We start from the raw sequence: 144,179 nt of genomic DNA, 5'->3' as shown, positions 1-144,179 counted from the left end.
GTCTCTGATGTGGGGCTGACTTGCTGTCTGACTCTCCCTCAGCTCCTGAACGCCCGCTTGCCTGCCCGCCGAGATGTCCTGCCAGCAGAGCCAGCAGTGTGTCCCCAAGTGCCCTCCCAAGTGCTGCACCCCAAAATGCCCTCCCAAGTGCTGCACCCCAAAATGCCCTCCTAAGTGTCCCCCCAAGTGTCCTCCAGTCTCTTCCTGCTGCAGTGTCAGCTCTGGGGGCTGCTGTAGCTCTGGGGGTGGTGGCTGCTGTAGCTCTGGGGGTGGTGGCTGCTGCCTGAGCCACCACAGGCCCCGCAGGTCTCACCTCTTCAGACACAGAAGCTCTGGCTGCTGCAGCTCAGGGGGCTCCAGCTGCTGCGGAGGGAGCTCTGGAGGGGGCTCCAGCTGCTGCGGAGGGGGCTCTGGAGGGGGCTCCAGCTGCTGCGGAGAGGGCAGTGGTCAGTCCTCTGGAGGCTGCTGCTGAAGTGGACTCTGAGCCAAGAAGAGCTGACTGGGGTGTAGCCAATGGCCACTCACCTCCTTCTCCTGCTCCTCCTGCTGGGCCTGCCCTGCTGCTGAGAGGTCTGGGTGAGGCCTCTGAATTCTGCTGCAGAGGATCCCTGTGCCTGGGTGTCCTGGAGCCCAAACCTCTCCCCCAAACCCACCTCCCAACTTCTGTCCATGTATGCTCATGTGTGTGCCTGCTCTGGGAACTCCAGAGCACAGACCTGTGCCCCTGTGCAGCTATGTGTGTGCACACAGCCTGACGTGAATCAATAAAAGGATGATTCTGCATTTGCTCTTGCCTTGCCTGAGTTTTATTCCTACATTATTTTTCTCCTACTCTGTCCTCAATTCCTGCTTCCCTAAGGCCTCAGTATCTACAGACCTTGTTCAAAGTTGCCACTTGTGCCACTGACGTCCTTTCTAGCAAAGCACATTGTCTTTGGTTCAGAATCTAATTCAGGATCCAATATTTCATGTAGTTGCTATGATTCATTGGTCTCCTCGTGTCTGTAAAAGTCCTCCTGGCTTTTTTTGTCTTTCCTTAACATTTTTAAAGAGTGGTTTGTTTCTGGGGGACAGTTCACTGTCCCTCAGACCGTTGGAGGGCCGGACTATAGTTTAAAAAAAAAACTATGAACAAATTCCTGTGCACACTGCACATATCTTATTTTGAAGTAAAAAAACAAAACGGGAACAAATACAATATTTGAATTGGCATGTGGCCCGCGGGCCATAGTTTGAGGACCCCTGCTGTAGAATGTCCGATTTGGGTTTGTCTGATGTTTCTTCTTGCCCAGATCCGGTTCTGCATGTGTGCAGGGACCCCGCAGAAGTGGTGCTGTGTCCATAGAGCCCAACATGAAACTTCATATGGTGTCTAGTTGTCCCCTTCCTGGGATGCTGAAAATTAGAATCAAAATGTTTGAGAAGATTTTGACAAAGGTGGAATTAATAAATTCTGCCAAATCTTTTTTTTGCCAATATAAGCAGCCATTCCAACCCCATTTGAGGAGATTAACTCTAGGACACTATAAAGACCTTCCTGAAATATTTGTGTTGCACGACACAGCAGTTTCTCCTCAGGACCCACTCCATCGTCTTTCTTTGCTTCTGCACTTATAAATGTAGTCAAATCTCAGTATGTTCCTAAGGATGAGATACACAGTGTAATCCATGAATAGTTTGCATTACACTCCAAAAGAACTGCATGTCTTTTTCTAATTTATACAGACATAAAACCAGGGAACACACGTGGAATGGATATTAAGTGTGTGGTATAATTTTGGAGAAGACATAATGTTGGATCAGGCCAAATTCATTGAGATAGATCCAGTATGCATGTCTTCTAAACTGAATGTTATAACTTGCAGCTTAGACAAGGCTCTAACAGTTTGCTTGGTTGGCTGAACCATGGATCAGAGATGACTTACACCAAATGAAGATGAAATGCCAGAACTGCCTTGGTATACTATAGGACAAGACGCAAAGGATTAGGGTTATTGAAATGTTTGAGTGGAGTTGTCATTTCAGATCTGCTCATCTGACCTTGAGAGGGTTCAGAGGACTCATCTTTTACCATGACCGTGAGGACTCTATTTTTGAGGGTACCCCAGAATCCTCAAAGAGCTCTGTGATTGTTTTCCCCTGCAGTCAGAAATTACATTGAGATCTGCTGTCACAGAATTGGGAAACCTAATGCAATAAGGATAATTAGATCCCAGGATGGCTGGGGCAAGTGGTAGTACTTAATCACCAAAAGCTAAGTGGGCATGGCTACTACAATGAACAGCAGAGTCAAAGCACTAATCACAATATTCTGACATACAGAGAGCTATGGTTCTGGCTAGTTCAGCGGTTCTCAACCTGTGGGTCGCGACCCCTCTGGCGGTCGAACAACCCTTTCACAGGGGTCGCCTAAGACCATCCTGCATATCAGATATTTACATTACGATTCATAACAGTAGCAACATTACAGTTATGAAGTAGCAACAAAAATAATTTTATGTTTGGGTCACAACATGAGGAACTGTATTTAAAGGGCCAGAAGGTTGAGAACCACTGGGCTAGTTGATCATGGTTCTCTTAGAAGTGAAATAGATGGTAAGTCTACTAAGTTCTTACTTGATACGTATAAATAGAAGAGTTCTCAGTCAAGTGAACAAAACTCTGAATCATAAAAACAGATAATTATGGTCCCTCAGTCTAGTGTCAGATTTGAGTCTGTTTGCACTTAGAACTGCTTGAGTGAAGGAGAGTCCAGGTCCCCGTGAGGAAGGACACAAGTACACTGCCAAAAAAAGTTATACTGTTAATTCCCCGCCCCCAACCTTCTCCAAAGGGACCTACAGGTGTGTTCTTTTGTTTTTGTTTGTTTGTTTGTTTGTTTTTCCCAGGATAACAATCCACTGGGGAAAAGGAAATAATCAGACTTGGGGGAATAACTGGGTCTGAATTGATACTGATTCCAGAACACGTAGAACATAGTTTTGGTCCACATTTGTCCCAATTTGGTCAGATAGGGGTTATGGAGGTCAGGTAATAAATGGACTTTTGGCTCAGGTCCATCTCAGAGTGGGCCCCAGAGCTGCTGACTGCACGCTGTGGCTATTTCCCCAGATCTGGAATGCAAAAACTAGAATCTACTCCATTGGCTCCTCTGGTTCTCAGGCCTTCAGATTTGAACTGAATCATACCACCAGATTTCCTGGTTCTCGAACTTGACATTTCCCAGGCTTCTTAATTTTATGAACCAATTCCTTCCAGATAGATTATAGATAGATAGGTAGATAGATAGATAGATGATAGCTTTGTGTTTCTCTGAAAAATAAAGTGTGGCAAGGGGCCATGCTCATGGCATGCACTGTTCTTTCCATGTTCCCCATCATCTTCAAGCAGCTATCTTGATGAAACAGTGGAATGATGTTTTAAAGGTCTAGTTACAATCTCTGCTAGGTCATAATATCTTCCCGGGTTTGGGTAAGGCTCTTCAGAAGGCTGTATATACCCCATATCAGCAGCCAATATATGGTTTTGTTTCTTCTATAGCTAGAACGTATAGGTCTAGGAATCAGAAGCTGGAAATGGGAATAACACCACTCACCATTACTCCTAGTGATCTACTAGAAAAATGTTTGCTTTGTATCCCTGGGAACTTACACTCTGCTGGTCTAAAGGTCTTAGTTCCAAAGGGAGGAATGCTTCCACCAGGAGACATGATTCCATTGAACTGGAAGTTAAGACTGCCACCAGGCCACTTTGGCATCCTCCACAAGCCACTTTGCCTGAATCAACAGGCAAAGAAGGAAGTTACTGTGCATGATGGAGTAATTGATCTTGGTTACTAAGGGGAAATTGGACTTCTATTTCACAATGTGGGTGAGGAAGAATATGTCTGGAATACAGAAGATCCCTTAAGATGTCTCTTAGTAGTACCATGTTCTGTGATTAAAATCAATGGAAAACTATAACTCAAATCCAATACTAATAGTCAAGAACTTTCAGGAATGAATGTTGGGTCAACCTGCCAGGTAAAAAGAACCACAACCAGGACTGTAATTAATATGAGAATCTCTTTCTTGTTTTGTTATGAATATGTATGTATTTGTGTCTCAAGTATTTTTGTCACCCCCCCTCCCCCCGTTCCTATTCCCTTATCATCCTACATAATAAAAGAGTAATACGCAAATCGACTGAATGGCAGAATGACTGGTCACTATGACATGCACTTACCACCAGGGGGAAGATGCTCAATGCAGGAGCTACCCCCTGGTAGTCAGTGTGCTCCCACAGGAGGCCACCGCTCAGCCAGAAGCCAGGCTCACTGCTGACGAGTGCAGTAGCGGTGGTGGGAGCCTTTCCTGCCTCCTTGGCAGTTCTAAGGATGTTTGATTGTGAGAGGGTGCAAGCTGGGCTGAGGGACCCCCCCCCCCCAAGTGCACAAATTTCATGCACCAGGCCTCTAGTATAACATAAGCTGCATTGTCTAATGAACTTAAGTATTATTCAGCTTTACATCAAAGTATATAAGGTACAGGATATCTATATCTATATCTATCTATCTATCTATCTATATAGATAGATAGATAGATAGATAGATAGATAGATAGATAAATAGATAGATATGGCTAATATGCTAAGTGTCTATCCCGGTAATGACATCACATAGTAACGCCTGGCTTCCTCTCCCTAGCAACTAGCTTCCTTGCAGTTTCTTCAGCCAAGGAACACGACTTGCTTTATAGCCAGGTGCAAAAATTTCACACTTTAACCAAATGTCTGTGAAGTGTTTTCCCGTGCTTTATCTCATTTGATCCTCACAGAAGTCCTGGAGTAGATAGATAGGAGACTCAGTGGAATCCTATTTTCTTTTCATTAGCCAGGAAATGGAGATTTAGAAAGCTTAGAAACTTGACCCAACTGAAAAGAAGGAAGAAATAGTGGACCTTGGAAATGACTTCAGGTTTTCTCACTACGCAGAATACAGTCAAACACGCTGCAGCTAAATATTTTACCCTTTGTTCTCCCTGCGTGATCTACAATAATAATCTGCTTTGTGTTGATATTTACTTCTGTGCTGCTGACAATTACCTGAAAGAGAGATTGGGGTGCTTCACTGGGCTGGAAAAAGTTTAGCTAATTCAAAAAGCAGGTCTAATTAAGCAAGTTTATTCTATATCTATAAAAAGGCTAAGTTGACTAATACATGTATGATACCAATCACATGTGTGTGTTTCAATCTGTAATTGTCAATCATGAATTTGGTTGACACTTCTATTAGAGAGAAAGGGTGAATAGAAATATTAAAATATTTCTTCTAATTAATTTCCTTACAATGTGCACAAATTTGTGCACCAGGTCACTAGGTTTAAGGACTTCACAACCTCTTCTGAAGTATAAAATTATACTCAGGATAATTTTATCATGATAACTGGAAGTGTGACCTTGTTAGTTTTTATTTGGAGATTAAATGTGATTTAAAGGCCTATGGGTATCAAATTGACAAAAGGTGAACTGTGATGGTTAATTTTATGTGTTAACTTGGCTAGGCCATGTTACCCAGATTTTAAGTTAAACACCAGCCTTAAGAATCAAGCTGTAACATCAACTCTCCCCTGAGTCTTCAGCCTGCCAGCTACTCTGCAGATTTGAACTTGCTCCCTCCCACAATTGTGTGAGCCAAATCCTTAAAATAACCTCTGCCTATATGGGCATATGTTTTATTGGCTTTGTTTCTCTGAAGAACTCTAACACAATGTGTGAATGTGTGTGTATGTGAGGGGGAGAGTGAGAGAGAAAAAGAGAGAAGGAGAGACCCATGTCCTTTATCCGTTAGGTTTTTGTATGATTATTTATTTTTGGATTTTTAAGATAGCTTTATGTATTAGATATGGCAATTCCTTAATAAGCATGTGTTTGTCTTTCTCTAGTTGATTTGTCTTTTTGCTTTATATGTGATACTTTATACTACATAAAATTTAATTCCTGTGTAGTTTAATTTATCAATTCATTTCTCTATATACCATGGGATTTGTACCATTCTTAAAATACTTTCCTCTACTTAATTATCAATCAACAATCATTTATATTTTCTATTTATTTTAGGGTAATTTTTCATATTTTATAATTAAAAGATTTGCTGAAAGGAAAAAACCCTAAAATTTGTAAGAGTGTTAATTTGTAGCTGAGAAAGGAGAGTGGAAACACACAGAAGAAAATTAATTTGGCCTGAATTACTTCTTATAAGATCTCAGCTGTGCCTCCCCGACCCCAGTCTCCTGAGATGAGAAAGTAACAATGTAGAGATGGACCCCTAGGATGAATAGTTGACCTTAGGAAGCCTTTGCTAGTCAAAAATGTTTCCTAAATGGTTTCAAAGTCATTGATAACTAATACCCAAGGCCAAAGGTCAGTCCAACACCCATTTTAAATGCAAATGTATGAGATTTCAGTCCAAATACTATGGGTATAGCCACACTGCTGATTCATCACTTCAGTCCAAGCAGATTGATAATTCAGGAGCTGCCTTGCCTGAAGGCAGAGACATGGACCAGATGACCTCTTCACCCCATCATTCTAGGAATCAGAAGCTGGGCTCCTGTGTGAGCCTAGGCATGGATATCCTGGCCACACCCACATAACTGAACCCATTGTTACAACCTGAGCTAATGCAATGCCTGCTGAGAGAGTGATAGATCTGCTTCTTCAGGGTGATGTGTCCATCATACCTCTCTGTGCCTGTCTCAGAATGTGGTCCTTGAGGAGGATGACATAGCTCATAAGGAATAACTATTTGTAAACTGTAAAGTCAATGCTAACGTAGTGAAAGGATTTTTAAAACATCTACTAACTACCCATATGTGCACAGCCTTGCAGTAGTTGGTGATGGGGTATAAGAATAGGGCACAAGATGTGTTGTTAAAGTGTTTATTAATATCTCATTTGCAAGATATTTCACATACAGTATAATGGAGCAAGTGGGACTTGAATTGTCTCAGAAAGGAAATATCAGGCAATAAGGCATGGGAGTAGGGTAGGGAGAGACATGTTTGCAGTACAGCTAATACATCAGTTCCTCTTGGGAAGCAAAACAGAAATTGTTCAGGGACATACTGCACAGAGCTCTGAATGTTGCCCAAAAATGTTGGCCTTGACCCTGAATGATCTGTGAAGTCCTGGGTGGGGATTCCTTAAAGGTCAGGACTAATGATCTGGAGGAGGCAATGGTGGAGAGAGAACACGTTTGGATCCCAATGAAGATGAGAATCAAAGGGAAAATACACAGATGGAAGGCAGTGGAACTTAAGGGAAGGCCATGCACCTTGAGAGATCTGATGCAGCCAATAGTAAAAAGCTGGATTCTATATCTGTGTACGTGTCTGGATTTGTATATCTATACATCTGTCTATGTTTATATGCATTTATACAGACTCATAATCTTTCAAATGTAAGCAGTCTAAAAAAACACACATGGCACAGAAATATACATTCACAAGGTATTGGCCCTCCTTGCCCATTATGACTTAGATAGAGATATTATTGAATCAATCCATATCTTATTCCAGACTCTATAAAATTATTCTGGACACTTCCAGAGGGAGACTTTCTTCCCATAATTACACTTAGGTGTGGTTAGCCTCCTTCTAAGTAGTTGTGTTCTTTTTTTTTTTCCATGTTGCCCTCCAAACATGAAAGAAGTACCTGATCCATATCAAATTAACATTAGTCTTTATTTTGATCCCCAAAAAATGTTCTAATAAAAAAAGCCTTCACGATCCCCGTGTCCATGTAGGAACAAAGCAGTAACCCTAGGGATTCCTGCGGATTCCCACCCGCCCCATATTCTGAAAGGTCTTCCTGGCTCCTCCACTCAGGGTGGGGGGATCATTTCCACTGGGTCCTCCCCACATGTGGTCCAGGCTTGACCCTCTAACTGTCTCTCCTCCTTTCTGGTTCTCATCCACAGGCTCACGCTCTTCCCCTGTGTAAGAGCCTTGGGAAACCAATTCTTCTACTGTACAAGGCAATGCCGGTTTTCTCTCTAGCTTCTCTACAGCGATGCTGGTATATGAAAATACGTAAACGATCTCAGTTGAAAAAAATGGCTGCTTATAGATCAGATGCACCTATCCTGAAAAATCACTGTGAATTAAAAAGACGTGTCCCCGTTTAGGATAGATGGATAATCCACTTATGAAGGTCTACTTTGTGAGAGGACCTTCTCTAGACATTTTCCTTCCATGATTCTGCTGACCCTCAGGGCACCTTTGAGAGTGATTTTTAAAGTTGAAGAAACTGAGAATGAGAAAAGTGAGGTGATTTTCACAAGCTGGGCATTTAGAAGCTTCTGTGAGTCTTAGTTCAAAGCCATCCAGGCAATAGGACAGGAGGGCTTGGGAGGCCAGAGTCCAAGAAGGAGGTGTGACAGCCAGGCAGCTGTAAGGAGAAGGAAGCATTGATGGTGAGGATGTCCTGAGTTTCATGGAGGGAGGTGATGGAGGAGCTGCCAAGGATCACCTGTCACAGGACCATGTGGGCGGCAGGAGGCAGTCCTATCATGCTCAGGCCCTGTCTCACTTGCTAGGGCAGAGGCCAAGGCCAAGATAAAAGGGCCTCTGGACCAGGGAACCTTCATTCACTTCCTCCTGAGGTGGTGATAGACCCTGTGCTGCTTGTGTACTCGGTGAGTGTCCACTGGGGATGGACCAGGGCCTTCCACGCAGGGTCACTCAGTCCAGAGCAGGAGGGCAAGGCAGGGCCTGGGGTTGGGGTTTATATTAGTAGAGAGAGACCAGGCACAGACGGATGGAGCCAGGAGCAGACAGGAAGACTGCAAGAGCAACAGGTTCTAGGAAAGACTCCAGAAGCTCTGAGGGGCCAATGGGCCTGCAGCTGTGTGGGAATCCCAGGAGGAGGGATGGAGACCTCTGGCTGCTCTGAGGTCCCTGAGAGGTTTCAGAATAAAAGTTTACCTTTAAGATACCATGGTATCCTCTGCAAGGCATGATTTGAGGACGGCGATTCTCAAAACAAGGAGCACATCGGAGGCATTTGGGGGGATTGTTACACGTGTGGGTATAGGACAGGGCTTGGAAATGCATGTTAAAACTCCAGAGTTGAAAGAAACACAGAAGTTGAATAATCTTCAGGCTAAGCTTTTAGGTAAGAGGTGGTTTTTTTGAAGAGAGCAGAGCTCCAGGCTGTGAGTCCAGGGACCAATCAGCTTCCTGTTGAATAAAGTGAGCCAGCCAGGAAATCGCCAGGATCGGTTTCTATTCTGATCTGTCCAGTGTCTCCAATATGAAATGATGTTGACGGTTATTTTTACAGGGCATTTTTCTTCATGAAGGAAATATTTCAGTTCTAACTTAGTCTCTGTACACAATTTCAGTATTTGGATGGCATAAGTGAAAAAAATTGCTTTTCACTTTTTAACATCATTTGGTCTCAATTTTCCAACTGATAAAAGAGATGATGATCCCTTCCTACTCTAAAAGGGTGAGCTGAGGTACAAAATACTAAAAGAGGAAGGGATTTGTTTTCCCAGATTGATGGGAAGCAAGGTATTTAAATGTAATTGGTAGAAATGATGTTGAAAGGACAGGAAGAGGCAGGGGTGGTCTCTGATGTGGGGCTGACTTGCTGTCTGACTCTCCCTCAGCTCCTGAACTCCCACCCGCCTGCCCACCAAGATGTCCTGCCAGCAGAGCCAGCAGTGTGTCCCCAAGTGCCCTCCTAAGTGCTGCACCCCAAAATGCCCTCCTAAGTGTCCCCCCAAGTGCCCTCCAGTCTCTTCCTGCTGCAGTGTCAGCTCTGGGGGTGGGGGCTGCTGTAGCTCTGGGGGTGGTGGCTGCTGCAGCTCTGGGGGTGGTGGCTGCTGCCTGAGCCACCACAGGCCCCGCAGGTCTCACCACTTCAGACACAGAAGCTCTGGCTGCTGCAGCTCAGGGGGCTCCAGCTGCTGCGGAGGGGGCTCTGGAGGAGGCTCCAGCTGCTGCGGAGGGGGCTCTGGAGGGGGCTCCAGCTGCTGCGGAGGGGGCAGTGGTCAGTCCTCTGGAGGCTGCTGCTGAAGTGGACTCTGATCCAAGAAGAGCTGACTGGGGTGTAGCCAATGGCCACTCACCTCCTTCTCCTGCTCCTCCTGCTGGGCCTGCCCTGCTGCTGAGAGGTCTGGGTGAGGCCTCTGAATTCTGCTGCAGAGGATCCCTGTGCCTGGGTGTCCTGGAGCCCAAACCTCTCCCCCAAACCCACCTCCCAACTTCTGTCCATGTATGCTCATGTGTGTGCCTGCTCTGGGAACTCCAGAGCACAGACCTGTGCCCCTGTGCAGCTATGTGTGTGCACACAGCCTGACGTGAATCAATAAAAGGATGATTCTGCATTTGCTCTTGCCTTGCCTGAGTTTTATTCCTACATTATTTTTCTCCTACTCTGTCTTCAATTCCTGCTTCCCTAAGGCCTCAGTATCTACAGACCTTGTTCAAAGTTGCCACTTGTGCCACTGACGTCCTTTCTAGCAAAGCACATTGTCTTTGGTTCAGAATCTAATTCAGGATCCAATATTTCATTTAGTTGCTATGATTCATTGGTCTCCTCATATATGTAAAAGTCCTCCAGGCTTTCTTTCTCTTTCCAGCCCTTAAGATTTTTAAAGAGTGGTTTGTTTCTGTAGAATATCCAATTTGGGTTTGTCTGTTGTTTCTTCTGGCCCGGATTCAGTTCTGCTGTGTCCTTAGAGTCCAACATGAAACTTCATATGGTGTCTAGTTGTCCCAATCTTGGGATCCTGAAAATTAGAATCAAGATGTTTGAAAATATTTTGACAAAGGTGGGATGCTGAATTAATGAATTCTGCCTAATCTTTTTTTTTTTTTTTTGCCAGTATAAGCAGCCATTCCACCCCCATTTGAGGAGATTAACCCTAGGACACTATAATGACCTTCCTGAAATATTTGTGTTGCATGACACAGCAGTTTCTCCTCAGGACCCACTCCATCGTCTCTCTTTGCTTCTGGACTTATAAATGTAGTCAAATCTCAGTATGTTCCTAAGGATGAGGTACACAGTGTAATCCATGAATAGTCTGCATTACACTCCAAAAGAACTGCATGTCTTTTTCTAATTTATACAGACATAAAACCAGGAAATACACGTGGAATGGATATTAAGTGTGTGGTATAATTTTGGAGAAGACATAATGTTGGATCAGGCCAAATTCATTGAGATAGATCCAGTATGCATGTATTCTAAACTTACTGTTATGACTTGCAGCTTAGACAAGGCTCTAACAGTTTGCTTGGTTGGCTGAACCATGGATCAGAGATGACTTACACCAAATGAAGATGAAATGCCAGAACTGCCTTGGTATACTATAGGACAAGACGCAAAGGATTAGGGTTATTGAAATGTTTGAGTGGAGTTGTCATTTCAGATCTGCTCATCTGACCTTGAGAGGGTTCAGAGGACTCATCTTTTACCATGACCGTGAGGACTCTATTTTTGAGGGTACCCCAGAATCCTCAAAGAGCTCTGTGATTGTTTTCCCCTGCAGTCAGAAATTACATTGAGATTTGCTGTCACAGAATTGGGAAACCTAATGCAATAAGGATAATTAGATCCCAGGATGGCTGGGGCAAGTGGTATTACTTAATCACCAAAAGCTAAGTGGGCATGGCTACTACAATGAACAGCAGAGTCAAAGCACTAATCACAATATTCTGACATACAGAGAGCTATGGTTCTGGCTAGTTAATCATGGTTCTCTTAGAAGTGAAATAGATGGTAAGTCTACTAAGTTCTTACTTGATACGTATAAATAGAAGAGTTCTAAGTCAAGTGAATAAAACTCTGAATCATAAAAACAGACAATTATGGTCCCTCAATCAAGTGTCAGTCTTGTATCAGTTTACAGACTCAGAACTCCTCAAGTGAAGGGGAGTCCAGGTCCACATGAGGAGGGACACATGTACACTGCCATAAATGTTATACTGTTAATTCCCCTCCCCCCAACCTTCAACAAAGGGACCTACAGGTGTTTTGTTTGTTTGTTTTTCCCAGGATAACAATCCACTGGGGAAAAGGAAATAATCAGACTTGGGGGAATAACTGGGTCTGAATTGATACTGATTCCAGAAGACATAGAACATAATTTTGGTCCACTTTTGTCACAGTTTGGTCAGATAGGGGTTATGGAGGTCAGGTAATCAATGGACTTTTGGCTCAGATCCATCTCAGAATGGGCCCCAGAGCTGCTGACTGCACGCTGTGGTTATTTCCCCAGATCTGGAATGCAAAAACTAGAATCTACTCCATTGGCTCCTCTGGTTCTCAGGTCTTCAGATTTGAACTGAATCATACCACCAGATTTCCTGGTTCTCCAACTTGACATTTCTCAGGCTTCTTAATTTTATGAACCAATTCCTTCCAGATAGATTATAGATAGATAGATAGATAGATAGATAGATAGATAGATAATAGCTTTGTGTTTGTCTGGAAAACCTCTATTCAAAAGCAAATAAAGCGTGGCAAGGGGCCATGCTCATGGCATGCACTGTTCTTTCCATGTTCCCCATCATCTTCAAGCAGCTGGCTTGATGAAACAGTGGAATGATATTTTAAAGATCTAGTTACAATCTCTGCTAGGTCATAATATCTTGCCGGGTTTGGGCAAGGCTCTTCAGACGGCTGTATATACCCTATATCAGCATCCAGTACAGTGGGGCCTTGACTTAGGAGTGTCCCAACTAACGAGTTTTTTGAGATACCAGCTGTCTCTGGGCCGATTTTTTGCTTTGAGTTGACAGAGTAATTTGAGTTAAGGAGCTCCTTAACGAGCTCGGTCTCTGAACAAATTAAACTCGTAAGTCAAGGCCCACTGTATATGGTTTTGTTTCTTCTATAGCTATAATATATTGGTCTAAGAATCAGAAGCCTGAAATGGGAACAACACCACTCACTATTACTCCTAGTGATCTACTAGAAAAATGTTCGCTTTGTATCCCTGGGAACTTACACTCTGCTAGTCTAAAGGTCTTAGTTCCAAAGGGAGGAATGCTTCCACCAGGAGACATGATTCCATTGAACTGGAAGTTAATACTGCCACCAGGCCACTTTGGCATCCTCCACAAGCCACTTTGCCTGAATCAACAGGCAAAGAAGGAAGTTCCTGTGCATGATGGAGTAATTGATCTTGGTTACTAAGGGGAAATTGGACTTCTATTTCACAATGTGGGTGAGGAAGAATATGTCTGGAATACAGAAGATCCCTTAAGATGTCTCTTAGTAGTACCATGTTCTGTGATTAAAATCAATGGAAAACTATAACTCAAATCTAATACTAATTGTCAAGAATCTTCAGGAATGAATGTTGGGTCAACCTGCCAGGTGAAAAGAACCACAACCAAGACTGTAATTAATATGAGAATCTCTTTTTTGTTTTGTTATGAATATGTATATATTTTTATCTCAAGTATCTTTGTTTTGCCCTCCATTCCTATTCCCTTATCATATAACATAAGCTGCATTGTCTGATGAATTTAAGTATTATTCAACTTTACATCAAAGTGTACAAGTTACAGGGTATCTCTATATATATAAAAGGCTAATATGCTAAGTGTCTATCCAGGTAATGACATCACATAGCAATGCTCAGCTTCCTCTCCCTAGCTACTAGGCTCCTTGCAGTTTCTTTAACCAAGGAACACGACTTGCTTTATAGCCAGGTGCAAACATTTCACACTTTATTCAAATGTCTGTGAAGCATTTTCCCATGCCTTATCTCATTTGATCCTCACAGAAGTCCTGGAGTACGTAGATAGGAGACTTGGTAGAATCCTATTTTCTCTTTATTAGCCAGAAAACGGAGATTTTGAAACCTAAGAAACTTGACCCAACTGAAAAGAAGAAAGAAATGGTGGACCTTGAAAATGACATCAGGTCAGGTTTTCTCACTGCTCAGAAAATAGTCAAACACTGCTGCAGTTAAATATTTTACCCGTTGTTCTCCCTGCGTGATCTACAATAATAATCTGCTTTGTGTTTACATTTATGGCTGTGTTGCTGACAATTACCTGAAAGAGAAGTTGGGTGCTTCACTGGGCAGGAAAAAGTTTAGCTAAATCAGAAAGCAGGTCTAATTAAGCAAGTTTATTCTATATCTATAAAAAGGCTAGGTTGACTCATGCATTTGTGATACATATAAAGCTCTCACTGGTGCCAATCACACGTATGTGTTTCCATCTGTCATTGTCAATCGTGAATTTGGTTGACATTTCTATTATAGAGAAAGGGCAAATAGAAATATTAAAATATTTCTTCTAATTAATTTCCTTTCAATGTGCACAAATTCGTGCACCAGGCCACTAGGTTTAAGGACTTCACAACCTCTTCTGAGTATAAAATTATACTCAGGATAATTTTATCATGTTAACTGGAAGTGTGACCTTGCCAGTTTTTATTTGGAGATTAAATGTGATTTAAAGGCCTATGAGTATCAAATTGACAAAAGGTGAACTGTGATGGTTAATTTTATGTGTTAACTTGGCTAGGCCATGTTACCCAGATTTTAAGTTTAACACCAGCCTACTTGTAGCTGTGAAAATATATTTTCAGATATGGTTAACATTTAAGTCAGTAGACTTTGAGGAAAGCAAAACATACTCCAAATGTGGGTGGACATCATTCAATCAGTTGAAACTTTAAGTGAAGACTGAGACGCCTGAAGAAGAAGGAATTCTGCCTCCAGACTGCCTTGGGAATGAAGCTGTAACATCAACTCTCCCCTGAGTCTCCAGCCTCCCAGCTTGCTCTGCAGGATTTGAACGTGCCCCCTCCCACAACTGTGTGAGCCAAATCCTTAAAATAAACCTTTGCCTATATGAGCATATGTCTTATTGGCTCTGTTTCTCTGAAGAACTCTAACACATTGTGTGAATGTGGGTGTATGTGAGGGGAAGAGAGAGAGAAGAAAAGAGAGAGAGAGAGAGAGAGAGAGAGAGAGAGAGAGAGACTCATGTCCTTTGTCCATTATGTTTTTTATGATTATTTATTTTTGGATTTTTAAGCTAGCTTTATGTATTAGATATGGCATTTCCTTAATAAGAATGTGTTTGTTTTTCTCTAGTTGATTTGTCTTTTTGCTTTATATGTGATACTTTATACTATATAAAATTTAATTCATATGTAGTTTAATTTATTGGTTCATTTCTCTATATACCATGGGATTTGTACCATTCTTAAAATACTTTCCTCTACTTAATTATTAATCAACAATCAATTATATTTTCTATTTATTTTAGGGTAATTTTTCAAATTTTATAATTAAAAGAAAGATTTGCTGGGAGGAAAAAACCCTAAAATTTGTAAGAGTGTTAATTTGTAGCTCAGAAAGGAGAGTGAAAACACACAGAAGAAAATTAATTTGGCCTGAATTACTTCTTATAAGATCTCAGCTGTGCCTCCCCGACCCCAGTCTCCTGAGATGAGAAAATGACAATGTAGAGATGGACCCCTAGGATGAATAGTTGACCTTAGGAAGCCTTTGCTAGTCAAAAATGTTTCCTAAATGGTTTCAAAGTCATTGATAACTAATACCCAAGGCCAAAGGTCAGTCCAACACCCATTTTAAATGCAAATGTATGAGATTTCAGTCCAAATACTATGGGTATAGCCACACTGCTGATTCATCACTTCAGTCCAAGCAGATTGATAATTCAGGAGCTGCCTTGCCTGAAGGCAGAGACGTGGACCAGGTGACCTCTTCACCCCATCATTCTAGGAATCAGAAGCTGGGCTCCTGTGTGAGCCTAGGCATGGATATCCTGGCCACACCCACATAACTGAACCCATTGTTACAACCTGAGCTAATGCAATGCCTGCTGAGAGAGTGATAGATCTGCTTCTTCAGGGTGATGTGTCCATCATACCTCTCTGTGCCTGTCTCAGAATGTGGTCCTTGAGGAGGATGACATAGCTCATAAGGAATAACTATTTGTAAACTCTAAAGTCAATGCTAATGTAGTGAAAGGATTTTAAAAAATCTATTAACTACCCATATGTGCACAGCCTTGCAGTAGTTGGTGATGGGGTATAAGAATAGGGCACAAGATGTGTTGTTAAAGTGTTTATTAATATCTCATTTGCAAAATATTTCACATACAGTATAATGGAGCAAGTGGGACTTGAATTGTCTCAGAAAGGAAATATCAGGCAATAAGGCATGGGAGTAGGGTAGGGAGAGACATGTTTGCAGTACAGCTAATACATCAGTTCCTCTTGGGAAGCAAAACAGAAATTGTTCAGGGTCATACCGCACAGACCTCTGAATGTCGCCCAAAAATGCTGGCCTTGACCCTGAATGCACTGTGAAGTCTTGGGTAGGGATTCCTTAAAGGTCAGGACTAATGATTTCTGGAGTGGGGGGATGGTGGAGAGAGAATACTTTTGGATCTCAATGAAGTTGAGAATCAGAGGGAAAATACACAGATGAAAGGCAGTGGAACTTAAGGGAAGGCCATGCACCTTGAGAGATCTGATGTAGCCACTAGTAAAAAGGTGAATTCTATATCTGTGTATGTATCTGTATTTGTTTATCTATATATCTGTCTATGTTTATATGCATTTATACAGACTCATAATCTTTCAAATGTAATCAGTCTATAAAAACACACATGCGCATGCAAATATACATTCACAAGGTATTGGCCCTCTTTGCCCATTATGACTTAGATAGAGATATTATTGAGTCAATCCATATCTTATTCCAGACTCTGTAAAATTATTCTGGACACTTCTGGAGGGAGACTTTCTTCTCATAATTACCCTTAGGTATGATTAGCCTCCTTCTAAGTAATTGGGTTAGTTTTTTTTTTTCATGTTGCCCTCCAAACATGGAAGAAGTACCTGCTCCATATCAAATTAACATTAGTCTTTATCTTGATCTCCTAAAAATGTTCAAATTAAAAAAAGCCTTCAGGATCCCCGTGTCCATGTAGGAACAAAGCAGTAACCCTAGAGATTCCTGCGGATTCCGCCCGCCCAGTATTCTGAAAGGTGTTCCTGGCTCCTCCACTCAGGGTGGGGGGATCATTTCCACAGGGTCCTCCCCACATGTGCTCCAGGCTTGACCCTCTAACTGTCTCTTCTCGTTTCTGCTTCTCATCCACAGGCTCACACTCTTCCCCTGTGTAAGAGCCTTGGGAAAGAAATTCTACTGTACAAGGCAATGCCAGTTTTCTCTCTAGCTTCTCTACAGCGATGCTGGTATATGAAAATACATAAAAGATCTCAGTTGAAAAAAATGGCTGTTTATAGATCAGATGTACCTATCCTGGAAAATAGCTGTGTATTAAAAAGACATGTCCTCATTTAGGATAGATGGATAATCCACTTATGAAGATCTACTTTGTTACAGGACCTTTTCTAGACATTTTCCTTCCATGATTCTGCTGACCCTCAGGGCATCTTTGAGAGTGATTTTTAAAGTTGAAGAAACTGAGAATGAGAAAAGTGAGGTGATTTTCACAAGCTGGGCATTTAGAAGCTTCTGTGAGTCTTAGTTCAAAGCCATCCAGGCAATAGGACAGGAGGGCTTGGGAGGCCAGAGTCCAAGAAGGAGGTGTGACAGCCAGGCAGCTGTAAGGAGAAGGAAGCATTGATGGTGAGGATGTCCTGAGTTTCATGGAGGGAGGTGATGGAGGAGCTGCCAAGGATCACCTGTCACAGGACCATGTGGGCGGCAGGAGGCAGTCCTATCATGCCCAGGCCCTGTCTCACTTGCTAGGGCAGAGGCCAAGGCCAAGATAAAAGGGCCTCTGGACCAGGGAACCTTCATTCACTTCCTCCTGAGGTGGTGATAGACCTTGTGCTGCTTGTGTACTCGGTGAGTGTCCACTGGGGATGGACCAGGGCCTTCCACGGAGGGTCACTCAGTCCAGAGCAGGAGGGCAAGGCAGGGCCTGGGGGTTGGGGTTTATATTAGTAGAGAGAGACCAGGCACAGACGGATGGAGCCAGGAGCAGACAGGAAGACTGCAAGAGCAACAGGTTCTAGCAAAGACTCCAGAAGCTCTGAGGGGCCAATGGGCCTGCAGCTGTGTGGGAATCCCAGGAGGAGGGATGGAGACCTCTGGCTGCTCTGAGGTCCCTGAGAGGTTTCAGAATAAAAGTTTACCTTTAAGATACCATGGTATCCTCTGCAAGGCATGATTTGGGGACAGCGATTCTCAAAACAAGGAGCACATCAGAGGCATTTGGGGGGATTGTTACACGTGTGGGTATAGGACAGGGCTTGGAAATGCATGTTAAAACTCCAGAGTTGAAAGAAACACAGAAGTTGAATAATCTTCAGGCTAAGCTATTAGGTAAGAGGTGATTTTTCTGAAGAGAGCAGAGCTCCAGGCTGTGAGTCCAGGGACCAATCAGCTTCCTGTTGAATAAAGTGAGCCAGCCAGGAAATCGCCAGGATCGGTTTCTATTCTGATCTGTCCAGTGTCTCCAATATGAAATGATGTTGACGGTTATTTTTACAGGGCATTTTTCTTCATGAAGGAAATATTTCAGTTCTAACTTAGTCTCTGTACACAATTTCAATATTTGGATGGCATAAGTGAAAAAAAATTGCTTTTCACTTTGTAACATCATTTGGTCTCAATTTTCCAACTGATAAAAGAGATGATGATCCCTTCCTACTCTAAAAGGGTGAGCTGAGGTACAAACTGCTAAAAGAGGAAGGGATTTGTTTTCCCAGATTGATGGGAAGCAGGGTATTTAAATGTAATTGGTAGAAATGATGTTGAAAGGACAGGAAGAGGCAGGGGTGGTCTCTGATGTGGGGCTGACTTGCTGTCTGACTCTCCCTCAGCTCCTGAACTCCCATCCGCCTGCCCACCAAGATGTCCTGCCAGCAGAGCCAGCAGTGTGTCCCCAAGTGCCCTCCCAAGTGCTGCACCCCAAAATGCCCTCCTAAGTGTCCCCCCAAGTGCCCTCCAGTCTCTTCCTGCTGCAGTGTCAGCTCTGGGGGCTGCTGTGGCTCTGGGGGTGGGGGCTGCTGTAGCTCTGGGGGTGGTGGCTGCTGTAGCTCTGGGGGTGGGGGCTGCTGTAGCTCTGGGGGTGGTGGCTGCTGTAGCTCTGGGGGTGGGGGCTGCTGTAGCTCTGGGGGTGGTGGCTGCTGTAGCTCTGGGGGTGGTGGCTGCTGTAGCTCTGGGGGTGGTGGTTGCTGTAGCTCTGGGGGTGGTGGCTGCTGCCTGAGCCACCACAAGCCCCGCAGGTCTCGCCTCTTCAGACACAGAAGGTCTGACTGCTGCAGCAAACCCTCAGGGAGCTCCAGCTGCTGCGGAGGGGGCTCTGGTGGTGGCTCCAGCTGCTGCGGAGGGGGCTCTGGTGGTGGCTCCAGCTGCTGCGGAGGAGGCAGTAGTCAGTCCTCTGGAGGCTGCTGCGGAGGAGGCTCCAGCTATGGAGGGGGCTCCAGCTATGGCGGGGGCTGTGGTCAGTCCTCTGGAGGCTGCTGCTGAAGTGGACCCTGAGCCAAGAAGAGCTAACCTCAGAGTCTGAGAGATCCCAAAGGAGACTGGGAACTTTTGAAAACAATATTCTCCTTGAGCTCTGGAAACTCCAGTCCTCTCCTGAAGCCCCATCCATGGCCGCGGACCCCATGTCTGTGGCTGCCCTCACATGCCCACGCCAAAGCCCTTCGGCCACGTCATGTCCTGTCTTCTTACGGGTGCTGTCTGGCTGATGTAAAACAATAAAACAAGGAATCTGCTCAGCAATTTGTTCCCGAGGGTGTTTTTCTTCTGGGGAGGCCACTGTTCTCTTCTATCCGTCCTCTGCAGGTGGAGGCCTTGGAACCTCAGAGGCAGAGGGTCATTCTGTCCTCAGTTAGGGTGAGCCTATGAGAGACAAAAATTCCTAACTCCGTTTCGTCCTGTGTCATCTGGGCCTAGCATTGTGGTACAAGCCTCAACATTTTTTTAATAAATATGAATTCTTGGGTTTCTGACCACCTTCAGGGCCCTAACCCTGCCCTCCATGTTCCTCTCCCTCTGTGTACTCATCCTCTAACTGCTGACATACTCCCGCTGAAACATCCTCCTACACACACACACACACACACACGTACAAGAGGGGAAAAAATGAGTAAATCGATAAAAAAAGGAAAATATTTGAAAATACATATTTCTTATCCGCCACCTCAATTGGTTAAGTTCCAAGCATCCCGGCACCATGGGGTGTAAAAATTACTCTTGTACTAAGTTTCCTGAAAATCTTGCCTATTTCTTCCTTTTCCAGCTCCAATACTTCTCTATGCTTTTCCCCCAGACACACTCCCAACATCACTTTTATGCTCTCTACCGAGTAATGTGTGTACTTCTTAAATACTACATTTAAGACCTGACCGAAGGTGTTCCTAACTTAATTTCTGAGGTGCACCATTTGTTCTGCCTCATGGAACCCCACGTCCCCGCTACACTGAACAACTCACCCTTAGCTAGGTATAACTGAGACTTGTCTGTGGGGAAGCACGGGACTTGGTTGGAAAAGTCTAAGCAGGGGCTGCTGCCTTTGGCAAGGTCCCCCTAGATGCCCCCAACCTTTTGGAGAATCCTCCTTACAGACTTTCCAACCAAGTCTCGTGCTTCTCCACACTCGTCCATTCTGATTCCTTTGTACGTGGGACAGAGTAGAAGTGACTATCGTAGTTCAGTATCTAAAATACTTTAAGTCTCAATAAAGGATATCTCTCACTATCCTCTATAATAAAAGGGTAATATGCAAACTGACCCTAACAGCAGAAAGACTGGGAATGACTGGTCACTATGACACACACTGACCACCAGGGGGCAGACACTCAATGCAGGAGCTGCCCCTTGGTGGTAAGTGTGCTCCCACAGTGGGCGCTCTGCTCAGCCACAAGCCAGGTTGATGGCTGCCAGCACAGTGGTGGTGGCGGGAGCCTCTCCCACCACCTCAGGCAGTACTGAGGATGTCCAACTGCAGCTTAGGTATGCTCCCTGCTAGTATGTGGACATCCCCTGAGGGCTGCCGGGCTGCCAGAGGGATGTCTGCCTGCCAGCTTGGGCCCAACACCCCAGGGAGTGTGCCTAAGCTAGCAGGTGGACATCCTCCAAGGGGTCCCAAACTGCAAGAGGGCATAGGCCGGGCTGAGAGACCCCCCCGAGTGCACAAATTTTTGTGCACCGGACCTCTAGTCCTATATAATAAAAGGCTAATGAAAATTAACCAAACAGTGAAATGACCAATCACTATGATGCACACTGACCCCCAAGGGGCAGATGCACAATGCAGGAGCTGCCCCCTGGGGGTCAGTGTGCTCCCACAGAGGGGGTGCTGCTCAGCCAGAAGCTGGGCTCATGGCTGGGGAGCGCAGCAGTGGTGGTGGCAGAAGTAAAGATGTCCAACTGATGGCTTAGGCCCGCTCCCATCCCCTGAGGGCTCCGGGACTTGGAGAGGGTGCAGGATGTGCTGAGGGACCCCCTCCCTTCCCACATCCAGTGCACAAATCTCGTGCACCAGGCCTCTAGTTATTTTTTAAGTGCTGTTACTGCTATGACTGCTATTATTAGCCCCATTACTTGCTCTTTGCTTTATCTGGAGTTCACTTCAATTTCTTCTCCGCCTTCTGGACAGTTTGCAATTCTCTCCCTCCTTGAAGGCCCACCTCCAATCTTATCTTTTGTGAAGCCTTATCTAGCCATCCAAGTGTTTCCTCAGGGAGGTGGGTGTTAAATAATCTGTCTGTAACCCTCACATTGAGCAAGCTTGGCATGTAGGATACAATAAAAATGTGACATTTTTGTTATATGCTACTGTTCTTAAAAATTTTTTACTCAATAGGATGGTCTTCTGATTACTAAATGAACACTTGGGGAGACCTAGTGGTTTTATGGTCCTTTTCAAGTAATAGAAAGAAACTTTGTCATTTTAAATCATTAACCTGACCTCAGTTTGAAAATTAGAATATTCAGTCTGATAAACAGTCACAATGCCACACTTGTTTAATGGCATATTTGTCAGTCCTGTGGGTTTCCTGCCATATATTTCTCTCTCTCCCAGTTTTCTAAATGTATTCTCTGAACCCAGCATGAGGATTAGGGGGAAGGGGCACAGTCTCACAGGTGGGTGCAATTTTCTACTGATAATGGATGAAAGTATATGGCAGAATCAAGTTTCTGACGACTCCTCTCATGGGCATTTCAGTGTCTTCCCTTTATCTACGACATGGGTGCTGCCCCGCCCATGGCAGGTCACTCCAGGGTCAGAGCTGGTTCTGTAATCTTCTCTTAGACAAGGGACCAAATGGCTCCAGATCAGTTAGCCTCTCTAATGTGATTCATGCCTGGTCACAGGAAGCATTCATACCTCATTTGACCCACATTTACAGTGAACTGGAAACCTTTGCTTGATGACAGAGCTGGTCTAATTTCCATCCCATTCCCTGAGGCAAGAGTTGGGTCCTACTTCTCCACATTTCGCAAATCAGAGAGACAGAGTCAACATAAATTGGAAAAGAAATGATCACTGTTATTTCTTTAACTTTCCTGTGTGAGGCATATTGCCTTACTTTAGATTTGCCTTGTATTTCTACTCTAGATCTGTCATGTTCACTCCCTATCCATCCCTGTCAACAGAAGACCTAGAAAGCCAATTATTTGCCAAATAAAAATGTTCTTATTGACTTGAACTCTGGCTATCGACTTCACACAGACAAAGCAAGAAAAAGAATCCTTTGAATTTTCAAATGTGCTACCAACTTATCACCCAGATCTAAATCAGGTTGATTGATGATTTGGGTAGCAGATCCATGGCGTCATGGACCATATGATCCCTCAGGCCAGTTATCCTAAGAATCAGTGCTCTGTTGCTGAGTAAGACTTATTTATGTATGTGAGCCAAGGAATTGATATCCTGACCACTCCCTTATAACTAAACCTTTTGTGACAGCCTGAGCAGAAAGACAGGAGGCATGCTCAGGCCACATGGGGCCAGACCTCTGCAGGGTTATGTATCCTAGTCATGTATGTCTGCATAACCCAGGTCTTATGTTGATGGCCTAAGTCATACGGAAAACTATTTGTAAACTCTAAGGTTCTATTTAATGCTGGCTTCACGCATGACAAAAAGTAATCTGTTGGTTGCCACAGCATGCATCCTGAAGGTGATTAACAAAAATAATCGTGATTCCTATGATGATGATAGCTTTTGGCGTGCACAAAATGTGAGAGGCAACGTCCTGCGAGCTTCATGTGTGTTATTGTAGTTAATACACCTAACAAATTCATGACGTAGAGGTTATTGAAATCACTATCTCACAAATGAGGAAACTGAGGCAAAGAGGTTAAACAATGTTCCCCAAATTATATAAATAATAAGTTTCAGAATTAGAATGTATGCCAGGCGTGTCTGGCTCCAGAGCCACAAACCTAACTTCTAAGAACTTTTTCCAAGCTTGAGTTGATTTTAAGAGGTAAATGTACTTTGGAATCTGAGCGCCACACAACACACACCAAATGTATACACCGCACTTAGCAACAAACACACACATCCCAGACAATATAAAGTGAATGAAATCCATCACCACCGGACCAGTATTACAAGAAATATTAAAGGGACTTCTTCAGGAAAAGAAAAGGAAAAAAAAAAGAACATAAATATGAATAATTAAATGGCAATGACTATGTACCTATCACATGTATTAAGTACTCCAATCAAGAGACATAAAAATGAAATCATACTATTTGTGGCAACATGGATGGACCTAGAGGGTATTATGAAATAAATCACACAAAGGCAAAAACCATATGATTTCACTAATATGTGGAATCTAAAGAACAATATGAACAAACAAAGAAAACAAAAACAGTCTCATAGAAACAGGGAACAAGCTCATGGTTGACAGAGGGGAGGGTGTGTGGGGGACTGGGTGAGAAAAGTGAAGGGAGTCAGAAGTATAATTGGTAGTTTCAAAATAGGCACAGGGATATAAAGTACAGCATAGGGAATATAGTCAATCATATTTTAATAACTATTTGTGGTGCTGGGTGGGTACCAGATTTATCCCTTCCTAAATTAGTCTAACCACTATGCTGCACACCTGAGACCAATATACCAGTAATGTAACTAAAGGCCCAATGCACAAAATTCGTGCAAGAGTAGGCGTTCCTTCACCTGGCTGCTGGTATTGGCTTCCCTCTGGCTACCAGCAGGCACCTGGGCCTGGGCTTCTCTCACAGCCCTGGTTTCATCTGGAAGGATGTTTGGTCTAATTAGCATATTATACTTTTATTATTATAGATATTGAATATCAACTATACTTGAAAAAAACACTGAATGACATATACAAGTTTAGATTAAGGAAACTGAAATAAGCATGTTTTGTTTTGTTTTTTAAAGAAGTAAATACACACCTAATTACTCAGAACACAGATACACTGAATCATAACAGTAAACTGACTAGACCATGTGAAAAAGTTTGGAAGCATCTATATGTCTTTGATTAACACGGAGGGCTGGGGCTAATGAATGAACATTGCAGGAGGAAGGGGAAGGTTTGGGGAACCAAGCTCCCAGAAAGAGAACTGAGAGGCAGGAACTGCTAAGAATAATAAGGCGGCAGATGGTGGTAGGAATTCTCCTTCACCCCATTTCTAAACAGCCCTATTCTGAGTCCAGCAGCAGCTGTCCTGAGCCCCATGGAGGGAGACAGGGGAGTAGTTGACAGTCATCACCTGTCACAGTGCCATGTGGGTGGCAGGAGGCGGTCCTCTCATGCCCAGGCCCTGTCTCACTCACTGAGGCAGAGCTCAAGCCCAGCATAAAAGGGCCGTAGAGATGGAGCATCTCCATCCACTCCCTCCTGAGGTAGTGACAGACCCTGTGCTGCTTGTGCACCTGGTAAGTGTCCACTGGGAATGGAGCAGGGCCTATCATAGAGGGTCGCTCACCAGAGCATGTGGACAGGTGGACAGGATCTTGCGAGTGGAGGGGGATGTGGAGAGCAGGGAAGGGAATAAAAGTATAGAAATTCTGATGAAAAAAGGTGAGCTCTGAGGCCAGAGAGATTGGAATCGCCCTAATGATTGTGTTTGTCTGTGCTATAGTTAAATTAGCTTTGCATGTTTTTTAATTTCTCAGTTTTAAGCAAGTTAAAACAATCTTCCTTCAAAGGAAGAGTTTACCTGGGAGAAATGAACTCTGTCCCTTCCCAGAGCCATACGGGGGTCACAGCGATTCTCAAAGAGTGGGAGCAGAGGAAGCAACTTTGGGGCTTCATAAACACAGAGATCCAGTGTCCTTAGATTGGTGAGGAGTGCTGTCTAGGCATCTGAGCCAGAAGCCCCAAAGTTGAATAGTGACTAGCAAGTTGAAGTTCATGGTGCTACCGTGAAAGATAGAGGAGTCTGTGTATTGTAGACAGTGTATAGCTCGGCCTCGGTTCACTGGGCCAGCAAACCTAGGTTCACATCCCAGCTCATATCACTTCTCCATTTAAAATAATAGCTTAGACTTGCAAAGAGTAATCTTATGAGCTGTTTAACTGAAATGTATGTATACATATATACACATGTATAATTATATGGGATAATCATATTTTTAATATAATATGACATAATAATATGTGTTGTGAAAAGCTACTAATATATGGGAAGTTCCTGCAAAAGAAAGTTATTTTTAAAGTATGTTTTTATTGATTGTTTTTTAGAGAGAGAGGAAGGGAGAGGGAGAGATAGAAGAAACATCAATGATGAAAGATAATCATTGATTGGCTGCCTCCTGCACGCCCCCTACTGGGGGTGAAACCCATAACCTGGGCATGTGCCCTGACTAGGAATCAACCATGACCTCCTGGTTCATGGGTGGGCGCTCAACCACTGAGCCACACCAGCCAGGTGGAAATTCTTATTTCTTCCTTAACAAAGAGCTCTGCAGCTCTAAACTGAGTCCTAGATTGGACATTTCCAAACTTCTGAGTGGTGCAGGGTGGACTTGAGTCAGACTGTAAATGCCAATTTTGCCTTCACTAGCTTTAGCACTAGCTTTGGGCAAGCTTGTTAAATATTCGTTCTCTACGTCTTGCTTTGTTAAAAGAAGTTCATCTATATCTACTTCAGTAAAAACTCTTGAGGCTCAAATGACAAACTACATCAGAGATCATTTTTTTATGACTTATCTTGAACAGGCTTCAGAAATGTAGAGGAAAAAAAATGATGGTAAAAGATAGTAGGGAAGGTCTCTATGTGGGGGACTAACTTGTGTTCTGACTCTCTCTCAGCTCCTGAACGTCTGCCCGCCTGCCCACCGAGATGTCCTGCCAGCAGAGCCAGCAGTGCGTCCCCAAGTGCCCTCCCAAGTGCTGCACCCCAAAATGCCCCCCGAAGTGTCCCCCCAAGTGCCCTCCAGTCTCTTCCTGCTGCAGTGTCAGCTCTGGGGGCTGCTGTGGCTCTGGGGGTGGTGGCTGCTGTAGCTCTGGGGGTGGTGGCTGCTGTAACTCTGGGGGTGGTGGCTGCTGCCTGAGCCACCACAAGCCCCGCAGGTCTCGCCTCTTCAGACACAGAAGCTCTGGCTGCTGCAGCAAACCCTCAGGGGGCTCCAGCTGCTGTGGAGGGGGCTCTGGAGGGGGCTCCAGCTGCTGCGGAGGAGGCAGTAGTCAGTCCTCTGGAGGCTGCTGCGGAGGAGGCAGTAGTCAGTCCTCTGGAGGCTGCTGCGGAGGAGGCAGTAGTCAGTCCTCTGGAGGCTGCTGTGGAGGAAGCTCCAGCTATGGAGGAGGCTCCAGCTATGGAGGGGACTCCAGCTATGGAGGGGGCTATGGTCAGTCCTCTGGGGGCTGCTGCGGAGGAGGCTCCAGCTATGGAGGGGGTTATGGTCAGTCCTCTGGAGGCTGCTGCGGAGGAGCCTCCAGCTATGGAGGGGGCTCCAGCTATGGAGGGGGCTGTGGCCAGTCCTCTGGAGGCTGCTGCTAAAGTGGACCCGGAGCCAAGAAGAGCAGCATCAGAGGCACTAAAGGGGCAAGACCATCTTCCTTGGGCCTGCCTGTGCTGCTGAGACATTTTAGTGAAGATTTCAAGTTCTGTTCTGGAAGATTCTTCTGACTGGGAATCCAGAAATCTGTGTCCTCTTCGAACATCTCATCTCCAGACCTCTGATCCCACCTTTGCAGCTTGCCCTGGGAACCCCAGATGATTTCTTTGGCTGACCCCTTCTTGAAGGGAAACAATAAACAGTCTGCTCCCCAACTTGTTCTCCTCTGTTGTCTCTTATTATACACTTTCTGGGAAAGGTGAACATGTCTGGTCTCGGTTGTGTCTCTCTTGGCCACCTGGGCCCTGAACCAGCATTGCTTGCTTTCAAGTCTCGGAGAGTCCCCACAAACACAATTCCTTCCACTTCTGCCGGTCATTGGAGCTGAAACCAGTCCCTCTGTCCTGGGATTCAGAAGCCAGAATCCTCTCCCAAAACTCTATTCCTCTTACACCAAATGTATTGTCTGTCTTGGGATCCCCAAACTACAGACTGTAACTCATTCCCTAGCTGACCTCCTTGCATTCTGCTTGCTCAAACAAAACAATCAAACAAAGAATCTGCTCACCACCCCATTGTAGACTCTTTCTTGCCTGCTTGTGTCCTAATATTCTTTTCACTACTGTCCATTCTGATGCTGCCTGGAGACCCTGGACGTCAAATATGTGCTAGTTAGATGGTGGGCATGGAAGGAGGGGAGAGAGAAATGGCTCTGGCTCCTCCTCTGACACTATTTCTGAGAAGAGTCCTATGTACCTGCCTGAGCGCCACCTCCTGGTGTCTCTCAGTGTCCAACACTGGTGTCTAGCACAGTGCCTTAGACTCTGGGCTTTCCAGTGCCTGGGGCATGACAGGAAGACAGATATGTATCCTATGCTCTATTGGTCTCCTTTTTCTCTTCGTGATATTCTTCCTACTCATCCCCAGATTGCTTTCTCCTTCAGTAAAAAAAAAATGTTTAGAAATTATGAACTTTCTAAAAACAGACCATGAGTATTAGTTAATTCTAACTAGAAATATGCATATTGAATATGGCAAATATCATAAAAATTTCAAATCCATAAGAAAAAAAACCCAGGAACTTAAAAAATATCACTAACTTCTCCCTTTTCTTGAGGCCCAAGTCCAAATTTTCAAGTCAATTATTTCATCTCTATATTTTGTAAAGAAGTCTTACTTTATCATCAAAGATTTTTAAAATAGCAAGTTTCATAAGATTTAATCATTGTTAATGTCCTTTGAGTTATTATACCTTGGTAATCTTAATAAGAACTGGATAAGTGACTGATAAGTCATATATACATTTTAATCTATGAAAAAACGCAACTGTCTGGCGGACCAGAGAGTTGGAACCCATCAAGAGAATAGGGTAGTTCACACTTCACCACTGCTGTGATCAGTATGACCTCTAGATGTCACTATGTCTCTAATTAATCACTCAAGATTCAAAGTCCTGTGAGGGATCCTCCAAAGAGCTATTCCAGGAAGTTAGAAGAGGAATATATCCTCTTCGGTTTCAGGAATAAGAGGAAGCTCAAACACTACACACACTGGGTGATACCCTCCAAGTTACCTAATATACTAACAAGTATGGAGTTGATTGTTGGCCAAAGTAACAGATAACTACCATTCTATCTACATATAAGTTCTCAGACAAAAGCATCTTATATCTCCAAGAAATGTAATGTTTCAATTGAGACCAGGTATACTCAAAGGTCAGAGGTTCTTTCTCTCCCCTTAGACTGGTTTCCTCCTAAAGATGGGTGCTATGTGTCTATCTCAGACCAGAGTTCCATGGAAGTCAAGATTGTGTTTCCCTACAAGGTCATGGAGACTTTCTGTATATTTTCTTCTAAGAGTTTTATAGTTTTGACTTGTCAGTTAGGTTCTTGATGCATTTGAATTTTTTAATGTCATATTTTTTAAATATTGTAGATCATTCTTTTACTTGTGGATCTTCAGTTGCCCTAATACTGTTCCTTGAAACAACTATTGTTTTCTCCGTGAAATGTCTTGACACCTTGCCAAAGTCAAATGACCATACATCGATGGGCTTACTTCTAGACTCTCAATTGTCTTCCATTGAACTTTATGTGCATCTTTGACCCAGGTCTTTTTTTTTTCTTTTTCTTTTCAGCATTTGGAAAATGCCATTCTATGCCTCATGACCTCCGTTGGTGTTTTTTTTTTGTTTTGTTGTTGTTTTGTGGTTTTTTTTTTAATTTTAATTTTTTTATGAGAAGTCCTATGTCATTATTAGGGTCTTTGTAAGTGATGAGTCATTTATCTCTTGCTGTTTTCAAGAATTTCTCTTCATCTTTTCCTTTTGTGCTAGGGGGAGGAAATGAAACATGAGAAACTTACTGAATGTGTTGGGGGGAGAGACTGCGGCCTGGAAAAAGTTACTGATTGTGTCAAGGGCAGGGACCATGGGAGAGAAAAATTGCTAATTATCTCGCTAAAAAAGCAATGTGTTATGATTGAACCCAGCCAGGTATGACCCTGCTCGTAAATTTTATGTAAACTTTTTACCCTGACAGTACCAGGAACGGCTAATGAACCACTTTGTAGTTGGTTTTTTCTTTTTTTTCTAACACTGTGTAGTTGGCAATAAAAGATCTTGCTGCACACTTGGTCGGGGCCACATGCTCCGAATCTCCCAGAGGGGGAGATAGGTTCTGTGGTCAGCTGGCCAGCTTAATAAAAGGTGTTTAAATTTAAATTCTGAGTCGGTGGTCTATCTCGTTGAGCCAACCCATAACACTTTAAACATGTTCACTAAGATGTGTCTGAATGTGGATCTCTTTGTGCTTATCTACTTTAAGTTTGTTGCTCTTTTTGACTGTTTAGTTGTGTTTCATCAAATTTGGGGAATTTTCAGCATTATTTTAAATATGTTTTATGTTTCTCTCCTTTCCTTCTGGTTCTCACATTAAGCATATGTTGGCGAGCTTAATGGTGTCCCGCATTTTTGTGGCTCTGTTCACTTTTTTTTTAATTCATTTTTTAAATTTTTGTTCTTCAGATTGCATAATGTCTATTTATTTATCTCAAGTTTGATGATTCTCTCTTCTGCCAGTTTAAATATATGACTGATTCCCTCTAGTAAATATTTTATTTCATTTAGTGTATTTTTAAAAAAATATATTTTATTGATTCTTCACAGAGAGGAAGAGAGAGGGATAGAGAGCCAGAAACATCGATGAGAGAGAAACACCGATCAGCTGCCTCCTGCACACCCCCCACTGGGGACGTGCCCGCAACCAAGGTACACGCCCCTGGCCGGAATCGAACCCGGGACCCCTCAGTCCGCAGGCCGACGCTCCATCCACTGAGCCAAACCGGTCAGGGCTAGTGTATTTTTAACTCTAAAGTTTCCATATTGTTATTTTAAAAAATAACTTCTATTATTGACATCCTGTATTTGGTAAGACATTATCACACCTTCCTTTAATTCTTTAAGCATGTTCTCCTTTAAATATAGCTATAATAGCAGCTTTAAAGTTTACTTAAGTTCAATCTCTGGCTCTCTCATAGGATGTTTCTGTTTCTTGCTTAATTTATTGTGTATGAATAACAATTTTCTGCTCATTCCCATGTCTCATGTTTTTTGCTGAAAATCTGTCATTTTAGATCATATATTATAGCAACTCTGAATAGTGATCCTTTCCCCTCCCCTCTCCCGGGGTTTGTTGCTGCTGTTGTTTATTTGTTTAGTGGTTTGGAGGGACTGTTTTAGTGTGGCCTATTTTCCCTGAAGCCTGAGCCTGAGATGTTACTCCTCAGTGGGCTCAGCCTTGGGCATGTATTTGGTTACCCTGGATGACAGTAGTTTCAGCAGAGCTCTCTCTGGTTGTCCCTTTCTCTGTTGAGTTGTCTTCCTCTACTGGTATCACACCTGACAGACATCAGCTGGTTGATGCTCTACTGTTTTTGATAATGTTCTGGGACATAAATTGTTTCATAATCTGATCCAATTAGATCCGGATACTTTTGCAAGCGTGGTTTTTATTTTTTAATTTTTTTTTTTTGTTAAGCCTCACCCGAGGCTATTTTTCCATTGATTTTTAGAGAGAGTGGAAAGGAAGGTGAGGGACACACAGAGAGAAACATCGATGTGAGAGAGACACATCAATTGGTTGCCTCCCTCATTAACCCTAACCAGGGCCTGGGGTTGCGCCTGCACCCAAGGCAAATGCCCTTGACCAGAATCGAACCCGGTGCCCTTCAGTCCACAGGCCAATGCTCTATTCACTGAGCCAAACTGGCTAGGGCTGTACGGATAGTGTTTGAGGCTAGTCTTTGAGGTTTGTTCTGAACCAGTAAGGCTCTACTTAGATTCACTTTTCTTGGTTTTCTGGGATAAATTAGCTGTCCTGCACATTGTTCTCATGGATCAACAGGCTCTTCTTAATTGCTTGCCAACAAAAACTCCCTTATTTTCTAGAGTGTTTAGAGGCTAGGAAGTCAACTCTGCTCTGAATAAAATTGGTTACTCTGGTGAGAATTTCAGTTTTCCATTCTCATGGCCTGCTTCTTTGCCTGGCCAAAATCTCTGAGCCACTGCTCCGGAGCTGGGGATGGGAATGGTTGTCTGCTTTCCTTGGAGTGACACACCTGCTTTATGAACACGATGCTATACTGGACAACCTCTCATCTTCTTGAATTGCCTCTTTCACCCTGGAACCTCTACTATACAGGTGGATTGGGGCAAAGGTGATCAGGGTCCCAGTATTCTGGGCCTGGTGCACCTGAGGTAGAGTCACTCTTGACTCACAAGTCCGATTTTGGTGGAAGAAGGAAGTCCCCAAATCTTGGCTACCATCCCCTGGAATTTAGTCTTTGCAACTCAGAGTGGGAGGTGATAGAAAACAATGTTTCAAAGACATCACAGCCCATGTCAAGGATCTAGGGAAGGAGGAGCCCCATCATTTCCTGGAGTGGAGCTACCATTATGCTGAGTTGAAAAGGGTCAGGGAGGAAACAAGTTATGATTTAAGCCATAGACTCTTGCTGTTATTTCTGAGACTTAGTAGATTTTCTTGGATACACATTTTTTTTTTTTCATTTGCTGTGTGCCCTTACCAACAGTTATAGTGGTTTTGCTGGAAGAGAGTCCAAGGTGTTCATGCTGTCATTCTGAAGGTTCTCCTTCAATGTTTTTGGTTTAGTTTTTTAAGCTTAAAAAGACTCAGCATCTCAAGACTTTATAAAGATTTCTTTTATAATCTGTAATAATAAAAGTGTAATATGCTAATTAGACCAGATGTCCTTCTGGACGTCCTTCCAGGATGAAGCCAGGCTGCAGCCACGGGATCCAGGCATCTGCCTCAGCTTCGAGGGAGGGAATGAGGCAGCTGCTGTGGCTGTGAAGGCCTACTCTTGCACGAATTTCATACATCGGGCCTCTAGTTTTTCTTATAAAGTTATTTTATGAGGAGTGTGGGCAACCTAAACTCTAGGCACAATTTTAACTCTTTTCTTCTAAATTTCAGAAGCTTCTCCTCTTCTTCCTTTGCATCGTGAGAGATGGGGAACCAAAGAGGCTGCCCCCTTTGATGAATAAAAGACTAAGCCCATTCTTTGCTAGTGACAATTTCTTCTATTGAAATGAAAGCCATGCATTTAGACCCAATGGTCTGGGTTATCAAGCTAGTCCTTATGATGTTATAGCCTTATGGAGAAGTCTATAAGTGGTTTAGCTATTATCCTACCTGAAGAAAAAAATAAGATCAGAAGATCTCTTAGCCTTTCTTACTAGAATATATGACTATTGCTGATTTTTGGAGGCAAAAGAATATACCTGTGGGAGTCATGGCATTGATTTCCTGGACACCCCTACCAGACTGAACTTTTTGCACAATTTAAATAAAAATATCATAATATTCAGGAAATGTAGTTGAAGTGTCCACAGTGCCCCACTTGCACTTAAGAGATAGCAGGGTTAGCAAATGTCTTACTCTTCACACTATTCTTGGTCTGTAGTATAAGGTGAGATACACCCACAGATTTCTCCATACTGTTTATGGGAGCGTGTTCACAAAAGTCTTAGGTGAGGATGGTGAGCACAAGAAGTCAAGATCTAGAAAACAAAAATGGGTGGGATTTTGTTTTCCTAGGATTTTTTGTTCTCCCCAAACACAAAGTCTATTCTAATGGCACCTAGATTGTTTCATTCAACAAATATTAATGAGCATCTTCTTTATTATCAGGCCCTAGGAATGCAGAAATGACAAAGTCCCTATCATTAAGGAACTGTTTAATAAGGGAGATAGGACAAGTATTTAGGTTACCTTGACCCTGAGCAGCTATAAAGTCTGTAAGAGGTGTCTATGAAGTTCAGAGATTGGAGAACTCAGATGTGGCTGGGAGACCAGGCAAGTCTCCATGGACGCGACGACATTGAGCAGGGTGATGAAAGTCATGGATGATGGGTCGGGGTGGACAAGTAGGGTCTTCCTCAGACTTCGGTGGTATTGAACTTGATTCTCCCTCTCTGATCCTAGGCAGGCCTCAACAGCAGTAGTTCGCACATCCATCTCCCCAGGAATGTAATTTAGACTTAGTCATACCCACCTCCACTCAGGGTCAATCTGAAGGCCCCAGACTTCTGGTCACTCACTCACATGTGAATCCCTTTGATCCAATCACAGGTGTGTGTAGCTGAGGAATTCATCCTTGGGGATTGTGAAACATCCGGATAGATAACCTGCTCCGTGGCTGTCCTCCAATAACATGTAGCCTGGAGGCTTCAACTGGAGGATGTATAAATGGCCTCTCCCTTCCTGGCCCCAAAAGGCCTCCAGACTCCTCCTGGGGTGACTTTTCCACACATCTTCTAGGGTGAGGCTACTTCTGAGTGGGGAGACACTTTGATGTTCCTCACTGAGATGCTGCGAAGGCAGCCCTAATCTTTCCTCTTGTCTCTTCCCAGAGGGTAGGTAAGCCAGGTAGGAGAGGTTTGGGTAGAGAGAAGGGGAGGCAAGTGGGTCCCTGCAAAAGACCTGGAATGATCTCACATGGGAGAATTCCATGGAAGCTAGAGGGCCAGAGAAGGACAGAAAGTACAGACTTGAGTCTCAGGACAAAATAAAATTGAGTGAAGAGAAAGCCAAGAGCCAGTTCTCCTTTACATTTGACCATGGTAGACATTGGCCTGGGAAAGGTGGACTAGGTTGCATATTGTTTTTCTCATTTAAGAAGAAGAGTAAGATACTAGTCTGGTTGTTGGTGAATGGGTCCCCTGGGATTCCCATCATGATATACTCCCCAAATATTTAGCCCTTTCATATCCATTTTTTATCTTCCTGGGATGGATTTTAGCAGACTGCAAATGCTAGGCTCCCTTTGACAGCTCCAACTCATGGAGAAGAGAAACAGGCACCCAAGTTCCTGGTCTAACTGAATGCTCTTTTTCCTTCCAGTTTCGACTTGCTAGCCCAGCGATGTCACAGCAGAAGCAACAACCTTGGGAGTCTTTTCGGGCTCCCAAATGCTCCCTTCCCCAGGAACCACACCCCTCCCTGGCTCCCAGCTCTGACCCTTGTTGCTCTCCCTGTTCAGGAGGCTGTGGTTCTGGTTCCCAAAGCTCCCGGACTCAGAACCCGGCCGGTGCCCGGAGGGCTAGCCGAACACCCCGCTGCCTCAGGGGTGGCACGGTCTACCACATCAAAGAGGAGGAATGTTGAGGTGACCAGCGGGGAGAGGGGCATAAGGATAGTTGTTCTCTCCCCACCCAGGTCTTGTGTACTCCTTCCACTGGGAAGCTCAGGACCTTCCCTCTCTTTTGGGTCAGGAAACACCTCCAGGCCCCAGCACTTAAGAAGTGAGATCTCAGCCAAGCTGCACTTCTGATTCTGTCTCCCACCCACCCCTTCAGCTCAGCAATGAGACAGCTGCTTCATTTGGAGCCCTGGCTGCTGTGACCCTTGAGGTCTCAGCTCAGATGTGCCCAGACCTCCACAGGTGGATGCTGCCCCTCCTTCTCTCCTCCTAAGATAGCTGACAATGTTTCAAGGAGACAGATGGTTTGAGATGTTTGACTGAGTTCTCAGCATTTTCATGGCCATCCACCGATGTCACCACATAATCCTAGCACTGAAGGCTTCAATGTAATAAACTTATGCTTGTACTAGTACCTACTGTGTACGGGGCTCTGTGATCGCAGATGCAAGTAGGAGTTTTGTCTCTGCTCTAGAAAAGCTTACAATCTAGTTGGAGAGGCAATGTACCTTCTAGATTGAAATATGTGAACTAATGAATATAATTTTAAGCTGATTGACTTACTTACTTTTTCCCACTTTGTGTCAAAAAATACTTAAAGGGGAAACAAAAAGTTCAAAAGGTCAAGGACAGCAGGGAGAGGCTTATGTTGACTTAAGGTGGTTTCCCCGGGCTGGATAAGGACACATTTGTAATATCTTAATCAATAAAGGGAAAATAAAAAAATAAAAAAGACATGCTAAAAAAAAAAAAAAAAGAAGTCCAAAACAGAGAGAGCATGTGGGTTGTCGGAGGGAACAGGCTCCCTGGGGTAGGTAGCGTTTAAACAGGGCCTTTAAAGTTAAGCCGGCTCTGGTCCTGTGGGTGGAGTGAGGAGGAGGAATCTTTCAGGTGGAAGATACTGCATAAACAGATGCATGTCACGGGTGGTACTTGCCAACGGCATGAATTTTAATTTGGCTGGAGTGTCAGGTGTAAGATGAGGATGTGGGACTGTAACCTGAATTCCTTATAATAACTCAAATCAGCTGAGTTCCTGAACTTAGGGTAGAAAATCCCAGCTACCAAAGTACTGTCATCTGGGGAAAGTCTGGGCCAAGTGCAGGGTCTATAAGCCTGAAGTTGGGGGAACCTGCAGTAAAGTATAGGGGTCTGGAGGGGCTCGAGGCTCAGCCAGGTTGCATATCAACCTAGGTTCCACAGAACAATGTTTATCTGATTCTCACTTTCTGGGAGGGGGTGGGGGGTGGACAGAAAATATTTTTTTCCAAGTACTCACCCTAATAGATTATATTGTAGAGGATGCCTATTTCTAGGACTTAGCAGTCTTCCTGATTGCTGGGGCCTGATTTTGTCTCTGTTATATGTTATATATATATTCCTGTAGGCATATCAAAATTATATAAAATTATAATTTTGTATGTATGATTTTTCTAATTAAGCAAATGATAGATACTCGTTTCATGTTATAAAGATTTGTTAAGGTAGATAAGCATAAGTAAGATGATTAAGACCAATTGCAAATCTTATCACCTCAAATAACCACTGCTAATGATTCCATAGATTTCTACATTTCCTGAAAATTACAAAATGGGATAACTTCAGAATATCTTATAACCTGTGTTTGTAACCTAACAATATAATTTATGTCAATACCCTTCTATGTTAATAAATAAATAACACTATTGTGTGAAGACACCATAATTTGTGTAACTAGTTTCCTAATATTGGGCACTTACATAGTTTCCATTCTTGTGCTGTCTAAACATAGTAAAATAAACGTTCTCATTGGTGATTATTCTTAGTAATTTTTTGAACTGTAATTCTAGAATTGTAAAAGCTTATGAAGATTTTTTTTTTTCAGCATTTGGGAGCAGTTAAAATACCTCAATTTAAGTAAATCCTTTTCAGGAAAGAGATTTCTTTTTCCAGCTAAAGGAAGAATTTAGTTATACAGAAAAGCAGTGTCAGAGAAACTTGACAATATCTGCCTAGTTTACTGTCATAAAATCAATACTTGTAATGAAAGTATAGTTGCTTCTCCTTTTGAGAGGAAAAAAGGTGCTTTATAGTATATAAAGCAATGTCTTATAAGTTTTGATAGACCATTTCTTGAACTTCCATATTTAGCTCATAGGTATTTAAACATGATTTTAGAAGTTCTGTTATGTTTGTGTGAGAGATTTCTGGGGGAAATATAATTTTTCCCTAAGAAAAAAAGCAAAATATTAATGTTTGGTTGATTGTGTAAAGCTTACCATCTAAAAATATCTGTTTTTTTATTTTTGCTCTTTATTAAAAACAGATATTCACCAAACAAGTATTGGAGAAAAGTTTGACAAAAACTAATGTTCTTGGACAAAAATTCTACTTAATATTTTGGCCTATTCACATTTTCTTAGTCATTACTTGGATTCCCTGTGCTAATTGTTCAACTAGTATATTATTCATCGGTACACTGTAAAGAATTTTTGTGAGTTTATTTGAGTCAAACTGTCGACAATTGCTGGGAAGCAGGATCTCAAGTTATTGGGATAATGCTCCAGAGAATGGCAGTTTTTCACCTTGTTTTATACATTACAATCAAAGGAGGAGAGGTAAGTGGGTTACATGAAATCCGTTGGTGATAGATTAGGGAGTTGGAGAAAGCAAAGGGGCGGGGGGAGGGGGGAACCTCTGGGATTGGATAAAAAGTAAAATGATAGACACATACGTCTTTTGCTTAGGTCAGTACAGGATAGTTAACAGTCAACAATTAATTTGCTAACAATAGCAATGAAGGAATTTGTGATATTTGTCCTACAGCCCAGGGCACTTGGTTGTGCCCTGAGGGGTCTGGAAAAAGGAAGTTACAAGTTACCCTGACATTTCAACAATATAAACAAAACAAAAAAACAATATGTTTTTGTAGATGCAAAAAGACAATAGGCTCAGTTAAGGTAAAGATTGACCTTTGTCAGGGAGGATACTGGCCTAGGATGTGACCACCCCCCATAACTGCTTCTAGTTAAAGTTTGAATTTCAGACTATCCTTTATGGTTACTTTAGGTCTTTGAGTTTGATACAGGCCTCCCCTGAGCTTGTCAGGTTATCCTGGGCCCCCTTTCTTGTCCACAGAAGATATTAGAGAGAAAAGAGGCTGTCATGCTGGTGCCACATGATACTGGTGTGTGCCCCCCAATGCCATGGGTATAGGACTCAGAAGCTGGGGAATGCCTGGGACTACGGTAAATAATGGTAATGCTGGCACTGTACTGCTTATGGAAAACCACTGAATGCAGGACAGTGTTGGTTTCTTTGCTCATAATATTTCTTTTAACCATCATATTATACATGGTCGGCCTATGTGTTTAGCTCACACTGTACAGACAGGGAGAATAATTGGCTTTAGAGGCCGCCTCATAGAAGGGATGGGGATGTGTTAGAATGAGTAAGTCTTTTCCCTTTCTTTTGTCTGCTAATTGCGATGCGCTAAGACCCACAGGGCCATTGGACATGGTTATTGAACATGGGTCATGAATGTTTCCTCCATCCCAAGAGAAGCATCAGCTCTTCAATGACCCATGAATTCCATTGCCCTTGGGAAGACTGTGAATTCCCTTCCAATGATCTTTGCCAGAGTCAGACCCACATGCGGCCTGCTCACTGGGATTCTAGCCCAATGGAGGACGGCTCACAGGCCTGACTGCTTCAGGCAGAGGAAGGTCCTTGTTTTCCTTTCTTTCATCGCTTGGGAATGAGCTTGATAAGAATCTCATGCATGTCAATGCTGGCCTCGCTGGAACCTCACCCTTCTGTTAAGGGGCACACCTAACACAGGCAGGAATCCATAGCATGTTTGAATCCTCAACAGGCAGGATGGTGAGGGAATGTTTGAGCAGATGACAGCAGAGTCCAGGAATGCATGAACTGTGCTTAGGGAGGCCTCAGTCAGGTAAAGACCCCCAATTACCTTCCAGCCAGTCCCTCTGTCTACAAGCTCATTAACAAAGAGCTTGCCCAGGTCCAGTTCTGAGTCTCTTATCACACTCTAGCCTGGCCATTCATAGACTTCAGCTTCTTCAGTAACCAAGTCAAGGTCACCTGATACCAATAATCTTCCTAAAATGTAAATCTTATCATGTTGCTTCCTTTCTTAAACGACCCAAGATGCCCCAATTGCTTCTGACCAAACTTTTAAAGCAGCATTATCCTGTTTTCAAGTTAAATCAAATGTATACCTCCAAAATACAAAGCAGGTAAAAGTGTAATTTCTCTGCAGCATGGGGTCAGCGGAAGCCCAGATTTTTGCCTCCTCCTAGGCAACTTAAATAGTCAAGGATTAAGAATTGATGGTATTTTCAGGCAGATAGCTCTAGTGGGATTGTGTGTGTTGGGGGAGGTGGAGGGATTGAGCAAAAAAGAGAAAGCCCATGGACAACAGTGTGATGATTGCAGGGAGGTGGTGGGTGGGTGGAGATGGAAGATGGCAGAGAGGGGATAAATGGTGATGGAAAAAATTAAAATACATTTTATAAATAAAAAATATTCTTTAAAAAATTGATGGTATTTAAAAAATGTGACTCAAAGTTTTTAGGAACCCCCCCATATAAGTAAAGTGATGAGGAAAAATAAATAAATTAAAACGTATTTTCAACCTACTATCTGTCAAATGCCTGTGCTCCAATTCTAGACCCATCTTCTTCCAGCTTTTGTACTATGTAAATACATGAAGCTGATGCAACAGACAATGGTGGAGGCATGGAGGGAGGGTGGGGAGCACCCAAACACAGAGCAACTCATTCTGTCAGGAGGAGTGGCTCATGAAAGAGGTGATGTTTGAACATCCTTGGCAACAAGGCTTCAAAGACTATAATTTGGAAACCATTTATCTATAAGCTAAAGTACACAACCTAGCAAGTAAAGCTCTCGTGTTCTGGGCCCTTCCCTTCTTTCTGTGCAGCTAGTGTCCCACTTCTCACCCTTCTCCAATATCATGGCCCCTCTGTTTCCCGAAGAGATCAAGCCCTTTCACATCTCTGCGCCCACGCACGTATTCTTCTCTCCTTCTAGAACAGCAATTGTCCCTCATTTCCTGACTACCTTCCATTGTTTTTGAGCCTTAATATCTTTTATCTGTAAAATAGGATTAACAATAAGAAACTCATGGAGCTACTCTGCTGTAACAGTGCAAACAACATGTTTGATGGATGGAAGGTTGAGAATAAATTTGCACTTCCTTTTCCTCATATCATCCCATTTGTACCACTCCTTAAGGGCAAAAAAGTATCTTCATCTTTGAATTCTCAAAACCCCGCACAAAACAGGCACTCAGCAATTAATATCCACGAAGGAGTATTTGCAAAGTTACTACAAGAAGCGAGTTTCTCTTGGGATAAATAATTTTTCATTATTGAACCAGTAGTTCCTTGATGGTGTTGGATCAACACAATAGAACAAAATTTTCCAACCTTTTAAAATTATTTGTAATATATTAGTGGGGGCCATTGCAGGAAAGGAGCGTACTTTTACCTATCCCTACATATCTGGGCCTCGGTATCTCATATTCTTAGTTAGGAGAGGCAAATCAGGCACTCAATACACAATCCTCTGCTTGGCACAAGGCCAGAAGTTAAGTGATTTTCCTCTAATAAGTAGGATGAACTAAACAGATTCGATGGAGTTGCTTCCTCATAGCATGACCTACCTTTGAATATTTCATCTCCTCATAGACACTCCAGCGACCATCTCTCCCTTCTTCATCAAGTTCACCAAACATTGCCATCCCCAGGTAAAATATGTTCAGCAGAAAGAAAGAAGAGACCAGGAAAGGAACACTTGGGCTAGGTGTTAGCTTCTTGGAGATCTGATGCTCATAAATGCAAATACAGACTTAAAGCTGTACTGAGATCATGTGGTCCAGTCTCCTCTGAACCCAGAAGGAGTATCAGAGCCAGGACCAGAGCCCTGACTTCTACTGCAAAGCCCTTGTTGTTGGCCAATATCCATGACTCCGTTCTTGGGGCAGCATTCCACACCTGTCCCATGTGCCTGCCTTTGACCTGCTTCCCAAGGGACCCCCTCTAAGGAGTGGAAGGAGGGAGATTTTAACTTCACCCACAAATGACTCATTAATTCATTGAACAAATACTTTTTTTTTGAGCACATACAAGAATGTTAAGCACTGTGTAGATGCTGGGAATAAAGAGTGAACTAGCTAACACTGAGATTTCATTCTATCCAGGATGATAGATATTAAAAAGTAAATACAAGCCAGTTGTTATCAGAAATACAGATACCCTGGGGGCATTTCCTAGGAGAAGCTAATGTAATTGAGGTTGAAGATACAAGGATCCAGAGCAAAAGAGTAGAGTCAGGCATTAGGAAACAAAAGGGGCTGCTCCTCCTCTAACACAGGAAGTCATAAAGGATGGGTGGCAGGCATGGGTCAGCTTGAATACTGGTAGTGGGAAGTGGGAGTACCTTACATTTGACAGCTACTGTTTGCCCCAAGAAGCAGCAGCAGTATTATCTAAGCACAGGCAGCAGAGAAGGTTTGATAGAAGAGAAATCTTGTGTGTGTGTGTGTGTGTGTGTGTGTGTGTGTGTGTGTGTAATGAATACAGAGAAGTATATAGGATTGCCAAGCAGTGCTTTGAAACTAGCCTAGGTGGATGATCTTGATCTTAGGATAATGCCAACCTGCCAAAGTATCTATTTTTAAAAAAATAAATTATTTCTATAGCAGCTAGGCATAGCAGAGAGGATTCATCCAGGGTTGAGGTTTTGTCAGTCAAGTGTATTGACAAGCCAAAGGGGTGAAGAGTTTACTGTCTTGGCAAAAGAATGGTTGAAATGATGGACTAAGGAAAACAGACTGGGTGGGGAGTGGCATGAAGGAAGAGGGAGCTGAGGAGACACTAGATTTCAGGGGCTATAACCACGCAGGTTGAAAGGGGGGACTGTGATCAGAGATGGGGGTGCCTGGCTTTGTGGTGTCAGAGACTCAGAACCTGGCTACCAGTTCAGACTCTGTACAGCTTTGAGCATCTCCTTTGTCCTCTCTGGTGCTCAGTGTCCTTGTCTACATGTGGAGTGTAAGTAGGGAACTAAAACCCTTTCCAGCTGGGCCTTTCTATGACGCTACATTGTTGGTCAATGTTTTAGGCACATTGGAATCTGAACCAGGTACACTGAGCATTCAGTAGTGCCCCATGGGTGCTTAGATTACTGGTTCCCAACCTGTTGGTAGAACCTACAGAAACTCTGAACTGTATCCTTGGTTGATCCAACATTTGTGGCTTTAGATTTTCATCTCCAGCATGCTTTGGATTCTTCCAGACACCTTAAATTCAATCCTTAAGCTGTGCCATTGTAAACTCCCCCATAAATCAGAACCTTCTTATCTTTATAAAAATCCTCCCAAAGTTTATGGGGATGATACTCATGAGGAAGATCCAATAGTGACTGAGCGTGACAAAATGACAGAGCCCTGGAACGTGAGACGTCGTCATCATAACCACCTGGTTGGGAACAGTTTTCACATCATCGTGGCTCATTCCCTCGTGTTGGGTGCAGGGTATGTATAAAAGTCCTCAGATCACACTGTGTCCTCACTTCATTTGATGCACCCATCGCTTGCCTGAGGTTAGGAGAACAAGGTGAGTGTCCTTTCTGGCCTGATGGCAGTTCGGGAATGGCCGGGACTGCTGCTCATCAGCTGAGTGGGACCAAGCCACTCCAGGTTGGAGAGAATGGGAACTAACTGGTCATTGCAGGAGGATCCAGCTCGTGGAAATCATTGTGTTGGCTCCAAAGTAGCAATCCCAGAGGAGGCTGAAGGTTAACTCAAGACTGGGGTGGGGTTGGGGGAAGCTCTAAAGGCAGAGCCCATGATGTAAGAAAGAAAAAAAGGGAAATGATGAGGACCAGTGGTATAACCAGGGACTCAGGCTCAACACCTGGTTTCTAGAACGCATAAATCAGGAGATGTGATAAAAGCAATTTGGGAACTACTTAGTGCTCTAAGTTGCTGCTTTTGTAGCCAGAGTCTTGGTAGAACCAGGAGAACGTGTCACCAAATTCTAATTCACCTACTGCCTGGTTGCTCCTGTGCCAGGAAAGCAGGCCTACTCTCCTGTGAGTAGGGGCCCTGGAGCCACAGAATCGATTACGGAACTTCAGACTCTGTAGAAAGATACTGACACAAATTACATTTGTATTCACTGGACTTTCAAACTATCTGCATTGTTTTTTTTAGAGTAACTGGACTTTCTCCAAGATGTCCTGCCAACAGAACCAGCAGACATGCCAGCTTCCTGCCAAGTGCCTCCCCAAATGCCCACCCAAGTGCCCTCCTCAGGCCCCTCAGGCCCCTCAGGCCCCTCAGGCCCCTCAGGCCCGTCCTCCCTGCCCAGCGCCCTGCCCACCTCCTGCTCCCTCCTGCTGTATCCCTAGTTGCTGTATTTCTGACTGCTGCTCTCTGGTGTCTCACCGGTTTCCAGACGTCTGCCTGGGCCAGCCCCAGCCTTCCCCCTGCTGTGTGAGGGAACCTTCACACTGTTGTTGTTCCAGTTGTTGCCACGGCCTTGGGGGCTGCAGCTGATCTGTTACTTTTGAGGAGCCAAAGATCCACAGACAAGGACCAGCATCGAATGGACATCTTTCCGCACTCCCAGCCTTGTTCTCTCCTCCCCAACTAAGCTGCCTAGCTGTGTAGGTGATGGACCCCTCTTTTTTGCTGAGAGCCTCACACCTCCTGACCTTGGCTCTATTCCTAGGTCAAGGAGACCTGAATGCCACAGGAAACTCTGCTTCCCAAAGCCTCATCTGTGTGCAAAAATAAAGCTTATCGCCCTAACCGGTTTGGCTCAGTGGATAGAGCGTCGGCCTGCAGACTGAAGGGTCCCAGGTTCGATTCTGGTCAAGGGCATGTACCTTGGTTGTGGGCACATCCCCAATACGGGGTGTGCAGGAGACAACTGATGGATGTTTCTCTCTCATGGATGTTTCTAACTCTCTATCCTTCTCCCTTCCTCTCTGTAAAAAGTCAATAAAATGTATTAAAAAATAAAGCTTATCTTTTCTGGCACCTTGAACTTCTTGGTGTTTGTTGATTCCCCCATCCTCGGCTCTGAGGAACCCCCATGAGCCTGGAGTCTTCAAGGAGACCTCACAATAAGCCAGCCAGATTGGACCTTCCCACTAAGGTAGACTCCACGTCTGAGCAGTTTGAGAGGGATGTGAAAGGAAAGCTCCAGAGGGGAGTCACAGGGGGATGTTCCTTAAGTAACAGCTATTCCATTGCCACTGCTCCTGGTGCCACCAACACAGATTTTTCCTGCCCAGTAAGGACACGCTGCTTCCCAGTCCCAGAATTTAGCCTCCAAACCCTTCTAATTTGGGGGAATCATATGCTCAAGAAGGAAATGGCACAGGGGTAATTGTAGTTTTCAGATCTCGGTTTAAAAAGCCATGACAAATATTCTCCTCGAACATATCCACCTGCCTGAGTCCATTCTCTTCACACAGTACTGGTACTAGGTGATTTTCAACTATCAATTACCATATTGATTACAGTATACAAAATTAATGCCAGTTGCCCAAAATTTGACTCAAATTCACCCCAAAATAGCATACCATAATTATGTTTTTATCGCCAGGATGTACTCTTTATAAAGGTTAAAAATAGGTTAAATCTCTGACATGATGTATGAAGTGAAATTTCACAATGTAGTTAAGCCAGCTGCTTCCTGATAATTAAAAATGTCATTTTTTTTTTTTGCTAGAAAGTATAGTATACATTGTCTTGAAATAGCTAAATGTTAATTTAAAAAGTTAATTTCAATCTGGCAATGAAAACACATTTATATTATATTTAAAGTGGGTTTCCATATTGTACTAAGAGAAAAACATACATCACTAGGGAATAGTTTGCTAAAGGTCACGTGTTGTTGATCCTGTAAGAAGGATGTTAGATGACTGATTTAGAAATGCAATTAGGATCATTTGCTGATAAAGTCCAGAAAGATTCCAGTATGACATCAACCACACTTTATGAATTATTCTAAATGTTGAGATCATGAGATACTTACATTAAAACTGAGCAGGAGTATATAAGAATATTTCCATTTTGTTTATTTTGTTACTATATGTTCAAGCAAGTAAATATAAAGATGATTGACACACACTCAGGAAAACAGCTTGCCCTGGCCAGTGTGGCTCAGTGGGTTGGAGCGTCATCTCATACACGGAAAGGTGGCAGGTTTGATTCCTGGTCAGGGCACATACCCAGGTTACAGATTCGATCACCAGTTGGGGACATCGATGTTTCTCTCTCTCTCTGTCTTTCTTGCTCCCTCTCTTTTTCTCATCCTTCCTCTCTCTAAAATCAATGGGAAAATATTCTCAGATAAGGATTAAAAACGGTAGAAAACAACTTTATATATGGAGATCAGATTTTTTAACACATTATTAAATAAATAGGCAAAATGTTATTTTTATATTGATATTGCAAAAGCAAAGGCAAGAAGAACTGTAGGAACTGTGCTTTGTATAGAGACTATTACTGACATATGCTCAAGTAATTGCTGTGGGCTGCATGAAAAATAAATGAATTTAATAAGATGCTAACATGTTGTAACACAAGGTCTGACAAAACCATTCACAAAAATTGGCTTTAAATTACCAGATTTCCAGTGTTATTTATATGAAATGAGAGAAAATGGCAGTTATTTTTTTACACCACAAAACATTGCCAATACAGAGGCATAGATAATTTAAATGTGATAAGAAATAACCATTTTTGTTGCTAAAAATCATTATGGTTGATTAATATCTCATAAAAATATCATAGTTCACCCTAACCGGTTTGGCTCAGTAGATAATCAGCCTGTGGACTGAAGGGTCCTAGGTTCGATTCTGGTCAAGGGCATGTACTTTGGTTGTGGGCACATCCCCAGTAGGGGGTGTGCAGGAGGCAGCTGATCGATGTTTATCTCTCATCGATATTTCTAACTCTCTATCCCTCTCCCTTCCTCTCTGTAAAAAATCAATAAAATATAAAAAAAATCATAGTTCAATCAGTTGCCAAATTTTGCTGATCTGTTTGATAAACTGAAAAGACTCAACATATACAGTATTGCAATGTTACTATGTTTAAACAGCAGATAAAGTATAAACAGTGAAATGAAAACTTTTGACAACATTAAAAATAAATTCAATCTTTATAAAACATTTATTTACTATTAATTTATTAAATGAATTTTTATTAAGCACCTACCACATGCTATGCATTGATCTAAGAGTTGAAGATATAGTTATAAATAAAAAGGAAATGGCTCCTGCTCTCATGGAGCTTCAAGTCCATTGGGAGAAGACATACCTCTGGCAGCCCGGGAGCCCTCGAGGGATGTCCACTTGCCAGCAGGGAGCAGGCCTAAGCTGCAGTTGGACATCCTTAGCGCTGCTGAGGAAGCGGGAGAGGCTCCCACCACCACCGCTGTACTGGCAGCCATCAGCCTGGCTTGTGGCTGAGCAGAGCTCCCCCTGTGGGAGCGCACTGATCACCAGGGGGCAGCTCCTGCATTGAGCATCTGCCCCCTGGTGGTCAGTGTGTGTCACAGTGACCAGTGATTCCCAGTTGCTCTGCTGTTAGGGTCAATTTGCATATTGCCCTTTTATTATATAGGATGGGTGGGAAAACTCATAAATGTTATATTATTTTTCAATATCACTATATACTTGAGATACTGTTTAAAGTTATTAAATATTGAGCATTTTACTAGACAAATTTATTTTCCTTTGATGTGCAACTAAGAAAATAAATTCGTGAGACTTTTGGGTTTTCCTTTACCTTAACATAACGGGGCAGTAAAGCTGTATCTTCCACCAGGGGACAGTAAAACTGAGCCTTCAGCTAGATTTTACAGCAGCCATATACAGTCATGACTTACTTGGAAATTCTTCTACTATATCCTGAAGGGCCTCCTGAATTCTCACTATTGGTGAGGCTAATTGGAGCTGAGGAGAAAGGAGACACCACAGCTACGGCAGACAAACTGTGATTTCCTCCCCACCCCCCACCCCCCAGCAAAAAAATGAGTAACTATCATCATTTATACTCAACTAATATTGTTTTAGTATTTCCTATGTGCCAGGAACCATTTTAGGACCTTGAGATATGGCTGTAGAAAAAAACAAACAAGATTTGCCTTTTTGAAGATTTTAGTGAGAGAAGACATTAAACAGTAACATAAATCAATTATATTATATGTACAATATATTGTATGTATGTGAATAGTGCTACTGAAGAAAATAAACTGTGTAAAGGTGATTGGAGTCAGAGAAAGGGTGGAAGATTGTAATTTTAAATGGGAAGATGGGGCTACAATTCCTCATTTAGAAAGTGACATTTAAGCAAAGACTTGAAAGAGGTGAGTCTTGAAGACGTCTTAGGGAAGGTCTTTCAGCCAGTACAAAGGTATTGTGTGTGCGTGTTTGTGCTGAGCTAGACGATGGGAACATCAAAATGAAAACAAAACAAAACAAAACAGAGACCTTGCTTCCCAAGGAGTCCCTGCTTCTGCCCTGCTTAAAACCCCTCAATGGCTTCCATTGTCTTCAGGATAAAATCCAAACTCTTTCTCATGGGGTTCAAGCCCTCATCAATACAGCTCCCACCCCTTTTTGTAGCTTACTCTACCTCTTTTCCTGTCTCCTGCTCCAGTTCCGCTGAGCTTCTCCCCAACAGAGTCCATGCTTTTCCATCTCTGAGTCTGAATGCCCTCTCTCACACACCTCCATGTCCCACTACTTATCTCTAAGTGCCATCCAAGTCCACTGACACATAACTCCCTCCAGAAAGCATTCCTGACCCCAAACCTGACCCTATGTGCACCCTTGGTCTCCTGTGCTATCCTGTCATTTTCATCACACAGTACTGGCATTCTCTATTATCTCTATATTGAACTAGAAGAGCTTTGAGAATGTGAACTATATCTTATTGAGCTTAAACACTTCACACTTTAGACTGAGCCTGATAGATAATAGACACTCAGTACAAATGTGCATTTTAGGCTTATGTGTTAGGTGATGGAATGATTGCAGGTTAACTAAAGAGCTCCCTTTGCCCTTCAGGGGAGAAGAAACTAAGAGGAGTCCTGCTGTCCAGCCAGCAGGGGGCGGGGTGAGTCAGTCATAGTCATAGTCACAGAATCTTGGGGACAATGACTATGTCACAGAGGCTCATAACCTCAGAACCTTGGCACTGGGAGGGGAGAGAAACCACTTGGCTTCTGATAGTCATGGGCTCACTAGGCTGCTGAAGGAGGGTCAGATCTGCTGGAACCAGCCCAGGGAGGACCGTTTCGTGAGAAACCGAGCCTGTAAATTATGAAATAAGAGACTGAAAAGAAGTAGCCAGACAGGTAACCCAGAGAAAACTTGTCATTTGGGTCTTCTCTTCATAGCTTGTTCATTTATTCGTTCATTGACTCCTTACTATTGAAGCCCCCATAAGGTCACAGTGTGTTCAATGCTGAGCACAGTGGCAAGTAGGGTAGCAAGGACACCTGTGCTTATTAAACGAACAGGCTAGACTGCAGGGGTGGGCAAACTTTTTGACTCGAGGGCCACAATGGGTTCTTAAACTGGACCGGAGGGCCGGAACAAAAGCATGGATGGAGTGTTTGTGTGAACTAATATAAATTCAAAGTAAACATCATTACATAAAAGGGTACGGTCTTTTTTTTTTTTAGTTTTATTTATTTCAAATGGGCAGGATCCGGCCCGAGGGCCGTAGTTTGCCCACGGCTGGGCTAGAGAATAAGTCAGACAGTTAGGGGAATCATAAAACTATAATGAAAAGTACACGGGGTGCCAAGAAGTTGTATCGGAGCACTGACCCTATGTGTTAAGGGAATTTTCCTCAAGGGAATGATGTTTAAACTGAGATTTCAGGGTTGAGTAATATTTAGTGAGGGTGGAGCTAGAGAAGGGGGGTCCCAGGCCAGGGGAAGAGAACACATACAGATTCAGACAGAGGTGAGCAGAATTTAGCAGGAATATACTCTGAGCCAGTCTGATACCTGAAGGAACTCATCCAAGGCCCTCATGGAAGGATCCGCCTTGCACACATGGAAGACTGGGGACCAGACTGGCTGGTGGGCGTGTCACAATGAGGGCAGCCTTGCCACTCTCAAGGCAGCGAGACAATGGAGACAGTGCTGGCTCAGGAGGCATGGGCCTGGGGGAACTTTTCTTTCCTCCCTATGCCTAGTGCACAAGGCTGATCCCTAAGCTCCTCTCCATCTTTGACATGGCAAAGCCCCCATCCAGGTCCTGTTCCCAGGATCTGCCCACAGAGTTGTGTTCAGAGGGGATGTCACCAGGTGAACACGGATGGGAGCCTGGGTGCCCTCTAGTCACCAGGATGTAGAAACAGCCCAGCCCAGACTATGAAAGATGGAGCCTCTGTCCATGCTGGACTTCCAGGTGGACAGAGAGCTGTGAACTGTCAATTCAGGAGTAGTGACCTTCAGGGGGAGAAATGTAAACCGTGGGCCAGGGGAGGAGGGAGGGGGGAGGTGGGAGGGAGAGAGAGAAAGAGAGAGAGGGAGAAAGAGAGAGAGAGAGAGAGAGAGAGAGGAACTTACATTAATTGGTTGCCTCCCATATGTGCACCAACTGGAGATCGAACTGGAAACCCAGGTATGTGCCCTGACTGGGAATCAAACCCACAGCCTTTTTGGTGTATGGGACAACACTCCAACCACCGGAGTCCCCCAGCCAGGACTTTGCAGTCTCTTGCCCTAGAAGGGGAGGCTGTGGGACTTGTCCCTACTCTCACCCCTTAGCAGTCCTGGTTCAGGGTCCGGTTTTTGAATCTAAGCAGAAACCTCTTCCTGAATCACAGAATGACTTCCTGAGTAACAGGGATAGAGTCACGGGTGAATTGAGGCCAACACCCTACCTCAGAAGTCACTTTCCCCTCACAGGTGAGAACCTGCCCCTGACCCAGTTCAGGCTGCAGGTGCACAGCCCAGGGCTTGGGAGTGTGGAGGCAGCTGACCCAAGGACAGGGCCTTCAAAGTGACTCTTCCTCCCGTTTCTCCCTCTCCTGGTGCTCCAGTTCAGTAATTCACAGCAGAGTGGGCCCCAGAGGGGAGTCTGCCCCTCAGGCCGCAGCAAGGAGTGTGGCGATGGCCTCCGCAGGCACAGGTTGGGGCTCCTTCCCACAGGGAGATGCCAAGAGGAGGCTCTGCGGGTTCTGAAGGTTTAGGTGCAGAGGGGCTGGGCGGGGGCAGGGCCACAGCTTGTCAGTTGGAAAGTTACTGTTTCCAGGGGTGGAGGCATCAGCTGAGCCAGGCTCAGTGGGACCCGGCTTGCGCAGGCGAGCTGATTCAGGTGGATCCCCAGATGAACAGAGTTGAGGTGAAGCACCTACAACCCATTATCCAAGATGGCCAAGACCCTGGGAGGTGGTCACCTGACAGGTGCTCTTGGGGAGCCACTTAATTTGAGAATCCCGCATGTTTCGTTGACCCAAAGCCACCTTCAATGGCAGAGAGGGGAAGGTTCAGTCTCGGTCCCACTCCAGTAACCCTTGGGGAGGCTTTGTGTGAGGGGGACTTGTAGTTCCTGTCCCCAGGAGTCCCCCCATCCTAAGAACACAGAAACGGACAAAAAGATGAGAGAAGTGGCTTCCAGGCTTCAGTTGGAGACTGTGGAGCAGGGCTGAGCGGGAGGGCAGGTTGGCAGGGCAGGGTTGGGACAGAGGACTCTGAAGGGTCCAGTGGCAGGAGGGACTGAGGCCAATCAGAAATGAGCACCTTTATGAGCTATTGAGACAAGTTCCGGCTTTAAAGCTTAATGAACAAGGACAAAGACATCTCCACTTGGTCCAGACACACAGCCATTGTCAGAAACCTCGGGTTGTTCATTGAGCTTGTGCTTCTGCATGGACACACACACACACACACACACACACATCAGCGTGTACCCACATGCACACACAGGTCTATGAGTGTGTGTGTACTGGAAAGCTCATGGCAGCCACTGGCTCAGTTTAAAAAACTGAGTGCTGGAAGCTGGCAGGTGGTTCTACCTCAGCGGCTGTCACTGCAGCTCCCACACCCATCCTCCTTCACTCGGTGACAGGGCTCTGACAGGCCAGGCCCCTCCCTAGCTGGGTGCATGCTCATTTCCCCTCCCCCCACACCTCTCCCAAGGCTAGAGGGGTGGTCTGGACACACCCTCTGTCCTGCTCTGGGACCTGGACAGTGGCTTTCATCCATGTGCCCCAGGAGGGCAGGCCAGAGACCATGGAGGGGCTGCCCCAGGGGCCACATATCAGGGCAGGGCCTAGGGACCTTGCCGGGAGAACTTGGATATCCTGGGTGGAAGGAAGGTGGGTTGATAAGAAGCAAAGGAAGAGTTGTTTTGGTTTTTCTTGCTCCTGGAAGAATCAGGAAATTATAAAAGACCTGGATGGTTGAGTCTGAGGACAACTACAGAGCCCAATTCATGCCTCCTCGCCTCCCATAGAGAGGAAGAGATAGAGCCCAGAGGGGTGAGGAGAGCTGCCCCAGCCCCATGCCTTGGGGCTTGCAGAGCCAGGCTTGAACCTTGGCCTGAGATGCCAGGGGCAATGTCCTGTCCATATCCTGCTGGTGTCATCCCTGCCCCCCTTCCCCGCTGGTGACTGCCCACATGCTGAGGGGCACGGAGTGAGATGGTGCATTTGGGAAGGGTGTGACTAAGGGCCCCATTGCACCTGGGTCCTTGAGGACCACAGTTGAGACCAGACCAAACACATGCTCCGAGCTGGGATACAGCCTGGCTTGCCTCCACTTATGAGCAGTTGAGGCTGAACTTCAATCATCCTCATGTGTAGAATAGGGTAAGAACGCCCACCTCTTAGGCAGGCTGTGGTCACTCATGAGACAGTGTTTGTGAAGTGCCTGACACTGGAGCCACACTCAGGCCACTAAAGGTCACACTGCTCCTCCTTAGCTAAGTGAGGACCCAACACACTGACATAGGGGAAGGCAAGAATTGCGAACTGGCCGTGGCCTTGAGGGTGTCCAGCCCTACTATCCCAGCCCTGGTCTGAGTCATATCTCTGAGGATGGATAAATCTGGGGGGAAATGAATCCAGGCAGCCAACGTTTCTTCTGAGAATGTCCTTCTCTTTCTTCTAGGACATCCAAAACTCCAGAAGATGTGTGAACCAAAATGCAACCCGTGCCCACCAAAACCCCCTTGCTGCCAACCAAAATCGCCCCCCTGTCCACCAAAACCCCCCTCCTGCCCGCCAAAACCCCCCTGCTGCTGCTCACCAAAACCCGCCTGTCCGCCCAAACCCCCCTGCTGCCCACCAAAACCTTGCTGCCCGCCAAAACCCGTCTGCCCGCCAAAACCCCCCTGCTGCATTGAGCCCAAATGCTGCTGTTTGGAGCCCAAGCCGGAGTGCACGTGCCTTAACAAGGATTCTGAGCCCAAGCCGTCCCAAACTCAGAGCAACCAACAGGCGCCCCAAAGCCCAAAACTTGGGGCCACATCAGGTGGCTCGGCGCAGAAGAAGCCAAACAAGTAGATTGTCCCAAATGGCTATGCCCATCACTTGGTAGGGTCAGGCTTGACCTACATGTAGAAAAGCTGTTTCTCATTGACCACCATGGACTCCCTATCAGAAGCCCCTATTTCCCTTCATAGCGCCCCCCCCCCCACCCTGGGGAGGCCCCCAACTGGAAATAGAAGAGGCTGGAGTCATCTTTCCTAGTGATATCCTGTTGGTGTCATCTCCTGACATTAGATAGCACCGAAATAAAAGCGCAATCAAAACAAAAAACAAATGGTGTCTCCCTTTGCTCCTTCACCAGTGAAACCATCTCACCTGTCTGGCCTAAGTCCAAGAAAATGTTCTGGGCGTGTTCTGAAGGCCTGAGGAGCCAGCAGCCAGGAGCACGGGGCCTCTGCTGAGCCAGTTAGGGTGACTGACTCATCCTGGTTGTCAAATGCAGGAACCCCTCCGGTCCTAGGCGAAGGGGACAGTCACTCTGTCCTTGGGTATCACATCCAAGTCCAGAACAAGCAGGTGCTCTGGGCAAGGACTCCACCAAGCTCCGTCTGGCACAGGCAACAAAGTCTCCTGGCACCAGCAGCACCTCTTTGATCCTAAAGCAGGTGGTTCCACCTCTCTCTGACTCCATTTTCCCATCTGTGAAATGTGGGTAATGGTACTTACCCCAAAGGGTTTTTATGAGAATTAAATGGGATGATTTAAAGTATTTAACACATGGTGGATACACCATTCATGTTTTCAAATTTGCTTCAGCTATTCTAGGTCTTTTGCAATTCCATGTGAATTTTAGAATGAACTTGATTTCTACAAAAAAAACCTGCTGAGATTTTGACTGGGATTGAATTGAATATATAGATTGAGGGAAAGGAATGAATATCTTAATACCAAGTCTTTTAATTCATAAAAATGGCACATTTCTCAATTCACTTAAGTAGTCTTCAATTTCTCTTAAGTTTTATAACTCTTAGTGACCAAGTTTTACACATATTTTGTCATATTTTCCCTGGTTTATATACTTTGATCATATTATAAATGGTATTTTTATTTTAGCTTCTAATTATTCATTGTTAGTATGTAACAATACAATAATTTTTATATATTAATCTTGTACACTGCTTATTAGTTTTAATAGCTTCACATAAAGTAATAGGATTTTCTACATATATAATTAGGTCACCTGAGAGTTTTACTTTTTCCTTTCCACTCTGGATGCCTTTATCTCTCTCTCTTTCTTCTCTGCCATATGAGGATGTCCCTTCTCTTTCTCCTTTACTAAGATTTTTTAACAAGAAAGTGGATGTTGATTTTGAAAAACTGCTTTTTCTGCATGTATTGAGATAATCATATAGTTTTCCTTTGTAGTCTGTTAATATGGTGAGTTACATTGATTGATTTGGAATGTTAAAACAGCCTGGCCTTCCTGAGAGAAACCCTATTTGATCAGGTGGCTTAATCCTTCTTACATGTTCTTAGATTTGATCTGCTAAAATAAAGGACACCCCCTCCCGCAGCACTCCACAAACCCCTTCTCTGCTCAGTTTTCCTACATAGTGTATCCGACAGGTGTTAGATTCCAGATGTGCGTTGACTTGTCGTCTGCCTCACACACTGAAATGGAAGCTTTAGGCTGGGGGGGGGGTGGGGTTGCACTTTCATCCGATGCTGTATTCCCAGTGCAGTTGAACAAAAAATAAGGCAGAAGATGCCAAAGGTATTTCCAGCACAGAGAATGGAATGCACAGAGGCACCGTGCTGAGTAAAAGTGAACCGGGGAGACCTGCCCCTGGCCCTGGCCCTGGCCCAGACCTGCCACTGACCCTGTGTGATCCTTCCCCTTTCCAGACTGTCATCCTTTGGAAAGCCAGGACTGAACTCCGTGACCAGGAAGGCCCCTCCAGCACCAGCTTTCTCATGGATCCTTAGCTGGGGAGGGAGGCGGTTCTAGGGTGACTGGGGCCTGAGGCTCCTGGGAGACGTGCTGGAGGCTGGGGTACAAGGAAGAGAGAAGGGTGAGGCTGGAGCTGAGCAAGCAAGATTCACCTGCAACAGGAACTCTGGGCTCACCTTTCTCCTCCTGACCTCTCTCTCCCCTTCCGACCCTCATCCCCCTCCAAGCCGGCTTTCTTGTAAAACTTGAGTGGCAGGAAAAGAACGTTTCAGCCACTCCAGCAGTTTCTAGCTTGCTTGTCTTCTGGTTTGCAGCTCTCCAGTCTTCCCCTGTGCCAACCCTGGGTTCTTCCAGGGGACACAGTAGGGCTCCAGTGTCTATTACACTTGATGGACAGCTCTGCCAGCAGTGGTTCTCAACCTTCCTAATGCCACAACCCTTTAATACAGTTCCTCATGTTGTGGTGATCCCCAACCATAAAATTATTTTCGTTGCTCCTTCATAACTGTAATTTTGCTACTGTTATGAATCGTAATGTAAATATCTGATATGCAGGATGTATTTAGGCAACCCCTGTGAAAGGGTTGTTCTACCCCCAAAGGGGTCGCGACCCACAGGTTGAGAACCGCTGCTTTAGAAAGAGGCAGAGGGGTTGGCCTGGGAGTGGAGTCATGCTTCATCCAACTGTAAGACCATAGCCCAGTCATTGCACTGCTCTGAGCCTTGGCTCCTCATCTGTTAAGTGCAGAGGATTAAGCGGGATCGTGGATGAGGCCTGTGTAGCATCATGTCTGGTAAACAGCAGGCTTTGAAGGTTTGTTTCCTTTGCATTCTCCCCAGGGAGAATCGAGCAACCCTGGTCTGCTCACACCTGCGTCGATACACAGGCCCGTTAGTCAGGTGCACGGCATGAATTACACCCATCCCTCCATTTCTCTGTCTGTCTCTCCATTCAATGGACGTTTCCTGAGAGCAGGGGCAGGGGTTGTATCTCCCGCAGACTAGAGAGGAAGTGGTAGGCCAAGGCCCTCGCCAGTACACTGGCCCTAGGAGCCCCGGCAGCCAGCACTTGCCCTGAGTCGGATTTGATGAAGGTGGTCAATGGGAGTCATGGTTTAGGGAGGAAGAACTAGGACCTGTTTTATACTCTGGACCAGACCAACCCATCTGGAGCTTGGAGCAGTGGGACAGCTTCCTGGCAAATCGTCCACTGTATGGAGAACAGATGAAGATAGAAAGGACCCAGCTGGGGCTGCTCGGGGGGCTCAGCAGGACCCCAGGGAGGCAGGGAAATTTGAGCAACTAACTGCTCTTGGCAAAAATGTCTCCTCTAGGACCAGATATTTGCCCAGATCCCCCCCTCTCCCCCCGACACACACAAACAAACATATACACTCGCACACTTATAGACACACTCATATACACACAAAAAACACACACTCACAAATGCACACATACATACACACACACACAAACACACACTCATGCATATAAACACAAATGTACACACATGACTTCATATGCATCTATATGGTCTCTGCAACCACTTTCAGAACAGTAACACTCCTCAAGGTGGGATAAGGTGAAAATAAACTTCAACACCAGCACCAGCCTGGAAGGAGAGCTCTCTGTTCCCTGGACCGGTGAGGGTCATCCCAAGAGCATTTTGGCTGGATCTGAGCTAAGGAAAACTGACCCTTCCTCCCAAAACCCAGAACTGACCACAATAAATAACTGGTTCACAGTTGGAAGATGCCTGAGGTCACCTGAGACAACCTGTCACACATGCATTCTCCAAGGCCCCTCCAGCTCAGACACGCTGCTGCCGTCTGTTGCAAAGAAGCAACTACAACGAATGTGATTTTCCAAACCACGAGCCCCGGGAGGGGACATTCTGCCAGCTGGAAGAGAGGACACTGAGCATCTCCTCTTCCCACCCGGGGACCTGTGCCTGACTTTGCTCCTCTTACTGCACCAAGAACAGGCCTGGGACTGGCCTTCCATAGTGAGCAGAGCAAGAATCAGCACTAGGACTGGAAGTGGGACCAGCCATCCCACAGGCCAAGAGGGAAGCCAGAGGAAGACGTAAGAAGGCCAAACAGGCACATCGGACAGACCAGTACCAACGCCCACAGAGGAAGAATCAGCCTTTTAGCCCTTTCGTGGTCCCATCTCCCTTCCTTGTCTTGCTCCCTCCTGAGCAGCATATGGGCACAAAAGGCAAATGAGGGGCAAAGGTCAGGTTCAGGAAGCCATGGAGGAGGATGGTGAGGATTCTGGGCCCATGGGGAGGTGACTAGTGCAGGTGCAGATTGAGATGGCATAGCTGACAGTGCCCCGGGCAGAGGAGGAGGCCTATGGGGAGGGATCTGAGGTTAGGAGCTGCAGAGTATGGGGCCACTGCCTCACCCAGAAACAGCCTAGGCATGGCTCCCCAAGATGGGAGGGCACACAAGGCCTCCTGGCCCACGTCACATTCCTAGGGCCATCTGCCGTCATCTCATACTGCCAACTAAAAGCTGTTCCCAAAGCTCCCTACACCTGCCAGGGCAGTGAACGCTGCCCTCCCACAGCTAAACAACAGTCCACATAGGCTGCCTCACTCCAAGAGAAAGACATACCTGCTAGCTTTTGCATCTGCAAGAGGAAGAGCCAGGGCCTCTTCGGGCTGGGGCAGGGCTGGGGTCAAGGCCTCTGTAGGTGTCATGGGATGTGATCTCATCCTCATTACATTGGACGGGGGCCAGAAAGTTACCCTCACTCATCATGTGGACCTATGAGGTCATTCACACAGACACCAAGGGAATCTCTCCAATATACATGCATGTCTGGCCCCCAAATGGGGTAACCAGAGGGCAGAGAATGAGGCCTCTGAGCCCTTAAAATGTTGGGGCTCTTCTACCTCCTGTCCGACTCACACACATCTCAGCTTCATGCTCCTCCCTCCTTCCCACACCCTAACTTTGCCCAGTGACTGAAGGCTCTCACACACAGTCTCCCCCAAAAGCTCTCATTATGTTGTGAATCAGAGGGCGGGGGGCAGATCTGGCAGATACAACCCCTAGAAACCCATAAGACCGGTGTGACTTCCAGGAGCAGGGTCTGCTGCCCTGGACTCACTGTCATGGGCTGGGGAGAGGCAGATTCCTGCCACGTGAGGTCAGCAGCAGAGTTCAAGGCCACGGGTGCCCATGTGAGGATGCTTGGGTAGCTCTCCATGAGCGGGGGTGGGGGTGGGGGGTGAGGGGGGACTTCCCCAGCCCCAGAAAATGACACAGTGCCTGCGCTATGGAGAAGGCAAGTGAGGTCTCAGGTGGGCTCGAGGAACAGAAAAGGAAGGAGGAGAGGGTAGTCTTTCAGAGACAGGAGTCCCTCCATCTGTCTTTCAAGACTGAGCCCCCTAGAGCATGGCTAAGTTAGCATTGTAAATTGATCTATTTTGGGCTGGAAGAAAGGTGCATTTTGGGAAATCCATGAGGAATCAGGACACTTCTCAAAATGAGCCCCAGAAATGAGTATTTGTCTTCATATTGTTCTAACAGTTCTATTTTTATTTGGTTGTAAAGAAGAGAGTTTAAATAAATAATGTCCATAAAATAAGCTATATACCAATTATTAAAAAGCAATCACAATTGTTTTTCGCACACACACACACATCACTCTACATTCTTTGATAGTAGTTATCTCCAGGAGGTGAGATTCATGGTCCATTCCTTCCTTCCTTCACTTAACAGTTGTAGAGCACTGAGTCCATGTGGTGCATATGATGGGTGCTGGGGACATGCTGGAACACACTCCAGGCTAAGCCACCCTGCCTTATAAAGCTTATTTTCCAGTGAGAGAGACAGGAAATAGATAAGTGACCAAATGCACACAAAGAGCCACAATTGTTTTTAGTGACATGAAGTGAACCGGAAGGTCACCCTGTAGATGGGTTGTCAGGTAAGGCTTCTGGCAGCCCCAACCTTCCCGCTGATGCTGAGGCACAAAGAGCCAGGGGCCTGGGAGAAGCAAGCCCCGAGCGGAGAGCGCTGGGAATTGAGGGCATTCAGCAAGGGTCTCTAACACCACAGCAATGAGTTTGGGCTTTATTTCAGATATGCTGAGTCACCACCAATATTGGGGAGGGACAAGCTGCAGTCCCCACACTGAAACATTACTTAAGCTCTTTTTAGGGAATGGTTTGGGGACAGCAATGGATGATTTGGTTTCATCTTCATACCTTTGTGCATTTCCCAAAGAAGTCTAGAAAGTGGTTGTTTTAGCATCATAAAAAGCAATCCTTATTTTATATATTATATGTTGAATGCCTGTCTTCTTGCCTGGAGTGGCCCATCTTTTGGAGTTTCTATGAGTTTTTATTCTTGGGAGCTTCTGAACTACAGCCTTGGATATTAGGCATGGGCAGTCCAAGGCACATAGCGGGAGACTCCTATAAGCCTTCCATTTGTCCCTATTGGGCCTAAAAAAGCAGGGTTTATTTCCTGACAGCATAGAGCAGGGGTCCTCAAACTACGGCCCGTGGGCCACATGCGGCCCGCCAAAAACATTTGTTTTTTTACTTCAAAATAAGATATGTGCAGTGTGCATAGGAATTTGTTCATACTTTTTTTTAAAACTATAGTCCGGCCCTCCAACGGTCTGAGGGACAGTGAACTGGCCCCCTGTTTAAAAAGTTTGAGGACCCCTGGCATAGAGCTATAGATAGGTCCTGAGAATACGTGGCTGTGGGCTAATGGCCAAGAGAGCCCTCACAAATCCCATCTTTTCATGAGAAGTGATTTTACCACCTTTATACCACATACCCTGTGTGGACATTCCAGAGAGAAACATAATTTTCCATTTCATGCCCTTGGAAATGAATCTCTGCCTAGTAATGGGGATAAACCCAATCTACAGGTGGAGAAATTGAGATTCAGAGATGCTTGGCTGAAACAATAGGAATAGGGAACTTGGTTCCTGAGCTGCCTCCCTCACCTCCCTGTGCCCAGGTCATGAGTGGGGCAGTGGTGCTTGAACCCCCAGAGCCCTCTGGCCAGGCAGGAGGTATGTCTGTCTGTGAAAAGGGGCCCTGAGGGGTTTTTTACTTCAGGTGCCTGTGATGTGTCAGGGAGGGGCTGGAGGAAGTGGTGGAACCAGTCCATCTCCTTCAACCTGGGAAGACGGCCAGTCTGGGACCAGTATAAAGGGTGCCCTGGCCCCTGCTAAGCTCAGCTCAGCATTCCACTAGAAGCCCGTCCAGCCATCCTTCCTGTGGGCCTGGTAAGTGTGAGCCATCCCCCAGGGATGGAACTGGGAGCCTCCAGCAGGCAGAGCATGGCGGGGGGCCCAGCCAGGGTGGGTGCAGGCATCCTAATGGACTGGGTTCAACTGCAGTACCTGTGCTTCTAATCTAGAAGGTCTCCGGTCACTGTGCTGAGGGATAGGTGTCATGGGATGGAAACAGAAAAGATGACAATCTCCTCCTGTCCCCGCTTTCCTTGGGGCCATGTTTTGGAATGTGTGTGTGTGTGTGTGTGTGTGTGTGTGTGTGGTATATGTGAGAAAGAGTAAGAGTGAGACAGCGGGTGGGGGCAGTGAGATGGGGATGCAGCATGAATATGGCCAAATTCTTTCCTCAAATTCTTTGATTTAGGTTGACTGTGATTTTGCCTCTCTTATGAGGGCAGAGGCTTCAGGGAAATGCTTGTAACTCTTGGTTCTGTGGCAAAAGGGGAAAATTCAGAATGGAGAAAACTTTCTATTTGGAGAAACCCAGGCAGAGCAGGGGCAGGAAAACCGAACTTACAAGTGGAGATTTGGAAGAGCCAGCTCCATTCTCAGCAAGATTGCTGCCCCTCCCGCCACCCCTCACCTGAGCACTGGGGCTGCAGGGAAAGCTCAGAGCTCATGACGAAAGTAGATCTGCAGTTGATAGACCAACGTGCTCATTTTAAAGAGGAGACAGCTGGGGCCCAGAAGGGCTAAGTGCTTGGCCCAGGAGCACACAGTGTTTCAGTGAGATATTTAAACCAAGAATATTGTCATGAGACTCCAATCCAGGGCTCACGCCATGACCTCTCACCTCCTCTCCATCATGGGCTAATGGCTTCCAGGACTTTCCTAGGACCTTACCTCTTTCTGCTATGACCTCAAACTCTTTCCTCCTTGGAGGTCAGAGATGAGGAGAGGCAAGGATGAGTCGCCAGCAGGAGGCACAGTGGCGCCCAGCCCACCCTTGCGGAGCAGCTCTGGAGACAGAACTCTTGCAGGAAAGGAGGCTCCCAGGAGGGCCTCTCCCTGCCTCTCCCCATCACTACCCTCCCTCTGCTACTTCTGGGGAATGACAGCTGGAGGTGGTGGGAGAGGCCCGGCCCCGGGGACGAGAGGGGCTGCTGAGGAACCAGGCACTGATTGCTTGGGAATTCCTCTACTTCCTCTCTTCAGCCACCCCGCTGACCCCTTCTGTTTTTCAGGTTGACCTGAAGCAGCTTCCAAGATGTCCCAGCAGCAACACACTCTGCCAGTGACCCTGCCCCCAGCCCTCAGCCAGGAGACCCTCAAGCCTGTTCCTCCTCCTGCTGATATCCAGCAGGAGCAGGTGAAGCAGCCAACTCCACTGCCTGTCCCATGCCAGGAGGTGCCCTCTGAGCTCCCAAGGGAGGTCCCCTTGGAGCAAGGAGAGAAACACACAACTCCTGTGAAGGGGGTGCCGGAGCAAGACTGTGAGCCCCAGCCCCAGAAGCTACAGCAGCAGCAGGAGGAGCAACAGGAGCAGAAAGGGCAGCAGCAGCAAGAGGAACAGTGTGAGGACCAGGAAGCAGAAAACTTGGAGCAGCAGCTGGAGGAGACTAAAGCACAAAGGGGGCAACAGCTAAAGGAGCAGCTGGGACAGGAGAAGAAGCTACTGGACCAGCAACTGGATGGAGAGCTAGCAAAGAGAGATGAGCAACTGGAGAAGAAAGGAGAGCAGCTGCTGGAGCACCCGGGACAGCAGGAGAAGCAGTCAGAGCCAGCAGAGCAGCTTGATGGGCAGCTCGAGCAACCTGCATGTGTCCCAGCTCCTGGCCAGGCCCAAGAGACCCACCCAGTCCAGTCACTGAAGGGAGAAGTCTTGCCCCCCGCAGAGGAGCAACAGCAGAAGCAGGAGGTGCAGTGGCCTCTCAAGCATAAGTAACCACCCCCAGATCCCAGAGGCCCTCAGGCCACCGTACATAAGCGGAGAGCTGAACCAGTGGCCTCACTTACCTCAGGTCCCCCAGTCTGGATGGCCCACCTCATCTGTGAACCTGCCTGACCCTGTCCCTCCGCTTGTCTCTGTGATAGAGTGGGATGGGGGAGGGGGGAGCTATTGCTCAGCACCTACTCCTGATGACTCCAGTCCCACCCCATCCCAACCTCAGGTGGCCAGAGCCTCTGCCTGAGGACAGTTACTATAGCCACTCTGACGCCATCCCCAGTATTATAGCAGAATCTGTGAGTGTGTACAATGATACAGAATAAATCCTGGAAGTCTGGGATCCTGTATTCTCTTTGGCGTTTCTTTCTCTGCCTCTCACCATATTAAAAACCCATGTATGGGTCAATGGTTGCAACTGACTCTCTTGGCCAACTCCCAAAGGAGGACAGATATCTTGACCCTCCTCTAACTTTGTTCCCCAAACCACCCAAAACTTTGAATAGCTTCTAAAATGAAACCAAAAGAACACCAAAGCAAAGGAACACTTGCCAGTTTTGAAGGGGGGATAAGTTTTTCTGGTTGGGGGAAGAGGATCTGGCTGTCTCAGCCCAGCACTGCCTTATCACATGGAGCACAATTTTAGCCCAAGGGGGTGGGGAGGAAGTAGAGTTCCTTCTGGGTTCTGGTCCCTTCCTGGATTTTCTCTCTGTAGAATGTCCTCATGTTTTCCAAGAGTCTTATGCACTGCCTACTTGGTTAAAGAAGATTCTAGAACACTATTAGAAGCAGATTTGGGCAAGGTGAGGAGAGGAGAAACTCCTGGGACCGGTCTTCGATGGGGAGTATGACAGTGTCACTAAAGGAAGTAAAGGCTAGGCCCGCTGAAATCATGGAAGCTAAAATGCTGAATTAGCTGGAAAAATACAAATGCAAGGTCATTGTATCCTTTACCCTCCCTGACATTTCTGTAGTCTTTACCACCATCAATCATTTCAGGACGTGGAGCTCTCTCTTTCCTGGGGATCACTAGCCTTTAACTATTTAACCACATCATCTCAGGCAGTTTTTCTCATTACTCGTAGGCATGAGGATAGGTCAGGGACATCCTTACAGATACTTCCATAGGCACCCAAACTCAATAGGTCTGAATGGCATTTAGCATTCCCGCCCCCCCCTCCCCATCCAACTCCAGCAACATTCACTATCTTTCCTCCTTAGGTATTCTCTCTCTTGAGGAACAATATTACCACTTGTGCTTTCATCTAAACCAGAGATACCATCATCATTCCTCATCTCTCTTCTCTTCTTCCCTACTCCCCACCAATGATCAAGTCCTGGCTCTCCCTACACACACCTCCCAAGCCTGGACTGAGATCATTTCTTACCAGAGCTTTTGCAAAGGCCTTCAAGCTAGTTTTCTTTATCCTCTGTCCATCCACCCATCACATAGAGGACAGAGTGTTCTGCTTAAAATTCTGATCTAACAGCATCACTCAGGTTAACACTTGTCAGTGGCTCTCATTATTTAAGGGACAAGAGTTAAAAGAAAGTCTGGGTAGAATGGGGGCGGGGGGAGGGCAGGAGCTTGGGAGCAGAGGGAGAAGTGGTTAGAAACACCTGGAATATATGAAAAATTATTTTGAAGTCTTAGGTTTTGATTTTTTAATGGACCTTATATTTTACAACAGTTTGGGATTTACAGAAAAGTCAAGGAGAGAGTATAGAGTTCCCATATACTCCACACCTAGTTTCCCTTATTAACATCTTGCATTAGTGTGGTACATTCATTATATTGATTAACAAAATAATATTGATACCTTATTGTTAACTAAATACATGGTTGCCCGGCCAGCATGGCTAGGTGGTTGAGCATTGACCTATGAACCAGGAGGTCATGGTTCAATTCCCAGTCAGGGCATATGCCCAGGTTGTGGGCTCGGTCCCCAGTGTGGAGCATGCAGGAGGCAGCCAATCAATGATTCTCTCCCATCATGGATGTTTCTATTTCTCTCTCCCTCTCCCTTCCTCTCTGAAATCAATAAAAATATATTTAAAAATAAATAAATAAAGAACGTGGTTTATTCTGATTCCCTTGGTTGGTTTTTACCTAATGCCTCTTTTTGTTCCAGGATTCCATCAGTCACACTGTAGTTGTCTTACCTCCCTAGGTTCCTCTTGACCCTGACAGTTTCTCAGACTCTCCTTGTTTGTGGTTACCTCGACAGTTCTGAGGGGACCTGGTCAGTATTTTTTAGACTGTTCCTAAATTGGGTGTGTCTGATGTTTTTCTCATGTTTAGACTGGAGTTATGGGGTTTTAGGAGGAAGAATACAGAGGTCAAGTACCATTTCAAAACATTATATAAAGAGTACATCCTACTGACATTATCAACTTGAGCACCTGGCTGAGGTAGTGTAAGTCGGGTGCACAGGACAATAAACATGTCCTACCTCAGCCCAGACTCCAAGGAACAACGACTATTTGGCTTCTCAGTAGTGCTGCTGCCCCTTCACCAGGACACTCCTTCTAACTTAGTGAAAGGACAGTCTTCTGGGCTTTCAGAAGAACAGATTCAGTTGATGGGCTTGGTGGATATAAAAGAGCTTCATTCAAGTAAACCCACCTCTCAAACTCTATTCTATTATTAGCACTCTGCTAAAGTTCTGCATCTCTACCTCATTTAATGTGGGCCATTATTTTTTCCAAGTTCCAAAAGGCGACTCAGCAACAACAACAATAATAATAACAATAAACAAATGAAATGGCCTGACCAGGTGAGGCGCCATTTTGGAGGCTAAAAGGATGCTGCTACAGTTGACACAGGTGGCACTGAACCCAACTCCGCTACTTACATTCTGGCTGACCTTGGGCAAGTTGCATAATCTCTCTGATCTCTTTCTTCATGGTTTTCTGAAATTACTCAGGCTGTTATGACTAAAATACCATAGATGGAGTGGCTTAAACATTTATTTCTCACAGTTCCGGAGGCTGGGAAGTCCAAGATCAGATGCTGGCAGATTTTTTGTCTGGTAAGAGCCTATTTCTGGTTCACACACCACTGTTCTCACTGTGTCCTCACGTGGAAGAAGAGAGAAGGGTGATCTCCTACATAAGGACACTACTCCCATTCATGAGAGCTCCACCCTCATAACCTAATCACCCAAAGGTCCAACCTTCTCACATTGGGTATTAGGATCTCAACAGAGAAATCTGGGGGCAGGGGAAGGGGTAACACAAACATGTAGTCCATGTCAGTGGTTAAAAGGCAGACAGACATACTGACCTTTCTCTTAACATTGGTCTGGTTATGAAATAATATTTGCAAAGGACTTGGCATAGGGCCTAGCTTACAGAAAGGGCTCAGCAAATGAAAGGAGTGATTCACATAGCCCCTTTGGATTTCAGAAGCCCCCTTTATTTTTGTTGCTGCTTTTTATTCACTGCCCTAATTGGCCCGTTAAAATAGGCTTGATTTATTTCTTATATTCCAGGCACTGTTCAAAGCATTTTTCATTTTTTAAACCTATTCAATCCTAAAAACATGGAACATAGTATCGAGTATATAATAAGTATCCTGGCTGATTTTGATTAGCTAAAGCAAACTGCTGGGGAGTGAGGAAACCTTCTCAAAAGGACTACAATGATTAGCTTTTGGCATATGTGTTTTTTTAAATATTCCTAGCACGAAGGAATGAGAATACAATTCAAGCAAGAGGAATCCACAGCGGGTGTCTTATCAACTCTACAGGCTAGCCAAGAGAAAGAGCATCCAAGATGGACTGCCACTCTTCCAAAGTGTCTGTGCTCTCTTGCTGCTCTCTAGTGTCATGATTCGGAAGTGCAAGACAGGAAGAGATGGGCTCCACCCAAGGAAGTCGGAAAAAGCAGAACTTGGGTGTCCAGGTTCCATGTGAGACACTGCCAAGGAATGGTGATGAGTAGGGTAGTGTGCAGAGATATGAGACAATGCACATGTGACTCTACTAACAATAACCATCCCCATTTATTGAGTCTTGGACATACGTCAGTCACAGTGTCAAAGGCTTTGCATGCATGATCTCATCTTCCTGGCTCAACAACGCCATGATGTAAGTGCAGTTATCCTCCTTACCTTAGAGACAAGCAGTCTGAAATTCAGAGAGGACAGGTCATGTTCCCAAGGCCATTCCACTGGATTGAACCCAGATTATGTCTGAATCCAGAACCTATGCCCCTGCAAATGCTGTGGGGACTCCGCAGTGGGAAATCTCACAGGAGGTCAAGGACTCTTAGAGTGCCTTCTTGAAGAAGATGACATATGATCCAGGCTTTGAAGGACGAGGTCCATGGGATGGATACCTCAAGAATATGGAGCAGGGTTCCAGTGGGAACAATCTGGATGAAGGAATAGATGAGGAAATGGTGTGGGTGTGAACGGAGGGAGTGACTGAGTTTGGCTGGAGTGTGGGAAGGGGAGCGATAAAATGGAAATACAGCTGGCCTCGATACCATGTTCTGTGTTCTTCCCACCATGTTCTTCCATAAACCCACTGCTCCTGGCATGAGGTGGCTAAAAATGAAATAAGAAGTGTGATTTTTTTTAACCCACATGGGACGACAGAACCCACCAGCCCCATGTGATTCATACTGAACAGCCTGGGTTCCCCAGAGCAGGCAGGGACACTGGTGAAAGGCCAGATTATTCAGTCCAGTTGGCCTAGTCTGAGATGGTACTTCTGCCTGGGAGAAAGAGAGAGGAGAAGATTCTTTCAATAAAAGGCCACTTGGTACAGTGACCTTCTCTGGACCCCCAAATGGGAGTGTGCCATCCAAGAAAGTCATGTGTGCTCAGGTGGACAAAGAGCTTACTTTTAAAACTGAGGCACTTTTCTAGAACAGCAGTGACACACAACAGCAAAGAGACTTCCACCTGGCACTGGGAAATGTACCACTGCTACCTCGCTAAATTTGAAATAAAAATTTAGATTAAAAATATGCTTTCAGGTTCTGACAAGGATCCAAAATAAGGAACGGGGTAGGAGCCTCCACCAGTGCCTTGGCTCAGCCCACCTTCTGAGAGCAGGCAGAGTGACCTTTCTCGTGCAAAACTCAGATCAAGTCACTACCAGCTCAGACCTTCCACAGCCCGCACCCCATGGAATCCAGCCTCTGCCTCACTCCCTGAGCTCACCTGCTCTAGTCATAGATGCTCACTGAACACAGCGAGGAGCCCTGTCTCAGGGCCCTTGCACTTGGTTCTTGCTCTGCCTCTACCCACAGACCTTTGCATGACCATCTTGCTGTCATCCAGCCCCAGATTCCATGTCTCTGCTTCAGAGAGGCCTTCTTTAACCAGGCTAGTTAAAATTATCTGTTATAGTTTTTGTCATAGCCCTCATGACTTAACTGACTTTGTGTTATTCATTTATTTGTTAGTTGTGCATGTGTATATTGTCTCTCTTCCTCCCCGTGATGTATGAGCCTGTGTGGGCCTCACTGTGCCTTGTTCACTCTGTTCCAGAAAGTGGCCAATGCATGGAAGGGACTCAATGAGTATTTGTTGCTGCAGTCACACTGACCCTTCATAAACAGTTTTCTACGTATGGGTTGTTCTAGGTAATTCCTGCCCTTCCCCACTGATTGGGTCTCACAAAGACCTTTGAGGTACATCAAGAACAGGCCCTCATGAGTCTAGAAATTAGTCAGTGCCTTAAACTAATTCCTGGACTTCCCCTCCAGATGCCTGATCCTTAGGCTCTTTTGGACTTTTGTTAAAATGCTGGTGGCATGATAAAGTGCTTTGCTAGACAGGTAGGGAGGGAGGAGGACTTCTCTGAACCAGAGCAATAGGTAAAGTTCTTTCCCAATCAGGAAACCTCTAGGATAAAAGGGAGGGTGTCCTTGACCTTGGCTTGCCATGAGTGCATTGGGGACACAATACTGAGCAGAGTCTATCTCCTCCAGGAAGCCTTCAGTAATGCCTCCCTGCTGGTTTATGTCCTCCTCAACCTGCAACAACAGCCTCTACATAACTCTACCAAAGCACTAACTGCATATATTAAAATCATTGCTCTAGGGTCTGAGGACTTACATAGCAGAAACTATTTCTATGGATCTCTGAACCCTCAGTGTCTGGTTCACTGCCTGGAACATAGTAGGTGATCACTAAATGTTGAGTGGATATAATCTTAAGGTCTGCCTGAGTGAGTTCTCTGTCTTTACACCATTCCTTCCCTACAGTCGTTAGGTGGTCTTACCATGCAAACAGCTACTCAATGCCATTGGCATCCAAGACCACACCCCTGCATAGACCACACCCCTGCAAAGACCACAACCCTGCATAGATGCATGGGCTGTGAGGACAAGTTCCTAAGCAGCTTCACAACAAAAGGAGGAGCCCAGAGAGGTAAATCCGGGACTTGCATCATGAAGATACCATTCTATTTATGCCCTTCCCTGAAGAGAAACAGACATATCTATAAACACAAAAGATCATCACATACGTAAGTCTATAAGTATGCGTGTGGGGGGTTGTTTTGTGTCTCTTGTTTATGTGTGTGTGTGTGTATGTATGCATGTGCACGCACACCTCTTTTTGGATAGAGGGTGAAGAATTTGTCGCCTACTATAAGTATCTCCCATAACATTCTGTTGGGACCATTCATTCAACAAGTATTTATTGGGTTTAGCGCCACATTTATTTGAGTTTGCTAGTAGGCAACCTTGGAAAACTGATATTTGGTTGTTTTGTTCCTTAAGACTGCTATTCAATTGCTCCTAAAGCTAAAACTCCCTCAGCCACTGGTCTCATCTATGGCACAGCACAATCTCAATTCCTGGAACACTTACTTGGATCTTGTTATGTGCCTCGCTCTGTGCTAGTCTTTAGGGGGGACAATTGTGGCTCTCTCCTCCAGGGTTTAACGCTATTGAGGTTAAATCGTATTCCCAAATATCTCAAGAGCCAAGAAGTACATTATACATATCCTAGTGGATGTAAGAAAAGCTAGGGAAGTGAGACAGAGTGTCTTTCTTTGGGCAGAGAAGACACACTTCTTGGAGTGAGAAGACTTAATGAAGAAGATGCATTAAAATTTTATACTTCAAGGCTATTTTTTTTCTTTCCTACTCCATATGGGACACTCAAAATATAAGAAGATACTCATTTAAAATGGAGATAGCTGCCAAAACCGGTTTGGCTCAGTGGATAGAGCGTCGGCCTGCGGACTGAAAGGTCCCGGGTTCGATTCCGGTCAAGGGCATGTACCTGGGTTGCGGGCACATCCCCCGTGGGAGATGTGCAGGAGGCGGCTGGTCGATGTTTCTCTCCCATCGATGTTTCTAACTATCTATCTCTCTCCCTTCCTCTCTGTAAAAAATCAATAAAAATATATTTAAAAAAAAAAAAAAAATAAAATAAAATAAAATGGAGATAGCTGACATCTCACTACATCTTCAGCTGTCCCTCTGTAATTGTCTAAACTTCATTTCCAAGAGAACTAATTTGTTTCCTAAGTTGGCTTTGGCCTCCATGCTACACTGCACTTTCATTTACTCTTTCCTCTCCAGCTCTGGGCTCCACGGTCTCTGAGGTTCTTCTATCATGTCCCTTAGCCTCCAAGTCCACCACTTGCCTCCTCCCCCACCTGAAACACATTCTGAACAACTCCCCCCCCCACCCCCCACCCGCCCTGCCGCCAAGTTTTCCATCACCAGTAGAACCTTCTTATTGGCCCCCATGAGTCTGCGCTAGGTCAGCCCTACTGTGCAATCCTGCTAACCTCCTTTCTGGACCCACAGAGGCGATGTGGAAATGCATAGGTGCAGCCCTGGTGACCCCTAGCCCATTCAGCCCAACTTGCCACAGTGCTATTCTTCTCTCCTGAGCATTTTCTCGAGATCTAGTCCTCTCCTCAGAGAGTCTTATTTCTCTCTCCATAGCCTGATTCTCAGTGGAAACTAGGATTCTCCATTTACACAAAAATCGAGCTCCGCTTTTGTTCACTTTTATTTTCTCCAGCTATACTCTAAGCAACTTGAGGACAGCATCATTTTACCCTGCTTCCATTCTGGACGGTACCCAACTCTGTGCTCAGCAAACACCTGGGGATTCATTTTATTTACCTAGACTTCCCTCAGAGCCTAAGAAAGGGCACTGCACATAGAGAGTCTCTTACTGAGGGTGTGTGTGTGTGTGTGTGTGTATGTGTGTAGCAGAAAATATAGAGACATCCACCCTCATGGAATCTTGGCATAACTAAGAATTCCAGGCAATTTGCTTGTCTGGGTTCCACACACCCACTTGCTGGTATGATCCCAGTTGAAGTGAGTGTGTGGAAAAGAAGGAGGAGGAGGCAGGGATGGGGTCCTCCATTGCCTCCATCTACTTAGGACCAGCCTCCCTGCTGAGAGCAGAGGGAAGTTATCCAGAAGCCAGGGGTCGTGGACCTGAGGCTCTGGGATCCACACTTGGGATGTTGCCTTCCATGTTCTGGGGCATCGCCTTGTCTCATGCCCATAAGTGGTGGGAGACCAGGACTCAGCCCTTCTGGCTGATTCTTTGTATCTAAAATGGAATTATATTTAAAACTGCTTATTCAATGCATTCCTCCTTAGATTTATTAAAAACCAAGGAATGATCCCATATTTTAACATAGCAAGGATGCATTTTTATATAGATAAACAGTCATATATTATAGATTTCTATATATCTGTGGCAAAAATAGATTAGACCTACTTGGGAATACTCTCCATTGCATTTGGAATATAATCTTTTTGAAACCTGCATATAATTGGACACTTTTGTGGCCTGGTTTAAGAGAGCTTTTGCAAAAAGCAATTCAATATTTTATACTTAAGGTCACCATAAGAATATCAAGGAAAGTTTCCATTAACACTCAGAGTGAAATTTCTTAGAATCACATGTCTTGCCACCATATCTAAATATAGTTAGATAGATGGATTAGATATCACAAATTGCACCACCCCCCCCAAAAAAAAACCACAAACCACAAGCCAAAACAAAACACCTCTCCTTCCTTCCTCATTGCATATAAATTCTACCAACACCCAGGCACGCAGTGTGTGTGTCTGCACATGCATTTCTCTTCCTCTCTCTCCTATGGCTCAGTTCTTTATTATGAAGGCCAACTTAGCATTTCTGTTTTCTTTAATTTAGTTTTATATTTTTTCACTTGCCCATTTCCCAGATTTTGAACTTTATAGAAAGATAAGGAATTCTCCATTTGAAGGACCCAGATGGTTTGTAATCACTTATCATATCTTCCCTTTAATGTTCACAAAAATCTAAATCTTCAAGAGGATCTTTGGTCCCCCTGATGCTACTTGGAAACTGAGATCTCCAGCTTAATCATCCCTCCCAGGCCAGAGAAGGTACAAGCAGATGTTGCACCCTATAGACCTGAATTTTCTAGGCCAGTGGTTGTCCTTCCTTCCTCCCAGGTCACTGAAGCTTAGCAGAATGTATTCTTGGTTGGGGGATGAGATGTCTCATAAATACTGTTTAAAATCCTTCTGGGAAGAGAAAAGTGCATCTTGTCTGTTTCTTACCTCTGCTCCTATCCCAGCAAACAGGTCTGAGCACACAGATGCCTCTGGCCTCCAGCTTAAACTTGTCTGACGTAGCTTAAAGGGGGAATCACTGAAGGTTTAGTTGTCTCCTTTAAGAGAATCAAGGTTAGGGCCAGTCTAGATGACAACTGTCCTCTCCCTGAGGGACAAAAAATAAAACCAAAGGTCCTGGGGTCCTACTGAGGGATTGGTCTCACCAAAGACAACCCTCAAATTCTCTGCACCGGTCTGCAACCCACTTAGGGCATAGGCTGTTCCTCAGAAACCCTTGTGTCTCTATTTCAGGGAGAGGGGAACCAACCATAACCATCTAGAGAGAAAGGCTTACAGAGAAACAGGAAGCTCATCTACCTCCATCCACTATTCTGAGTTTGACTTGTTCTTCTTTCTTACCCACTAGCCAGAAAGGGACAGGTGGGTGTCATGAATTCCTGTCAGAAAGACCATGTGAGCAAAGACTTCGCAATGACAAACAGCAGTTGTCTGCCAGGAACTGCAAGCAGGTCCTTATTGATGGGCAGAAGCATGAGCCAGGGAGTGGTGAGATCAAGTTGGGAGGTAGGTGGGGCCATCATATCAGAACTTAGACTGTCCTGAATAAAGAACCTATAAGGAATTCTATGTAAGAGCATAGCATGAGCTTGTTTACATTTAAAATGTGTTTATTTAAAAATTTATTTTGACATAATTTCAGTCTTACAGAAAAGTATCAAAAATAGTATAAAGAATTCTTGGGTATCCTTTACACAGAATCACCCAGATCTCTCTCTCTCTCTCTCTCTCTCTCTCTCTCTCTGTATTTAAAGATATAGATGCATAGATAAAAATGTATGTTTAGGAAAAAGAAAATAAAACAGACAGATATAAATGTATAGGTATATGTATCTACCTGTATATATATATATATATATATATATATATATGGCTTGTAACATATGTATGTACATATTAGAGGCCCGATGCATGAAATTTGTGCAAGAGTAGGCCTTTGCAGCTGGGATGGCTGCCTGGATCCCTCCCTCGCAGCTGCGGCGGCTGCCTCCATCCTGCAGCTGCAGTCCTGGCTTTTGCTGGAAGGTCATCTGGAAGGATGTCAGGTCTAATTAACATATTACACTTTTATTATTATAGATATGTATGTACATATATATCTATATATCCATATCTATTTATCTATCTGTGCTTTTTTTGCCTTATTTTACCTGAACATTTTGAGAGTAAATTGCAGAAGTGATTCTCTTTGCCCATAAATACATCTGTGCATATTTCCTAAAAACGAGAAATTCTCTTACATTTGCCCTTTAAAATTATCCTTTGGCTTCTGTCTAGAAGATGGCTTGCAGCTAGAGAGACTGCAGATGGGGAAATGGGAGAGGAGACCTCTTCGGCAGCCAAGGCAAGAGCTGATGAAGGCCAGACCAGACCAGACCAGGCTGGAGGCTTCCTAAAATCTCATACATGATGGGTGGTATACATTACACATCCAGGTGATGCATCGATGGGACATGGTAAACGGTGGGATGTTGTCAGAGGTGGTGTCAGGTTTCTGGTCAGATCTGCTGGGCAGGTGGTAGGTGGGGATGGAGCTGTTCTCCGAAATGGGGCATGAGCAGCGGGAGGGAGGGCAAGTTTGGTTCTGGACATGGTGAGACCAATGTGCTTTGAGACACCCAGATGGAGATATTTAAGAGGCAACTGGATGTACCATGGATCTGAAGCACAAGGCAGAGTCTGGGCTGGAAACACAGATCTGCAAGTCGTTCCTGTCAAGGTGGTCATTCGGAACGCAGGAGTGAGATCCCCGGGGGAGCCAGGAGCCTGGAGGCAGCTGGCTCCCTGTTGAAACTCAGTCTTTCCGGGACCTCATTCCACATCTCGGGGTCATGTAGAACACAGTGAAGCTGTAGTCCCCTGGGGCAGCAAGTACCTCAGGATGTCCCTGTCCCTATCATGACAGTGAAACCACTGGTTACGTACATGGAAAAGCCAGGTGGCTGAGGAGCTAGCTGTAGGGGCTTTGGAGGTGAATTACTCCCTTATGCTGGTGCTTCCTAAAAGTCAGGAAGGAGACAGGCAGTTTGAAGGGGCTTATCCTTTCTGATCTGAGAGGCTGGGTAAAGGCAAGAGAAGCGTGTCTCCCTGTGTCCTGGAGAGTCAAGAAGACAGGGGTGGGGTGTGGGTGCCAACAGGCCTGGTCCTGCCATCATTGCAAAGGTCTGACTTCGCGTGGGGAGGTGGGGGTGGTGCAGGCAGGAGTGAGGAAGACGCTCCTGCTAAGATTTTGACATCAACCAAGCCTGTTTCATTTGTTGGTTTGTTTGGGTTTGGTTCAGTCGGTTTGGTTTTTGATCAAGTATCTAGAGTGCAAGTCCTCCCGCTGGCATTTTATAAAATGTGACCTCATTTAAGTCACTTCCCTTTTCCATCTCACCTTTTCCATACTTATCCGTGATAAGACGGGATGCGCCACATTAATGGTACCAGATTTGGAGGTTTCACTCTGTAATCAATAAAGAGGACCACTGTTTTATTTTACTGAGTAAGAAAAAGAGCCTTTACAACCTCCATCCCTTCTGTAAAGAAAGATCACTCTAACACCAATAGCTCCGGAAAGAGCATAGTCTCAAAAAGCAAACAAAAAGTAAGACCTTCCAAAGAAATAAAACTCAGCAGCCTATACCAACCTCTGGAAAATGTAGGGACACTTCCTATTTATTACTCAGTGGCTTGTTGGGAATGTCATCGAGTGATGACAGTCCTTGGACCAGGAATTGAGAATGTTCGCTCTGATTACTGGGCTCCTTCCTGCTCTGGCACCTGTTAGTCTAGACTCTAGACACTTGCTGTCCCCTGACTAAGTCCTGCTACCAGGAAGGAGAACTGGCCTGAGGGGCCCTGGCACTTCGGCTTCTTACCCTTCTTTTCTAGTGTTCAGTGTGAACCTGGCTCCCAGCAGGGGCCACTCCCTCCTTCCATCCCTCATCATGCCGTCCTGTATCGCAGCCCAGCCTCAGCTGGCTGGGTGCCCTGCTGAGCCAGACACACATGTGGGAATAGGACCTGTTTTTCCTTTCCCTCCTCCCTGCCCTCATCTCTACATCCCTATTCTTGTCACTTAGGATCAAGACATCTCCCTCCCCTCCCTTTCCTCAGTCCTCCATCCTGTGAATTCTTAGTTCCAGATCATTTTTTAAACACATAAGGCTATATTAAACGTGGTTATTCAATTATATACGATGGGTTTGTCATGTGACTTTTATAGCTTTATTTCATTTTTTAAATTTATTTTTCATTACAGGTGGCATACAATATATTAGTTTCAGGTGTACAACAACATAGTGATTCAACCTTTATATGCCTTACAAAGTGGTCACTGCAATAAGTCTAGTCACCGTCTGTCACCGCACACAGTTATCACTTGGAGTGGGGGAAACGAGTTAAGTCGGCTCGCGTGAATTGCGCGTACTCCGCGGGAGCCGTCTTAACTCGGTTCATAGATTTGCGGTGGAGTGCGGGAAACGTGTAAACTCGGGCCGATTGTAACTGCGTATTACCAAATATTTGTTTGTTTGCCGTTCACAAAGATACCTACCTGCGTATGCGAACCGTTTCATACCCATTGGGGTAATAGGTATCATAAAAATCCCTGATTTTGCGCGGGAAACCTAAATAATTGCCCGCGCCATCTTATATTTTGGCGGGAAATTCACCCCACACCGGAGTGTTATTATGATATTATTGACTCTCTTCCCTGTGCTGTACATTAAATTCCCATGACTTTCCTACAACTAAAAGTGGGTGCTTCTTAATCCCTGTCCCCCTTTACAGCCATCCTTCGGCCCTCGCCCCTCCAGCAACCATCAGTTTGTCCTCTGTATCTAGGAGTCTGTTTTCTTCTTTAGGTCCCACATGTAAGTGAGATCATACAGTATTTGTCTTTCTCTGTCTGACTTATTTTACTTAGCATAATACCCTGTGAATCCATCCATGTTATCACAAGTGGCAAGATTTCATTCTTTTTTTATGGTTGAGTAACATTCCATCGTATATACATATCACATCTTTTTGGTCCACTTGCCCATCGATGGACATCTTGGTTACTTCCATATCTTGGCTGCTGAGAACAATACTGCAGTGAGTCAAGGTCATTTTTAACCCTGTGCTTCCCTTTCCACCTCTATTGCTGCCCTCTTAGCTTTGGTCCTTATCATTTCTTCTCTCCCAATACCTCGCCCTGCCTCCATCCTACCCACCCTCTCCCCTTCTCCCAGCTCACTGTGCACACTGCTGCCAAGCCAGTCTTCAAACACCCTCGTTCAGTCTGTCCCTCCTTTGACTCCCAGTCCCTATGGGCAAATCATGCTGTGTTTACACCTGGGAAGGGCCTTAGGGATTATCATGTCTTACAAAGTAGAAAATCTGAACCTCAGAAAGAAGACACCAGTGGTCCAAAAGCACACAGATAATTGTTTCTAGATCCAGAAGGCTAACCAGGCCTTCTAAATATAAGCCAATGCCTATCTATATCCCTATGCCAACCAATAGAATTTTTAAAATTTAGAGGGGTAAGGTTGGGTTGCGGGGAGGTGGAGGAGATCTGTAATATTGTCAAATATATATATATATATATATATATATATATATATATATATATATATATATAGTGTTCCATAAAGGGCTACTTCTGCACTGTTTGAAGCAAGAACTGTACCAAGTGCCAGGACACAAAGGAAGCCAATGTTTCTGCACCAATGGGCCCACAGTCTCAGAGCTTGTCATGTCCTCCTCGATGCGTGACTGGCAACACCAGCCTGGCCCAGCAGGGTAACCACTCCTCTGAGCTCCCGTGCCACCCTGTCCCATCCCATGCCTCAGGTCCTGACTCATGGCGTCTGCCTCGCAGCTCCAATGCCTCTGTCACACTCCCCAAGGACACCGGAGTGATGCCTGCATAGTGTGGCCATCAGTTAACTCATGAGTTTTATGTTAAATCCATTGATCTCTCTTTGCATGAGCCCTAATCACTTAGGGCAGTCTTTTTGTGGTAGAATCAGCTACTTCAAGAATGCATCACTTCTACAACCAGAGGACAGAAAAGAAATAGTCAACCTGAGAGCCACCAATGCAACCAAATGATCCTCTGGGCATTTGGGTGGCATTATTCATTGGCTTCAATCCCCCAAGAAGATCATAGGCTCCTTGAGGGCTGAGTCTGTGTGGCACTCAGTTCCCCAGCACCCAGAGTACCTGGCGGGGGTCGGCTTTCTGTGCATGGGATGACCGACTAGGTCCCTGGGAAGCTCAGCTCCTGCCCTGCTACCCAGCTGGGCCCTGATCCTCTTGGGCCGTGTGTGCTAACAGGCGTCTGGAACCATATGGATTCCCCCTGCCTCCCCCCAAAAAATGTATACACAGACTTTGAATAATTATAAAGGCAGTGTTTATTAAAATATATTTCATTTTCAACGTTGAGTTGTTAGCTGTTAAAGTGTGTATATATTTGGGGGACATCCTATAGAAACTGAGCAGCTGGGTATCTGTTTGCAAGCCAAAGACATCCTGGGGAATAGGTCCCTCTCCCACCTCCTTCCTCCAATACATAGCCCTCATCCTCACTACCTCACTGCCATGTTCATATTCCTGCAAGTAAAACGAGGATGAGATGAACCCTAAGGAAAACCTGAAGAAGAAAATGTATTTGGGGGCCAAATGGAGCCTTTGCAATGGGAGGGAGACAAAGGAAGTGGAGGCTGTAGGCCTGGGAGATGAGGACCTGTGGCAGGGACATCCACATTTCATCCCATTAGCCTTACTGAGAACTGGCCTCATGCCCCCATAAACACCTGGGGCTGTTAGAATGTGTGTGTGTGTGTGTGTGTGTGTGTGTGTGTGTGTGTGTGTGTAAGAGAGACAGAGGATTGAGGAAGAGAGAGTGGATGCTCATGAAGGCCAATAATACCACCCAAATGCCCAGAGGAGCTTTTGGTTTCATTGGTGGCTCCCAGGTTGCCTATTCCATTTTTGTCCTCTGGTTGTAGAAGCGATGCATTCTTAAGGTAGCTGATTCCACCACAAAAAGACTGTGCTGAGTGATTGGGGATCATGCACAGAAAGATCAAGGAATTTCACACAAAACTCATGAGTTAGCTGATGGCCACACTATGGAGGCATCACTCTGGTGTCCTTCGGGTTTAATTTCTCCAGCTAATCCCAGTCAGACAATCAGAAAATAACTGTAAGATTTGGAAGGAGGAGGAGCATAAGAGGACCTGATTAGTTTTATTGTCCCATCCCACTCACAGGACCAGTTCTGAGAGCTGGGGATCACACTATGTCCAAGCGATCCCCTTCCCAGGGAGGCCTGGATGGCGCTGGGTCTCTCTCAGGTACTAGCCCAAGCCTGAGAGCCCAGGGGGTCAGGACCGTGGTGTAAGTGAGAGACCATTCATCTCCAAGCCTGTCTCCCGGTGTGACATCCCAAGATCTTGGTATAGTGTAAGGCTTTCAGTAGAGCGATGACTAAATTCCACGTCTGAAATTTAAACCACGCCACCCTCAGTACTAGCTAGCCTATTTCCAGTTCTCTCAGCCAAGGTGTTATGACACTGGGTGGCAAGTGCCACTACTTGCCTTTAAATTTTGCAGCTACCGATTCCATACTTCTCAGGGTGTGTCTTGCCCTAGTATTCAGAGCCCAGCTCCATGGAGCACCCAACACTGGTTGAGCACTTCTGTTGTGCCAAACACTATGCACATTCTTTACACGTGTTGCCCATTTTAATCTGACTGCTGACATGCAGCATGATGTTTTCATCCTCTCCAGCAGATGGGGAGACTGAGGCTCAAAGACATTAAGTGCCCAAGGTCACCCAACTGGGAAAGGTGAGATCCCCAACCTGAACACCACTTGGAGATTGTGTAGAGATATGATTTATCCTTTGTCAGGCACATGGAGAGCATCCCAACCTGTGTCATCCCTCTTTGTCCTGGAATCCCTAACAGGAGTGGGGGACGAGTCAGGACTGGGTATCTCAGAGCTCAGGATCTAGGAGCAGCCCAGGTGACTCATCCAGAAGGTCATTCTAAGTCAGTGCTTCTGGGTTCCTCCACCCTCTCCATTTCCTAATAATCATTTGCTGGGAAACCAGGGAGTCTAGATGACGTATACATACATTTGTAACAAGATGGGGAGGTACATACTGTCTGCTGTAACCTCCCAGTTTCTATTAATGGAGCCTAATGGGGTTCTCTACTCCAGGAGAACAGAGGGCTATGGCCTCAATTTATTGTTGAACTAATTATAGGCAAAGACCCCAAGCCACTTCCCACCCGTTCAGGTGAATTTAGCTCTGAGTCTGGTTAAGTCAAAGTCATAGCATTGCTGAGTTTAATGGGCTTCCCAGAGAGCCACTGACCCCCTCAGTTGCTAAGTTTCCCATCAAACAATGCTCTCGCCATAGTCCACCCAGCCCACCACCTCCTCTCCACCAACCAGAACATCCCCGAAAGCTCCCCTCACCCCTCACACATTCAGCATTGTCCTGAATGCTCCATGGGACCATCCCAGATGCCAAGGTTCTAAGTCAAAAGTGACAAGTGGGTTTGGAAATCCAAAGCAGCCAGACCTTGTAAAGTGATGGGGAGGAGTGGTCAGGCCAGAGTGAAGGCACCGTCATCCCCAAGTCCCGCCATGCCAAGAGGGTGGCTGCCAGCCCTGGGGATGAGTAAAACCTAAAATTTGAGGAAGGATAGTTGAATCCTATTGTAACTAGGGACTAATTAGGACACCCCGATCCTAGGCTACCTAGTGGCCTTGGGCAGGTATAAAAGGTGGACAGGCTCAGAGCATCTCATACCGCCTGGCACTGCCACACTCAGAAGCTCCGGTGAACTTGGGTAAGTCTGGCAATGTAGCGCTGCTCCTCACAGCCTTGCTCCACAGGCTCCCAAACTCTGACCAGGAGCTGAGGCTGGAGCTCTGGGTGGTTTGGGCATCACTCTCCTTTGTATCCTTTGGGATCAATCTGGCTCCCTCTGAAAGTCCTGTGAGGAGTGTGGGAAGGTGGGCTGAGATGGGGGTGTGTCTGCTCAGAGGCCTGTGTCCTAGCTGGTGTTGAATCTTGCCAGGTTCAAGACAGAAGTGGTAGAAGGAGAAGGGGGCACCAGGTATGGGGCAGAGCGACCTTCAGAACTGCCCTTTAAGGGAGAGGTGGATTCAGGGGGAAGGACAGCAGGCTCTGGGGGAGTGGAAGTGCAGAGGCCCAAGGAGGACAGAATAACAGGGACAAGAGGATGTGTCACAGTGGCCAGGTCCCCCTCCGGGAATCAGGGACCCTGATTTCCACTGGCCTCCTCTTGGTGCTGAGTGGCTGGGGAACAATTATTTTCCTCTCTGAGTTTTGCTTCCTTCACTGTAATTAAGAATTGAAAAGGTCTGATTCATCTCTATTTGCCTCTTTACTATAACTTCTCTTAGAGTGTATTTAAGATGGCCTTTGCACCCTTTTTGAATTTTCAGAAATTTACTGAATAAATTGAAACACACAGTGCTTATCATGTGCTAGATACTCTGTGTGTGAACAAACTCACAGAAACATGCATACATTTACATATGTATGTATGCACCTTTGTATGTATGTATTTTTATATAGTTGTTAATTCTTACAATAGCTCTGAGAAAAGTGAGTGCAGAAAGTTAAGTAACTCGTTCAGTTACACAGCTAGTTAATGTTTTTTGCCAGGCCTCAGATTCTAGGTAAACCTGGTCCAGATGCCATAGTCTTTGCCATACCAGCATATTACTTTTGTTGTCTTTCTCCCGAACTTTTCTACTCTCTCCTTCTCATTTATTTTTTTGTTTGCTTCCCCTCCGTCCCTCCATCCCTCTTACCTTCCCTCCTTCCCTCCCTCCATCCTTCCTACGTTCCCTTCCTCCCTTCCTCCCTCCATCCCTCCCTTCCTCCCTCCCTCCCTCAATCCCTCCCTCTCTACCTCCCTTCCTTCTGTTCTTTATTTGTCTCAGGAAGGGTTGAAATGCTTTACAAACATTTAGCTACAATTTATATCACACACACACACACATACACACACACACACACCTTAAATTAGGAAGGTGATCAGGGGGCAAAGAAAAAGCAGAGCAGGACATGAACTTGGCAGGAGGTTCACCTGCCCCAGGAGGCTTTAAGCCTTGCTCACTTTTGTGTCTTTCTTCTTTCAGTTGAACATCCAGTCCAGAATGTCTCAGCAGAAGCAGAAGCAGTGCTGCCCCCCGATTCAGCAGTGCTGCGTCCCACCACCCAAGTGCTGCCCCCCACCTCAGCAGTGCTGCCCCCCACCCATCCAGTGCTGCCCCCCACCTCAGCAGTGCTGCCCCCCACCCAAGCAGTGCTGCCCCCCACCCATCCAGTGCTGCCCCCCACCTCAGCAGTGCTGCCCCCCCACCCAAGCAGTGCTGCCCCCCCACCCATCCAGTGCTGCCCCCCACCCAAGCAGTGCTGCCCCCCACCAGTCCAGTGCTGCCCTCCACCTCAGCAGTGCTGCCCCCCCACCCAAGCAATGCTGCCCCCCACCCAAGCAGTGCTGCCCCCCACCCAAGCAGTGCTGTCCCCCACCCAAGCAGTGCTGCCCACCACCCAAGCAATGCTGCCCCCCCACCCAAGCAGTGCTGCCCCCCACCCAAGCAGTGCTGACTCCCATGTCAGCAGTGCCACATGTACAGGGAGAAATAAGCCTGGACATGTGACCAGAGGCCAAGCCCCAGGAAAAGCAGAGAGCAAGAAGTCAACCCCTTCCTTCCAACAGCCAGATGCCAGCCACACTCACCCACACCAGGGAGAAGGCAGCACCAGGATGGCAGCTTCCTCCATCTCTACCACTTATTAACTGGCAGCTGCAATTTCCATATCAGACAAGGATCTGGTCCTAAACTGTATAGTCATCTTTGCTGACATGTACCTACATCGCCCTGTCGGCTTCTTGGAAACCTGGCGAGACTGCCCGGATACCCAACCCTCAGACGGTTCCATCTGCACCTGTTTTCCAAACAATTAAATGTAATTCCTCTGGCACTGATGTCTGATTATTTTGTTGTTTGACAATTTTACATTCCTGCAGATTTGGTATTTTGCTCCTCAAACCAGAGTCTCCAGGCAAGAGCTACATAGTGGAGGAGAAAGACTGAGCCAAATCAATTGTGATTCAGAGAACAAGCTCCAAGGACTTATGGGTCAAAGGGCATTGAGGATAGGGCCTTAAACATTCACCCACAAGTAAAAGAAAAGACCAAAGTTTTTTCAAGTTAACCAAATTTATAATTTGAAGAAAGTCTCTGCAAATATCATATAAACAACACACATGTATGCACTGGATATATTTTATGGAGATCACAGTTCCAATTTTTCTTCAGTTGGGGATGATCCTGAGCTATTTCCCCCACCAATCTCCTATTTTCAATTCCATAAATTCATGGGTGATTGAGGTAGCCAGATAATTCGGACCCACAAGTAATCCAAACTTCTTCTTTCTATTTCTTCCACCACCTCCCAACTCACATCCATCCATTTCCACCAAACCTTTCTCTTAAAAAATAGTCTACAAATTAGGATATTTGAACCTCCTCTTTTACACCTGTCTCCCCTTTCATGCCTCGGCTCCAGGGGAGTCACTGAGAATCAGCAGAAGTACCCAAAAGAAGCCATCAGGAAAAATAATGTAAACTAAAACTCTGGGTTATCCTCAACATGTATTACAGGCCCTGGAGAATGTACTTAGCTAAAGACTAACGCTTTTAGCATTGCTTCCCTGGATGGTGAGCTCTTAGTCCGCCATTAGACATTCTTCAATGACTTTGAGCTATGTTCCATCCACCCACCCACCCATCCAGCCATCCACCCATCCACCTATTCACACATTCACCTATCCACCCATTCACTCATCTACCCATTCACTCATCCACCCATCCATCTATTAATGGACTCATTCCATCCATCAACATATCAGTGCACCCTTAGGAAGCATCTCCCCTTTCCATTTGCTCAGAATATAATGGGCGCCATGAATGGACCCAGAGGGAGTTATGCCAATTGAAATAAATCAGACAGAGGAAAACATATACTGTATGATTTTACTTAGATGTGGAATCAAAAGAAGAAAACAAATGAACAAACAGACTCCTGGATACAGAGAACAAACCGATGGTAGCTAGTGTGGAGGGGTTGGAAGGATGGGTGAAAAGGAGGAAAGGGATTAAGAAGTCCAGAACACAGCACAAGGCCCAGGGCCTCTTGGTTTAAGCATGCCCATAAGAAGACCTAACTGAGACCCCTGAGATAAGAATTAGACATAAGTTGGCATCCAATTAAGGGATGACTGGGCAGGACGGGTCCCTCATTTCTGCCCTCAGAGTTCAGAGGAGATAGAGAGGGAACTATGAGGGCTGTTGAGGGGAGGAAGGAGAACTTGGCCATCTCTGAAATCATGGCATCAACCATAGGGATCCCAGAAATGTCTATCCAGTGAGGAATGCCAGAAGGTGGGATTTAGAATGGGATGACAGTGGGATTTGCCAGTCAGGGAGGAATGCATTCCACAACTGGGCACAGCATGAGCCACTGCCATGAGGGCAAGTGAACCCAGAAGAGCCATCCCTCCAGCCTCTACGCCCTATCCACAGTGGTTAGAGCATGGCATCTGTAGCCCCCTACACCAGCTGGATACCTCAGAAGATAGCTCTAGTCTTGTGACCTATGGCTCATAGACATGTCCGCTGGAGTATAACATTCAACAGAAACTCAAGTAGGACATATAGAAACTATTGACAAGTTATGTAAACCTTACCTGAACTCCCTGAAAATGATGAGAAGTTTTAAACTTCCCCCACCTTTAGACATCTTATTCAGCACACACTCCAAATGCCTTCCCTCTTACCCTCACCCTCATATATTGTCTTTCCTTTCTTATTTGGATTCCCACACCCTCTTTCCTTACCCTCCCTCCCTCAGTAAAAATTAGGCCTAATTTTGCCTCTCTGGCTTCATTTTGTTTTCTCCTCTACCATATGTGCACAAGTGCTTGTGTGTGGACCATCTTGTTGATTTTCCCCTTACGTCCATTATGCTGGGTCTGGATCCCAGAACCACCCCTCTTGTGCTGTGTGACATGAAATGTGTTACATGACTTCTCTTGGTCTCACTTGTCTCATCTGCATCATGGGGAGAAGAACATCTCTTGAGTTTAAAAAGTGTAAGCATAGCATGATCCAAATAAGTGTATGATCAATGTTAGCTATTGTCTTGATTAATATTCTCCAAGTCCTGTATGCAGCAAGCCCACAAGCAGCACCCTCTGCTTATTCCCACAAACATGAGGACAGGAGCTCCAGACCTTTAGTGACACAAAGATATGAGGGACAGGGTTTATTTTAGGGCCAAAGGCAAGGACCAGTTAAGGAAAGCAAAGGGTCTGAATGGAAATCACAGGGAGAAACAAGATTTAGTCTCAGGCATAACTATACCATTTGGCAGTTGCCCTTTTCTCCCAGAAGCTTCTCCTCTTTGAACACCTGCCCACAAAGGATCTTGCTCTCAAGGCAGTGCTGGGCAGCTCTGCCCACAGCGATTCTCATCTGTCAGTTTACACAGTCAGCCATGGCTTCTTAAGACAGGCTTTGCTCCCTGGAGGCAAGATCTGTGGCCCATAAGCTGAGAAAGCATTCACAGGCCAGGCACCTGACTGACCCGGAGTGTGCCAAGCACTTACACAGATGATGCCACCTTGTTTAGATAAGTATTGCTATTCCCATTTGTTGGAAAGTGAAACTCTGAGAAGTTCCTTACTTGCTTCACAGTAATAAGAGCTTGAAGGTGGCAGAGCCAAGATTCTAAGTTGGGACTGTCTGGCTCTCTGGTCTGTTTCCTTTGCAGCATACCAATGAGGATGCCAATGAGTAGAAGAAGCACAAAGCCTGAATCTTGTCTTTCCAGAACTTGCAATCCACCGATCCATTGGGAAGGTAAGACCCAGTCTTATACTAACATTTGCTGGACAGCACAGGGATAAAGACTCATGCATGTTCACACACTCACATAAATCGCACCCGCAGTGTGTTAGTCAAAGGAAAGTCTACAGTTTTGGAGACTAGTATTGAGCATGAGAGCAGAAGCTGGAACAGCATCTCAGAGGTCCCTGTGGGACAGGCACTGCCTTTTAGTTTCTTGAGGGTGTTGAAAACTGAGCTGAGCTTCAGGGGTGTTAACAGGGCCACAGGGGACAAGGGAGTTGGTGCAGTGGCTATTTGCCATCGGTTACAGAAGTAGTGTTCATGTTTGAAGCATGCATTCAGCACCACCTGTGCATGCCTCTGGGTACCTACTGAAAATCAGCCTTGTGCACACTCACTCTTGCACACCCACATTCCCGTTCCCACACATATACATTCATGAACTCTCACATGAGGTCTTAACTCATCAAACACTATGTGTAATTGCATGCTGTCAATCACACTCAAATACATGTTCACACACACTCAGATACCTGAACACATAAGCACAGACACTGTCTTTGTTGCTCATGTCCATGGCCCCTGAGCAGAGTCCAGTCTGTTTTCAAGTCCAGTGGCCTGTCCTGTCACCTTTCTCCAGGCCGCTGCCACATTCCAGCGGTGATATCTAATCATCGACCTTGAGTGCAGTTCCACAGGACAGAGTTCCACGGATGAAGGGAGTGGTGCTGAGGGCTTAGAAGGAGGGGAGCCTTCCTTGGAGAATAGAGCTATATATTTTGGGTAAAGAAAGTCCCTGGAAAGGGGGTAAATGCAGAAAAAAGAATACCCACCCTTCTTGGAGCCTGAAACACCCAAGTTCAATCCCCTCTTCCCTACCTTTTATTGAATAACCTTGACCAACTGACTTAAATTTTCCAAGGGGTAAAATGAGAACAATGAAGCTTCAAGATCCGAATTGGAGACTCAAACAGGCAGACAGGGGTGGTCTGCCTACCTCTCATCCATCTCCTCTGTCACAAGTCCCCTGGGAAATTGAAGGCATCTCTGTCACTGGATGGGGTAGGGGTGGGGCGGACACCCTGCTCTGCCTCAGGGGGGTCCCCAGCTGGTGATGGCTTTCACACAGAGGCCCCAGCTCTAGCCACCATGAATCTGGTGGCAGGGCCCTGCTGGTGGATGTAGCCCGGTTCAGTTGGCTCTGCCTTCTCCTGCATGTTTTCACATGAGGCACAGCTGCCTGGTGTTCCTGGGAAATCACAGAAAGATGCCTGGCAGTAAGACACAGCCACCTTGCCCTGAGCCCAGTTCTCCTGAAATTCCTCCGGACTGACAGGGTGGTGCCACCTTTGCTCCTGTGTGCAAATCAGGACTGCTGTTGCCGGCGGTTCTGTCCAGGGCAGAGAAGAGTCATTGTTGACAGAGACCCTTGGCTCTTGGAATTTATCTTAGTGCCTGTCTTCTGGAATGTTCACCCCAGCTATTAGGTATTAGACTATGGCTGCTTCCATCCAGCTCTTCAATAATATCAAAAGGAAACCATTCTCTCTGTCCTCAGCTCTCCAGGCAGCCCTTTGGCTGGAGTCTCCTTGGTCCCCAAGGGCTGAGAGAATAAGGTCACCTTCAAAGGCTTTTAGAAGGCAATATGGATCTGAATAGAGAGGAAAGGACCGAGAGGCGGGAGACCACAGTTCTCATCTTGGTTCTGCCTCCTGTGTGATCCTTTCTTTGGGCTCAGTCTCCTGACCCTCAGGAAACGACATGCTGCTTCCTGGATTCTTTGTCAGCTTCCTTCACACCCTGGCTCAGTCTGAGGTAGCTCACTGTGATCTTTATTTAATCTCTTCTTCAAACTAGTCATAGTAGTGCCAAACCCTTAAAGAGGTAAGGGTGAAATGGGGGCTCTCAGGTACCAGACATGTTGTATGGCTTCCTTGAAAAGGCACAGAGTAAGCCTAGCTATATCAACATCTATATGTTAATGTTCCTCAATATTAGAATGAACGTCTTCCCTACACAGAACCAAAACACACACACACACACACACACACACACACACGAATGAATTTCTACTATAAACAAGGCCCTATTATTAGGATTTTAACACTGTTTTTCTATACAATATTTATTACTACCATAAAAGATAAAAATCTTATTTTGCATATGATAATACGGCCCAAGGAAGTTTTAAACTTTGCCTTAGACCCCACAGCTAGTAGCTGACAAGCTGGGATTCAAATATAGGCCTGCCTTTCACCCAAGCTCATCTTCTTTACTAATTCTATCTTCCCCCAAGGTTAACCTGAAAACTTTTCCTGGACAAGCAGGGCTGAGTTGTTCACATTTGCAGTTCGCATAGTACTTGGTCGAGAGAGAACTCTGGGCCATGTCCAATGGAATGCTTAGATGCCACCTCTGGCCCCTGAGAATCTGGCCATGAGCCCTTTGACTTGCTCTGCTCTTCATGGCCATGATGAAAGACAGACTAAATGGCAAGTCAAATGTGCCTGGAGCTAGACGGTTTCTGTGGGGAGATGCTGAGAGATTAGCTTGTGATTTTAGAAATCAATTGACAGCAGTTTGCCACCTTACATTCAAGTCTTCATGGAATGTTCTTACTCCATCCTCTGCTTGAGACTGGCTCAGAAGATTGGCCCGTGTGTGTGTGTGTGTGTGTGTGTGTGTGTGTGTACATGCTTGCATATATGCTATTCTCTTGGTGAATAATCAGGAAAGTGCCACCTGCTACCATAATCTTAATAGAGTTTTCTGTTGGTCTCCCATCGTGTCTTGAATTATGACTGGACCCTCTGGGAATAGAAATATAAAATCAGAACCTTGATCAAAGGGGCTCATTTTGACCTTTTTAAGAACAGAGCGAATAGTAAATAGAGTGTTGGCTTTGCTCTCCCAGGGTGCTGTTGAGCACTGTGTGCAGGACAGGTAATGTGAACAGAAGGAAAGTTGAAGAGACAAGATGAGACAGCAGGAACCTTGTGAAGAGGTGAGTAAGGCCAGGCATGTGCTAAGGACCCGCACAGGTGCAAGAAGAGCAGCACACATGGCTGACAGTGGGTCTGATCACAGCTCCTCTAACTCCAGGTAGGACCTAGCGGTCCTGTCTGTCCCAGGGCTGGAAGCCCGGTAACATTTGTGTGAGGAAGACTAGGAGTTGAGTGGTAATTAAAGGTCCCTTGTGAGAAAGCTCGACCAGGTGAAATTAGAGACAGTTTTGTGAGTTCACCAGTGGAAACAAGTCCCAAAACAAGGATGCATGGGCCTTTAGCTCAATTCTTGCTCCTCAAGATGCACCTTCCATTTGGAGATGTCTTGCTAACTGTGACTTCCTCTTTGTAAGCCCTTGTGTCAAACTAAAATGAAGCTAGAGAAGCCTTTCAATAGGACTGTGCTGAAAGCTCAGTTATAATCCATGTGGAGTGGAACTAGTGGATTAGTTCACGAGGTTATTAAATTTGGGTCACTCATTCTGGACACAGGCTGCACTACAAGGATGCCATGCTGGTCACTACTATACTGCCTTCGTGCACAGGATGCAGTGGAAAGGACAGAGAACAAATAGTTTGTGTAGAGGCTGCAGGAGGCAGCACAGAGTTCTGTCTTAGAACCCAGCTGATGTGAGCTTGAATTCTGGCCCAACCACTTACCAACTATAGGATTTTGCTAAACAGTGGTGGTGCTCCCCCTACTGCAGGAATGGGGGAAAAACAGTAAAGGTGTGCTAAGGCCCAGAGTAGGAGTAACAACCCCAGGAAAAAAAGGAAGAAAAGCATGGCCTGAAAACAAAGCACACAGAAGGCCTATTTCACCGAGGCCAACAGAGAGTGAGGAAATGACCAGAAACGGGGAGCCCAGTGATATGGAGGCACCACCCACAATGGGCAGAGGATGTGGGTGTCCCTGACAGCCACACATTGGGAGTAGCCCCCACATTAACCACATGCTTAGTTAGTCTGCACTCGTACTCATTGCATATCTGTGACAGCAGCAAGCATAGTACATTCAAACAAGTCTTTTTTGATTTGCTTTTGAAGAGAAGCTTATATAAATAACTAGAGGCCCATTGCACAGAGAGATTCATGGAATAGTCCTTCCCTTCCCCTGGCTGCTGGCAATGGTTTTCCTTCGGTACCTGGGACCCTTCAGTCTTCCTCTGAATGCACCTACCAATGCAAATTAACTGCCATCTTTGTTGGGTTAATTTGCATACTCTCCTGATTGGCGGGTGAGCGTAGCAGAGGGATGGTTAATTTACATGTTTGTCTATTTTTGGTAAGATATCCATTAAATAAGCTATAAACCAATTAATAAAAACCATATCATATTTATTTTTTTACACACATGCACATACAGATTACACTACATTCATTGATAATATTTATTTCCCGGTGATGAGAGTCCATTCCTTCCTTCACTTAACAGTTGTAGAGCACTGAGTCCATGTGGTGCTTATGATGGGTTCTGGGGACATGGTGGAACACACTCCAGGCTAAGCCAACCCTGCCCTATAAAGTTTATTTTCCAGTGGGAGAGAGAGGAAATAGATAAGTGACCAAATGCACACAAAGGGCCACAATTGTTTTAGTGACATGAAGTGAACTGGAAGGTCACCCTGTAGATGGGTTGTCAGGGAAGACTTCTGGCAGCACCAACCTTCCCTCTGATGCTGAGGCACAACGATCCAGGGGACTGGAAACAACAAGCTTCAAGGTGGGGAGCACTGAGCTCCTCCTGGAAAATATGGGCCCTCAGCAAGGGTCTCTGACACCAGGGCAGTGAGTTTGGACTTTATTCCAGATGTGCTGAGACAGCACCAGTATCAGGGAAGGACAAGCTGCAATACCCAATCTGCAATATGACTTAAACTCTTTTTAGGGAATGGGTTGGGGAAAACAATGGATGATTTGATTTTATCTTCATACCTTTATTAATTTCCAATAAATTCTAGAAAGTGGTTGTTTTAGCATCATAAAAAGCAATCCTTATTTGATATATTGTATGTTGAATGCCTGTTTTCTTGCCTGGAGTGGCCCATCTTTTGGAGTTTCTATGAGTTTATATTCTTGGGAGCTATTGAACTACAGCCTTGGACATGGGGCATGGGCATCCCATGGAACGTAGCAGGAGACTCCTACAAGCCTCCCATTTTTCCCTGTTGGCCTAAAGCCCTCTTCTCTGAAGACAGGGTTTATTTCCTGACAGCATAGAGCTGGGGATAGGTCCTGAGTGTAGACAGGTTGTGGGCAAATGGCCAAGAGAACCCCCAGGAACCCCATCTCTTCATGAGAAGTGATTCTTCTCATCTTTACACCACATACCCTGTCTGAACATTCCAGAGAGAAACATAACTTTCCATTTCTTGTCCTTAGAAATAAATCTCTGTCTAATAAAGGAGATGAACCCATTATACAGGTGGCAAAGTTGAGATTCAGAGCTGCTTGGCTGAGGTCCCAAAACAATAGGATAAGGGGGTGTGGTTCCTGAGCTGCCTCCCTCACCTCCCTGTCTCCAGGTCATGAGTGAGGCAGGACTGCTTGAGCCCAGAGAGCCCTCTGGCCAGGCAGAAAAAGGGGCCCTCTGTCTGTCTGTGAAAAGGGGATCTGAGGGTTCTTTTTACTTCAGGTGCCTGTGAAAACTCAGGGAGGGGTTCCCGGAAGTTCCCCAACCTGGGTAGGCAGCCAGTTTGGGACTTGTGTAAAGGGTGCCCTGGCCCTTGCTCAACTCAGCATTCCACTAGAAACCCATCTAGCCATCCTAACTGTGGGCCTGGGAACTGTGAGCCAATAGAAGCAGGGATGGGTCTGAGCGAATCCAGCAGTCAACATGGCTGGGGGGACAGCCAGGCTGGGTGCAGATATCTCTCATAGGCTGGATCAGCTGCAGTGCCTGTGCATCTAGAAGGGCTCCAGTCACAGTGCTGAGGGATAGGCGTCATGGGGTCGAGACAGAACAGACAACAATCCCCTCCCATTCCCTCTTTCCTTGGGACCATATTTTGGAGTGTGTGTGTGTGTGTGTGTGTGTGTGTGTGTATGAGAGAGAGAAATAGAGCGAGCAGTGAGATGGGGATGCAGCATGAATATGGCCAAATTGTTTTTCAAAATTTTTTGATTTAGGTTGACTGTGACTTTGCCTTTCTTATGGGGGCAGAAGCTTCAGGGAAATGCCTGTAACTCTTTGGAAAGGAAGTGCGGCTGTGTGCCTGGGAGATGAACACCAGTGGCAAGGAGGTCCACATTCCATCCCCTAAGCTTTACTAAGAACTGGCCTCATGCCCCCATAAACACTTGGGGCTGTTTCAATGTGTGTGTGTGTGTGTGTGTGTGTGTGTGTGTGTGTGTGTGTGTAAGAGAGACAGAGGATTGGGGAAAGTGGAAGACAGAGTGGATATTCAGGAAAGCCAAGGAATAATACCACCCAAATGCCCAGAGGAGCATTTGGATTCTTGGTGGCTTCCAGCTTGCCTATTCCATTTCTGCCCTCTGTTTGCAGAAGCAATGCATTCTTGAGGTAGCTGACTCAAACTGGTTTGATTTCTCCAGCTAATCACAGTCAGGCCATTAGAAAATATCTGTCAGATTTGGAAGGAGGAGGAAGATAAGAGGACCTGATCAGTTTTATTCTGATCAAACTCACAGGCCCAGTTCTGAGAGCTGGCTTGCCATAGTGGATCCCCTTCTGACCTGCTGTCCTGGGAACAGGGAAGGCCTGGCTGTGGTGCTCACCATGGTCCACAGGGCAGTGCCTTGGTGAGGCACGGTTCTGGTGTGTGTGCAGTGCATTCTGATGGTGGTAACTCCAGCATCACTGTCACACACAGCCTCACTGCTCTGCTACCAGAGCCCTGCCCTGAAATTCCTTTCCACATCTCTCTGGAGTGTCTTCTGTCTCACCAGGCCCAACGGATCCCCTTCCCAGGGAGACCTGGATGGCTCTGGGTATCTCTCAGGTACTAGCCCAAGCTGTGATCCCAGGGGGTCAGGACCGTGGTGTAAGTGAGAGACCATTCATCTCCAAGCCTGTGTCCTGGTTGTGGCAGTGTGACATCCCAAGATCTTGGGGTAGTGTAAGGCTTTCAGTAGAGCAATGACTAAATTCCACGTCTGAAATTTAAACCACACCACCCTCAGGACTAGCTAGCCTATTTCCAGTTCTCTCAGCCAAGGTGTTATGACACTGGGTGGCAAGTGCCACTACTTGCCTTTAAATTTTGCAGCTACCGATTCCATACTTCTCAGGGTGTGTCTTGCCCTAGTATTCAGAGCCCAGCTCCATGGAGCACCCAACACTGGTTGAGCACTTCTGTTGTGCCAAACACTATGCACATTCTTTACACGTGTTGCCCATTTTAATCTGACTGCTGACATGCAGCATGATGTTTTCATCCTCTCCAGCAGATGGGGAGACTGAGGCTCAAAGACATTAAGTGCCCAAGGTCACCCATAGGGAAAGGTGAGAAGCCCAACCTGAGCACCACTTGGAGATTGTGTAGAGATATGACTTATCCTTTGTCAGGCACGTGGAGAGCATCCCAACCTGTGTCATCCCTCGTTGTCATGGAATCCCTAACAGGAGCGGGGGACCAGTCAGGACTGGGTATCTCAGAGCTCGGGATCTAGGAGCAGCCCAGGTGACTCCTCCAGGAGGTCATTCTAAGTCAGTGCTCCTTGGTTCCTCCACCCTCTCCACCTCCTAATAATCATTTGCTGGGACCCAGGCAGTCTAGGTGATGCATACATGGATATGTAAAGAGATGAGGAGGTACATACTGTCTACTGTAACCAACCAGTTTCTTTTAGTGGAGCCTAATGGTGTTCTCTACTCCAGCTGGACAGAGGGCTGTGTACTCAATTGATTGTTGAACTAATTATAGGCAAAGACCCCAAGCCACTTCCCACCCATTCAGTGAATGTAACTCTGAGTTTGGTTAAGTCAAAGTCATAGCATTGCTGAGTTTAATGGGCTTCCCAGAGAGCCACTCACCCCCTCAGTTGCTACGTTTCCCTTCAAACAATGCTCTTGTCATACTCCACCCAGCCCACCACCTCCTCTCCACCAACCAGAACATCCTGAAAGCTGCCCTCACCCCCCACACATTCAGCACTGTCCTGAATGCTCTTTGGGACCATCCCAGATGCCAAGGTTCTATCTCAAAAGTCACGAGTGCATTTGGAAATCCAAAGCAGCCAGACCTTGTAAAGTGATGGGGAGGAGTGGTCAGGCCAGAGTGAAGGCACCGTCATCCCCAAGTCCCGCCATGCCAAGAGGGTGGCTGCCAGCCCTGGGGATGAGTAAAACCTAAAATTTGAGGAAGGATAGTTGGATCCTATTGTAACTAGAGACGAATTAGGACACCCCGATCCTAGGCTACCTAGTGGCCTTGGGCAGGTATAAAAGGTGGACAGGCTCAGAGCATCCCATACCGCCTGGCACTGCCACACTTCAGAAGCTCCGGTGAACTTGGGTAAGTCTGGCAATGTAGCGCTGCTCCTCACAGCCCTGCTCCACAGGCTCCCAAACTCTGACCGGGAGCTGAGGCTGGAGCTCTCCTTTGTATCCTTTGGGACCAATCTGGCTCTGTATGCAAGTCCTGTGAGGAGTGTGGGAGGTGGGCTGAGATGGGAAGGGGGGTGTCTGCTCAGAGGCCTGTGTCCTAGCTGGTGTTGAATCTTGCCAGGTTCAAGACAGACTTGGTAGAAGGAAATGGGGCACCAGGTATGGGGTAGAGGGACCTTCAGAACTGCCCGTTAAGGGAGAGGTGGTTTCAGGGGGAAGGACAGCAGGCTCTGGGGGAGTGGAAGTGCAGAGGCCCGAGGAGGACAGAACAACAGGGACAAGGGGATGTGTCACAGTGGCCAGGTCCCCCTCCGGGAATCAGGGACCCTGATTTCCACTGGCCTCCTCTTGGTGCTGAGCGCCTGGGGAACAATTACTTCCCTCTCTGAGTTTTGCTTTCATCACTGTAATTAAGAATTGAAAAGTTCCGTTTCATCTCTAGATGCCGCTTTACTATAACTTCTCTTTAGAGTGTATTTAAGATGGCCCTTTGCACCCTTTTTGAATTTTCAGACATTTACTTAATAAATTGAAACACACAGTGCTTATCATGTGCTAGGTACTCAGTGTGTGAACAAACTCACATAAACATGCATACATTTACAAATGTATGTATGCACATTTGTATGTATGTGTTTTTATATAGTTGTTAATTCTTACAATAGCCCTTAGTGAAGTGAGTGCAGAAAGTTAAGTAACTTGTTCAGTTACACAGCTAGTTAAAGTTTTAGTCACGCTTCAGATTCCAGGTAACCGTGGTCTAGATGCCATAGTCTTTGTGATAACAGCATATTACTTTTGTTGTTTTTCTCCCCAACTTTTCTACTCTCTCCTCATTTATTTTTTGTTTTCTTCCCCTCCCTCCCTCCCTCCCTCCCTCCCTCCCTCCTTCCTTCCCTTCCTCCCTGACTCCCTTCCTCCTTCACTTCTGTTCTTTATTTGTCTCAGAAAGGGTTGAAATGCTTTACAAACATTTAGCTACAATTTATATCACACACACACACACACACACACACACACACACACACACACACACACACCTTAAATAGGAGAGGGATCTGGGGCAAAGGAAAAGCAGAGCAGGACATGAACTTGGCAGGAGGTTCACCTGAGCCAGGAGGTTTAAGCGTTCCTCACTTTTGTGTTTCTTTTTTCAGTTGCACATCCAGCCCAGAATGTCTCAGCAGAAGCAGAAGCAGTGCTGCCCCCCGATTCAGCAGTGCTGCCCCCCACCCACCAAGTGCTGCCCCCCACCCATCCAGTGCTGCCCACCACCCATCCAGTGCTGCCCTCCACCCATCCAGTGCTGCCCTCCACCTCAGCAGTGCTGCCCCCCACCCATGCAGTGCTGCCCCCCACCTCAGCAGTGCTGCCCTCCACCCATCCAGTGCTGCCCTCCACCTCAGCAATGCTGCCCCCCACCCAAACAGTGCTGCTCCCCACCCATCCAGTGCTGCCCCCCACCTCAGCAGTGCTGCCCCCCACCCATCCAGTGCTGCCCCCCACCCATCCAGTGCTGCCCTCCACCTCAGCAGTGCTGCCCCCCACCCAAGCAGTGCTGTCCCCCACCCAAACAGTGCTGCCCCCCACCCAAGCAGTGCTGACTCCCACGCCAGCAGTGCCAGATGTACAGGGAGAAATAAGCCTGGACATGTGACCAGAGGCCAAGCCCCAGGAAAAGCAGAGAGCAAGAAGTCAACCCCTTCCTTCCAACAGCCAGATGCCAGCCACACTCACCCACACCAGGGAGAAGGCAGCACCAGGATGGCAGCTTCCTCCATCTCTACCACTTATTAACTGGCAGCTGCAATTTCCATATCAGACAGGGATCTGGTCCTAAACTGTATAATCATCTTTGCTGACATGTACCTACATCGCCCTGTCAGCTTCCTGGAAACCTGGCTAGCCTGCCGGGACATCTTCCCCTCAGATGGTCCCATCTGCTCCTGTTTTCCAAACAATTAAATGTAATTCCTCTGGCACTGATGTCTGATTATTTTGTTGTTTGACAATTTTACATTCCTGCAGATTTAGTATTTGGCTCCTCAAACCAGAGTCTCCAGGGAAGAGCTACAGAGTGGAGGAGAAAGACTGAGCCAAATCAATTGTGATTCAGAGAAGAAGCCCCAAGGGCTTATGGGTCAAAGGGAATTGAGGATAGGGCCTTAAACATTCACCCACAAATAAGGCCAGACATGTGCTCAGGACCCACACAGGTGCCAACAGAGCAGCACACATGGCTGACAGTGGGTCTGATCACAAGCCCCTCTACCTCCAGGTTGGACCAAGAGGGACTGTCTGTCCCAGGGCTGGGAGCCAGGTGACATTTGTGGGAGGAAGACTGGGAGCTGAGTGGTAATTAAAGGTGCCTCTGTGAGAAAGCTGGACCAGATGAAATTAGAGACAATTCTTTGAGTTCACCAGTGGAAACAAGTCCCAAGACAGGGATGCATGGATCTTTAGCTCAATTCTTCCTCCTCAAGATGCACCTTCCATTTGGAGATGTCTTGCTAACTGTGACTTCCTCTTTGTAAGTCCTTGTGTCAGAACGAAAACGAAACCAGAGAATCCTTTCAATAGGACTGTGCTGAAAGCTCAGTTATAATTCATGGAGAGTGTACCATTTCACCGGGTTATTAAAGCTGGGTCACTCATTCTGGACACAGGCTCCACTATGAGGATGCCTTGCTGCTCACTACTATCCTGCCTTCGTGCACAGGATGCAATGGAAAGGACAGAGAACAGGTAGTTTGTGTAGAGGCTGGAGGAGGCAGCACAGAGTTCTGTCTTAGAACCCAGCTGATGTGGGCTTGAATTCTGGCCCAACCACTTACCAACTATAGGATTTTGCTAAACTGCGGTGATGCTCCCCCTCCTGTAGGGATGGGGGCCAAAATTCAAAGGTCTGCTAAGGCCCTGAGTAGGAGGAACAACCCCAGGAAAAAAAGGAAGAAAAGCATGGCCTGAAAACAAAGCACTCAGAAGGCCTATTTCACCGAGGCCAACAGAGAGTGAGGAAATGACCAGGAAGGGGGAGCCCAGTGATGTGGAGGCACCACCCACAATGGGCAGAGGATGGTGGTGCCCCTGACAGCCACACATTGGGAGTAGCCCCCACATTGACCACATGCTTAGTTTGTCTGCACTCATACTCATTGCATATCTGTGACGGCAGCAAGCATAGTACGTTCTAACATTTCTTTTTTGATTTGCTTGTAAAAAAGAGAGCTTATATAAAAAACTAGAGGCCCGTTGCATGAAGAGATTCGTGCAATAGGCCTTCCCTTCCCCAGGCTGCCGGCACCAGTTTTCCTCCGGCACCTGGGAACCTTCAGTCTTGCTCTGTATGCAACTACCAATGCAAAATAACAGCCATCTTTGTTGGGTAAATTTGCATACTCTCCTGATTGGCTGGTGAGCTTAGCAAAGGGATGGTTAATTTACATGTTTGTCTATTATTCGGTAAGATATCCATAAAATAAGCTATAAACCAATTAACAAACACCAGGTCATATTTATTTTTTTACGCACACAGATCACACTACATTCTTTGATAGTAGTTATCTCCTGGTGGTGAGACTCACCGTCCATTCCTTCCTTCCTTCATTTAACAGTTGTAGAGCACTGAGTCCATGTGGTGCTTATGATGGGTGCTGGGGACATGGTGGAACACACTCCAGGCTAAGCAACCCCTGCCCTATAAAACTTATTTTCCAGTGGGAGAGGCAGGAAATAGATAAGTGACCAAATGCACACAAAGGGCCACAGTTGTTCTTAGTGACATGAAGTGAACCAGAAGGTCACCCTGTAGATGGGTTGTCAGGGAAGACTTCTGGCAGCACCAACCTTCCCGCTGATGCTGAGGCACAAAGGGCCAGGGGACTGGAAACAACAAGCTTCAAGGTGGGGAGCACTGAGCTCCTCCTGGAAAATATGGGCCCTCAGCAAGGGTCTCTGACACCAGGGCAGTGAGTTTGGACTTTATTCCAGGTGTGCTGAGTCAGCACCAATATCAGGGAAGGACAAGCTGCAATACCCAATCTGCAATATGACTTAAACTCTTTTTAGGGAATGGGTTGGGGAAAACAATGGATGATTTGATTTTATCTTCATACCTTTAGTAATTTCCAATAAATTCTAGAAAGTGGTTGTTTTAGCATCATAAAAAGCAATCCTTATTTTATATATTGCATGTTGAATGCCTGTTTTCTTGCCTGGAGTGGCCCATCTTTTGGAGTTTCTATGAGTTTTTAGTCTTGGGAGCTTTTGAACTGCAGCCTTGGACATGGGGCTTGGGCATCCTATGGAACGTAGGAGGAGACTCCTACAAGCCTCCCTTTTGTCCTTGTTGGCCTAAAGCCTTCTCCTCTAAAGACAGGGTATATTTCCTGACAGCACAGAGCTGGGGATAGGTCCTGAGCATAGATAGGATGTGGGCTAATGGCCAAGAGAACCCCCAGGAACCCCCTCTCTTCATGAGAAGTGATTCTTCTCATCTTTACACCACATACCCTGTCTGGACATTCCAGAGAGAATCATAACTTTTCATTTCTTGTCCTTAGAAATGAATCTCTGTCTAATAATGGAGATAAACCCATTATACAGGTAGCAAAGTTAAGATTTAGAGTGTTAGGTCAGAGAGAGCCCAGGATCGGATACATGCAGACATGTGATGAGACAATGGACTCCCCCCCCCCCCCTCGCATTTCTAACAGATCAGCATGCCAAACACAGATACTGGCTTCTCCAGGACCCCCACACAGATACTGACTCCTTCCTGAATATCTTGCTGACCCCCTGCAGCTGAAACTTCCTCAACTGAATTCCTCAGCTCATGTCCCAGCCCTCACCCAACCACAGTATAAAAAAAGCGCACCCCTCCCTGTTGGTGTGAATCCACTTGCCCTGTCCTTGGAGTAAGTGGTTCTCCCCGGGACACAGAATAAACTTTCCTTCCTTCCTTCCTTTTCTGATCAACTCTCTTTATTTCCTTCTCTGCCTCCTGAGCCACCTAACCTCACACAGAGATGCTTGGATGAGGTCCCAAAACAATAGGAAAAGGGGTGTGGTTCCTGAGCTGCCTCCCTAACCTCCCTGCATCCAGGTCATGAGTTAGGCAGGAGTGCTAGAGCCCTGAGAGCCCTCTGGCCAGGCAGAAAAAGGGGCCCTCTGTCTGTCTGTGAAAAGGGGAACTGAGGGTTCTTTTTACTTCAGGTGCCTGTGATAACTCAGGGGAGGGGCTGGAGGAAGTTCCCCAACCTGGGAAGGCAGCCAGTTTGGGACTGGTATAAAGGGTACCCTGGCCCTTGCTCAGCTCAGCATTCCACTAGAAACCCGTCTAGCCATCCTAACTGTGGCCCTGGGCAGTGTGAGCCAGTGGAAGAAGAGATGGGACTGAGTGCCTCCAGCAGTCAGCATGACTGGGGGGACAGCCAGGCTGATTGCAGATATCCCTCATAGGCTGGATTCAGCTGCAGTACCTGTGCTTCTAGAAGGGCTCCAGTCACAGTGCTGAGGGATAGGCATCATGGGGTGGACACAGAACAGACAACAATGCCCTCCCATTCCCTCTTTCCTTGGGACCATATTTTGGAGTGTGTGTGTGTGTGTGTATGTGTGTGTGTAACAGAGACAGAGGATTGGGGAAAGTGGAAGACAGAGTGGATATTCAGGAAAGCCAAAGAATAATACCACCCAAATGCCCAGAGGAGCATTTAGTTTCTTGGTGGCTTCCAGGTTGCCTATTCCATTTCTGCCCTTTGTTTGCAGAAGCGATGCATTCTTGAGGTAGCTGACTCAAACTCTTTGATTTCTCCAGCTAATCCCAGTCAGACCATCAGAAAATATCTGTAAGATTTGGAAGGAGGAGGAATGCAAGAGTCCAAGGCCAGCGTGGCTTTTGTGGGTTCAAAGACTTGGAGGGAGGGCTGATGGGCAAATGATACACACAAGATGGAATATTAATTTTTATAATTACCGGGGGAACCAGAGGACAGCTTAACCATGATGGTCAAGCTCTCTCCATTGCTCCATTCCCAGCTGCTTTTATTAGCTAGAATACACATTTGCCTTTAGGAATGCAAACAGACATATCAATGGTAATGTTTAGCAAATAGTATGATTGTCAGGTCTTGGGGGAGTTTGCTTTAGGCCATTGAGTCAGCAGCAGGTAATAAAATGTAGATATTCACCCTGTGAATATCAAAAGGAGTCCTGGTCAGCCTCCTGCCAGACTTCTCACATTTATATCAATCACTGTTGACCTTGGTCTGCAGCAGAGGAAGATAAGAGGACCTGATCAGTTTTATTCTGATCCCACTCACAGGCCCAGTTGTGAGAGCTGGCTTGCCATAGTGGATCCCCTTCTGCCCCCCTGTCCTGGGAACAGCGAAGGACTGGCTGTGGTGCTCACCTTGGTCCCAAGGGCAGTGCCTGGTGAGGCACGGTTCTGGTGTGTGTGCAGTGCATTCTGATGGTGGTAACTCCAGCATCACTGCCACACACAGCCTCACTGCTCTGCTGACAGAAAACTGCACTGAAATCCCTTTCCACACATCTCTCTGGAGTGTCTTCCATCACACCAGGCTCAAGGGATCCTTTTCTCTGGGAGGCCTGGATGGCTCTGGGTCTCTCTCCAGTACTAGCCCAAGCCTGAGAGCCCAGGGGGTCAGGACCGTGCTGTAAGAGAAAGACCATTCATCTCCAAGCCTGTGTCCTGGTTGTGGCAGTGTGACATCCCAAGATCTTGGGATAGTGTAAGGCTTTCAGTAGAGCGATGACTAAATTCCACGTCTGAAATTTAAACCACGTCACCCTTGGGACTATCTAGCCTATTTCCAGTTCTCTCAGCCAAGGTGTTATGACATTGCGTGGCAAGTGCCACTACTTGCCTTTAAATTTTGCAGCTACCGATTCCATACTTCTCAGGGTGTGTCTTGCCCTAGTATTCAGAGCCCAGCTCCATGGAGCACCCAACACTGGTTGAGCACTTCTGTTGTGCCAAACACTATACACATTCTTAACACGTGTTGCCCATTTTAATCTGACTGCTGACATGCAGCATGATGTTTTCATCCTCTCCAGCAGATGGGGAGACTGAGGCTCAAAGACATTAAGTGCCCAAGGTCACCCAAAGGGCAAGGTGAGAACCCCAACCTGAGCACCACTTGGAGATTGTATAGAGAAATGACTTATCCTTTGTCAGGCACGTGGAGAGCATCCCAACCTGTGTCATCCCTCGTTGTCATGGAATACCTAACAGGAGTGGGGAAAGAGTCAGGACTGGGTATCTCAGAGCTCGGGATCTAAGAGCAGCCCAGGTGACTCCTCCAGGAGGTCATTCTAAGTCCGTGCTTCTTGGTTCCTCCACCCTCTCCACCTCATAGTAATCATATGCTGGGACCCAGGGAGTCTAGATGACGTATACATACATATGTAAAGAGATGGGGAGGTACATACTGTCTCCTGTAACCTCCCAGTTTCTTTTAATGGAGCCTAATGGTGTTCTCTACTCCAGCAGGACAGAGGGCTTTGGCCTCAATTTATTGTTGAACTAATTATAGGCAAAGACCCCAAGCCACTTCCCACCCATTCAGTGAATGTAACTCTGAGTTTGGTTAAGTCAAAGTCATAGCATTGCTGAGTTTAATGGGCTTCCCAGAGAGCCACTCACCCCCTCAGTTGCTACGTTTCCCTTCAAACAATGCTCTTGTCATACTCCACCCAGCCCACCACCTCCTCTCCATCAACCAGAACATCCTGAAAGCTCCCCTCACCCCCCACACATTCAGCACTGTCCTGAATGCTCCCTAGGGCCATCCGAGATGCCAAGGTTCTAAGTCAAAAGACACAAGTGCGTTTGGATATCCAAAGCAGCCAGAACTTGTAAAGTGATGGGGAGGAGTGGTCAGGCCAGAGTGAAGGCACCGTCATCCCCAAGTCCCGCCATGCTAAGAGGGTGACTGCCAGCCCTGGGCATGAGTAAAACTTAAAATTTGAGGAAAGATAGTTGGATCATACTGTAGCTAGGGACTAATTAAGACACCGCAATCCAAGGTACCTAGTGGTCTTGGGCAGGTATAAAAGGTGGACAGGCTCAGAGCATCTCATACCGCTTGGCACTGCCACACTTCAGAAGCTCCGGTGAACTTGGGTAAGTCTGGCAATGTAGCGCTGCTCCTCACAGCCCTGCTCCACAGGCTCCCAAACGCTGACCAGGAGTTGAGGCTGGAGTTCTGGGGTGGTTTGGGCATCACTCTCCTTTGTACCCTTTGGGACCAATCTTGCTCTGTATGCAAGTCATGTGAGGAGTGTGGGAGGTGGGCTGAGATGGGGGTGTGTCTGCTCAGAGGCCTATGTCCTAGCTGGTGTTGAATCTTGCCAGGTTCGAGACAGACTTGGTAGAAGGAGAAAGGGCCACGAGGTATGGGGTAGAGGGACCTTCAGAACTGCCCTTTAAGGGAGAGGTGGATTCAGGGGGAAGGACAGCAGGCTCTGGGGGAGCGGAAGTGCAGAGGCCCGAGGAGGACAGAACAACAGGGACAAGAGGATGTGTAACAGTGGCCAGGTCCCCCTCCGGGAATCAGGGACCCTGATTTCCACTGGCCTCCTCTTGGTGCTGAGAGGCTGAGGAACAATAACTTTCCTCTCTGAGTTTTGCTTTCTTCATTATAATTAAGAATTGAAAAGGTCTGTTTCATCTCTAGATGCCTCTTTACTATAACTTCACTTAGAGTGTATTTAAGATGGCCCTTTGCACCCTTTTTGAATTTTCAGACATTTACTTAATAAATTGAAACACACAGTGCTTATCATGTGCTAGGTACTCTGTGTGTAAACAAACTCACAGAAACATGCATACATTTACATATGTATGTATGCACCTTTGTAGGTATGTATTTTTATATAGTTGTTAATTCTTCCAATAGCCCTGAGAGAAGTGAGTGCAGAAAGTTAAGTAACTTGTTCAGTTACACAGCTAGTTAATGCTTTAGCCAGGCCTCAGATTCTAGGTAACCCTGGTCCAGATGCCATAGTCTTTGCCATAACACCATATTACTTTTGTTGTCTTTCTTGCCAACTTTTCTACTCTCTCCTTCTCATTTATTTTTTGTTTGCTTCCTCTTCCTCCTTCCTTTCTCCCTCCCATCCTCCTTCCCTCCCTCCCTCCACCCCTCTCTCATTTCTGTTCTTTATTTGTCTCAGAAAGGGTTGAAATGCTTTACAAACATTTAGCTACAATTTATATCACACGCACACACACACACACACACACACACACACACACCTTAAATAGGAGAGGGATCTGGGGCAAAGGAAAAGCAGAGCAGGACATGAACTTGGCAGGAGGTTCACCTGCCCCAGGAGGCTTTAAGCCTTCCTCACTTTTGTGTCTTTCTTCTTTCAGTTGAACATCCAGGCCAAAATGTCTCAGTGGAAGCAGAAGCAGTGCTGCCCCCCAATTCAGCAGTGCTGCCCCCCACCAACCAAGTGCTGCCCCCCACCCATCCAATGCTGTCCCCCACTCATTCAGTGCTGCCCCCCACCCATCCAGTGCTGCCTCCCACCCATTCAGTGCTGCCCTCCGCCCATCCAGTGCTGCCCCACACTCATCCAGTGCTGCCTCCCACCCATCCAGTGCTGCCCTCCACCCACCCAGTGCTGCCCCCCACCCATCCAGTGCTGCCCTCCAACCATACAGTGCTGTCCCCCACCCATCCAGTGCTGCCTTCCACCCATCCAGTGCTGCCTTCCACCCATCCAGTGCTGCCCCCCACCCAAGCAGTGCTGCCCCCCACCCAAGCAGTGCTGTCCCCCACCCAAGCAGTGCTGCCCCCCACCCAAGCAGTGCTGACTCCCATGTCAGCAGTGCCACATGTACAGGGAGAAATAAGCCTGGACATGTGACCAGAGGCCAAGCCCCAGGAAAAGCAGAGAGCAAGAAGTCAACCCCTTCCTTCCAACAGCCAGATGCCAGCCACACTCACCCACACCAGGGAGAAGGCAGCACCAGGATGGCAGCTTCCTCCATCTCTACCACTTATTAACTGGCAGCTGCAATTTCCATATCAGACAAGGATCTGGTCCTAAACCGTCTAATCCTCTTTGCTGACATGTCGCTACATCGCCCTGTTGGCTTCTTGGAAACCTGGCTAGCCTGCCTGGACACCCTCCCCTCAGACTCTACCATCTGCTCCTGTTTTTCAAACAATTAAATATAATTCCTCTGGCACTAATGTCTGATTATTTTGTTGTTTGACAATTTTACATTCCTGCAGATTTAGTATTTGGCTCCTCAAACCAGAGTCTCCAGGGAAGAGCTACATAGTGGATGAGAAAGACTGAGCCAAATCAATTGTGATTCAGAGAACAAGCTCCAAGGGCTTATGGGTCAAAGGGAATTGAGGATAGGGCCTTAAACATTCACCCACAAGTAAAAGAAAAGACCAAAGTTTTTCAAGTTAACCAAATTTATAATTTGAAGAAGTTTTATGCAAGTATTGTATAACCAACACACATGTATGCACTGGCAATATTTGATTGAGATCACAGTTCCAATTTTTCTTCAGTTGGGGATGATCCTGAGCTATTTCCCCCACCAACCTCCTATTTTCAATTCCATAAATTCATGGGTGATTAAGGTAGCCAGATAATTCGGACCCACAAGTAATCCAAACTTCTTCTTTCTATTTCTTTCACCACCCCCCCAACTCACATCCATCCTTCTCCATCAAACCTTTCTCTTAAGAAATAATCTACAAATTAGGATATTTGAACCTCCTCTTCTACACCTGTCTTCCCTTTCATGCCTCAGCTCCAGGGGAGTCTCTGAGAATCAGCAGAAGTACCCAAAAGAAGCCATCAGGAAAAATAATGTAAACTAAAACTCTGGGTTATCCCCAGCATGTATTACAGGCCCTGGAGAATGTACTTAGCTAAAGACTATAGCTTTTAGCATTGCTTCCCTGGATGGCTGAGCTCTTAGTCCTCCATTAGACTTTCTTCAGTGACTTTGAGCTATGTTCCATCCACCCATGCACCCATCCACCCATTCACCCATTGGTCCATTCACCCACCCACACATCTACCCATTCACCCATCCACCCATTCACTCATTCACCCATCCACCCATCCACCCATCCACCCATCGCCCCCACCCATCCACCCATTCATCCATCCACCCATCCAGCCATCCACTCATCTACCCATTTACCCATCCACCCACCCACCCATCCACCCATCCACCCATCCACCCATCCACCCATCTACCCACCCACTCACCCACCCATCCATCCATCCACCCATCCATCCATCCACACATCCAGCCATCCACTCATCTACCCATTTACCCATCCACCCACCCACCCATCCACCCATCCACCCATCCACCCATCCACCCATCTACCCATTTACCCATCCACCCACCCACCCATCCACCCATCCACCCATCCACCCATCTACCCACCCACTCACCCACCCATCCACCCATCCACCCACCCACTCATCCACACATCCACACATCCACTTATCCACCCCTTCACCCATCTACCCATTCACCCATCCACCCATCCATCCATTATTGAGTCTATCTATTCCATCCATCAACACATCAGTGCACCCTTAGGAAGCATCTCTCCTTTCCATTTGCTCAGAATATGATGGGTGCCATTAATGGACACAGAGGGAGTTATGCCAATTGAAATAAATCAGACAGAGGAAAACATATACTGTATGATTTTACTTAGAGGTGGAATCAAAAGAAGAAAACAAATGAACAAACAAAACAGACTCCTGGATACAGAGAACAAACCGATTTTATTTAGTGTGGAGGGGTTGGAAGGATGGGTGAAAAGGAGGAAAGGGATTAAGAAGTCCAGAACACAGCACAAGGCCCGGGGCCTCTTGGTTTAAGCATGCCCATAAGAAGACCTAACTGAGACCCCTGAGATAAGAATTAGACATAAGTTGGCATCCAATTAAGGGATGACTGGGCAGGACGGGTCCCTCATTTCTGCCCTCAGAGTTCAGAGGAGATAGAGAGGGAACTATGAGGGCTGTTGAGGGGAGGAAGGAGAACTTGGCCATCTCTGAAATCATGGCATCAACCATAGGGATCCCAGAAATGTCTATCCAGTGAGGAATGCCAGGAGAAGGTGGGATTTAGAATGGGATGACAGTGGGATTTGCCAGTCAGGGAGGAATGCATTCCACAACTGGGCACAGCATGAGCCACTGCCATGAGGGCAGGTGAACCCAGAAGAGCCATCCCTCCAGCCTCTATACCCTATCCACGGTGGTTAGAGCATGGCCTCTGTAGCCCCCTACACCAGCTGGATACCTCAGAAGATAGCTCTAGTCTTGTGACCTATGGCTCATAGACATGTCCACTGGAGTATAACATTCAACAGAAACTCAAGTAGGACATATAGAAACTATTGACAAGTTATGTAAACCTTACCTGAACTCCCTGAAAATGATGAGAAGTTTTAAACTTCCCCCACCTTTAGACATCTCATTCAGCACACTCTCGCAATGCCTTCCCTCTTACCCTCACTCTCATACATTGTCTTTCCTTTTTCATTTGGATTCCCACTCCCTCTTTTCTTACCCTCCCTCAGTAGCTAAACATTAGGTTTAATTTTGCCTCTCTGGCTTCATTTTGTTTTCTCCTCTACCATATGTGCACAGGTGCTTGTGTGTGGACCATCCTGTTGATTTTCCTCTTATGTCCATTATTCTGGGTCTGGATCCCAGAACCACCTCTCTTGTGCTGTGTGACCTGAAATGAGTTACATAACTTCTTAGGTCTTACTTTTCTCATCTGTATTGAGGGGAGAAGAACATCTACTGGGGTTAAAGGGGAGGGGTGCATTTCAATGAGACATGTAAATAAATAACAAGCATAGTATGATCCATAATAAGTGTTTGATCAATGTTAGCTATGTCTTGACCGGTATTCTCCAAGTCCTGTAGGCAGCAAGCCCACAAGCAGCACCCTCTGCTTATTCCCACAAACATGAGGACAGGAATCCAGACCTTTAGTGACACAAAGATATGATGGACAGGGTCTATTTCAGGGCCAAAGGCAAGGACCAGTTAAGAAAAGTAAAGGGTCTGAATGGAAATCACAAGGAGAAACAAAATTTAGTCTACACCATTTGGCAGTTGCCCTTTTCTCCCAGAAGCTTCTCCTTTTTGGACACCTGCCCACAAAGGATCTTGCTCTCAAGGCAGTGCTGGGCAGCTCTGCCCACAGCGATTCTCATCTGTCAGTTTACACAATCAGCCATGGCTTCTTAAGACAGGCTTTGCTCCCTGGAGACAAGATCTGTGGCCCATAAGCTGAGAAAGCATTCACAGGCCAGGCACCTGACTGACCTGGAGTGTGCCAAGCACTTACACAGATGATGCCACCTTGTTTAGATAAGTATTGCTATTCCCATTTGTTGGAAAGTGAAACTCTGAGAAGTTCCTTACTTGCTTCACAGTAATAAGAGCTTGAAGGTGGCAGAGCCAAGATTCTAAGTTGGGACTGTCTGGCTCTCTGGTCTGTTTCCTTTGCAGCATACCAATGAGGATGCCAATGAGTAGAAGAAGCACAAAGCCTGAATCTTGTCTTTCCAGAACTTGCAATCCACCGATCCATTGGGAAGGAAAGACCCAGTCTTATACTCAAACTTGTTGCACAGCATAGGGATAAAGACTCACGCATGTTCACACACTCACATAAATCACACCCACAGTGTGTTAGTCAAAGGAAAGTCTACAGTTTTGGAGACTAGTATTGAGCATGAGAGCAGAAGCTGGAACAGCATCTCAGAGGTCCCTGTGGGACAGGCACCGCCCCTTAGTTTCTTGATGGTGTTAAAAACTGAGCTGGGCAGCAGGGGTGGTAACAGGGCACAGGGGGCAGGGGAGTTGGTGCAGTGGCTATTTGCCATCAGTTACAGAAGTAGTGTTCATGTTTGAAGCATGCATTCAGCAACACCAGTGCATGCCTCTGGGTACCTGCTGAAAATCAGCCTTGTACACACTCACTCTTGCACACCCACATTCCCATTCCCACACATATACATTCATGAACTCTCACATGAGGTCATAACTCATCAAACACTACGCATAATTGCATGCTGTCAATCACACTGAAATACATGTTCACACACACTCAGATACCTGAACACATAAGCACAGACACTGTCTTTGTTGCTCATGTCCATGGCCCCTGAGCAGAGTCCAGTCTGTTTTCAAGTCCAGTGGCCTGTCCTGTCACCTCTCTCCAGGCCCCTGCCACATTCCAGCGGTGATATCTAATCATCGACCTTGAGTGCAGTTCCACAGGACAGAGTTCCACAGATGAAGGGTGTGGTGCTGAGGCCTTAGAAGGAGGGGAGCCTTCCTTGGAGAATAGAGCTATATATTTTGGGTAAAGAAAGTCCCTGGAAATGGGGTAAATGCAGGAAAAAGAATATCCACCCTTCCTGGAGCATGAAAGACCCAAGTTCAATTCCCTCTTTCGTACCATTTATTGAGTAATTTTGGCCAACTGACTTAACTTTTCTAAGTGGTAAAATGAAAATAATCAAGCTTCAAGATCCGAATTAAAGACTCAAGCAGGCACACAGGGGTGGTCTGCCCACCTCTCATTCATCTCCTCTGTCACAAGTCCCCTAGAAAATTGAAGGCACCTCTGTCACTGGATGGGGTGGGGGTGAGGAGGCGCACATCCTGCTCTGCCTCAGGGGGAATCCCCAGCTGGTAATGGCTTTCACAGAGAGCCCCAGCTCTAGCCACCAGGAATCCAGTGACAGGACCCTGCTGGTGGATTTGGCCCGGTTCAGTTGGCTCTGCCTTCTCCTGCATGTTTTCACATGAGGCACAGCTGCCTGGTGTTCCTGGGAAATCACAGAAAGATGCCTGGCACTGAGACACAGCCACCTTGCCCTGAGACCATTTCTCCTGAAATTCCTCCGGACTGACTCAGGGTGGTGCCACCTTTGCTCCTGTGTGCAAATCAGGACTGCTGTTGCCGGCGGTTCTGTCCAGGGCAGAGAAGAGTCATTGTTGACAGAGACCCCTGGCTCTTGGAATTTATCTTAGTGCCTGTCTTCTGGAATGTTCACCCCAGCTATTAGGTATTAGACTATGGCTGCTTCCACCCAGCTCTTCAATAATATCAAAAGGAAACCATTCTCTCTGTCCTCAGTTCTCCAGGCAGCCCTTTGGCTGGAGTCTCCTTGGTCCCCAAGGTCTGAGGGAATAAGGTAACCCTCAAAGGATTTTAGAAGGCAATATGGATCTGAATAGAGAGGAAAGGACCGAGAGGCGGGAGACCACAGTTCTCATCTTGGTTCTGCCTCCTGTGTGATCCTTTCTCTGGGCTCAGTCTCCTGACCCTCAGGAAATGACATGCTGCTTCCTGGATTCTTTGTCAGCTTCCTTCACACCCTGGCTCAGTCTGAGGTAGCTCTCTGTGATCTTGATTTAATGTCTTCTGCAAACTAGTCATAGTAGTACCAAACCCTTAAAGAGGTAAGGGTGGAATGGGGACTCTCAGGTACCAGACATTTTGTATGGCTTCCTTGAAAAGGCACAGAGTAAGCCTAGCTAAAATCAACATCTATATGTTAATGTTCCTCAATCTTAGAATGAATGTCTTCCCTACACAGAACCAAAACACACACACACACACACACACACACACACACACACACACACACATATGAATGAATTTCTACCATAAACAAGGCACTATTATTAAGATTTTAACACTGTTTTTCTATACAATATTTATTACTACCATAAAAGATAAAAATCTTATTTTGCATATGATAATACAGCCCAAGGAAGTTTTAAACTTTGCCTTAGACCCCACAGCTAGTAGCTGACAAGCTGGGATTCAAATATAGGCCTGCCTTTCACCCAAGCTCATCTTCTTTACTAATTCTATCTTCCCCTAGGTTAAGCTGAAAACTTTTCCTGGACAAGCAGGGCTGAGTTGTTCTCATTTGCAGTTTCCATAGTACTTGGTTGAGAGAACTCTGGGCCATGTCCAATGGAATGCTTAGATGCCACCTCTGTCCCCTGAGGACCTGGCCAGGAGCCCTTTGACTTGCTCTGCTCTTCATGGCCTTGAAGAAAGACAGACTAAATGGCAAGTCAAATGTGCCTGGAGCTAGACGGTTTCTGTGGGGAGATGCTGAGAGATTAGCTTGTGATTTTAGAAATCAATTGACAGCAGCTTGCCACCTTCCATTCAAGTCTTCATGGAATGTTCTTACTCCATCCTCTGCTTGAGACTGGCTCAGAAGAGTGGCCCATGTGTGTGTGTGTGTGTGTGTGTGTGTGTGTGTGTGTGTGTGTGTACATGCTTGCATATATGCTATTCTCTTGGTGAATAATCAGGAAAGTGCCACCTGCTACCATAATCTTAATAGAGTTTTCTGTTGGTCTCCCCTCATGTCTTGAATTATGACTGGACCCTCTGGGAATAGAAATATAAAATCAGATTCTTGAGCAAAAGGGGCTCATTTGGACCCATTTTAGAACATACTGAATAGTGAATAGAGTGTTGGCTTTGCTCTCCCAGGGCGCTGGTGAGCACTGTGTGCAGGACAGGTAATGTGAACAGAAATAAAGTTGAAGAGACAAGATGAGACAGCAGGAACCTTGTGAAGAGGTGAGTAAGGCCAAGCATGTGCTCAGGACCCACACAGGTGCCAACAGAGCAGCACACATGGTTCAATGCAAATTAACCTCCATCTTTGTTGGGTTAATTTGCATACTTTCCTGATTGGCTGGTGAGGGTAGCAAAGGGATGGTTAATTTACATGTTTGTCTATTATTTGGTAAGATATCCATAAAATAAACTATAAACCAATTAATAAAAACCAGATCATATTTATTTTTTTACACACATGCACACACAGATCACACTATATTCTTCGATAGTAGTTATCTCCAGGTGGTGAGATTCAAGGTCCATTCCTTCTTTCCTTCACTTAACAGTTGTAGAGCACTGAGTCCATGTGGTGCATATGATGGGTGCTGGGGACATGCTGGAACACACTCCAGGCTAAGCAACCCCTGCCCTACAAAGCTTATTTTCCAGTGGGAGAGACAGGAAATAGATAAGTGAGCAAATGCACACAAAGGGCCACAATTGTTTTTAATGACATGAAGTGAACTGGAAGGTCACCCTGTAGATGGGTTGTCAGGGAAGGCTTCTGGCAGCCCCAACCTTCCGGCTGATGCTGAGGCACAAAGAGCCAGGGGCCTGGAAACAACAAGCTTCAAGGTGGGGAGCACTGAGCTCCTCCTGAGAAATGAGGGCCCTCAGCAAGGGTCTCTGACACCAGGGCAGTGAGTTTGGACTTTATTCCAGATGTGCTGAGTCAGCACCAGTATCAGGGAAGGACAAGTTGCAATACCCAATCTGCAATATGACTTAAACTCTTTTTTTAGGGAATGGGTTGGGGACAACAATGGATGATTTGATTTTATCTTCATACCTTTAGTAATTTCCAATAAATTCTAGAAAGTGGTTGTTTTAGCATCATAAAAAGCAATCCTTATTTTATATATTGCATGTTGAATGCTTGTTTTCTTGCCTGGAGTGGCCCATCTTTTACAGTTTCTATAAACTGCAGCCTTGGACATGGGGTTTGGGCATCCAATGGAACATGGTTCATAGCAGAAGACTCCGACAAGCCTCCCATTTGTCCCTGTTAGCCTAAAGACCTCTCCTCTGAAGACAGGGTTTATTTCCTGACAGCATAGAGCTGCGGATAGGTCCTGAGTGTAGATAGGTTGTTGGCTAATGGCCAAGAGAACCCCCAGGAACTCCCTCTCTTCATGAGAAGTTATTCTTCAAATCTTTATACCACATACCCTGTCTGGACAATCCAGAGAGAAACATAACTTTCTATTACTTGTCCTTAGAAATGAATCTCTGTCTAATAATGGAAATAAACCCATTATGCAGGTAGCAAAGTTGAGATTCAGAGATGCTTGGCTGAGGTCACAAAACAATAGGAAAAGGGGGTGTGGTTCCTGAGCTGCCTCCCTAACCTCCCTGTGTCCAGGTCATGAATGAGGCAGGAGTGCTTGAGCCCTGAGAGCCCTCTGGCCAGGCAGGAAAATGGGCCCTCTGTCTGTCTGTGAAAAGGGGAACTGAGGGCTCTTTTTACTTCAGGTGCCTGTGATAACTCAGGGAGGGGCTGGAGGAAGTTCCCCAACCTGGGAAGGTAGCCAGTTTGGGACTGGTATAAAGGGTGCCCTGGACCTTGCTCAGCTCAGCATTCCACTAGAAACCCATCCAGCCATCCTACTGTTGGCCTGGGCAGTGTGAGCCAGTGGAAGCAGGGATGGGACTCAGCGCCTCCTGCAGTCAGCATGACTGGGGGGACAGCTAGGCTGGGTGCAGATATCTCTCATAGGCTGGATTCAGCTGCAGTACCTGTGCTTCTAGAAGGCCTCCAGTCACAGTGCTGAGGGATAGGCGTCATGGGGTCGAGACAGAACAGATGACAATCCCCTCCCATTCTCTCTTTCCTTGGGACCATATTTTGGAGTCTGTGTGTGTGTGTGTGTGTGTGTGTGTGTGTGTGTGTGTATGCATGGGAGGGAGAGAGAGAGAGAGAGAGAGAGAGAGAGAGAGAGAGAGAGAGAGAGAGAAAGAGAGAGAGAGAGAGAGCGTGATAGCGTTGAGATGGGGATGCAGCATGAATATGTCCAAATTGTTTCCTAAAATGGGTTTGATTTAGGTTGACTATGACTTTGCCTTTCTTATGGGGGCAGAGGCTTCAGGGAAATGCTTGCAATTCTTGGGAAAGGAAGTGGGGGCTGTGTACCTGGGAGATGAAGACCAGTGACAGGGAGGTCCACATTCCATCCCCTAAGCTTTACTAAGAACTGGCCTCATGCCCCCATAAACACTTGGGGCTGTTTCAATGTGTGTGTGTGTGTGTGTGTGTGTGTGTGTGTGTGTGTGTGTAAGAGAGACAGAGGATTGGGGAAAGTGGAAGACAGAGTGGATGTTCAGGAAAGCCAAGGAATAATACCACCCAAATGCCCAGAGGAGCATTTGGTTCTTAGTGGTTTCCAGCTTGCCTATTCCATTTCTGCCCCCTGTTTGTAGAAGCGATGCATTCTTGAGGTAGCTGACTCAAACTGGTTGATTTCTCCAGCTAATCCCAGTCAGGCCATCAGAAAATATCTGTAAGATTTGGAGGAGGAGGAAGATAAGAGGACCTGATCAGTTTTATTCTGACTCCTCTCACAGGCCCAGTTGTGAGCTCTGGCTTGCCATAGTGGATCCCCTCCTGCCCTGCTGTCCTGGGAACAGGGAAGGCCTGGCTGTGGTGCTCACCATGGTCCCCAGGGCAGTGCCTGGTGAGGCATGGTTCTGGTGCCAGTGCAGTGCATTCTGATGGTGGTAACTCCAGCATTGCTGCCACACACAGCCTCACTGCTCTGCTACCAGAAAACTGCACTGAAATCCCTTTACACATCTCTCTGGAGTGTATTTTGTCACACCTAGAAGGGATCCCCTTCCCAGGGAGTCCTGGATAGCTCTGGGTCTCTCTCAGGTATTAGCCCAAGCCTGTGAGCCCAGGGGGTCAGGACGGTGGTGTAAGTGAGAGACCATTCAATACCCAAGCCTGTGTCCTGGTTGTGGCAGTGTGACATCCCAAGATCTTGGGGTAGTGTAAGGCTTTCAGTAGAGCGATGACTAAATTCCACGTCTGAAATTTAAACCACACCACCCTCAGGACTAGCTTGCCTATTTCCAGTTCTCTCAGCCAAGGTGTTATGACACTGGGTGGCAAGTGCCACTACTTGCCTTTAAATTTTGCAGCTACCGATTCCATACTTCTCAGGGTGTGTCTTGCCCTAGTATTCAGAGCCCAGCTCCATGGAGCACCCAACACTGGTTGAGCACTTCTGTTGTGCCAAACACTATGCACATTCTTTACACGTGTTGCCCATTTTAATCTGACTGCTGACATGCAGCATGATGTTTTCATCCTCTCCAGCAGATGGGGAGACTGAGGCTCTGTGGTAAATGTTTCCTTCCATGTCCCACGTGGTTCAGGGTTCAGGATCTGGAATTGGAGCCGCACACAAATGAAAGAAGAGACAAGAGATAATTTCGAAATATTGGGGGGTCAGGCAGGTAAGTCCAACTCAAGAGGAAGGACTTCCACTGGTGATCAGGCCACACCAACCTTTTATTTGGTTTGGGATCCACCCATAGTATAGCCCTTAGGCAGGGAGGTGGGGAAGTTGCTTCAGCTACCATTACCTGGATTAAGAGAGGTGGTGCACAGCTCTGACCTTTGCTAGGGCTTCAAAGGTCACCAGCCTTCTGGGTTCTCTGTCTACACCTCTCTGCTAGTGAAGACAATAGGCGGTTTCCCACAAGGCTCAAGACATTAAGTGCCCAAGGTCACCCAACTGGGAAAGGTGAGATCCCCAACCTGAACACCACTTGGAGATTGTGTAGAGATATGATTTATCCTTTGTCAGGTACGTGGAAAGCATCCCAACCTGTGTCATCCCTCTTTGTCCTGGGATCCCTAACAGGAGCGGGGGAAGAGTCAGGACTGGGTATCTCAGAGCTCAGGATCTAGGAGCAGCCCAGGTGACTCCTCCAGGAGGTCATTCTAAGTCCGTGCTTCATGGTTCCTCCACCCTCTCTACCTCATACTAATCATTTGCTGGGACCCAGGGAGTCTAGGTGACACATACATGGATATGTAAAGAGATGGGGCGGTAAATATTGTCTGCTGTAACCACCCAGTTTCTTTTAATGGAGCCTAATGGTGTTCTCTACTCCAGCAGGACAGAGGGCTTTGGCCTCAATTTATTGTTGAACTAATTATAGGCAAAGACCCCAAGCCACTTCCCACCCTTTCAGGTGAATGTAGCTCTGAGTCTTGGTTAAGTCAAAGTCATAGCATTGCTGAGTTTAATGGGCTTCCCAGAGAGCTGCTCACCCCCTCAGTTGCTAAGTTTCCCTTCAAACAATGCTCTCGCCATACTCCACCCAGCCCACCATCTCCTCTCCACCAACCAGAACATCCTGAAAGCTCCCCTCACCCCTCACACATTCAGCACTGTCCTGAATGCTCCTTGGGACCATCCCAGATGCCAAGGTTCTAAGTCAAAAGTCACGAGTGCATTTGGAAATCCAAAGCAGCCAGACCTTGTAAAGTGATGGGGAGGAGTGGTCAGGCCAGAGTGAAGGCACCGTCATCCCCAAGTCCCGCCATGCCAAGAGGGTGGCTGCCAGCCCTGGGGATGAGTAAAACCTAAAATTTGAGGAAGGATAGTTGGATCCTACTGTAGCTAGGGACTAATTAGGACATCCCAATCCTAGGCTACCTAGTGGCCTTGGGCAGGTATAAAAGGTGGACAGGCTCAGAGCATCCCATACCGCCTGGCACTGCCACACTTCAGAAGCTCCGGTGAACTTGGGTAAGTCTGGCAATGTAGCGCTGCTCCTCACAGCCTTGCTCCACAGGCTCCCAAACTCTGATCAGGAGCTGAGGCTGGAGCTCTGGGTGGTTTGGGCATCACTCTCCTTTGTATCCTTTGGGAACAATCTGGCTACCTCTGCAAGTCTTGTGAGGAGTGTGGGAAGGTGGGCTGAGATGGGTGTGTCTGCTCAGAGGCCTGTGTCCTAGCTGGTGTTGAATCTTGCCAGGTTCAACACAGTCTTGGTAGAAGGAGAAGGGGGCACCAGGTATGGAGCAGAGCGACCTTCAGAACTGCCCTTTAAGGGAGAGGTGGATTCAGGGGGAAGGATAGCAGGCTCTGGGGGAGTGGAAGTGCAGAGTCCTGAGGAGGACAGAACAACGGGGACAAAAGGATGTGTCACAGTGGCCAGGTCTCGCTCCGGGATTCAGGGACCCTGATTTCCACTGGCCTCCTCTTGGTGCTGAGGGACTGGGGAACAATTACTTTCCTCTCTGAGTTTTGCTTTCTTCACTGTAATTAAGAATTGAAAAGGTCTGTTTCATCTCTAGATGCCGCTTTACTATAACTTCTCTTAGAGTGTGTTTAAGATGACCCTTTGCACCCTTCTTGAATTTTCAGAAATTTACTTAATAAATTGAAACACACAGTGCTTATCATGTGCTAGATACTCTGTGTGTGAACAAACTCACAGAAACATGCATACATTTACATATGTATGTATGCACCTTTGTAGGTATGTATTTTTATATAGTTGTTAATTCTTCCAATAGCCCTGAGAGAAGTGAGTGCAGAAAGTTAAGTAACTTGTTCAGTTACACAGCTAGTTAATGCTTTAGCCAGGCCTCAGATTCCAGGTAACCGTGGTCCAGATGCCATAGTCTTTGCCATACAGCATATTACTTTTGTTGTCTTTCTCCCCAACTTTTCTTCTCTCTTTCCTTCTCATTTATTTTTTGTTTGCTTTCCTTCCTTCCTTCCTTCCTTCCTTCCTTCCTTCCTTCCTTCCTTCCTTCCTTCCTTCCTTCTTTCCTTCCTTCCTTCCTTCCTTCCTTCCTTCCTTCCTTCCTTCCTTCCTTCCTTCCTTCTTTCCTTCCTTCTGTTCTTTGTTTGTCTCAGAAAGGGTTGAAATGCCTTACAAACATTTAGCTACAATTTATCACACACACACACACACACACACACACACACACACACACACACACACACACACCTTAAATAGGAAAGGGATTGGGGGCAAAGGAAAAGAAGAGCAGGACATGAACTTGGCAGGAGGTTCACCTGCCCCAGGAGGCTTTAAGCGTTCCTCACTTTTGTGTCTTTCTTCTTTCAGTTGAACATCCAGCCCAGAATGTCTCAGCAGAAGCAGAAGCAGTGCTGCCCCCCAATTCAGCAGTGCTGCGTCCCACCGCCCAAGTGCTGCCCCCCACCTCAGCAGTGCTGCCCCCCACCGATCCAGTGCTGCCCCCCACCTCAGCAGTGCTGCCCCCCACCGAAGCAGTGCTGTCCCCCACCCATCCAGTGCTGCCCCCCACCCAAGCAGTGCTGTCCCCCACCCATCCAGTGCTGCCCCCCACCCAAGCAGTGCTGCCCCCCACCCAAGCAATGCTGCCCCCCACCCAAGCAGTGCTGACTCCCATGCCAGCAGTGCCACATGTACAGGGAGAAATAAGCCTGGACATGTGACCAGAGGCCAAGCCCCAGGAAAAGCAGAGAGCAAGAAGTCAACCCCTTCCTTCCAACAGCCAGATGCCAGCCACACTCACCCACACCAGGGAGAAGGCAGCACCAGGATGGCAGCTTCCTCCATCTCTACCGCTTATTAACTGGCAGCTGCAATTTCCATATCAGACAAGGATCTGGTCCTAAACTGTCTAATCGTCTTTCCTGACATGTACCTACATCGCCCTGTTGGCTTCTTGGAATCCTGGGCAGCTTCCCCTGACACCCTCCCCTTAGACTGTTCCATTCTGCTCCTGTTTTCCAAACAATTAAATGTAATTCCTCTGGCACGAATGTCTGACTGTTTTGCTGTTTGATAATTTTACATTCTGTAGATTTTGTATTTGACTCCTCATACCAGACCCTCTGGGTAAGAGCTACATAGTGGAGGAGAAAGACTGAGGCAAATCAATTGTGATTCAGAGAGCACACACCAAAGGCTTATGGGTCAAAAGAACTTGAGGATAGGGCCTTAAATATTCACCCACAAGTGAAAAGAAGACCGAATATGTAATGCAAAGACAGTCTCTGCAAACATTGCATAACCAATACACACATGTGTATGGGAAATATTCGATCAAAATCACAGTTCCCGCTCTAGCCTGGTCCAGGTCCTGGTTAGCATTCATGTAGGAGTCAACCAATGGTATGTTTCTATTACATCTATGTTTCTCTCTGTCCTTCCCTCTCTCTTCCAATCTCCCTAAAAATCAATGGAAAAATATGCTCAGGTGAGGATCCTATATAATAAAAGCCTAATATGCTAAGTGTCTGGTCATCCAGTTGTCCATTCAACCAATCAAAGCATAATATGCTAATGATATGTTAAGACCACTCAACTACTTGCTATGACATGCACTGACCCTTGGGGGCAGACAGTCCACCTGTCAACCAGTAGCTATGACATGCACTGACCACCAGGGGCAGATGCTCTGACCATTAGGTCAGCTTGCTACTGGGGTCCGGCCAATCAGGACTGAGTGAGACTGGCGGACATGACCTGGAGCCCTACCATGTTCCCTTCCCGGCTGGCAACCTCCTGCATTTCTCCCTGGCCCCGATCGTGCACCCGTGGGGTCCCTTGGCCTGGCCTGCACCCTCTTGCAATCCGTGACCCCTCAGGGGATGTTGGAGAACTGGTTTCAGCCCGATCCTGCAGGCCAGGCTGAGGGACACCACTGGTGCATGAATTCATGCACCGAGCCTCTAGTTAAAAATAAAAAGTAAGCTCTGTTCATGATCCTTCTGTGAAAAAAAAAAATCACAGTTCTCATTTTTCTTCAGTTGGGGATTCTCTTGGGCTATTTCCCCCTACAAGTCATTTATTTTCATTTTTGTACATTCATGGGAGTTTGAGGGAGCCAGATAATTCAGACCCACAGCTAATCCAAACTTCTTGCTTCCATTGCTTCCACTACCCTCCTCGCAACTACCTCCACCCTTCTCCACCAAATCTTTCTCTTAAAAAATAGTCTTTCAGCCCTGACTGGTTTGGCTCAGCTGATAGAGCGTCGGCCTGCGGACTCAAGGGTCCCAGGTTCGATTCTGGTCAAGGGCATATACCTTGGTTGTGGGCACATCCCCAGTGGGGAGTGTGCAGGAGGCAGCTGATCGATGTTTCTCTCTCATTGATGTTTCTAACTCTCTATCCCTCTCCCTTCCTCTCTGTAAAAAATCAATAAAATATATAAAAAAATAGTCTTCCACAAAATCTCTCTTTAAAAATAGTCTACAAATTCAGGTATTTGAACCTCCTCTCCTATACCTGTCTCCCTTTTCATGCTTCAGCTCCAGGGGAGCCAGTGGGGATCCAAAAGGAGCAGAAGTACCCAAAAAGGAGCCAGCAGAGAAAATAATGTAAACTAAAACTCTGGGTCATTCCCAGCATGCATTACAGGCCCTGGAGAATGTAGTATTAGCTAAAGACCAAGATTTTAGCATTGCTTCTCTGGATGGCTGGGCTCTTTGTCCTCCATCAGACCTTCTTCAATGCCTTTGAGTTAGGCTCCATCCATCTATCCATTAATGAGTCCATCTGTTCCATCCATCAACCCATCAGTGCACCCTAATTGCTCAGAATGTATGGGTGCTGTGGATGGGCACAGAGGGAAGTGTGCCAGGTGAAATAAGTCAGACAGAGGAAAACAAATACTATTGGGTTTCACGTAGATGTGGGATCTAAAGAAGAAAACAAATGAACAACAAAAAAAACCCAAAACAAAACAGACTCCTAGATAGAGAACAAACCGATGATAGCTAGAGGAGAGGGTTTGGAAAGAGGAGTGAAAGGGGGAAAGGGATTAAGAAACACAGAAACACAGCACAAGGCCCTGGGCCTCTTGGTTTAAACATGCCCATAAGAAGACCTAACTGAGACCCCTGAGATAAGAATTGGACAAGGTAGCATCCAATTGAGGGATGACTGGGCAGGACGGGTCCCTCATTCCTGCCCTCAGAGATAAGAGGAAATAGAGAGGGAACAATGAGGGCTGTTGAAGGGAGGAAGGAGAACTTAGCCATCTCTGTTATCATGGCACCAACAAATGGGCTCCCAGAAGTGTCTATCCAGTGAAGAATACCTGGAGAAGGTGGGATTTAAAATGGAATGACAGTGGGATTTGCCAGTCAGGAAGGAGTGCATTCCACAACTGGGCACAGCATGAGCCACAGCCTTGAGTGTCAAGTGTGCCCAGGAGAGCCAGCCCTCCAGCGTCTAAGTCCTGGTCCTTGGTGGTTAGAGAGTGTGGCCTCTGTAGCCACCTAAACCAGCTGGATACCACAGAAGATGGCTCCAATCTTGTGACCTATGGCTCATAATCATGTCCCCCGGAGTGTGACATTCAACAGAAAGTCAGGTAGGACATATAAAACGCATTGACAAGTTATGTAAACCTTACCGGAACTCCCTGAAAATGATGAGAAGTTTTAACCTTCCCACACCTTTAGACATCTCATTCAGCGCACACTCCAAATGCCTTCCCTCTTACCCTCACCCTCATACATTGTCTTTCCTTTCTCATTTGGATTCTCTTTCCTAACCCTCCCTCCCTCAGTAGCTAAACATTAGGTGTAACTTTGCCTCTCTGGCTTCATTTATTTTTCTCCACTACAAATGACCATACTCAGCAAATGTAAACAGGTGCCTGTGTGTGGACCATCCTGTTGATTTTTCTCTTATGTCCATTATGCTGGATCTGGATCCCAGAACCACCCCTCTTGTGCTGTGTGACCTGAAATGAGTTACATGACTTCTCTAGGTCTTACTTTTCTCATCTGTATGGAGGGGAGAAGAACATCTCTTGGGGTTAAAGGGGAGGGGTGCATTTCAATGAGACATGTAAATAAATAACAAGCATAGTATGGTCCATAATAAGTGTTTGATCAATGTTAGCTATTGTCTTGACTGGTATTCTCCAAGTCCTGTAGGCAGCAAGCCCACAGGCAGCACCCTCTGTTTATTTCTACCAGCCTGAGGAAAGGAGCTCCAGACCTTGAGTGACACAAAGGTATGAGGGACAGGGCCCATTTTAGGGGCAAAGGCAAGAACCAGTTAAGGAAAGCAAAGGGTCTGAGTAGGAGTCACAAGGAGAAACACGATTTAGTCTCAGGCATAACTATATCATTTGGCAGTTGCCCTTTTCTCCCAGAACCTTCCCTTTTTGGACACCTGCCCCACAAAGGATCCTGCTCTCAAGGCAGTGCTGGGCAGCTCTGCCCACAGTGATTCTCACCTGTCAGTTTACACAGTCAGCCATGGCTTCTTAAGACAGGCTTTGCTCCCTGGAGACAAGATCTGTGGCCCATAAGCTGAGAAAGCATTCACAGGCCAGGCACCTGACTGACCCGAAGTGTGCCAAGCACTTACACACATGACACCACCTTGTTTAGATAAGTATTGCTACTCCCATTAATTTTGGACTGAAACTCTGAGAAGTTTGTTACTTGCTCAGAGTAATAACAGCTTGTGGCTGGCAGAGCCAAGATTCCAAATTGGGACCATCTAGCTCTTAGGTCTGTATCCTTTGCAACATAGCAATGAGCATGGTAATGACAGGAAGAAGCCAGAAGCCTGCCTTTCCAAGACTTGCAATGCACAAATCCATTGGGAAGGCAAGACCCAGTCTTACACTCACACTTGTTGCACAGCACAGGAATGCACACTCATGCCTGTCCACACACTCTCAAAAATCACACGCACAGGGTTTTTAGTTAAAGTAAATTCTACAGCCTTGGAGACTGGCATTGGGCATGAGAGCAGAAGCTGGAACAGGATCCCAGAGGTCCCTGTGGGACAGGCACTGCCCCTTAGTTTCTTGAAACTGTTGAAGACTGAGCTGGGCATCCAGGGTGGTGGCAGGGCCACTGGGGGACAGGAGAGTTTGTGTAGTGGTATTTGACATCTGTTACAGAAGTAGTTTTCATGTTTGAAGCATGGGTTCAGCAACACTTGTGTAAAGCTCTGTACCTGCTGAATATCAGCCCTGTGCACACTCACTCTTGCACACCCATGCATGCTTCCACACTCACATTCATATTTCCCTCACACATACACATTCATTAGCTCTCACATGAGGTCATAACTCACCACACACTGTACATAATTGCATGTTGTCAATCACACTCAAACACAGGTCCACACACACTCAGATACCTGAACACATAAGCACAGACACTGTCATTGACGCTCATGTGCAATGCTCCCAACAGAGTCCAGCCTCTGTTCTCAGTTTCAGTGGCCTGTCCTGTCACTTTTCCCCAGGTCTCTGCCAGATTCCAGCAGGGATGTCTGACCATCGACCTTCAGTGAATTTCCATGGAACAGAGGTCCCAGGATGAAGGGTGCAGTGCTGAGGGCTTGGAAGGAGGGGTGCCTTCCTCAGAGAAGACTAGAGCTGTGAGACATATGTAATACTTTCAACAATAAAGAAATATTTTTAAAAGGAATAGAGCTATATATTTCAAGTAAAGAAAGACCATGGATGGGGGTAAGTACAGGAAAAAAATACCCCTACCCTCTTGGAGCCTGAAAGACCCAGGTTCAATCCCTGCTTCCCTACTTTTTATTGAGTAACTTTGGCTAACTTACTTAACATTTCTAAGTGCAAAAATGAGAATAAACAAGCTTCAAGATCAGAATAAGAGGCTCAAGCAGACAGACAGGGGTGGTCTGCCCATCCCTCATCCATTTGCTCCTTCACAAGTCCCCTGGGAAAGTGAGGACACCTCTGTCACTGGGTGGGGGCACACACCCTGCTCTGTCTCAGGGGGGATCCCCAGTTGGTGATGGCTTTCACAGAGAGGCCCCAGCTCTAGCCACCAGGAATCCAGTGTCTGGGCCCTGCTGTGGGTGTGGCCCGGTTCAGTTGGCTCTGCCTTTTCCTGCATGTTTGCACATGAGGCTCGGCTGCCTGTCATTCCTGGGGGATTACAAATGACTGGCACTGAGTCACAGTCACTTGGCCTCCACCTAGTTCTGCTGAAACTCCTCCCAGCTCACAGTGGTGCCACCTATGTCCCTTTGTGCATGTCAGGGCTGCTGTTGTTGGGGATTCTCTCTAGGGCAGAGAACAGTCATTATTGACAGCGACTCCTGGCTCCTTTGAATTTATCTTAGTCCCCTGCCTTCTGGAATGTTCACCCCAGCTATTAGGTATTAGACTATGGCTGCTTCCATCTCACTCTTGAATGAAAGCAAAAGGAAACCGTCTTCTCTGTCCTCAGCTCTCCAGGCAGCCCTTTGGCTGGAGTCTCCTTGGTCCCCAAGGGCTGAGGGAACAAGGTCACCTTTAATGGGTTAGAAGGCATTATAGCTCCGAATAAAGTACACTAGACAGAGAGGTTCTGCCTCCCGCGTGATCCTTTCCCTGGGTTCCATCTCCTGACCTGCAGGAGACAAAGTGGTGCTTGATGGTTCTTTATCAGCTTCCTTCATCTCCTGTCTCAGTCTGAGGTGACTCACTGCAATCTTTATTGAATCTCTTCTTCAAACAAATCACAGTCATGCAAAAGCCTTAAAGAGATAAGGATGCAATGGGGACAACCTGGTCCCAGACATTTTGTATGGCTTCCTTGAAAAGGCACAGAGCAAGCGTAGCTAAAATAAACACCTATATTTTAATATTCCTCAATCTTAGCACTAACCTGCTTGCACTATACTAGATTTTAACACTGCTATTCTCTACTATATTTATTACTACTATAAAAGATAAAAATCTTATTTTGCATATGATAATATGAGCCAAGGAAATAGTAAACTTTGCCCAAGGCCACACAGCTAGTAGCTGACAAGCTGGGATTCAAATATAGGCCAGTCTTTCACGCAAGCTCATCTTCTTTACTAATTCTATCTTCCCCCAAGGTTAAGCTGAAAACTTTTCCTGGGCAAGCAGGGCTGAGTTGTTCTCATTTGCAGTTCGCATAGTACTTGGTCGAGAGAGAACTCTGGGCCATGTCCAATGGAATGCTTAGATGCCACCTCTGGCCCCTGAGGACCTGGCCAGGAGCCCTTTGTCTTGCTGTTAATGGCCTTGAAGAAAGACAGACTAAATGGCAAGTCAAATGTGCCTGGAGCTAGATGGTTTCTGTGGGGAGATGCTGAGAGATTAGCTTGTGGTTTTTAAAACCAGTTGACAGCAGTTTGCCACCTTCCATTCAAGTCTTCATGGAATGTTCTTATTCCATCCTCTGCTTGAGACTGGCTCAGAAGAGTGCCCGTGTGTGTGTGTGTGTGTGTGTGTGTGTGTGTGTGTGTGTGTACATGCTTGCATATATGCTATTCTCTTTGGGGATAGTCAGGAAAGTGCCGCCAACTACCATAATCTTAATAGAGTTTTCTGTTGGTCTCCCATTATGTCTTGTATTATGATTGGGCCCTCTGGGAATAGAGATGTAAAATCAGAGTCTTGATCAAAAGAGGCTCTTTTTGACACTCTTTGGAACAAACTAGGTAGTGAGCAGAGTGTTGGCTTTCTCTCCCAGGGTGCTGGTGATCCCTGTGTGCAGGACAGGGAATGGGAAAAGAGGGAAAGTTGAAGAGATAGGATCAGAGAGCAGGAACCTTGTGAAGAGGTGAGCAAGGCCAGGCATGTGCTCAGGACCCACACAGGTGCCAAAAGAGCAGCACACATGACTGACAGTGGGGCTGATCAGGAGCTCCTTCTACCTCCAGGTTCAACCAAGAGGGACTGTCTCTCCCAGGGCTGGGAGCCAGATGGCTTTTGTGGGAGGAAGACTGGGAGCTGAGTGGTAATTAAAGCTGCCTCTGTGAGAAAGCTCCATTAGCTGAAATTAGAGACTGTCCTTTGAGGTCACCAGAGGAAACAAGCCCCAAGTCAGGCTGCATGGAACTTCAGCCCAATTCTTGCTGCTCAAGATGCACCTTCCATTTGGAGATGTCTTGCTAACTGTGGCTTCCTCTTTGTAAGCCCTTGTGTCAGAACTAAAATGAAGCCAGAGCAGCCTTTCAACAGGACTATGCTAAAGGCTCAGTTACAATCTAAAGGGAGTGGACTCAGTGGACCAGTTCCCTGGGTTAGTAAGGCTGGGTCACTCATTCTGGGCAAAGGCTCCACTACAAGGGTGCCTTGCTGGCCACTCCTGTCCTGCCTGCCTGCACAGGATGCAGTGAAAAGGACAGAGAACATGTAGTTTGCGTAGAGGCCACAGCAGGCAGCACAGAGTTCTGTCTTAGAACCCAGCTGATGGGGGCTTGAATTCTGGCCCAACTACTTACCAACTACAGGACTTTGGCCAAGCACTTAACCTCTCTGGGTTTCAGTTTCCTCATTTGCTAAACGGAGGTGGTGCTCCCCCTCCTGGAGGGATGGGGGCCACAATGCAAAGGACTGGTAAGGCCCTGAGTAGGAGGAACAACCACAGGAAAAAAAGGAAAAGCATAGGATGCAAACAAAGCACACAGAGGCCCTGTGTGACTGGGGCCAACACAGAGCGAGGACATGCACCAGGAAGGGGGCATTACTGTGGAGGCACCATGCTGGCCTCCGGCAGAGGATGTGGGTGCCCCTGATGGCCACACATTGGGAGATGTCCCACATTGACCACATGCTTGGTTTGTCTGCACTGGCACTCGTTGCATATCTGTGACACACTAGCGGCAGAGTATTGGTCTTCATATTGTTCTAACAGGTCTTTTTTTATTTGCTTGTAAAGAAGTGGTTTAAATAAATAATGTCCATAAAATAAGCTATAAAACAATTATTAAAAACGGTATCATAATTGCTTTTTTACACACATGAACACACAGATAACACTACCTTCTTTGATAGTAGTTATCTCCCCGTGGTGAGAGTCACAGTCCATTCCTTCCTTTACGTAACATTTGTAGAGCACTGGGTCCATGCTGTGGTTATGATGGGTTCTGGGGATATGTTGGAACACACTCCAGGCAAAGCAACCCCTACCTTATAAAGATTATTTTCCAATTGGAGAGAGAGGAAATGGACAAGTGACCAAATACAAACCAAGGCCCTCAATTGTTATTGCTGATATGAAGTGAGCCAGAAGATAACCCTATAGATGGGAGAGTCTGTGCCAGTGGTTCTCAACCTTGGCTGCACATTAGAATCACCTGGGAATCTTTTTAAAATCCTGATTTCTGGGCCTCATCCTCCGGAAATTCTGTTTCTTTGTTACTAATGTTGTGGCCCCACCCTGTAACAAAGAAACAGAATTTCCGGAGGACGAGGCCCAGAAATCAGGATTTTAAAAAGATTCCCAGGTGACTCTAATGTGCAGGCAAGGTTGAGAACCACTGGTCTGTGCCTTCATGCTGATGCTGAGGCACAAAGATCCAGGGGCCCAGGAGTGGCAAGCTCCACAAAAAGTCTGTGGGGAGCACTGGGCTTCTCCTGGGAACTGAAGCCCCTTAGCAGGGGTCTCTGACATCAGGGCAGTGAGTTTGGACTTTATTCTGGATGTGCTGAGTCACCATCAAAATTGGGGAGGGACATGCTGCAGTACCTAGACTGTAACATGACTTAAGCTCTTTTTAGGGAATGGTGTGGAGAAAGTAACAGATGATTTGTTTTAGCTTCATACCTTTATGCATTTATTTCCACAAAAATTCTAGAAAGTGGTTGATTTAGCATCATAAAAAACAGTCTTCATTTGATATATTGTGTATTGAATGCCTGTTTTCTTGCCTAAAGTGGCCCATCTTCTGGAATTTCTATGAGTTTTTACTCTTGGGAGGTTTTGAGCTACAGTCTTGGACATGGGGCCTGGAGAGCTATGGCACATAGCAGGAGACCCCTAGAAGCCTTCCATTTGTTCCTGTTGGGCCTAAAGCCCTCTCCCCTGAAGACAGAGTTTATTTCCTGACAGCACAGAGCTATAGATAGGCCCTGAGAGTTGTGGGCTAACTGCCAAGAGAATCCCCAGGAACCCCGTCTCTTCATGAGAAGTGATTCTTCCCACCTTTACACCAAATACCCTGTGTGGATGTTCCAGAGAGAAACATAACTTTCCATTTCTTGCCCTTGGAAATGAATCTCAGTCGTATATGAAGATAAACCCAGTCTACAGGTGGAGAAATTGAGATTCAGAGATGCTTGGCTGAGGACACAAAACAATAGGAAAAGGGGACCCGGCTCCTGAGCTGCCTCCCTCCCCTCCCTGTGCCCAGGTCATGAGTGGGGCAGTGGTGCCTGAGCCCCCAGAGCCCTCTGGTCAGGCAGGAGCTATGTCTGTCTGTGAATAGGGGCCGTGAAGGTTTTCTTTTTTTACTTCAGGTGCCTGTGATAAGACAGGGAGGGGCTGGAGGACTTTGACCAACTTCAGTGGTGGAATGAGTCCATCACCTTCAACCTAGGAAGTCAGCTAGTCTGGGACTGGTATAAAGGGTGCCCTGGCCCCTGCTCAGCTCAACATTCCACTAGAAGCCTGTCCAGCCATCCTTCCTGTGGGACTGGTAAGTGTGAGCCAACCAGGGTTGGAACTGGGGGCCTCTAGCAGGCAGAGCATGATGGGGGGACAGCCAGGCTGGGTGCAGGTATCCCTCATAGGCTGGATTCAGCTGCAGTGTGCTTCTAGAAAGGCTCCAGTTACAGTGCTGAGGGATAGGTGTCATGGGGTGGAGACAGAACAGACCCCTTGCACTGCCATGCTTCAGAAGCTCTGGTGAACTGGGGTAAGTCTGGCAAAATAGCGCTGCTCCTCATAGCCTTGCTCCAAAGGCTCCAAACTCTGACTGGGAGCTGAGGCTGGAGCTCTGGGTGGTTTGAGCATCATTCTCCTTTGTATCCTTTGGGACCAATCTGGCTCAGATTGAAAGTCAGGTGAGGGGTGTGGGAAGGTGGGCTGAGATGGGGAGGGGGTCTGCTCAGAGGCCTGAGTCCTGAGGTTCCTGCTGGTGTGCTGTGAGTGTTGAATATTCCCAGATTCAAGACAGACTCAATAGAAGGAGAAGGGGGCACCAGCTATGGGACAGAGGAACTTTCAGAACTGCCCTTTAAGGGAGAGGTGAATTCTGGGAGGGAGGATAGCAGGCGGCCTCAGGGTGTGGAAGTACGGAGGCCCTAGGAGGACAGAGCAGCAGGGACAAGAGGTTGTGGCACAGTGATGAGGTCCCACTCCTGGAATCGAGGATCACTGTTTCCACCTGCCCCACAGGTGCTGTGTGCCTAGAGATCAATTACTTCCCTCTCTGACATTGTCTTTCCTCACTGTAATTAAAATTGAAACAGTTAATTTCATCTCTAGATGCCTATCCTATATAATATGCAAATCAACTGAATGGTGAAACAATCCACCACTATGATGCACACTAACCACCAGGGGACAGACACTCAATGCACTAGCTTCCCCCTGGTGGTCAGTGCATGCCCACAGGGGGAGTGCCACTCAGCCAGAAGCCAGGCTCACAGGTAGTGAGCGAAGCGGCAGAGGTGGGAGCCTCTTCTGCCTCCTGTCAGTCAGACATCCCTCAAGGATTCCTGGACTGTGAGAGGGCACAGGCCAGGCTGAGGGACCACCCCCTGAGTGCATGAATTTTGTGCACCGGGCCTCTAGTTTTCTATAAATTTCCTTAGAGTGTAGTTAAAATGTTCCTTGCCATTCTTTTTGAATTTTTAGAAATTTGTTTAATAAATCGGAATACTTACACAGTGCTTGTCATGAGCTAGTTACCATGTGTGAACAAATCCATATAAACCTGCATACATTTGCATATGTATGTATGCATCTTCATATGTATGTATCTTTATATAGTTGTTAACCCTTCCAATAGCCCTGAGAGAAGTGAGTGCAGAAAGTGAAGTAACATGCTCAGTCACAAGGCTAGTTAATGGTTTACCAGGACTCATATTCCAGGTGACCCTGGTCCAGAGTTCAAAGTCTTTGCCATAACAGTGTATTACTTTAGTTCTCTTTCTCCCCGTCCTGTCTTACCTCTACTGGTTTATTTTTTGTTTGCTTCCCCTTCCTTCTCCTTCCTTCCTTCCTTCCTTCCTTCCTTCCTTCCTTCCTTCCTTCCTTCTTTCCTTTCTTCTATTCTTTACTTGTCTCAGAAAGAGCTGAAATGCTTTACAAACATTTAGCTACAAATTATACTCACACACTCACACACACACACACACACACATGCACCTTAAATTAGGAAGGTGATCAGGGGGCAAAGGAAAAGCAGAGCAGGACATGAACTTAGCAGGAGGTTTACCTGGACCAGAAGGCTTTTAGGGTTCCTCATTTTTGTGTCTTTCTTCTTCCAGTTGCACATCCAGCTCAGAATGTCTCAGCAGAATCAGTGCTGCCCCCCACCCCAGCAGTGCTACCCCGCACCCATGCAGTGCTACCCCGCACCCATGCAGTGCTGCCCTGCACCCATGCAGTGCTGCCCTCCACCCCAGCAGTGCTACCCCCGCACCCATGCAGTGCTGCCCCGTACCCATGCAGTGCTGCCCCCCACCCCTGCAGTGCTACCTTGCACCCCAGCAGTGCTACCCTGCACCCATGCAGTGCTACACCCCACCCCAGAAAAACTGAGGTTGGACATGTGACCAGAAGCCAAGCTCCCAGGAAAAGCAGAAAAGAAGAAATCAACCACCTCCCTCCAACAGCCAGATGTTAGCTGCACTCACCTGCAGCCAAGCTCCGAAAAAGGCAGCACCAGGATGACAGCTTCCTCGATTTCTACCACTTCTACCACTTCTTAATTGGCAGCTGCAATTTCCATCCCAGACAAGGATCTGGTCCTAACCTGTCGAATCGTCTTTGCTGACATGTACCTACATTGCCCTGTCGGCTTTTGGAAACCTGGCTATCCTGCCCGGACACCCTACCCTCTCACTGTTCCCTCTGCTCCTGTTTTCCAAACAATTAAATGTAATTCCTGTGGCACTAATGTCTGATTATTTTGCTGTTTGACAATTTTACATTCCTGCAGATGTGGTATTTTGCTCCTCAAACCTGAATCTCCAGCCAAGGGCTACATAGAGGAGGAGAAAGACTGAAGCAAATCATTGTTATTAGAGAACACACTCCAAGGGCCTATGGGTCAAAAGGAATTGAGGATAGGGGCTTAAACATTCACCCACAAGTAAAAGATCAAAGTTTCTTCAAGTTAACCAAATGTATAATTAGAAGACAGTCTATACAACATTGCTTAACCAACATCCACATATATGCCAGCAATATTTTACCGAAATCACAGTTCCCATTTTTCTTCAGTTGGGGATTCTCCTGGCCTATTTCCCCACTACCAGCCTTTTTATTTTCATTTCTTACATTTATGGGGGACTGAGGTAGCCAGATAATTCATACCCGCAAGTAATCCAAACTTCTTGTTTCTTATGGCTTCTACAACCCCCCAACTCACCTCACCCCTCTCCACCAAACCTTTCTCTTAAAAAATAGTCTACAAATTAGGGCATCTGAACCTCCTCTCCTAAACCCGTCTCCCCTTTCATGGCTCCCCTGGAGCCACTGAGAAGCAGCAGAAGAACCCAAAAGGAGCCAGCAGGGAAAATAACATAAACAAAATGACTGGTTTATCCCCAACATGTATTACAGGCCCTGGAGAATGTAGCATTAGCTAAAAACCAACGCTTTTTATCATTACTTCCCTGGCTGACTAGGTTCTTCTTCCTCCACCAGACCTTCTTCAATGCCTTTGAGTTAGGCTCCATCCATCCATCCATCCATCTGTCCACCCATCCATCCATTAATGAGTCCATCTATTCTATCCATCAACACATCAGTGCACCCTTCGTAAGCACCTTCCCCTCCCATTTGCTCAGAATAATATAGGTACTATGGATGGACCCAGAGGGTAGTATGCCAAGTGAAATGTTAGAGGAAAACAAATACTGTATGATTTTACTTAGATGTAGAATCTAAAGAAGAAAACAAATGAACAAGGAAAACAAGATGGAATTCCTAGATACAGAGAACAAACCAATGGGTGCTAGAGCAGAGATATTGGAAGGATGGGTGGAAAAGAGGAAAGGGATTAAGAAGCACAGAAACACAGCACAAGGCCCTGAGCCTCTTGGTTTAAGCATGCCCATAAGAAGATCTAACTGAGACTCCCAAGATAAGAATTAGACAAGGTGGCATCCAATTGAGGGATGACTGGGCGGGACCGGTCCCTCATTCCTGCTCTCAGAGTTCAAAGAAGACAGAGAGGGAACGATGAGGGCTATTGAGGGGAGGAAGGAGAACTTGGTCATCTCTGTCATCATGACATCAACTACAAGGCTCCCAGAAATGTCTATCCCGTGAGGAATGCCTGTAGAAGGTGGGATTTAGAATAGAATGACAGTGGGATTTGCCAGTCAGGGAGGAGTGCATTCCACAACTGGGCACAGCATGAGCCACTGCCATGAGTGCCAGGTTTGCCCAGGAGAGCCAGCCCTCCAGCATCTAAGTCCTGGTCCATGGTGGTTAGAGAGTGTGGCCTCTGTAGCCACCTACACCAGCTGGCTCCAGTCTTGTGACCTATGGCTCATAATCATGTCCCCCGGAGTGTGACATTCAACAGAAACTCAAGTAAAACATATAAAACGCATTGACAAGTTATGTAAACCTTACCGGAACTCCCTGAAAATGATGAGAAGTTATAAACTTCCCCACTTTTAGACATCACCTTCAGCACGCTCTCCAAATGTCTTCCTTCTTACCCCCAACCCCCCTTACATAAACTTTCCTTTCTCATTTGGATTCTCACTCCCTTTTCCCTTACCCTCCCCCACTCAGCAGCTAAACATCAGGTTTAATTTTGCCTCTCTGGGCTTCATTTTGTCTTCTCCTCTACCATATGTGCACAGGTGCTTGTGTGTGGACCATCCTGTTGATTTTTCTCTTATGTCCATTATACTGGGTCTGGGTCCCAGAACCACCCCTCTTGTGCTGTGTGACCTGAAATGAGTTACATTAACTTCCTTTGGTCTCACTTTTCTCATGTATATCGTGGGGAGAAGAACATCTCTTGGGGTTAAAGGGGAGGGGTGCATTTCAATGAGACACATAAATAAATAACAAGCATAGCATGGTCCATAATAAGTGTTTGATCAATGTTAGCTATTGTTTTAATTAGTATTCTCCATGTCCTGTAGGCAGCAAGCCCACAGGCAGCACCCTCTGTTTATTCCCACCAACATGAGGACAGGGGCTCCAGATCTTTAGTGACACAAAGGTATGAGGAACAGGGCCCATTTTAGGGGCAAAGGCAAGAACCAGTTAAGGAAACAAAGGGTCTGAGTGGGTGTCACAGGGAGAAACAAGGTCCCATGTGCAAGTCCCAGCCGGGTTATTATGTATCTTCTTTAATAAGGACAAAACAATCACAGTTAATAGAGTATGATTAGTATTTCTTCAATTATACTTGGTCCCCAATATTCTATTTCTGCCCCTATCACACTCATACTTTTTGCACAGCACAGGGATACACACTCATACATGTTCACACATTCACAAAAATCACACATATAGGGTTGTTAGTCAAAGTAAAGTCTACAGCTTTGGAGACCGGCATTGGGCATGAGAACAGAAGTTGGAACAGTATCCCAGAGGACCCTGCTGTGACAGGCACCGCCCCCAGTTTCCTGAGGGCATTGGAGAATGAGCTGGGCATCCAGGGTGCTGGCAGGGCCACTGGTGGGCAGGGGAGTGGGTGTAGTGGCTATTTGCCATCTGTTGCGGAGGCAAATCAATTGTAATTCAGAAGTAGTTTTCATGGTTGAAGCATGGATTCAACAACACCTGTGCATACCTTTGCGAACCTGCTGAATGTCAGCCCTGTGCACACTCACTCTTGCACACCCATGCATGCATCCACACTCACATTCATATTCCCACATATATACATTCATGAACTTTTACATGAGGTCAGAACTCACCACACATTACATATAATCACATACACTCAATCATATTCAAACACATGTTCACACACACTCAGACACCTGAACACATAAACAGACACTGTTATTGTCCCTGAAGTGCATGGCCCCTGAGCAGAGTCCAGCCTCTGTTCTCAAGTTCAGTGGCCTGGCCTTTCACCTTTCCCCAGGTGCCAGATTTCAGTGGGGATATCTAATCATCAACCTTGAGTGTATTTCCACAGGACAAAGTTCCAAGGTTGAAGGGTGTGGTGCTAAGGGCTTGGAAGGAGGGGTGCCTTCCTCCAAGAAGAATAGAGCTACAGGACATATGTAATACTTTTCAAAAATGAAGAAATGTTTATAAAAAGAATAGAGCTATATATTCTGAGTAAAGAAAGACCGTGGAAGGGTGTGTGTGTAGGAAAAGAATACCCACCCTTCTTGGAGCCTCAAAGACCTGGGTTCAATCCCCTCTTCCTTATCTTAATTGAGTAACCTTGGCCAAGTTACTTAACTTTTCTAAGCTGTAAAATATGAATAATCAAGCTTCACAATCAGAATTAGAAGCTCAAGCAGACAGACAGCGGTGGTCTGCCCATCCCTCGTCCCCTCCTTCACAAGTCCCCTGGAAAAGCGAAGGAACCTCTGTCACTGGGTGGGGGCACCCACCCTGTTCTGCCTCAGGGGGATCCCCAGCTGGTGATGGCTTTCACAGAGAGGCCCCAGCTCTAGCCACCAGGAATCTGGTGGATGGGGCCTGGCCTCTGGGTGTTAATGAATAATTGTCTAGCTCATAGGATACTCTTCTTAGGGGTGCCTATACAGCAATCTCTTTGGATTTATACTATTAGTTCCATGTCCCCAGATGGGCTTTCTTTGCTCTACTAAATCAGGCCCTGCTTTCCAAAGTTACCCATCAGCCAGCCAGCCAACCCAGTGTGGCCCAGTTTTCTTGGCTTGTTTTTCAATGTGGCATGGCTGCCTGATGCTCCTGGCGGGGGGGGCGGGGGGAATCATGGACAGACGCCTGGCACTGAGACAGCCGCATTGGCCTGTGCCCAGGTCTCCTCCCGACTCACAGTGGTGCCACCTGTGTCCCTTTGTGCATGTCAGGGCTGCTGTTGTTGGGGGTTCTCTCCAGGGCAGAGAACAGTCATTATTGACAGTGACTCCTGGCTCCTTGAAATTTATCTTAGTCCCCTGTCTTCTGGAATGTTCACCCCAGCTATTAGGTATTAGACTATGGCTGCTTCCATCTCACTCTTCAATGAAAGCAAAAGGAAACCATTCTCTCTGTCCTCAGCTCTCCAGGCAGCCCTTTGGCTGGAGTCTCCTTGGTCCCCAAGGGCTGAGGGAACAAGGTCACCTTCAATGGGTTAGAAGGCATCATAGCTCTGAATAAAGTGCACTAGACAGAGAGGTTCTGCCTCCCGCGTGATCCTTTCCCTGGATTCCATCTCCTGACCTGCAGGAGACAAAGTGGCGCTTGATGGTTCTTTATCAGCTTCCTTCATCTCCTGTCTCAGTCTGAGGTGACTCACTGCGATCTTTATTGAATCTCTTCTTCAAACAAGTCACAGTCATGCAAAAACCCTTAAAGAGATAAGGATGCAATGGGGACAACCTGGTCCCAGACATTTCGTATGGCTTCTTTGAAAAGGCCAGAGGAAGCCTAGCTAAAATCAACATCTGTATTTTAATATTCTTCAGTCTTAGCACTAACTTGCTTCCCTACACAGAACCCAAACACACACATAGTCTACAGCTAGTGTTTTTTATAAATAAATAACTAAATAAATATACAAACAAATATTTACACACATATACTAGGTGTACTGGTTAACAATGCGGATTTTTTTCAATAGATGGAGTTATACATATGTTGATATATATGCAATTTGATATGTATGCTATATTGTTTTATTGACAACAAGCTTTAAAACTTCATATGTCAAATTTTCTAAAATTGTTAACATCATAAATATTTTTATGTTTAAAAATGTTGATTTTTGTGCCAAAAAAAGAGCATTTGTGGGAAGTTTTAATTCATTACTTTATTTTGAAGGAAAGTGCTGTTGAATACTTCAGGAAGCTTATGGTGAACATGCTCCATCTCAAGATACTTGTGAATGCTGGTTTAAACGCTTTAAAAATGATGATTTCGGTGTGAAAGACAAAGAACATCCAGGTCAACCAAAAAAGCTTGAAGACCAACAATTACAAGCATTATTGGATGAAGATGCGTGTCAAACTTAAAAACAACTTGCAGAAAGATTAAATGTTGTTCAGCAAACACTTTCCGACCACTTGCAAGCAATGGGAAAGATTTTAAAGGAAGGAAAATGGGTGTTACTACAACTGAACGAAAGGCAAATGGAAAACCGAAAAGTCATCAGTAAAATGTTGCTTCAATGGCACGAAAGTCTTTTTTGCATTGAATGGTGACTGGTGATGAAAAGTGGACTTATTTTGACAATCCCAAACGCACAAAATCAGGTCGACCATCAACATCTACTGCAAGGCCAAATCACTTTGGAAAGAAAACAATGCTCTGCATTTGGTGGGATCAGGAAGGTGTGGTGTACAGTGGGGCCTTGACTTACCAGTGTCTCAACTAATGAGTTTTTTGAGATACCAGCTGTCTCTCGGCTGATTTTTTGCATTGAGTTGATAGAGTAATTTGAGTTGACGAGCTCCTTAACGAGCTCGGTCTCAGAATGAATTAAACTCGTAAGTCAAGGCCCCACTGTATTATGAGCTTCTAAAACCAGGTGAAACCATTAATACTAATTGCTACTGACAACAAATTATCAATTTGAACCACACTTTGATCATAAAATGACCAGAATGGGCCAGAAGACACAGCAAAGTAATCTTACTTCATGATGACACACCATCACACACTTCAAAAACAGTTAAAGACATGTTAAAAGATCTTGCCTGGGAAGTATTAACCCACCTGCTGTATTCACCAGACCTTGCTCCTTCAGATGACCACTTGTTCTGATCGATGGCACACGCACATTCTGAGCAGCACTTTAAAACGTACAAAGAAGTGGAAAATTGGGTCTCTGAATGGTCTGCCTAAAACAAGAAAAGTTCTATTGGGACGGTATCCACAAATTACCTGAAAGATGGGGGAATGTGTAGCTAGCAATGGACATTACTTTGAACAAGCACTTTTGATGTTTCTCTTGAAATTACTGTGTTTTCTTTTATTACAAAATCCACATTATTATCCAACCAGTTAATAGTGCAGATTAACTACCAACTGGTTAAAAGTGGATTAACTATTAACCGGTTAATAATTTGGATTAACTATCAACCAGTTAAAAGTGCGAATTTTGTAATCAAAGAAAACATGGTAATTTCAAGAGAAACATCAAAAGTGCTTTATTCAAAGTAATGTCCATCGCTAGCAAACCAGGCATATGCTCTGACCAGGAATCAAACAGTGACCTCCTGGTTCTTAGGTCAATGTAAAACCACCGAGCCACACCAGTTGGGCTAGAATAGTGATTCTTCAAGGGAAGAGAGGCAGGGGCCTAGCTTTGGGGGTCCAGAAGCTTTTTGTGAACCTCCAGGGAAGATTTCAATGTCCTGTGGTTCCTTAGTGGCTACACTCAGCTGCCTGGACATGACCACCTGGTCACTTGTTTTATGCCCCACTCACTGCCAGTTTGTTTAGCAGACACAGGGCTTGGCCCAGGTGGGTCCTCCATAGCTGTATTGCAGAAGGACCTGCATGTTCAGACTCCCCTGGGCTCTGAGGAAGTGGTTTCACACTCCCTTGGTGGGGACAGTCTCCAGCCGAGGCCTGCTCCCTGAAGACACCGTTTGTCTGCTCAGCAATCCCTCACCTTGCAGTCTGCTGACTTGCTGAAAGAACCTCGTTCTGTAGCCCTTATGTCTGAGCCCTGCGTGTGCACATGCCCTGTGCTGGCAGGATGCAGTGAGGAGCACAGAAAGCATGCAGTTTGTTTAGAGGCCACAGGAGGCAGCACAGAGTTCTGTCTTAGAACCCAGCTGATGGGGGCTTGAATTCTGGCCCAACCACTTACCAAACAGGACTTTGGACAGGGCACTTAACCTCTCTGGGTTTCAGTTTCCTCATTTGCTAAATGGAGGTGGTGCTCCCCCTCCTGCAGGGATGGGGGCAACAATGCAGAGACTTGCATTTTATGTCTTAGCTGTTCAGTAAATGGAAGCCATGCAGCGAGAGCTTCTATTGCTCTCAGTCCAGGTCGGCTCTCCTGAATGCCACTGTGTCCTTTCCCACTGCCCACCCTATGTATGCACTGACTCAAACCACTGAATCTACATGGAACCCCATTGCCATGCATTACTGTCAAGGGGACCTTGGGAAGGCACTGGCTCCAATAGAGAAGCAGCGGGTCCCTCCCTCCAGGTTAGGTGTCGTCCAGCTCGAGATGCCATTGGAATGAGAACAGTACGGGCTGAGGCCCTTAAATCCTCTGCCTGTGAAGGGAGGTGAGGGATCACTGGGGTCTCCTGTGGCCTTGGGTTGGTACCAGCCTCTGAGGGAGGGACTCGGCTGCAATTGAAAACTGCTGCACTGGCTTGGCAGGCCCAGCAGGTGGCACTCTGCCCCAACTACCCAGGGGCTGTTGTGGGTTGTGGTTTGGCTCAAGGTCCAGTGGCCAGAGTGAAAAAAAGAGATGGTTTATTTCGCTTCCCAACCACAGACAGAAAGTCATTTGTAGGAAAATATCGGTTGCCTGCAAACAGATGGTCCTTGTTGGGTGCTGTGTAGGCCCACATTGCCTTCTCCATTTCCCCCCCCCCCCCCCCCTTCTCCTATATCCTACCTCTGGGTGTAGGCACACACCCCCGCACAAGCCCATACACAGGGGCACGTACACACACCTGAGTCACTCTCTTGGCTGCCAGTTAATAGACAAGAGATTTAAGCAGTTCTTTCCCCTTTGGCCAGAATCAAGCAGAACTAAGAGTGGAATCTTTTTGGGAGAAGGAAGTCGGGGGGGGGGGGGGGGCTAAGTTATGCCTCAGTAATCAATAAGTCCCACATCTCAGTGACATAAAACAATAAAGGTTTGTTTCCTGCTTCCCTTACCTGTACCAAGGGTCAGCTGCAGTCCTGCTGCACGTTAATTTAAATTCAGGACGCTGGGTGTCAGTGCAGCCCAACCTGGAACAGGGCCTGTCTCATGGCAGAGAGGAAAAAGAGCATGCTGGACCAGGGCTCTTCACATTTACATTTTATGGGCAAAGCACGTCATAGGCCAGGGCTGCCATCATCAACGGGGCAGGGAAGGGTACTCTCTGGGGGAGAGGGTCACAGGCAGCAAAGGCTTTATGAACGTAGCACAATCTGCCTCACCCGCCTAAGAGAGTCTTGGAAAGCCACCCCCTGGAATTATTGATCCCAGTGTTGTCTTCTTTTGAACTGTGAGTCTCATCCCAGAAAACCCAACCAACCTCTACCAAGTTCTATATGCAAAGGACCGCTAAGGCCCGCAGTAGGAGGAACAACCACAGGAAGAACGGGCTGCAAACAAAGCACACAGAGGCCCTATTTGACCAAGGCCAACAGAGAGCAAGAAAACCCACCAGGAAGGGGGAGCCCAGTGATGTGGAGGCACCTGGGCTCAGCTTCAGCAGAGTATGTGAGTGCCCCTGATGGCCACACATTGGGACATGCCCTGCACTGACCATATGCTTGGTTTGTCTGCACTCGCACTCATTGCATAGCTGCGATGGACAACATACAAGACTACTACATACAGGCATCAAGGAAAAGCAGGGGATGCCCTGCCCTCAAGGAGCTCCCAGTTAACAGAGGGACAGACGGTGGATATCTAGCCCACGTCAGCAGATTCAGTCCTAGGACAGGGGCTTCCTACGCAGGCATGAATGCTGCCTCGTGACACCAAATGAGGGCTGTTCAGAAAAGAAATGAGCTAGTTCCCAAAGTTCTGAGACTTGTCAGGCACAGCTGAGGGGCAGATCACTTCTCAGAGGGAGTAGCTTGTTGGCAGGAGGAGAATGAGAAAAACAGCACATTATTTAAAAAAACAAACACCGGTGAATAGTCATCATGGTTTATGGTTGGAGCAGTACAGGATGGTGGGATTACTGGGAAGAGACTGGAAACTTTCTCAGGGAGAGGCAGAGTGTGGAGGGCCTTTAAAACCCTGTCAGCAATCTTGGACTTGATCCAGAGGCCTGTGGAGAATCACAGAAGGGTTTGGGCATGGAGTGGCTTGGTTACGATGGATACAAGGCATTGTCTGGCCCTTTCTCATCCAACTCAGGCAATGGCTGTGGCCGGGTGATGTATTTGTATATCAGTCTGTTGAGAGTAGAGAGAGACCAATCACAGCACTGAGTTCTAGGAGCCTTGGCCCAACGTGGGGGTCTCAGTCGTCACCTGCATAGTCTAAGGCTGGGTCTCACAGCCCTTGCCTGCAGCCTCTGCAGCCACTTCCCCAAGGAAGATCTTCGTGGTCAGAGAACAGAGCATCGACTGAACAAACTGGCCCAACTAGTGGTATCTGCTAATTTATCTGTTTGCTTTAGTTCCCTATCTCAGTCACCATCACAGAGGCCCCTTTCTCTGACCTGAGGGACAGCTATGAGTCCCAGTTCACCACCCCCAGGGCCCAAGGTCCAGGGAACAACCAAGCTCCCCAGTGGGTAGTGACATAAATGAAAATGTTCTCTTTCCCCAACGTTCTTCTTCTAGGAAGAGAGCTACTGTTTCACCGTGGCTATCTCTGGCTGGTCTTTGCTTGAGGTTACATCTACTGAGCTCAGTAAACCAGGAATGGTGATCACAGAGGACTCGTAGAAGAAGAAAGAAAGTTAGTGAATACTTGTCCAGTTCATAAGATACTCTTCTTAGGGGTGCTTATACAGAGCAATCTCTGGTTTCATACCATGAGTCCTAGGTCCCCAATTGGGCTTTCTTTGCTCTACTAAACCAGACCCTGCTTCCCAAAATTACCCATCAGCCAGCCAGCTAACCAGTCAGTCAGTCAGTTGGTCAACCACTAAACCAGTCAGTCAGTCATTTAGAATACTAGCCAATCAGTCAGCTTGTTTGTCAGCTCATTTCTTATTTATACACTCACTTACTCCTTCCTTCTTTCACTCACTCTCTGACTCACTCACTCACTCAGCAACATCCTTTAGTAATTGGACCACCCACTCACTGATTAGCTAGTCTATCAGCTGGCCAAACACCAATTTTTACCAGAGTGTAAGTTATATCCTGAACATCCTTCCTGCCCTTAGGAATCTAGCAGTTTGGGTTCAAAGACACACACACACACACACACACACACACACACACAGGTACCAAGGCCTCCTCTATGGGTAATGGTTGATTTCAACACATGTCTTCAAGTTTGAGAGATATAAAGACAGTGGGTGTGGTTGGGATAAACTGGAAGAGCTAATTGGAGAGGGCAAGCATCAACCTGAACTTGAAAAGATGGATTAACCCAGAAAAAATCTTGGTACTTCATTGGTTCTGATTGTAAAGCCAAAATGTCTAACAATAGGTTTACCATTCAATTCAACTCATTCATTTATAAATCATTCACCATTTGTTTTGTTTGTTTGTTTGTTTTTACTTTTTTATTGTCTAAAGTATTACATATGTCTCCTTTTTCCCCAATTGACACCCCCACCACCACCACTCTCACCCCCCAGGACAAGCCCCCACCACCCCAGTGTCTGTGTCTAATGGTTATGCTAATATGCATGCATACAAGTCCTTTGGTTGATCTCTAACTGCCCCCCCCCCCCCACCACCTCTCCTGCCTCTCTCCCAGGTTGGACAGTCTGTTCAGTGTTACCTGGTCTCTGGATCTATTTTTGTTCATCAGTTTATGTTGTTCATTATATCTCACATATGAGTGAGATCATGTGATATTTATCTTTCTCGGACTGGCTTATTTCGCTTAGCATAATGCTCTCCAGTTCCATCCATGCTGTTGCAAATGGTAAAAGTTCCTTCTTTTTTATAGCGGCATAGTATTCCGTTGTGTAGATGCACCACAGTTTTTTTAATTCACTCATCTGCTGATGGGCACTTAGGCTGTTTCCAAATCTTAGCTATTATAAATTGTGCTGCCATGAACATAAGCTAGGGTGCATATATCCTTTCTGATCGGTGTTTCTGGTTTCTTGGGATATAGTCCTAGAAGTGGGATTACAGGGTCAAATGGGAGTTCCATTTTTAACTTTTTGAGGAAACTCCGTACTGTTTTCTACAGTGGCTGCACCAGTCTGCATTTCCACTAACAGTGCACGAGGGTTCCTTTTTCTCCACATCCTCCCCAGTAATTGTCATTTGTTGATTTGTTGATGATAGCCTTTCTGACAGGTGTGAGATGGTACTTCATTGTTGTTTTGATTTGCATCTCTTGGATGATTACTGACTTTGAGCATGTTTTCATATGTCTCTTAGCCTCCTGTATGTCCTCTTTGGAAAAGTGTCTATTTAGGTCCTTTGCCCATTTTTTGATTGGATTGTTTATCTTCCTTTTGTTAAGTTGTATGAGTTCCCTGTAGATTTTGGAGATTAAACCCCATTGGCAAATATGTTCTTCCACGCAGTGGGCTTTCTTGTTGTTTTGTTAATGGTTTCTTTTGCTGTGCAGAAGATTTTTATTTTGTTGTAGTCCCATTTGTTGATTTTCTCCTTAGTTTCCATTGCTCTAGAACAGTGGTTCTCAACCTGTGGGTCGCGACCCCTTTGGGGGTTGCATGACCCTTTCACAGGGGTCGCCTAAGACCATCGGAAAACACATAGATAATTACATATTATTTTTGTGATTAATCACTATGCTTTAATTATGTTCAATTTGTAACAATGAAAATACATCCTGCATATCAGATATTTACATTACGATTCATAACAGTAGCAAAATTACAGTTATGAAGTAGCAACAAAAATAATTTTATGGTTGGGGGTCACCACAACATGAGGAACTGTATTAAAGGGTCGTGGCATTAGGAAGGTTGAGAACCACTGCTCTAGGAGCTGTATCAGTAAAGATATTGCTAAGACATATGTCTGATATTTTGCTGCCTATGGAGTCTTCTAAGATTTTTATGGTTTCCCATCTTACATTTAAGTCCTTTAACCACTTTGAGTTTATTTTTGTGTATGGTGTAAGTTGGTGATCTAGTTTCATTTTTTTTGCATATATCTGACCAATTTTCCCATCACCATTTATTGAAGAGACTGTCTTGACTTCCTTGTATGCTCTTGCCTCCTTTGTGAAATATTAATTGAGCATACTGGCTTGGGTCTATTTCTGAGTTCTCTTTTCTGTTCCATTGGTCTATATGTCTGTTCTTGTGCCAGTACCAGACAGTCTTGAGAACCGTGGCTTTGTAATATAGCTTGGTATCTGGTATTGTGATCCCTCCAACTTTGTTTCACCCATTTGTTTTTGCATTCATTTGTTCATATTGATTGAATGAATACACTATATCTTTGGCTACAATGGCTGATAAATGATAAGCACATGAATATATATGATGAAGGTTTAACAGCTCCTACTATCATGAAACTTACATTTAATGCTAAAATAAATAAGTAAATAGATATTTTATCATTTATATGTATATCAAGTCAAAAAATTATATGAAAAGTTCTTCAAATAGGTATAAATAAAAAACTGTGGGTGTTCTGTAGAAGAGAACAATTTATTGGGAAAGACCAACAAAAGAGATCATGGAGAAATTAACATTTAAAATGATTCCTAAAGATTACTTTGAGCCTTGGCTGGTGTTGTTCAGTGGGTAGAGGGTAGGACCTTGCACTAAAGAATTGTGGGTTCCATTCCTGGTCATGGGCAAGTACCTGGGTTACAGGTTCAATTCCCAGTCCTGGTCAGGGAATCGAACACACACAGCACATGTTGTGGAGGCAAATAATTGATGTGTTTTCTCTTCTCTTCTCTTCTCTTCTCTTCTCTTCTCTTCTCTTCTCTTCTCTTCTCTCTCTCTCTCCCCTATTCCACTCTTTCTTAAAAAAATCAATGGAAAAAATATCCTCGGATGAGGATTAATGACAACAAAAAATATTACCTTGAATTTCACTGGGAAATTTGGGAGTAGAGGGCCATCATTGATGGAATGATTTGAGGAAAGAAAGCACGAGGTGAGTTTTGGAAACAGTTCATACCCTCTCTTCTTCTTCCAGTGCTTCAGCATTATCCTCACACGAAACCCCAACACATCACTCCCTGCTTTAGGCTAAACCAGGGAAGGTGACTACCTACACACCTTTGTCCACTCAGCCCTCCCATAGCAGATGTCTCTAATCAATTATAGTGCTCTCTCTGGTTGAGCTGGAACTCAACTTCAGTGCTCTCAGCTCACTGTGAATACCACTCAAACAAAACTCGGCTGCCTTCCAAGACCTAATCATTCATTTACAGAATGTTAGCACTTAATGGGACCTTACAGAAAATTTTAGCCAATCTTCTCATATCAGAGAAGAAGAAAATTGAGGCCCAGAAAAGTTAAGAGTTGTGCTCAAGATCTGACAGCCAGTGAGGGCCGAGTATCAGGCGAGCTATTTCTTTATGCCCCTGGCTCCTTCCCTATGTCTCTAACTGTACTTGTCATGTAGAGGAAAGGGTGACTATGCTTCAGTGCCACTTGGCTTCCAAGAGGATGACCTTGGCTATCTTCCCAGAGAGGGATGCTTTGCCCACTCACCCCCTCTCCTTCCACAGCCAGTTTTCAACTTCCACTGGTGACAATCTATGGATGTCCTGTTGGAGCTAGCCTCTCACCAGGTTCAGGACTTTATTTCCCCCTTTATAAAACTCCTAGGACTGTTGAGGGTCTTCTAGAAACATATCACAGAGAGACGGGGGGGGGGGGGGGGTTTGAAGAAAGGGATAAATTAATCACATATTTCTGGAGACTCATCATCTCACTCCTCTCTCCATGGGTCTGCGTTTAATGCCATTATACAAAATACCTAACATTAGCATCTGAACATCTTGTTTACAAACAGCTAAATTACAGGGTGAAGTGATTCACATTGCAAATGGATTTCCCAAACAAAGAAAAGGTCACAAGTTTAAGGTAGCGTCCTCTGAAATGTTTGCTGATAGAATAATTGGTGAAGGGAGACACTCGAAACTAAAATGTACTAAGTCATGTCTGCTGGTTATGCTCAACCAGAAATGAAGCAAACCTGACATGACTGTGATTTTTAAAATGAGATGTAATTTGGCCAGATTTAAATTTTTTTATTTTACTGGGTAAGCAGCTCAAATACAGGAATTTTGGCAGGCACAACCCTCCATAGTTCTCTTTGCTACGCACCATCTTCCCATCCTAAAAGCCTCTCACGAGTAACTCAGAGCTCTCCCTTTTGTCTTTCCTTGTATCATTCTTGAAAATAAAAAGCATCATAAACATGTTCTATGTGTCTCCAGATGGAGCCATCAACAACCCTTTTCCCCTACCCCCAAAGCCCAGAGAAAAGGTGCTCTGGTGGGGATGTGTCCAGATGGGGAGATAGATGATTCTTCCCATTGTCTCTGGCAGGGTCCCCTCCCAATGTCAGGTCTCTGTTGCCCAGTCACCCCATTGTTTGTATGTAGGGTGGGGCTGGGATTTCTCAAGCTTTGATTCACCCTCAGAAATGAGTCTTGCCTGTTCCCTCCCTTCCCTGATGGAGTCACAGGAACACACCTGTTCTCAGGTGTCTGCTTCCTAGGGAGGGACGATGCAGAGCCTGGCCTTCTGGTTTTAATACACCATGGCCCTTTGAGGATGAGAGAGCAGATGCAAGACTCAAGATGGCCAGGTGACAGTCCCGAGGCCAGGCTAGGTGGTGGGGGTGGGAGCAGGGACTAGAGTCACCATTCCATACCCGCAGGAGTTGTTTACATGTGGTGATTGATTCCAGGAGTGCCAGGAAGTCTCCCCTCCTTCGTCCTTTTTTTAAAGAACAGTCCACTCTGTCTGGAAATCAGTCATTACAGATTTAAGAGACTTGGATCCGCCTTCTCTTCTGGACTCTGGACCCAGCCATCACCAGAGCCAGTTTTTTCTTCCAAAAAATATATGGAAGAAACAATTAGCTTTCTTCATAAAGTATTGTGAAAACTGTATATGGAGGTGTTTTATGAGGTTTAATAACTAATAACAATGCACCTGTGCCTGGCAGTGTGAGGACCAGGGATCCGTCCGGGTCTCTCAGAGCAGGGAGGGAAGACAGGCTTGGTAGGAAAGAGAGCACCTGAGTGCCAGGGAGGAGGGAAGGAGGAAGACTTGTACCAGAGATGGGAACCACCAGAACCAACCCCTTAATTTTGTCATTAACTTAACCTCTGCTACGAGGCAGTCCAGTGGTTCAGTCACTTCAGCTAACTGAAAAGAGCTGCGAAGTCAGGGGACCAATGAGCCAACCCTGGCTTTGACATTAGCCTCTCTGTGACCTTGAGCAGAGCGTATCTCCATTCCACCTCTCAGTTTCCCCCTCTATGAAATGGGGATAATGTGGCCAACAGGAAAGCTGAGTGACAGCTTTGAAAAGTTGAATGTGTTGGATGAAGACCAACTTGATGTTGTCTTATTAGATATTTATGTCCTAGAGGACACTGGCCCTTCAAGGCCAGCCATGTTTAGGTCTCTATCCCAGCCACCCCTGGAGTATCCTCTGAGATGATAGCTGTGTTATAAGCCAAGTTGTATCACTAGCTAGAATTCTTAAAATTAAACAGGGGTTGTTTACTGATCAAGTAAGAGGTCAATGAGCAGATTGGGAAGAATAAAGACTCGAGTGTATTCCAGAGAAGCTATGAGGTGACTGAGGCATGAGGGGACGGCACCATCTATTCACTCATACCCAGCACATCTACACTCACTCATTCTAGAGGCCAGGCACGTGAAAATGCCTTGATTTATGTCCACACCAGATCTGTCTTGCTGCATATTTCCCTTTTGGAGAGTCTGCATCAGGATGAACATAATGGTGTGGGAGCATGGAAGCGAGGGGTACAGGCAGAGAGGGTGTTCATCTCCAAGATTGAATGGAGAGCCTGGAATCTGAAACCATTCTTAAACTGTAAAATCTAATTTAAGCTACCTAACAGAACTGCCATGAAAATTAAATAA

At 46.1% G+C, this 144,179-nt stretch overlaps 2 protein-coding genes across 4 annotated transcripts; both read left to right on the top strand.

Moving 5' to 3' along the window:
• Window positions 1-43,005: 43,005 nt before the first annotated feature.
• Window positions 43,006-43,519, top strand: LCE7A (late cornified envelope 7A). The gene is made up of 2 exons (XM_070397086.1): window positions 43,006-43,266; window positions 43,505-43,519. Exons 1-2 carry the CDS (start codon window positions 43,006-43,008, stop codon window positions 43,517-43,519), a joined length of 276 nt encoding a protein of 91 aa, XP_070253187.1.
• Window positions 43,520-59,419: 15,900 nt separating this feature from the next.
• Window positions 59,420-128,052, top strand: IVL (involucrin). 3 transcript variants are annotated; one of them, XM_070396826.1, is made up of 2 exons: window positions 59,420-59,458; window positions 60,652-61,695. In XM_070396826.1, exon 2 carries the CDS (start codon window positions 60,675-60,677, stop codon window positions 61,350-61,352), a length of 678 nt encoding a protein of 225 aa, XP_070252927.1. In that variant the 5' UTR covers window positions 59,420-59,458; window positions 60,652-60,674; the 3' UTR covers window positions 61,353-61,695. The 3 variants fall into 3 exon arrangements, 1 of the variants encoding a protein (XP_070252927.1); XR_011468704.1 differs by lacking the exon at window positions 60,652-61,695 and adding an exon at window positions 127,425-128,052 and having other exon boundaries at window positions 59,426-59,458; XR_011468703.1 differs by lacking the exons at window positions 59,420-59,458; window positions 60,652-61,695 and adding exons at window positions 125,533-125,626; window positions 127,425-128,052.
• Window positions 128,053-144,179: the final 16,127 nt, after the last annotated feature.

Source organism: Myotis yumanensis, unplaced genomic scaffold (genome assembly GCF_028538775.1).
Source record: "Myotis yumanensis isolate MYYU_CA2020_CCGP unplaced genomic scaffold, mMyoYum1.0.hap1 SCAF_17, whole genome shotgun sequence".
Taxonomy (NCBI): Eukaryota; Metazoa; Chordata; class Mammalia; order Chiroptera; family Vespertilionidae; genus Myotis; species Myotis yumanensis.
Note: the sequence above shows the minus strand (reverse complement) of the source record. Positions and strands in the feature narration are given on the sequence as shown.

Bases quoted from the DNA above. Each gene is read 5' to 3' on its own strand.
- LCE7A (XM_070397086.1), top strand. From the start codon at position 43,006: ATGTCCTGCCAACAGAACCAGCAGACATGCCAGCTTCCTGCCAAGTGC.
- IVL (XM_070396826.1), top strand. From the start codon at position 60,675: ATGTCCCAGCAGCAACACACTCTGCCAGTGACCCTGCCCCCAGCCCTC.